Source organism: Malus domestica, chromosome 14 (genome assembly GCF_042453785.1).
Source record: "Malus domestica chromosome 14, GDT2T_hap1".
NCBI classification, from domain to species: Eukaryota; Viridiplantae; Streptophyta; class Magnoliopsida; order Rosales; family Rosaceae; genus Malus; species Malus domestica.
Window position 1 is genome coordinate 28,193,453 of NC_091674.1, and position 130,125 is coordinate 28,323,577.

The 130,125-nt window shown below is 36.5% G+C and overlaps 14 protein-coding genes, 4 long non-coding RNA genes and 5 other non-coding genes across 28 annotated transcripts; 12 read left to right on the top strand and 11 right to left on the bottom strand.

Annotated features, from left to right (window-relative positions):
- Positions 1-1,393: 1,393 nt before the first annotated feature.
- On the bottom strand, positions 1,394-2,415 carry LOC103455361 (uncharacterized). Its single transcript, XM_008394945.4, has 3 exons — positions 2,111-2,415; positions 1,966-2,024; positions 1,394-1,781 (listed from the first exon to the last, which is right to left on the bottom strand). The coding sequence occupies exons 1-3, from the start codon at positions 2,190-2,192 to the stop codon at positions 1,647-1,649; spliced, it is 276 nt and encodes a 91-aa protein (XP_008393167.1). The 5' UTR covers positions 2,193-2,415; the 3' UTR covers positions 1,394-1,646.
- A 5,133-nt stretch (positions 2,416-7,548) lies between these two features.
- Positions 7,549-10,797, top strand: LOC103431190 (cyclic dof factor 3-like). Its single transcript, XM_008369328.4, has 2 exons — positions 7,549-7,959; positions 9,270-10,797. The coding sequence occupies exons 1-2, from the start codon at positions 7,798-7,800 to the stop codon at positions 10,506-10,508; spliced, it is 1,401 nt and encodes a 466-aa protein (XP_008367550.2). The 5' UTR covers positions 7,549-7,797; the 3' UTR covers positions 10,509-10,797.
- A 12,054-nt stretch (positions 10,798-22,851) lies between these two features.
- LOC139191621 (uncharacterized) lies at positions 22,852-24,208 on the bottom strand. The gene is made up of 5 exons (XR_011575728.1): positions 23,975-24,208; positions 23,794-23,891; positions 23,613-23,710; positions 23,432-23,529; positions 22,852-23,256 (listed from the first exon to the last, which is right to left on the bottom strand). It is a non-coding gene; the product is annotated as an uncharacterized lncRNA (long non-coding RNA).
- Positions 24,209-28,600: 4,392 nt separating this feature from the next.
- On the bottom strand, positions 28,601-29,592 carry LOC114821204 (uncharacterized). Its single transcript, XR_003768645.2, has 2 exons — positions 29,175-29,592; positions 28,601-28,928 (listed from the first exon to the last, which is right to left on the bottom strand). It is a non-coding gene; the product is annotated as an uncharacterized lncRNA (long non-coding RNA).
- Positions 29,593-33,796: 4,204 nt separating this feature from the next.
- On the top strand, positions 33,797-34,786 carry LOC103409831 (probable calcium-binding protein CML46). Its single transcript, XM_008348620.3, has one exon. It carries the CDS (start codon positions 33,971-33,973, stop codon positions 34,610-34,612), a length of 642 nt encoding a protein of 213 aa, XP_008346842.2. The 5' UTR covers positions 33,797-33,970; the 3' UTR covers positions 34,613-34,786.
- A 2,858-nt stretch (positions 34,787-37,644) lies between these two features.
- Positions 37,645-39,377, top strand: LOC139191490 (uncharacterized). Its single transcript, XM_070812379.1, has 2 exons — positions 37,645-38,003; positions 38,562-39,377. Exons 1-2 carry the CDS (start codon positions 37,722-37,724, stop codon positions 39,195-39,197), a joined length of 918 nt encoding a protein of 305 aa, XP_070668480.1. The 5' UTR covers positions 37,645-37,721; the 3' UTR covers positions 39,198-39,377.
- Positions 39,378-44,136: 4,759 nt separating this feature from the next.
- On the top strand, positions 44,137-46,439 carry LOC103455535 (uncharacterized). Of its 3 annotated transcripts, none has more exons than XM_029093177.2 (5): positions 44,137-44,405; positions 44,840-45,028; positions 45,289-45,527; positions 45,786-45,934; positions 46,076-46,439. In XM_029093177.2, the coding sequence occupies exons 2-5, from the start codon at positions 44,841-44,843 to the stop codon at positions 46,322-46,324; spliced, it is 825 nt and encodes a 274-aa protein (XP_028949010.1). In that variant the 5' UTR covers positions 44,137-44,405; position 44,840; the 3' UTR covers positions 46,325-46,439. The 3 variants fall into 3 exon arrangements, with proteins under 3 accessions (XP_028949010.1, XP_028949012.1, XP_028949011.1); XM_029093179.2 differs by having other exon boundaries at positions 44,170-44,405; positions 45,267-45,527; XM_029093178.2 differs by having other exon boundaries at positions 44,188-44,405; positions 45,258-45,527.
- A 1,009-nt stretch (positions 46,440-47,448) lies between these two features.
- Positions 47,449-51,733, top strand: LOC103455363 (agamous-like MADS-box protein AGL65). 4 transcript variants are annotated; one of them, XM_029093181.2, is made up of 13 exons: positions 47,450-47,746; positions 48,004-48,202; positions 48,302-48,487; positions 48,639-48,698; positions 48,801-48,819; positions 48,952-49,016; positions 49,124-49,139; positions 49,229-49,290; positions 49,639-49,735; positions 50,026-50,073; positions 50,171-50,301; positions 50,407-50,830; positions 50,961-51,733. In XM_029093181.2, the coding sequence occupies exons 3-13, from the start codon at positions 48,303-48,305 to the stop codon at positions 50,979-50,981; spliced, it is 1,128 nt and encodes a 375-aa protein (XP_028949014.1). In that variant the 5' UTR covers positions 47,450-47,746; positions 48,004-48,202; position 48,302; the 3' UTR covers positions 50,982-51,733. The 4 variants fall into 4 exon arrangements, with proteins under 4 accessions (XP_028949015.1, XP_028949014.1, XP_008393170.2 ...); XM_008394948.4 differs by having other exon boundaries at positions 48,077-48,202; XM_029093182.2 differs by lacking the exon at positions 48,004-48,202 and having other exon boundaries at positions 47,449-47,746.
- LOC103415279 (chlorophyll a-b binding protein P4, chloroplastic) lies at positions 51,386-52,812 on the bottom strand. Its single transcript, XM_008353628.4, has 3 exons — positions 52,420-52,812; positions 51,843-52,258; positions 51,386-51,732 (listed from the first exon to the last, which is right to left on the bottom strand). Exons 1-3 carry the CDS (start codon positions 52,626-52,628, stop codon positions 51,596-51,598), a joined length of 762 nt encoding a protein of 253 aa, XP_008351850.2. The 5' UTR covers positions 52,629-52,812; the 3' UTR covers positions 51,386-51,595.
- Positions 52,569-55,080, bottom strand: LOC108172938 (uncharacterized). The gene is made up of 3 exons (XM_029092303.2): positions 54,932-55,080; positions 54,764-54,836; positions 52,569-53,774 (listed from the first exon to the last, which is right to left on the bottom strand). Exons 1-3 carry the CDS (start codon positions 55,078-55,080, stop codon positions 53,523-53,525), a joined length of 474 nt encoding a protein of 157 aa, XP_028948136.1. The 3' UTR covers positions 52,569-53,522.
- A 1,144-nt stretch (positions 55,081-56,224) lies between these two features.
- Positions 56,225-58,443, bottom strand: LOC103431192 (expansin-A1-like). Its single transcript, XM_008369329.4, has 3 exons — positions 58,188-58,443; positions 57,699-58,011; positions 56,225-56,890 (listed from the first exon to the last, which is right to left on the bottom strand). Exons 1-3 carry the CDS (start codon positions 58,321-58,323, stop codon positions 56,587-56,589), a joined length of 753 nt encoding a protein of 250 aa, XP_008367551.2. The 5' UTR covers positions 58,324-58,443; the 3' UTR covers positions 56,225-56,586.
- A 7,960-nt stretch (positions 58,444-66,403) lies between these two features.
- LOC114821262 (small nucleolar RNA Z267) lies at positions 66,404-66,476 on the top strand. The gene has a single exon (XR_003768708.1). It is a non-coding gene; the product is annotated as a small nucleolar RNA Z267 (small nucleolar RNA).
- A 178-nt stretch (positions 66,477-66,654) lies between these two features.
- Positions 66,655-66,741, top strand: LOC114821263 (small nucleolar RNA R44/J54/Z268 family). The gene has a single exon (XR_003768709.1). It is a non-coding gene; the product is annotated as a small nucleolar RNA R44/J54/Z268 family (small nucleolar RNA).
- A 272-nt stretch (positions 66,742-67,013) lies between these two features.
- On the top strand, positions 67,014-67,099 carry LOC114821264 (small nucleolar RNA R44/J54/Z268 family). Its single transcript, XR_003768710.1, has one exon. It is a non-coding gene; the product is annotated as a small nucleolar RNA R44/J54/Z268 family (small nucleolar RNA).
- A 12-nt stretch (positions 67,100-67,111) lies between these two features.
- Positions 67,112-67,194, top strand: LOC114821269 (small nucleolar RNA snoR122). The gene has a single exon (XR_003768715.1). It is a non-coding gene; the product is annotated as a small nucleolar RNA snoR122 (small nucleolar RNA).
- Positions 67,195-72,126: 4,932 nt separating this feature from the next.
- Positions 72,127-73,868, bottom strand: LOC103455366 (thioredoxin-like 1-2, chloroplastic). The gene is made up of 4 exons (XM_008394951.4): positions 73,294-73,868; positions 72,991-73,173; positions 72,678-72,842; positions 72,127-72,572 (listed from the first exon to the last, which is right to left on the bottom strand). The coding sequence occupies exons 1-4, from the start codon at positions 73,543-73,545 to the stop codon at positions 72,321-72,323; spliced, it is 852 nt and encodes a 283-aa protein (XP_008393173.1). The 5' UTR covers positions 73,546-73,868; the 3' UTR covers positions 72,127-72,320.
- A 3,854-nt stretch (positions 73,869-77,722) lies between these two features.
- On the bottom strand, positions 77,723-79,716 carry LOC103455365 (photosynthetic NDH subunit of subcomplex B 4, chloroplastic-like). Its single transcript, XM_008394950.4, has 6 exons — positions 79,515-79,716; positions 79,275-79,319; positions 79,018-79,180; positions 78,853-78,908; positions 78,672-78,743; positions 77,723-78,036 (listed from the first exon to the last, which is right to left on the bottom strand). Exons 1-6 carry the CDS (start codon positions 79,614-79,616, stop codon positions 77,908-77,910), a joined length of 567 nt encoding a protein of 188 aa, XP_008393172.1. The 5' UTR covers positions 79,617-79,716; the 3' UTR covers positions 77,723-77,907.
- An 89-nt stretch (positions 79,717-79,805) lies between these two features.
- TRNAI-AAU (transfer RNA isoleucine (anticodon AAU)) lies at positions 79,806-79,879 on the top strand. The gene has a single exon. It is a non-coding gene; the product is annotated as a tRNA-Ile (tRNA).
- On the top strand, positions 79,841-81,748 carry LOC103455364 (2-hydroxy-palmitic acid dioxygenase MPO1-like). The gene is made up of 4 exons (XM_008394949.4): positions 79,841-80,355; positions 81,098-81,160; positions 81,286-81,357; positions 81,442-81,748. The coding sequence occupies exons 1-4, from the start codon at positions 80,029-80,031 to the stop codon at positions 81,556-81,558; spliced, it is 579 nt and encodes a 192-aa protein (XP_008393171.1). The 5' UTR covers positions 79,841-80,028; the 3' UTR covers positions 81,559-81,748.
- A 15,509-nt stretch (positions 81,749-97,257) lies between these two features.
- Positions 97,258-99,666, top strand: LOC103455367 (NAC domain-containing protein 100-like). Its single transcript, XM_008394952.4, has 3 exons — positions 97,258-98,018; positions 98,147-98,424; positions 98,800-99,666. Exons 1-3 carry the CDS (start codon positions 97,829-97,831, stop codon positions 99,415-99,417), a joined length of 1,086 nt encoding a protein of 361 aa, XP_008393174.2. The 5' UTR covers positions 97,258-97,828; the 3' UTR covers positions 99,418-99,666.
- A 10,649-nt stretch (positions 99,667-110,315) lies between these two features.
- On the bottom strand, positions 110,316-112,555 carry LOC139191491 (uncharacterized). The gene is made up of 4 exons (XR_011575570.1): positions 112,331-112,555; positions 112,018-112,154; positions 111,340-111,398; positions 110,316-110,504 (listed from the first exon to the last, which is right to left on the bottom strand). It is a non-coding gene; the product is annotated as an uncharacterized lncRNA (long non-coding RNA).
- A 1,209-nt stretch (positions 112,556-113,764) lies between these two features.
- Positions 113,765-115,527, bottom strand: LOC139191272 (uncharacterized). The gene is made up of 2 exons (XM_070811849.1): positions 115,480-115,527; positions 113,765-114,283 (listed from the first exon to the last, which is right to left on the bottom strand). Exons 1-2 carry the CDS (start codon positions 115,525-115,527, stop codon positions 113,765-113,767), a joined length of 567 nt encoding a protein of 188 aa, XP_070667950.1.
- A 1,370-nt stretch (positions 115,528-116,897) lies between these two features.
- Positions 116,898-119,054, bottom strand: LOC139191492 (uncharacterized). Its single transcript, XR_011575571.1, has 4 exons — positions 118,915-119,054; positions 118,602-118,738; positions 117,924-117,982; positions 116,898-117,088 (listed from the first exon to the last, which is right to left on the bottom strand). It is a non-coding gene; the product is annotated as an uncharacterized lncRNA (long non-coding RNA).
- Positions 119,055-130,125: the final 11,071 nt, after the last annotated feature.

Below are 130,125 nucleotides of genomic sequence, written 5' to 3' on the forward strand. Positions count from 1 at the left end.
GGATTGTTGACCCATATTTAAGAATCTTTTTAGCTCGATTACAATTGAAACTATTCCATGTAAAGTGATGCTCTGCGGTCCATTTGGGTCAATTCCTTGGCAGTTAACACCATTCAATTCAGGACGATTTCTTCGCCCCATACTCCATCATTTGATCTCAAATTATACTTTGGTGGGAATTACCATATATCGATAACAAAGTGAAACACCGCTGGTTTAATACATATCAATTTTCCATCATTTTTTATAGCTAGACGAATTAGTTCATTAATCAGATTTGAAATTCTCCTTCTAACCAATTCAGTGATAAATATATATAAGAAAATTCATACCAACAAGAAATTTTGTATCACCCAAAACATATTTTGTTGCAAGAAAGTATACTAAACATGGAGTTTCATTAGAAAATATTAACAGAAATGAAATGATTATATTCTTTGATTTTATACCATGATATGATCTACTTTAAACTAGTTAATCTAAATTGTAGGGGGTTGGGACTCAAGTGTATAGGGGCAAGTACATCTGTTCTAGCCATATTACTACGTATACATCTACCAAATAAATGATATATAAGAAAACTAGGAAAGTGCAACCAAAGAATTAGGAGTTATACAGCAATGTTTCTTATAATTAAATAAAGGGAATGCTATCCACATACCCCATTTTACTTTTTACACTCTTCGTTAATTTTTGTCCTTTGATATTCTTCAATTTCTTCGATCCGAAGACCGAATATTAGAAGAGTATGGGAGAAGTAAAAAATGATGTGTGGATATCACACCCCTTAAATAAATGCAACAACTTCTTGGAGAATATTTGGTTAGAATTGAGGAAAAGGGTAAATGGGTCATTTACTTTGGTATTGTTGTGTTTACTCCATTTGGTCGTTCTTTTGTTTTGTGGATGGGCCTTTGATTTTTCGTTTGGGTAAAGCCTTTTCCTTAGGCAGCAACGATTTCTTAAATAAATATTCGTTGATATCAGCTGTTTGCAACTTTAAGGTAGATCTTCACCATTAAGTCAATTAAGCATTATTTAAGTGTTTTAATTTTCTTTTGTGACAATAAGTGATTGCTCCTACACTAGAGAAATGAAATGCTCTCTAACAACTACTTCTTAGTGATGATCAAGATTTAGGAAGATTTTTATATACAGTTAGAATTATGGTTTGCGAATTCAAAAATGTGTTTTTAACTCTTGGAGGTTTTGCCCCAAAAATTTCACTCTTTGCAGTCCTTATATTGACTATCAAATGGCCATGAAATTTCCAACTTACATATGATTTTTTTCACTCATATAACAAGAGGCCAATAATCTTCTATATTGTGAAATAATCTGCTTAATTATATGAACTAACGAAAGTCAAAGCTTAGGCACATAGTTAATGAGATTATCAACAACATCAAAAGCTCATACATTCATTCTGCTTGATCAAATTAATAGTCATCATAACCGTTGTACATATAAATTTGCGTTAATCCATGATTTCATTTCACGTAATGCATTTAGTTCCTACATTCCTACTCCGTCTAACCCCAAACAATAAACTTAAATGACTGATCTAGCAACAAAAATATCGTTTACAATACTTCCATACATAACAGTTCAATGTAAACCTTAAAACCAATAGTTCCAACAGAAAACTAGCAATCGGAGCATCTTTCAGACTGCGGCCTCGGTGTGTGGCGGTTGTTGGCGCCTGAACCCGGGTAGTCATGAAGCTCCACATCCATTCTTTCAGTGATAGCTTGCTCTTTATAACTCTTCTCTGTGGTTACCTGTTTTGAAAAATGAAAATTAATTAATGGAAGGCTAGTAACTCAACACATATATATTTTCCTAGAAGTGCTTCTCGCGAGTTGTGTTACATGACACCTGTACTATGACTACATGTATATTAAGATCCTTAGAGGATCCTCGCGAGTTGTGAAGAACTATAATATCGAAAATATGGAGTAATACCAGTTTGTTACTTCCTGCAATTTGATGAAGTTGAGGTCCATGATTTAAGCTTCCAATTCCTGCATGTTGTAAAAAGCAAATGAGAACAATAAGGAAAAGAATAAGAAGAAGAAGATGCAGAAGCAGAAAGTTGTTAAAAGTTTACTTGTAGCTGGGATGGCATTCAAGAAGACAAGGTGAGAAAACCCTAGCAAGATCACAAGCACATGAAGGAGACTGCTTGCCATTTTCTCTATGAAGTTGAATGTTAATTGTCTCAAAGCTATCACTACTCAATTTATACAACTCAAAAAAGCTGCTTTTCGAGATCACCTTTTTTTGTGTTGCTGGGATTTGGCAAAAGTCAATAAGGTGAAAGAGAAGAGAAGTGTGAACCATAGAGGTGGAATTTACCCAAAAATGCAGTGAGATTGCGGGGAAATTGTTGAGTGGGGGAAATGATATTTAAGTAAATATGGTAGTGGAGGTGACACAAAGGATGATTTTGTGGCAAAATTTGAGCTCAAGGCGTCATGCACTAAATTGTAGGTTAAGGTTTAGTGGGAGTCATCATCATTGGAGCACAAGGATATTCAATGAATTCGAAGAAGAAACTCACTAAAAAAGCAAATTGAATTGGAAGAAGAAACTCACTAAAAAAGCAAAGGCATATGGACTTAGACTTTTGGGATTCAATTTTAGTGGCATGTCAACTAAGGGGTAGGGAAAACAAACAACAACCACCAAATGTGATAGCATGTAGTTATGCATTACAATTATCACTTGTTTGAAAAAAAAAATTGTAGAAGATGATGACATGTTTACATGGAAGAAGTTAGTCAAATATGTAGAATTTTCGATTCCTAATTTTTCTGCGTTTACTGATGCATGGATATTAAAGTTAGTATGATAGATGATTTCACATGCGTTTATTAACATCGTGACATGTATGGACTCAAAAAAGTATATGACTCTTACATTAGGATTTGTAATTGAAAACTAAAAACACTATAAATTAGATTGATTAGGGCAGTAGCTGGTCTCATTTCCATTCCTTATCTTCCTTATTTTTTTACTTTTCCTATTCATGACCTCCTCTTGTTACGATTCTTTTTTTTTTTTCCAAAAAGAAGACACAATGATCTGGTTGGATGATAAGTGCATAACATAATTACAGTTGGCTGGTAACACAATCAATTTAACCATTCAACTTTGTTTTGACTTCAGTAGACATATTGGGATCAAGTTGTCATGCTTTTACTTTAAACTGTTTGACTTTATAAATCACCAATTAAGCTTCACATTGCTCTGGTGTGTGTTTGGTGTGTCACTGCACTTACATGGTTCAAGTAGTCATTGACAATGAAACAAACAAGCTGGCTGATGTATTAGTGACGTAGAATAAATGGCTGAGTAGATTGAAGAGGAGATGGGCCGATAGAAGTTTAAAGGACGTAGTGTGAGTTTGTATATTTGGAGTCCGAGCTCTGATTAGGGCTATGATATCTTTCTGGAAAGAGAACAACGCAACGGTTCAAACACTCCGCTTCGTTGTGACATATGATACATTTTGGCTATGTGAAGCTATTTAGACTTCCATAATTACATGTTAAATTCTGTAATAAAAATCGAACATTTTATTGTCGTCCAATTAATGTCGTTTTATTTTCATTTAATTTCCTAAGACCCCTTGAGTTACCGTAGGGTTCTGTGATCGGGTAATTTAAGATATTGGCCAACTCCTATTGTGATCATCTTTCAATCATTAATTAAACAAACCCTTTGGAACTCATCTCAAAACTGATGGATTCTAGAAGTTTGTCCTTCAAGGAATTATGCTTGTAATTCTTTTAGCTTTATGTTGCGTCAATTAGCCAATTCCAGAAATTAATTAACAAAATCAATTAACTAATTACAATGTGAAGCTAAAAGCCTAATTATCCGAAATGGGGCTGAAAAAGTAAAAAAGATAAAGCAAGAAAAAGCTAAAGGATCCTTTCAGAATAATCACTCTACTTTCTGCTGCTTTTGCATGCTTCAATATTTATCATGCTACTTTTTGCTCGAACTTTAGTCAACCCTTTCAGATGGGATGCTGTCCGTTGATGATCCTTGCTTGATCTCACCCAATTTAGTCAATCCTTTCATACCATAAGGATCAATTTGTCACACAATTCACATTGAGCTCATGTGCTTTACAACTTACATGAAACGTTCACGTAGATAGGCAAATTTTCTTTCGAAGTTTAGCGAGTTGAGAGAGATAGTCTGATATAATCGTTCAAGTATAGGTTACACGAACTCATGATATGTAAGATTTCCTTCAAACGATGACTGATGACTAGTGAGTCTTCTCCATTTTACGTAGATAGGCAAGTTTTTCTTCCGAAGATGGGATGATCGATGAGACTTTTGCATTTTGATTTTGGGTTTGGGACACCTTACACTATTTGGGAGGTCAAATGGACCTCACTCTGTGCCCGCTGGCAAAGTTTTCACTGGCCTTGAGACTTTACTCAAGGCCCATAAAATATGGGCCATATTACAATTACTTTCAACCTCATTGACACTGACAAAGCAACTTACTTTAATCATAATTAAGGGAAATTTCTTTCCAACTTTCATCCTAATCTCATCTTAATCAAGTTTATTTGTTTATCCTGTCCAAATCAAATGTCTGGCATAAGCCTCCTAATTGAAAAACAAGATAGTAAAATCCTTAACCGCCCACTGGTCCAATCCGACATTAAACAAATCAACTTTAACTACCTAATTAGACTTGTTTAATTTTGATAAAAAAAAAAAAGACTTGTTTATCAATGTTTTAACATTTAAGATTTGACAACATATATATAATACAATCACTATCTTCACAAGCGGTTTTTCAATGTGTCGAGAACACGGTTTAATACACAAAGTGTAATAATGCTATTCGTTAGAAACTTGAAAAAAAAAACAAAATTAATCAACTGTAGTATAATACTTGGTATATCGAACCGAGTTTCAAACACACTAAAAAAATCTACTGATAAGTACGTGATTAAACTAATCAAATCCATTTGACCTTTTACACCGAAAGACCAAACCTTATGCTAGGAACTTTTTGTCCCTGCGTGTAGATTGTACTAAAGTCATATTTTTTTTTACTTTTATATTTCTTAATATTCCTCCACTGGGGATTTGGTGTCATCCTTTGAGAGCTTTGCTTACATACAAAATGGTGGATGGACTACGCGTGTCATGCACTAGGACACGTGTTGCTTATCTACGGGAGCTTGTAGAGAAACTTTGAAGGCTTTTCGGGGAACATTGTTGCTCACCATCATAAATTATAAATTATAGTGTATGCTTACCGTACACCTAATCAATTGATACGTGTCATTTCATTTAGTTCTAATTAACTTTCATATTAAATGTTAGTTTTTCAATTTTGCAAAAAATTAAATAAGATTAAGTTAAATGACATGTGTCGATTGATTAGTTGTATAATAAACATACATCATAATTTATGATGGTGAGCAAAAATGCTTCCAAGCTTTTCAACTTTGAGCTTTTTGGGTGGACCCCATTGAATTGTTTCTACAGCTGATGTGGCAACAAACTTTGTCCTGATCTGAAATTAAACATTTACAATTCATTTGAAAGTATTATTAAAATAAATGCAAACGTTTATAAAATAATATTTTTGAATTCCAAAAGTATTTAAAGTGTTTTCTACAATAATCAGTTATGTTATTTTTCCAAAAAGCACATTAAGTGTATTTCAAGGATTTATTTACATTTTTATAAATGATCGGTTCTAAAAATATTTTAATAAAAAACGATTTCAGTTATTTATAATATGAGTATTGTAACACGTGATACATGGTAAATAGAGTTGTATCAATCTATTTCGTAAATGAGAGTCATGCAACCAAAATTCAAACATACGGCCAATGCTATGGAATTGAATTTTATTTTATTTCTCTTACATTACGTACATTGTGGACCTACATACGAGTCAGTATAAGTAATTGTCTCAAACTTCATTAATGGCTATTTTTAGTAGCGGAATCAAGAATTTTCAAATAATAGAGTTATGGTTTTTACAATAGAAAACTTCATTGAACCATTTCATCGAGCACTAATAGAAACTTGTCAATTCTTGACAACATTTTCTGAAGGCTTATTATGCCAACAACTACTATTGTCTGTAAAGGCTTGTCAATGGTAACTAACTATAAAAAATTATGGAGTAATTATGAAAACTGTCAAGCATTTCATCTAATATTTGGTGTGCACAATATAGTTGCACACAAGAAGAGAGAAATAGAAGATCGTGCTAGTTTGAAACTAATACAATAATTTAGATGATGTAGAGTTTTGAATGCAAAACACATGGTTAAAACTAACACTCTATTCACTAAGATATTAGGTCACATATGATCTTCAATTTTTTTTTATCCACATGTAATCTTCAATTGGTTTCAAATTGCTCAAACATGTAGTAGACATGAAGTACTAGGAATGAACGTTTGTATTTTACAATGCTTCTCCTCTTATTAAATGATGTGGCCACTAGTGTCTCATATACTTGTACACAAGTGAATTGGTTTGTGGGGTTACTAAAAATAAAAATGGTAATGGTAGGTAGGCTAAAATTTTCAATTAAGTGTACAAATTAAATGATATGTCAACAATACAAAATAAGCATGATTCAATACTTAAGTAATAATTTAATCATTAACAACCACACCTTGTAGTTCACAAAATTTAGTTTATATATCTGATCTCCTTAGCATTACTAAAAGAAAAATTTCATACCAAAACTAAAATATCCCAAATGCATACTCATAAATACAACCATGTCCAATAATCATGTAACATGTAGCTAGGTGCAACCAAACTTTTTTTTTTTTTTTTCAATTTTTTTGTTTCTAAAAAGAATTTGAAAATTTCTTGTGATTTGGCATTTGCTATTCACTTATTGAGGGCATGGGGCATTTTAGATATCGACCCGAGGTTGAAAATCGCGTTTCGTGTGATCTAATTTGAGGTGATAATGAATTTGTTATACTTCGATGTATGTATAGCACAAGAAGAATAAACTATTCGGATGATGTATTCAATTGAAAAATTGAGAGATTTTAATAGATATATAAACCCATAGAATTTTATGGAATATAATTGATTTGTAGAGATTTTATGTAAAATTTTGATTAAATTCCCTCGAAATCTATGAGAAGATGTGAGATTTATGGATACTTAAAATATACTACGAAATCTCCTAAATTCCCTCGAGTTCCTCAATTTTTTCAAATTCTTTAAAATCAATTTCTAATTGAATACACCCAGATAAACTTCTTTAAAATCATAATTGAATATTCTCGAATTTAAAAGGATTTTAATTTACCATCTTAAAATCCTGATTGAATACAATTTGAATTTCAGAGATCACTTAAAATTCTAATTAAATACCCCTATATTTATAAAAGAATTAAAATCTCTCAAATACAACTAAAAATCCATCAATAAATTCAACGTTAAAAATGTGAAAAATACTGGCACATACCAAAAAAATCCAGAAAACAAGAATTAGATACATGTAGCACAGAAATTCCATGCATCAGAGAGAGTGAGAATCCAAAAGAAAATTGACAAGGAAAATCTTGAGGCCACAAGAACATGTGGCTGAGAATCAAACCACATATGCTGACGTGGCACCACTTCCAACTATTTTTAAACGGATCAAAATCGTAGACGAGGTTTTACCACGCCCAATGCCACCACCACTCTCTCCCCCAGAAGAAAAGAAAAGGAAAACACCACCTCCAACGCTCGCGCCTCTTTTTCCACTGTTTGGCTGCCGAGAAAATGCTCGAAACTAAGGACCCCGCGATCAAGCTCTTCGGGAAGAAGATTTCCCTCCCCGCCGACATCGAGGACCTGGGTTTTGCTCGCCCTGTGGAGAAAGAAGTGGAAGTAGAATTGGAAGAGGAGTGCGAAGAGGAGGAAGAAGATGCAGAGACTGAGCAGGTAACAGTTTGTAACTGAGAGAGAAAGTTCTTGTTTAAATTGTTTGTTTGGATTCGACCCTTTTGTTAAATGGCAGGGAGCTTTGATGGGTCGAGCTCCTTTTTTTTATTCGTTTTCATTTTTCTTCTTTTTTTGTTTGATTTTTTTTTAATCCTGTTTAATTAACTTTTAAAGTCTAGAAGATGAAAGAATCAGGGAAAGGAAATGGAAATTCTGATCCTTTTTTGGCCATCTGAGAATTGGAATGGAAAATTTGTTGCCTTTTGATTGTTTGATTCAATTTTGTTATGAATGAAAGATTTTCAATCAATGAATTTCGATCCAGCTTTTGGAAAAAGTATAAAATTGATTCATGTTGTTACTTCGATGTTTAATTGTTTTGGTTAGTTAAGTTCAATTTACATATGCCACTAGCTAATTAGATTTTTTTTAAAAGTGATTGCAGATTAAAAACTGTGAAACTGTTTGTGCTTCTTGATTTTTTTCCTAATTAGGCAGCCAGGTTTTCAGCTGTGAGATTTAAAATTTCTTTTATGAATAAAAACAACAAAAAAACTTTATCTCACTAAGTGAGATAGGCCCGTTGAATTCTAAACCGCGCTCGATTTTGCGCTCTAAGTACTCCATGTCTTCTTCGAGTCGCTATCCAAGTTTTCCAAAGTTTTTCTGTCTTTTTTGCCCTGAGCCTGTCTCATAATCGCATCATTTAACCAAACTTCTGTAGATCTTCGGTTCATGTGTCTAAACCATCTTAATTGATTTTTTCTTTTTTTTCTTCAATTGCAGCTGCTCTTACTTTATATCGATTATCCTCGTTCTTAGTCTTATCCTTTCTCGTGTGCCACAAATTCAACGAAGCATTTTTATCTCCGCACATTTTTTTACACGTGTTGATGCTTAACCGTCCAACCTTCTGTGTATAAAGTATTGCTGGCCTTGTTGCCTTCGTATAATTTTTTTTTATCAATATGAAAGGAATATTGGAAGGTTTGTCTATTGATTTTCTGAACTGTTGTTTTCATTAATTTTCTGGACTTCTTGGATTTATGTAACAGAGTAATTTGGATTCTCCAATTTGTAGAAGTTTCAGTAGATTTGATTGTGTGAGTGAAACTATAGTACAACCAAACTTGCAACAAAAAGGATAAAAAGGCAAAAGATGATCACTTTTCTGTTGAAAAAAGAAGAAAGCTCCTTGTAAACACATAAATTTAGAGTACTCATTTCTTGTAGGTCAAATTGATCGATTCCATTTTGTTTCAAGTTTATTTTGCGATACTTGTTCCTAAAGCGTATTTTTAAAATTTCAGGATTCGCCGTCACAAAAATCGACTGAGAGCATAGAACAAGATGATGGTTCTCAACCAAAATCTGAAGACCCTACAAATCTGGAAACATTACCAGGTTCTGATGTGAACCCGAAGACACCCTCTATAGATGAAGAAAGTGCACAAACAAAAACTGCTCAGACGGAGAAAGAACAGAGTACTGAAAACTCGGAAGAGAAAACCCTGAAGAAGCCTGACAAGATACTTCCATGCCCCCGCTGCAATAGCATGGACACTAAATTTTGTTACTACAACAATTACAACGTGAATCAACCACGCCATTTCTGTAAAGCCTGTCAAAGATACTGGACAGCAGGCGGTACCATGAGGAATGTGCCTGTGGGAGCTGGACGTCGCAAAAACAAGAACTCTGCCTCACACTATCGCCACATGACCATTAGCGAGGCTCTTGAAGCAGCTCGGATTGATGCTCCAAATGGAGTTCACCACCCTGCATTAAAAAGCAATGGTAGAGTCCTCAGCTTCGGAGTGGATGCACCTATTTGTGATTCTATGGCTTCTTCTCTAAATCCTGCAGATAAAAAGGTTCCAAATGGTACTCGAAATGGTTTACATAAAAGCGAAGAACAGGTATTTCCATCTCCTTGCAAAGCTAGGGACAATGGCGATGATAGCTCCAGTGCATCTTCTGTAAATGTTTCAAAACCACATGTGCAGAATGTCAATGGCTTCTCTTCGCAAATTCCTTGTCTTCCCGGTGTTCCCTGGCCTTATCCATGGAATGCAGCAGTTCCCCCACCGCCTTTTTGTCCTCCAGGATTTCCTCTATCATTTTGTCCTGCACCTTATTGGAACTGTGGTGTGCCCGGCACTTGGAACGTTCCTTGGTTTGGTCCACAACCCGCTTCTCCAAACCAAAAGTCTCCCCGCTCTGGTTCAAATTCTCCAACATTGGGGAAGCACTCAAGGGACGAAGACGTTCTAAAACCAGAAATTTTGGAGAAAGAAGAGCCATCAAGACAGAAAAATGGATGTGTTTTGGTTCCAAAAACATTAAGGATTGATGATCCGAGGGAAGCTGCAAAGAGTTCAATATGGGCAACGCTCGGAATCAAGAACGATTCCATCAGTGGCGGAGGGTTGTTTAAGGCTTTCCAGTCAAAGAGTGACAAAAAGAAAACCGTTTCTGAATCCTCTCCCGCTTTGCGAGCAAATCCAGCTGCGTTGTCTAGATCCCTCAACTTTCATGAGAGCTCATGAAGTAGCTAGCTAGTCAAGTAGCCACGAGTTTTGGCAGAACCCCATCCAGCTAAAGGCCATTTTAGTTGAGCCGGTCGAATCCGGGATGCGGAATCAGAGGGGCTGTCTCTACTCTCTAGGGTTCCTCAGTATGATAGGGGAACTAATGTAGGATAAAGCTCTAGTGGCAACTATTTTTGCCTCCTTGTAATGCACAGGATAAAGCTCTGATGTACTTAGTTTTCCTGAGTTCGTGTTCATGTACATGTCTATATCTCTATATATGTGAAATTCAAAGATCTTTTTGTTCTCTTTTTTCTATCATTCTCCTTCATCTAAAGTTCTAAACTGCATAAACAAGTATCTTCTCTATAAAACCAAGAAAAAACATTCATGAGATCCAATCCGAGTATCTTTTCTTGTGGGCCAAGGACCTGCAATTGGGACGCTATTGTAGCAATAATTCAACTGATCAAGTAGTGTAGCGTTTAACTTTTATAGGTAATACTGGTTAATTAGTTCGAGATACCGTCACAATGACGTTTTCGTTAACAGTTAAGTTGTTTGCAACATTCATATCTTACCAGCCACTCTTGTGGGGCTAAAATGGAGATGGCGACTGTAAAGGTCGTACCCAGTGCACAAGGTTCCCGTTTTACGCAGGGTCTGGGAGAGGTGAATGTCGGCTAGCCTTACCCCAAAATGGAGATGGCGACAAACCAACAAAATTGTTCTTTATTCCTAACAAGGGCCAAATTGCCTTTCCCTTTCACCACCAAAGGATATGAACAACTTGCACAAAAGTTTGGTTGCAGACTATCCGATATTATCCTACTCTCCTTTTTCTCATTGTTTTCTTCTCATTTTTAGTAATTACGCTTACAAAACAAGTAAGTTCAAGCCTAAGAAAGAATAAACCAACACAACTGGTGTTTTTTTTCTTTTGGGTTCAACCAATTTTAGTAAAAATGTTTTTGGTACCAATCTTTAACACAAATGAAAATGAATCTTGGAAAAATACTTCAAAACCAGCCCACAATTGTTGAAGCCATAAATTGCCAACCTACATGAGAAGAAAATTTTGAAACTATGGTACGCTATGGTATTGTATCAAAGAAACTATGGATGCCCTATTAACGACTACTCGTTAAAACGAATCATTTCAGACAGATGCCCTATTAATTTGAGCCATAAAAAGTGCACTAATTAAAACCAAACTTATCCCCCTCTAACTAGCCCGTGACAGAAACTTGGAATGTTTCTCCTTTGATAAGAAACTATGGATATTAGGATTACTTGGTGAAATACATCTTTACCTAATTTTCTTTGCAAAGCACATGGTTTGACGCATCAACATCAGTGATGTATGTGTGTCTCAAATCAATCACCAATTTAAAACACAGATATTTTGGTGCAACAGGCAAATGCAGGCCACATTTTTTTGTAAATATGAGTTATTAAATGGGACCCTAATTCCACACATAATGCCATGAATCATTTGGCGCTCTCTCTCTCTCTCTCTCTCTCTCTCTCTCTCTCTCTCTCTCTCATCTGAAAATCAACTTACACAAAATAAGTTCACCGATATGCATCATCTTGATCCAATAATCTAGTAATATGCAGAGTAAAATTTAAACATAATATTGTGTTATTGAATCAAAATGTTATAACAACGATGAACTTATCCTCTCTCGCTTTCGCTTTTTCTGTTTGTTTCTTCCTTTTCTTGCTCTTTTCCTTCATCTTATACGAAAGCAATTGCCCCTCTATTCTCATCCACATACCTAATTTTAAAGCTTTGTGTGGGAGACCAAAGAAGATAAAAATGACATATTGTGCTCAAAATTCTAGTGGCAAATTTGGTGGTCTTGCTAAATGGTGTGTTTCCAATTATGAAGAATTGAGCCTTCTTTCTAGCTAACAACCCTAAAAGGTCTCTCTGTAGAGAAATGAAAAGGGAGGAGAAAGGGTTTGGTTAAGTCATGTCATGTCATTTTTCTGCTTCAACAGACTAACATGGAGCTCTCCCATTTTTCTCAAAAACCTACATTTTACAAGGGAAAGAACAAAAAGAAAGAAAAGGCAACAAAAAGGGCAAACGAACCTAAACACACCGAGCAGAAACGGAAGCATGACTGGCTGGGGCGTCCTACAACTTCCAACCCACCTAGATTCGAAAATATCTCCCCTAGTTTGAGTATTATAAAACGATTAGAAAGAGCGTTCCCTATCTTAAAGATTTATCAAATAAAGAAAAGTAAAAATAAAAGAATACAAGTGGAAGACGAAGACTAAACCTGCAAAGAGAAAAACAAAGAAACATTGATCCCCTAGTTACCAAAAACAAATAAATCTAGTCTAATCCCATCACTAATCCTCTCACCTAGAAGGTTCACACCCCTTGATTAATATAAGAACAAAGCTTGGCTACCTGAAAAAAAACAGGAGCTCCTACTCTCACTCAATAACAACTTGACAAGTGTGTGTTATTAGTTCAAGTTTTATTTTTTGCAATTTTGTAGACACTTGTTAAGTTATTATTGGATGAGAGAATGAGCTCCTACTTTTTTTTAAGGAAAATGAATTGAAAACTTTGAGTTTTAATGATAAAGAAAAAATAAATGGTAAAATGAATAGTAGTATGATTGGCTTTTTAGTGTAAAAATATGATTTTTCGTTAAAGTAAACAGTACCGGAAATTTTTCGTTAAAGTTCTATTTTTTTTAAGCAGCCAAGTTTTGTTCTTAATATAATATGAGGCTAGGTAGAGAACCACTTATTTTATTTGCTCATTATTTTTTGAACATGGTGGATCCTTAACAAACCAAACCCAATCTTCTGCATGTTTAATTATTACAGCACCAAATTATCTGTGATTTTACCATCTCCCATTTGGCTCAGTTTACATGGATTAAAAATTTGCAGTAGAAAAGAGTTTTTTTTTTTTTTTGGAAAGCTGCAGTAGAAAAGAGTTTGGTCAACAATTTTAACCTCTATATTTCCACTTTTTCCATGATAAAAATAAATGCTAATAACACTTTACACACTTAAGAATTGAGGTGATTTTTAAAATGCATTGTGAGATTTTAGTTTTCTTGCATTACTCTTTAAATTTTGAAATTGTATAAGTTAACAACTTTTAAATATTTGAACGTCTAAATATTTGTTTAATTGATGATTTTTTTGGTCAATATGGTGCAAATGTTGTTTACGACGTGTCTCGCAATTATGGGTTTTATACTCCCCATGTCATCAATTTAATGAAATATTCAAACAATTCATGAGACAAAAAGAATAAATTAATACAATTTCAAAATATTAGAGAGCAATGTGAGAAAAATAAAACAGCAATATGAGAAAATTAAAACGAATGAGGATCCGGTGTCCGTTCATCGTATATTGTGCGATCATTTTTCATCAGATACTATTTGTATTTAATTTTAAATAAAAATATTTAAAATAATTTCTGATTACATGATGTACGATAAATTAACACGATGTGAATATCTCCGACATCCTCACAAAAAGAATCCGAAAGAATCCTCATTCAATTAAAACCTCGTTGCCTATTTTAAAAACCACTCAAAATATAACAAGTGTGAAATGTATTTAGCCCTAAAACTAAAGCTGATATTGACTTAGAAAAGTAGGTTTTGGCATGTTGGGAGTAATAGTCAAAGCCCCCGCTCTCACTTATCCTCTATTTTAGTTCTCTTTTATAATACCATTCAAAGTCATCCAAGTTGTATAGAAATTGAGGGGGAAAATGTACCTATGTGTTAGGGACGGATAACTATTATTATTGAAAGAAATGTTGAATTCACTTAAATTAATTACTATTTTTTTGGTAAATAAATATATTGAAGAGAAAAAAATTAAAGAGCTGTAGCCAAAAAAAAAAAAAAAAAAAACAGAAAACAACTGTCAACAATGCTACACCAAAACAGCAACAACAAACACTAACTATTCATAAGTTAAGTTTCGGCAATCTAAGCCTAAGTTTCGGCAATCCTTCATTGCAGATGATTGCTATAGAGGTTTTGTCTTTATTAATCACTTCAAACATACAAGCTAGCCAAAATTTTAGGATAAGTTTTAGCAATCTAAGCCTAAGTTTCAGCAATGTAAGCCTAATTACTATTAAATATAGTGTGTAAACAATATTAGTTTTCGAGTTATCCACAAGTGTTGATTACATTTTTTCTATTAGTGAAATATTATATTATTTGCAAATGTAGTTCGAATTCTTAGAATATCACTGCTTAGCTTTCAATTCACATTTGATCATCAAATGAAATGTGAATGACTTATTCTCAACCAATGTATACTATGCGTCGAACTTTACTTATAGTAATTATATCTTTTACTCTTAGTTATTCATGGATGAGAATTCTCTCTGAATCTTCTTTGTGAGGATCTTCACATCCTAACTGTACATTGTAGTTCGTGCAGTCAGTTTTTGTCAGGTACTATTCGTGTTTAATTTTAAATAAAAATTTCAAAATGAATTCTAATTGCACAATGTATAATGAACAAATAAGATGTAAAAATTTCTAAAATTCCCACGATTTAAATCCGAATGAAATCCAAATTCTTTATCCGCAAGAGTTTGCATCTTCAATCTTGGAGTTGAAGCTTTTTAAGCCTAAAAAGTTAGAAAGAAGTCAAAAAGCAGAACATCAGTGTACAATGTATGCTTCAAATACACTTTATGAGATCAATTGGGAGTTAGGACACGTGTAGGGGCACTAAAGTGAAGGTCCAAATGAGAATACTAGAGAGAAGAAAAATCAAAGTGTATGCCTCCCTTTCTCCTAACTTATTCTAACATTTTAAATTTAAATGCTTAGTGCAAAAAGCATATGACATTTTACCGCATTAGCAAAATGCATTTATGTTTATACATTTAAATGCGGATTCAATTTTTATTAATTTTTCGTCCTGAACAACCAATAATTTAACTCATTAACATCATCATTTGTAAAAACAGTGTTTGTACCATACTTGACCAATCCCGAAACTACCGAGCACCGGCCAGCGCTATACTGTCAAGGACCCAGAAGAGTTCCCCTTCGACCAGGAGGCCAATCACTACTCGACACGTGTCAAGATTAGAAGCCAATCAGAGCGCAGCACGTGTCGACATCAAGAACCAATCATAACATGACACATGTCAATGTGACAAAGCTACAAGTTTTTCTATAAATAGGGGTCATTCCCCCACAATATGGCCTAATGCCATTTTGTGTTAAATCATTCACAAGAACTCACTAAATTGAGAGCTTGATCCTTTGTACTTGTGTAAGCCCTTCACTACTAATAAGAACTCCTCTACTCCGTGGACGTAGCCAATCTAGGTGAACCACGTACATCCTGTGTTTGCTTCTCTGTCTCTATTCATTTACGTACTTATCCTCACTAGTGACCGAAGCAACCAAGCGAAGGTCACAAAACCTGACACTTTCTGTTGTACCAAAGTCTTCGCTGATTTTGTGCATCAACATTTGGCGCCGTCTGTGGGAAACGACACTTATTCCTACTCTCTTCAGCTGTGTCAAGCTGGTTTCTATCATTCGTACACTTTCTTTTGATCAGGCATCCCTCTCCAACATGGGAAGCGAAGGAAGCCACAGCACACAGAATGACACCCCCCTTGCACATAGTGCGAAACAACGAAAGAAGGAAGGAAAACGAGTTCTTCTTCAAGCTAAAGTCGATGAGTTGGAAGCTCAGAACAACAAGATAGCAATGAGGAATGAGGTCCTCCAGGAGCAATATGAGAAGCTCTTCGAGACACTCCACGAAGCTAGGCAAGCTCAGACACGCGAGCTTGTTGCCCCCGTGGAAGTCAACCATCAACTGGGTGCCCTCCAACATGGAGGGTCACATGCATTCGACATAGATATCCCTGATAGGGAACAGATTACCCCTCGACTTGATAATCAACATGAGGCTTCTCTTAACCCAGTTGCTTCGACCCGAACCATGAGAAGTGGAGGGAGACACCTCTTTGCTGAAGGGGCAGAAGGATCGAAAGCCGTCTTTTGCGATTGTCGGGATTTCCTGAAGCAACGTCGAGAGAATTCCATCCATATAAGCTCAAAGATCAATGACCCAAGGATTTCTGAGAGACTCGGTCCCCTGCCACGGCCCGAGCCGGCCACCAATTTGGGGAAGGGGCAACAAGTCCTAGAGAGACATGAGGGTACAGGGGACTCAGAGGTGTTCCGACAGACATACCCTGGAAGCCAGTACAACGAGTCCAGGGAAAAATCACATGCCCTTGATCAAACCTTCCTAATTCCAAGAGGAGATGGAGATTTACGAAAGAAAGCTCCAGTGGCACATAACTCCTCTCAGGACCCCCTTGTCCTACAACTTATTGAGGAAGTAAACAAGTTGAAGGCTGAACGTCAGGCTGAAATACCTGACTGGAACCAACCCAGGCCTGGCCCTCTTACAAGGAGGATCCTCAACACCCCCCTTCAAGCAAAGACAAAGCAAAAGCTTGGCTTGCAACTTTATACTGGAAAAGAGGACCCGATTGAGCACCTTAACCTCTTTGAGTCCACCATGGCATACCGGATGCACACCGACGAAGAGCGATGTCTTCTCTTCCCCTCCACCCTCTCTGGCGGAGCTCTAAATTGGTATTGTCGTCTTACACCTGAGACGGTAGACTCATTTGAGGAATTGAGGAAACTATTTGTTTCCCAACACATTTTCCAAACCGATCGCTTGCACTCTGCAGATGACCTGTACACTATCCGCCAGAAGCCAGACGAGTCATTACGTATGTATGCTGGCCGCTTCAGCCATGAATACTCTCGGTGTGCCGAGGCAGACGACAAGACTGCCCTTAAAGCCTTCACGGCAGGCCTACGTGATTGTTTCTTTAAATACATGATCAATGCCAATACTTGGAAGACTTACTCTGAGGTGATGGCGCATGCTTATAACCATGCCTCCGCCGAGGCAAAGACATATCAGGAGAAACCCCCTACAACCATCCTTTATCAACAAGTGGGAGGTGGAAGCCAGACTCACCTAAATGAGAAGACCTCGACTTTCCAAACAGCAGTGGCACCTCCCCATGCCTTGCATAATGCTTCGCCGAATCAACAGACATATCAATTTCAAGGCAAGAGGAAGGATTTCCATCCTCACCACTCTCATTTCAGTAAAAAGAGTAAGGGACACTATCCCGATAACCAAGGGTATCGCCACAATAACGCTCGCCCCCAGGCAGTCAATGCAGTGGGTCAAACCCGCGTCAAGATACCCCCTACCCCAAGGTATGAGACATACACGCCCTTGAATGCCACATGCGCGGCCATTTACCCCAGCATAGCTCACCTGATACCAAAGCCAAAGCCGAGGCACCCAGATTACACGCCCCCGAATAACGCGGGCATGTTTTGTTGCTACCATGAGCATAACGGCCATGATAGCGAGAAATGTATCATCCTCCGTGATCGTATTGAAGCTTTGGCACGAGAAGGAAAAATTGATCAATTCCTCCTTCACCCTCAAAGGGATAACCGTAACCAACGCCAGGTGAATGTCATATATTCCATAAGCGGCGGCACACCCATATCTGAATCTTCCAATAGGGCCATGAAAAACAGTGAACGAATTCTGAGGCCTGGTCACCAAGTGTTTCACGTGGAAGACATCAGGGGAGGGAAGTATCAAAAGCCTAACTGGGATCCGATATGTTTCTACCCTGAGGAAGAAAGAGGCATCATCTACCCTCATAACGACCCATTGATCGTGGAGGCTCACATAGCCAATTTTGATGTTCGACGAATCCTCGTAGACACAGGGGCTTCGGTCAATATCATGTTTGCCGAAGCTTTCAGGGCACTCAGTGTAGCTGAACACTTGCTCGATCGCTCGATTTCTCCTCTGATAAGCTTCTCCGGTGATATCGTGCAACCCTTAGGGAGCATACATTTACCCTTTACTATTGGTACAGGCCCTTACACGGCTACCATTACCACTAACTTCCTAGTGGTTGACTGCCCAACGGCATACAATGTCATCTTTGGGCGCACAGGCATCAATGATCTCAAGGCTATGGTATCCACGCATATGCTGTTGATGAAATTTCCAACCCCCCATGGCAACGGCTACATCAGAGGAGATCAGCTTAGTGCACGATCATGTTACAACACTTCAGTTAAGCAACAACACTTGCCCGGACCCAAGGAAACCCTGTCTGTACATGACCAAGTCACAAAGACCAGCCTAGATGAAGCGAACTTGGATCTTCCTGATAGCAACAATCAACCCGATGATCCTCGAGATGACTCTTTCACCCAGCAAGCCCAACCTGCTGAAGAGTTGGAGAAGGTACCTATCTCAAGAGATTATCCAGATCGCATGGTGAAGATTGGCACCACATTGTCACCACCCCTTCGGTTAGCATTGATATCTTTTTTGAAAGAGAACACTGAAGTCTTCGCCTGGTCATACGAGGACATGCCAGGCATCTCTCCCGATGTCATCTGTCATCGTTTGAGTATTGACCCCAAGATCAAGCCGGTGAGACAGAAGCGAAGATCTTATGACGCTGAACGATACGAGGCAATGAAAGCAGAAGTTGAAAAACTCAAAGGCATAGGCTTTGTCCGCGAAGTCAATTACCCCACATGGGTAGCAAATGTGGTCCTTGTTAAGAAAAATCTGACCAAAGAAAGTCTTTTGCTTCAAAAGGTCTTGTGGAGAATGTGTGTTGACTACACCGACCTAAACAAAGGGTGTCCGAAAGATAGCTTCCCTCTTCCTCTTATTGACAGACTTATAGACTCTACTGCCGGGTGTGAACTCCTGAGCTTCATGGATGCTTACTCAGGATACAACCAAATCCTCATGAACCCTTCGGATCAAGAACACACAGCCTTCACTACCGACAGAGGACTATACTGCTACAAAGTCATGCCTTTCGGCCTAAAGAATGCAGGAGCGACTTATCAGAGACTAGTCAACTCAATGTTCGCCGAGCAGATTGGGAAGAGCATGGAAGTTTACGTTGATGATATGTTAGTCAAGAGCAAACATGCTGACCAACACATCACCAACCTATATGAAACTTTCACTATTTTGAAGAGGTATCGAATGAGGTTAAACCTCAACAAATGTGCCTTCGGCGTAGGCTCTGGCAAATTCTTAGGTTTCATGATTAGCCAACGAGGCATTGAAGCTAATCCCGAGAAGATCAAAGCAATCCTCGACATGAAGGAACCGGTAACTTCAAAGGACATCCAGAGCCTTACTGGCAAGGTGGCAGCCTTAACCAGGTTCATTTCTAAGGCCACAGACAAATGTGCTCCCTTTTTTAAAGCACTTAAGGGAAGTAGGAAGTACATTACATGGACTGATGAATGTGCCGAGGCATTCAAAAACCTCAAGGAGTACATGAGTAAAGCCCCTCTACTCTCCAAGCCCGAGGTAGGAGACATTCTCATTATCTACCTATCGGTATCAGCTTCAACCGTAAGTTCCGTTCTCATTCGAAAAGATGGGAATATTGAGCGACCTGTCTACTACGCTAGCAAAGCCTTACAAGATGCGGAGACACGGTACTCTAACATTGAGAAATTGGCTCTGGCATTGGTCATGTCTGCTCGAAAACTCCGCCCTTACTTCCAAGCGCACTCCATCATCGTGCTTACCAATTATCCTCTTCGACAGATACTCCAAAGTCCTGACACTTCAGGGCGAATGATCAAATGGGCAATAGCGTTGGGTGAGTTTGACATCTCCTACCAACCAAAGCCAGCTGAGAAGGGCCAAGCAGTAGCAGATTTCATCGCCGACTTCACATATCCTGTTGACATTGCTTCTACACCTGAAGCAGTAGCTTCATTACCATCGGAAGCTCAGAAAGTAGAATCAACGACCTCAGCATGGAGTCTGTATGTTGATGGCTCATCCAACCAACAGGGCTGTGGAGCGGGACTAGTCTTGACTACGCCCGACAAAGTAGCAATGGAGTATGCTCTTCGTTTCAAATTCAAGGCATCAAACAATGAGGCCGAGTATGAAGCCCTTCTAGCAGGATTACGTTTGGCCAAACACCTCGGGGTTAAACAAATTGATATTTTCAGTGACTCCCAATTAGTGGTCAACCAGGTTACCAACAACTTTGATGCTAAGGACAGCTCCATGGCAGCATATCTTGCGCAAACACAACTTTTGCTCAAGCACTTCCACTACCAGATCACCCAAGTTCCTCGAGCGGCAAACAGTCATGCAGACGCCCTGGCTCGCCTCGCCTCAGCTGTGGAAGACAAGATTGGAAGAAAAATTCATGTCGAACTATTGGCAACACCAAGCACCATGGCCGCAGAAGTATGCAACTTACAACAGGGGGATAGTTGGATCACCCCGATCTATAATTTCCTTGCTCATGGCACCCTCCCAAATGATAAAGTCCAGGCTAAGCAAATTCGATACAAGTCTACCCGCTACCTGATCATCAATGATCAACTCTATAAGCGAGGTTTTAGCCTGCCATACTTAAGGTGTCTTACGCCTGCCGAGGCGGAAATCGTCCTTCGGGAAATACATGAGGGAGTCTGTGGAGATCATGCTGGATTTCGGTCCCTAGCACACAAGACTTTTCGCCAAGGATATTACTGGCCAACACTCCACCAGGATGCCATCAAAGTATCCCGCTCATGTGATAAATGTCAACGATATGCGACTATTCCTCATTCCCCTCCAGAGCCTCTTACTCCTATGATCAGCCCTTGGCCCTTCGCCCAGTGGGGACTTGATTTGATCGGCCCAATGCCGGCAGGGAAGGGCAAAGTCTGTTACGCAGTCGTTGCAGTGGACTACTTCACAAAGTGGGCCGAAATAGAACCCTTGGCAACCATTACTGAGGCAAAGATAGAAGACTTCGTGTGGAAGAACATCCTTTGTAGATTCGGCATTCCCAATGCGATAGTCACTGACAATGGGCGACAGTTTGACAACAAGAAGTTCAGGTTGTTCTGCTCTAAGTTCAACATCAACTTATGCTTTGCCTCTCCAGCTCATCCCCAGTCTAATGGACAAGTTGAGGCCATCAACAAAATAATCAAGCGCACTTTGAAAACCAGCTTGGACAAAGCTAAAGGCTGTTGGCCAGAATTTGTACCCCAAGTTCTTTGGTCATATCGCACTTCATATCGGACTTCAACAGGAGAAACTCCATTCTCACTTGCCTTTGGCACAGAGGCGGTTGTCCCTGTTGAGCTCGAGCAAGCAACATTCCGAGTCCAGAACTACATTCAAAGTGAAAATGACAAACAACTCACCCTCAACTTGGATTTAGTCGAGGAACACAGAAACCAAGCTCACTTGAGGAATGTCGCCTACAAGCAGCGCATCTCCAACTATTATGACTCTAGGGTCAAGCCTCGTTCTTTCAAAATAGGAGACTGGGTCTTAAAGAAAAGATTACTCTGCGACAGAGTCCCGAGTGAAGGCACACTTAGTCCAAACTGGGATGGACCGTATGAAGTCATTGGCATCAGTCGCCCTGGCTCTTACACACTTAGAAGCTCCGATGGCAAGACCCTTGGCCATCCATGGAACGCTGATCACTTGAAGTACTACTACAAATAGACTCACGATGTACAAGTGTTGAGCTATAGCCGTTTGGCATCCTATGTAATGAAGGCCATTTGGCAATGAATTCAATAAAGAGGTAATTTAGCCAACTCAGCCCTCACTCTTTTACATTCATAGCAAGCGATGCCGGAACCCTTCTCAATCAGAAAGCAATCTGTCTTCCACAGTCACTATAAAACAAGCAAATGAAGACCGTGTCAAGCGCCAAAAAAAAAAAAAAAAAAAAAAAAAAAAAAAAACAACTTCATCCAAAAAGCTTCACCCGAAAAGCTTCACCTCCAAAGCTTCACCCACAAAGCTTCACCGAAAAAGCTTCACCCAAAAAGCTTCACCATCAAAGCTTCACCTAAAAAGCTTCACCCAAAAAGCTTCACCTAAAAAGCTTTACCCAAAAAGCTTCACCATCAAAGCTTCACCTAAAAAAGCTTCACCCAAAAAGCTTCACCCGAAAAGCTTCACCTAAGAAGCTTCACCCAAAAAGCTTCACCCGAAAAGCTTCACCTAAAAAGCTTCACCCACAAAGCTTCACCTAAAAAGCTTCACCCAACAAGCTTCACCCGAAAAGCTTCACCTCCAAAGCTTCACCCACAAAGCTTCAACACCAAAGCTTCACCTACAAAGCTTCAACACAAAACCTTGCTCCAAATAAACAAATTTTGTTCACAAAACCCAAGATGCCCTTGAACTTGTACAAAAACACTTGGGTAAACATAAACATTTTTTGTTTTACACCCACAAGGGCCCAAAATTTTCCTTCTTATTTATTCACTTATATATGTTCCCAAACATATTATAATAGATCCAACAACAAGCCAAAGTCCCAAATTTCATAATGGACAAAGGTACAAGCAATTCATCAATAATGAAGGTGCTACAAAAATTGGAATCTGCCCCAAAATAGAAATCCAACCCAAGAGACTTTTTCTCTCTCTCCCTCTTCCGCCTCCTTTCATCTATCAAATTTCTGCAACCTCTGCTCTTCTCCAATGGAGCTGAATTTTGGACACCCTATAGTTCTTGAGCATATGAACAACTTTCAAGAAGGAACCATTTCTGTTTGAGCGACGGAAATTAAAGTGTTGAAGCTCCAAACATGATAGTCGGCTTCTTGCAGATTTCGAAGCTGTTGTGATGTTTCGAAGATCTGGAAATATTTAACCGTTAGTTCATCCTGAATTTTTGATATGTTATGAAAGAGTCGATGAGGAACAACTTCAATGAAGAAAGCATACCGATCTGAACAAGAGAAAATGGAGTTTCGAAGCTCACAACAAATCTGACGGGTTGACAGACAAATAATAACCAGTCATTCATCATACCTGAATTTCTTGAGTTATACAGCTCCGAGGGATCTCAAATTTGGATATGTTGTAGTTCACAAGCTGAGGAACAACTTCAATGAAGAAAGCATACCGATCTGAACAAGAGAAAATGGAGTTTCGAAGCTCACAACAAATCTGACGGGTTGACAGAAAAATAATAACCAGTCATTCATCATACCTGAGTTGCTTGAGTTATACAGCTCCGAGGGATCTCAAATTTGGATATGTTGTAGTTCACAAGCTGAGGAACAACTTCAATGAAGAAAGCATACCGATCTGAACAAGAGAAAATGGAGTTTCGAAGCTCACAACAAATCTGACGGGTTGACAGAAAAATAATAACCAGTCATTCATCATACCTGAGTTTCTTGAGTTATACAGCTCCGAGGGATCTCAAATTTGGATATGTTGTAGTTCACAAGCTGAGGAACAACTTCAATGAAGAAAGCATGCTGATCTGAGCAAGAGAAAATAGAGTTTCAAAGCTCACAACAAATCTGACGGGTTGACAGACAAATGATAAACAGTCACTCATCATACCTGGATTTCTGGAGTTGTACTGCTCCGATGGCTCTCCAATTTGGATATGTTGTAGTTAAGGAATTAACGAACAACTTTCATGAAGACAACTTTGTGATTCGACCTACAGATGATGGTGTTATGTTGAAAAACAATTCCGGTTGTTAGGGGAAATGAAAAACAATTCCACCAAAGAAACATCATTATGATGTTTCATCATTATGGTGTTTTCATCATTATGATGCTTTCATCATTGTGATGCTTCCATCATTGTGATGCTTCCATTATGATGTTAATGCACCAACGGTTACACCTTCTGCAATTCCACTTATTCGGGCCTAGCAACCTTCATCAACAAAATCTATGAAGAAAAAGTCCGGGGCTACCACTTAGAAAACAAAAGAATGAAGTTTTGGTACTTACGGCATGGACTATTAGCAAGACACCTCATTCGTCAACTCCCTCGACTAGAGACTTGGGGGACTCCCACCATATGCTACTACGCCTTGGTACTCAAAAGTTCGTGACTACTCAGTGACTTGGATTTTTCAAGTCTCCAACCGAGAAGTTTTCCTCACTCGGGAAATTAAGGGAACACTACCTCAAACTACATGCTTCACTCACAAAGCTTCAACAATACAGGTTTCAACAAAAGCAAAAATTCAAAGAACTTTATGAAGAAGGCTTTGGTGTATTTAACACAATATGTTGAAATGAAGCAAAGCTTATTTATTAATATTTTCGATAAGCCACAAATATGTACATATACATGAGTCAAAATAAACAAACAAAAGGGAGCCTTCACAAAGGTTGCTTAGGGGAAGTCTCAGCAGTCGGTAGAGCCCCAGAAAGAGAAAGCACCGGAGGGTGGTTATCCGGAGCCTCAGTACTTGACAAAACCCCAGAAGGAGGAGGCATTGGAGGTTCATCATTTGAAGCTTCATTACCAGGTACAGCCCCAGAGGACGAAGGCAATAAATGCCTTTGGAACAAACCCACAAACCGCTGATGATCAAGTAAAACCTTACCATCAGATTCCTTCATCTGGTCAAGCTTCCTCTTCATGTTTGTAGCATAGTCATGGGCGAGCCGGTGCAACTGCTTATTCTCATGCTTGAGCCCTCTAATCTCCTGTTTGAGACTCATCACTTCAGCAGCCAATGATTCAACTTGGCGGGTTCTAGCAAATAGGCGTTGGGCCATATTAGACACAGAACCTGCACACTGAACACTAAGAGCCAGAGAGTCCTTAACAGCCAACTCATCAGACCGTTTGGAAAGTAGTCTATTATCTTTGGGAGTGAGAAGGTTCCTGGCCACCACTGCAGCGGTCATATCATTCTTCATCACAGAATCCCCAACGGTAAGAGGACCAGTAGGGGATATGAAGGATGGGCGCCATATGTTGTCTGGAGAAGGCGTGGCTGTCTCTTCTCCAAGGTTCAAGTCAAAACGACGGTCGGAGGGTCCAGACATTTTCAAATGTGTTGAAGAAGGAAGAGGTCAGACAAATCAAGATCTTAGAAGTGCAAGAAATGAGCTTCTACTGGTAGAGATTCAAGTGTGCTGTGGAACTTAATGCCAGCCTCTATAAAAATCTGCACTCGACGGAGCTTCAGAAATCGAAGAGGCGTTTGCTTTCTCAAAAGCTGGGCTGCTCAGAGACCACAAGGGCCGATCTCAGAAATCGAAGAGGCGAATGCTTTCTCAAAAGCTGGGCTGCTCAGAGACCACGAGGGCCGATCTCAGAAATCGAAGAAGCACCTGCTTTTGCAGCCTCGTCAGCACCTGTCACATGCACAATCAGCTTTGCGGAAATTACGGGCAATCTGTCGAAGATTTCTGGTGAAGTAGAAAGCACGTGAATCTTACTGATCAATCACCGCTCTCCATATGCACCATCAACTCCTCGGGTACCACATATAACTTTGTCAAAGATCTCTGACAAAGTTTAGGCACGAGAATTTCGAAGTGCCAGCTACCCTACTATTACCCATAAGGGTAAAGGAACAGCACCACTGCTTGACAACTGGAAAGTCCCTATGTGTGTCGACCTCCGTGTTTTGTGGCAAGACAGGTTGGCAAGAACGACCAACCTTTACTCACATTCGAGAAAAGACTCCCAACATAATTACTTTCTCAAAAACCGGAGTAGCACCGCTTTCCGAATCTCGAGAGTCAGATCCTCGACGGGATTGCTTGTTCGAAAACCGAAGAGGCACAACTCTCAGAACTTCGAGAGCCAGATTTCCTTAGATAAAGCTTGTCTGTAATCTCCACACGTAATATCAGCTTTCCAGATACCACATACCACTTTTTCAAAGTGCTCTGACAAAATTAAAACACGTGAAGCTGGCAGCTCCCACTACATTGCTGTGACCAAGAAGGGTAAAGGAATAGCATTACTACTTGTTATTGGGAAATCCCTATATACATTGACCTCCCTCCTCAACGGACAGGCAAACCTGCAAAAATGCTCAACCCTTTCTCACATTCGAAAAGGCACCCTCAACATAACCTCTCGAAATACTCAGCTTTATTTCCCCCTGATAATACCTCAGCAAATAAGCCACACCAAGAACAAGAGTATCTCATATCATCAGGGTCGAAAGCAAGAGTATCCCATATCATGCTTTCTCCCTGTCTTTGTCTTTGTCCTTGTCCACACCTGCAGGACAAGGAGAAAGAGAGCAGTCAGTCGGAACCTGAAATCAAACCTCCAATTTGGAACTGACTGCCTGGAGCCTTTGCCTGGTTGCTTACTTAGCATTGCTCTCGAGTACTCATCCTCAACTGCTGTCAAGGTCACGAATTCCACCGGCAAATACCTCATGACAGTTGATCAGATATTGGTTCTTTACACTGAAGCTGCCAAGCGTGGATGAGTCACTATGAAGGAATGTTCTGAAGGACCATTTAAATGCAAAGGTTGCACACCACTTCTGCCATGCAAAAGATTGAAGCAGAAGGTTCAACGGTGAGCTGAAACAGATCACTACAGCACGACACCTTTCCATACCACATTCATTATTCCGTCAACAGCAAAAGTATCCCATATCATCAAGGTCGAACGTACTCTAGATTTGATGGACTTGTTTTGACCCTCAAATTTTTGAGTCGGCCTTATACTCTGAAGGGCACCAGAAAACCCTCCAGCACAGTTCAAGAATAAGCCTGTGGAAAGTTACTTCTTCAAAAGCAAAAGTATCTCATATCATTTCTTATCCATTTGCTTCTCCTTATCCTGGCAGTTGAATGAGAGACAAGGAGAATGAGAACAATCAACCGGAAGCCGACGTCAAACCTCTGATCCTGGGTTGCTTACTTGGAAGTTTGACTGCTTACCTTGTCTGTCACCTCTTTCGGCAGATCTCCTAGCTCGGCGACTTGGGGGACTCCTACTATAGGGTTTGTATCACACTTGACTAAGCCCGAAACTACAACTAAGCTTCAAGTGAAATTGATACATTACCTTGTGCGTCAACATCAGCTAAGTACACCATTCCCGGATGGAGGAAAGGTACTTCCAGAGAAGGGCAGATGAAGATCAGACCACACTTCGGTACTTAGAAGTTTCGTGATTACTCAAGGGATTGGATCTTGCAAGTCCCCAACCGAGGAGCTTCCCTCACTCGGGAACTTAGGGGAGCACTGTTTGTACCATACTTGACCAATCCCGAAACTACCGAGCAACGGCCAACGCTATACTGTCAAGGACCCAGAAGAGTTCCCCTCCGACCAGGAGGCCAATCACTACTCGACACGTGTCAAGATTAGAAGCCAATCAGAGCGCAGCACGTGTCGACATCAAGAACCAATCATAACATGACACATGTCAATGTGACAAAGCTACAAGTTTTTCTATAAATAGGGGTCATTCCCCCACAATATGGCCTAATGCCATTTTGTGTTAAATCATTCACAAGAACTCACTAAATTGAGAGCTTGATCCTTTGTACTTGTGTAAGCCCTTCACTACTAATAAGAACTCCTCTACTCCGTGGACGTAGCCAATCTAGGTGAACCACGTACATCCTGTGTTTGCTTCTCTGTCTCTATTCATTTACGTACTTATCCTCACTAGTGACCGAAGCAACCAAGCGAAGGTCACAAAACCTGACACTTTCTGTTGTACCAAAGTCTTCGCTGATTTTGTGCATCAACAAACAGAAAGACCTAGTACAAAAAAGAAGAAAATGCTTTCAAAAGTATGACTATATGCCACCTCAAGCTCTTTGCACAGTGTTTTATAATATTGACGTGAAAATTAACGTTAACTGTAAAGTGATAGAGAGTTGATGAAAAGTCTAACTTTGAAAAGAGTCTCGTTAACGTTTTTCAAGCACTAAAGAAGAAAGTGCGGATGCGTTGTTTCACTTGGTTAGAGAAATGTACTCAATCTAAAATTTAAGTTTCACTTGGTTAGAGAAATGTACTCAATCTAAAATTTAAGTTGCATAATGAGAGAGATCGAAAAACTATTGTCTTTGACAGAATGAAAGAAATTTTTCTCCTCACATTATGAATCGCGATATTATCGATTGCAATTAAAGATTATTCCAAAGCAAAGGAGCATGTATTTTGCTTCACAAAATACGGACTGTCCATTTGTCTTATGCAACCCATATTTGTCAATGGGAAGAAGAATGAAGAAAATGCTGAGCCAAATTTCTCATATATCAAAAGGCAGGGGATGACATTCTGTGCAGTGCAGATTGATACAAATATTTCCTATCCGAGTGGGAGAACATGCAGCAATACTAGTTTCCAGTTTCCCCTTCAATGCTAGGATGAATTCTACAAGAAGTTACACAACGTCGTAAATTAGATAAATTAGGGAAAGAGAGAAGAGACACATGGTTCTGATTTCTTGAATGGTTTAAGCCACAGCACAGGGTAGCCATCGCCTTTAGAATCTCTGGATCAACTATCCACTTCCACTAAACACATTGGACTCGGCCCTCGCATTATCATCCTGCAGTAGAATCTCTTCCATTATCATACCGCAACTGTACGGTCTGCTGATTGTTAAGAATCCTAAGATAGCTCAAGTAGCGTAGGTATTTTGGCATCCCTTTGAAGGTCAGCAATATATAGTAGGAAACTACAGTGTGCTAACATCTACTGGTGAAGGGTTTCTATGGAATGGAGATACGACCCAAAATAAAGATACAAAAATCATGTAAAAGTTCAAGGTTCCAAAGGGGAATGAAGTCCATACCTGTAAGATCTGACAGTTTTCGAGCGTACTTTGTCCTCCCTGAAATGTGAAAAAATAAAAAATTAATCCTCCAAAATTAGTTTCAGGGATCAGAGGGCTGGGGGAAACAAAATAAAGAAACATTTGTTCAGCTATCAAGATTCATATTAAATTGGGATGACAAAGCAGCCCATTTCCTGAACTCCTTTGTTTCCCTTAATATTCCTTTCCAACCATAATCAGCACAAATGGACACGCAACGAAACATCTTCAATGTTGGTTTCCAGACTTTGTTACAAATTTGCCACGCCAAGACCAGTAGAATAATGAGTTCGCCAGAACTTTTCAATCTGCAAGAAACAGATTGCAGAACGAGCTTCTTCTTGAAACTTGCTAAGCCGCTCCTCTTTCAAAACAAATGCCTCAGCCGGTGTGTATTCATTACTGAATTATCTTCTAGTGCACTGTCAATCGACTAAATCCTAATCATTTGGAGCCAAGTTGGTAAAAAAAATTCTCCGGTAAATCAGGCCTGTATTACACCTCAAGACTCCTCATAGGTCTAAACAGTCCTTCAACTAAATACGTATCACCATAAAAAAAGGTTGTACCCAGTGCACAAGGCTCCCGCTTTACGTATCACCATAAATACGTATCACCATGATTAGCCATATTCTATCACAATCTCTCTGTCACAGTCTAGTTCAAATTCACATAATCCCACAACACCAGTCATGCCAAGCTGCCACACTCTATGTCTACGGTCGCAATCTAACATGGAATATTGGAATTTGGGACCTCATAGTCATTCTGCTCAATAAACCGCCATAACAAAACTCCAGATTACCTTACATGCATTTTCCACCAATGGTGAGAAAAGCTTTCTACCTAAGCTTGTACTAATATCTATCGCCTCCAGTATCGTACATGCATATATGCAAGTATGTAGCTAAACTAATTAAGCAAATTCCCTAGCTTCAGCTGCTGTACAATTACAGTAAGACAATTACTTGTTCGCGTATATAACCATGTTCCCAAACAACTATCGGTTTCATACAACCATGTTCGCGAATCGCGTATATAATAAGCAACGGCATACCACATAGCTAAAAAAGAGCTCAACTTTTACAGCATTACTAATGTATGAAATTCAATAACACAAGCATTTCCAAATTGCATCTTCTTTCACACAAAATGCTCAAAATTCCACCCAAATAAATAATAATGTTCCATGGGAAAGAGCCACCAAACAAAAAAAGAAAAGCAAAGAACTTTCAATTTGTAGAATAAAATGCATCCCCAAAACAGAACCTCAAATCCCAAATTCAAAGGGAACCCACCCCATAAATATCTTAAAATTTTGATCACCACCTGGCACGCGATATTTTATATTTTTTTTCTTCGAACAATCGATATTATTTACACTAAGGTAGATGGGGTGGACTTAACTTCATAATGGGTTTGCAATAATATAGTTCAAATTTGCCTTTAACGAGAATTGAACATAAAACATCTCACTTAAAAGTGAAGAGGAATACCTTTAGACAGTAGTACTAAATGGCACCCATGTTACATTAAACTATCATAATATATGTTTTAGGGTTAATCTCAGTTTACTATCCTCAAGAGTCGTGGTTTTCAACATTTAGTACATGAATTTTTTTTTTGTCCCAGAGTCATACTTAAAGTGTTAATTTTGAGACAGTTTCATACATCTGTTAAGTTTTCAGTTAGAACTTCTGTTAATTGATGACTTCGCGCCCACATGAACAATTGATGGACGCCACATGTCAATATGGGCCCATTTCAATATTAAAAAAATATTTAAAAAAAAAAGAAAAAAAAAACAAATAAACATCTGCACCCACCTTATCCCCCGCACCCTCTCTCTCCCTTCTCTCTTATGCAACCCGCACCCTTCCCTCCCTTTTCTCTTATGCACTTGCACCACCCTCTCTTCTCTCATCTGGCGAGGTACGACATAGCCAATTAACAACTTACCAATTAGTTTCAATTTCAATTCAATGCACAATTCAACCAATTGCAACGATTGAAAAAAAAAAATTAGAAATCGATGCGATTAAAACCCTAAAGTCCACTTCAATTTTCCTCAGTTAGATCAAAGCAAAGAAAGCACTTTGTGTGTGTGATCTCGGTATCTGGAGTCCTGGAGCTTAGCGGTGGACCGACGGTGTTACCCTTACGGACGACCTCAAGCGCGTACTCGACTTGGAAGAGATGATCATCTGGAGAGAACACAATAATGGCTTTATCTTACCTCGCCAAAGGAGAGAAAGAAGGGTGGTGCAGGTGCAAATGCAGAAGAGAGAAGGGAAGGAGAGGGTGGGCACCGATGTTTTTTTTTTTGTGTTTTTGTATTTTTTTAAAATTTTTAATATTGAAGTGGGCCCATATTGACATGTGGCGCTTAGTAAATGTCCATGTGGGTGCCACGTCATTAGTTAACAGAAGTTCTAACGGAAAACTTAATAGATGTATGAGACTGTTCCAAAATTAATACTTTGGGTATGACTTTGAGACGAAAAAAACTTCATGTACTAAATGTTGAAAACCACGAAACTTGAGGGTAGTAAACTGAGATTAACCCTATATTTTAATACAACAAAAATTATAAAATTAATAAAATATTTAATAATAATTTTTTTTTTAAATCGTCAATTTTGGCAACAAGGAAGAAGGTTGCCAATCCATATCATGCCACATTAAATTTGGTTTTTTGGTTGAAAATATTTTTGTTATTTTTATTAACTACTGATATAGACATTTTGACATTTCTTTTAAAGATACTTAACTAATAACTTTAGCTACTTACCTATTAATAAATTAGGAAAACTAATGAAAAAAACTTGAAAACTTTGAGTTTTAATGATAAGGACAAACTAAAATGTAAAGTGAATAGTATTAGATTTAACTTTTTAATGTAAAAATATGATTTTTCGTTAAAATGAACAATACCGCAAGCTTTTCGTTAAAACTCTATAATAAATTTCTAATTCCGCCCTTTTATCTTCTCTGCCTTTTCCCAGCACTGCTTCACGCTGTATAGAAAACTTCACGGGTTGTAATTATTAAAAGAAGGAACCGTGAGCTCTTTTTCGAAGCAGGCAGTGGCAGTCACGTCGGTGACGACGAGGTCCATATTGATAAGAGCCGAGGCGAGAGGTTTCGGCGGTGAGCTTCCCCGCTGCTCGAAACCGCCGGGGAGCCGGGGGTGGTGGCGCGGTTTGGTCCCTGAGTGGAGTGAAGGGCGGCTCCCGGCTCTTTTTGCCTCCATGGCTCTTTGTAATCTGGGAGGGTAGAAAGGACATTATCAATTCTTCTTATTTGTTAATTGACCCCATTGTCGTTTGTCTTGTAGTGGAATTTATTACCAATTGACCCCATTTCCTTCCTTCTTCCTCAAATGCCCATTCTCTCTGGCTTTGTCCCCTCAACAACCAAGTCACGACAGAGTTGTCCAAATAAAAAAATACCCCCCCCCCCCCAACAAACACGTGACAGGCACGTGAACCACATGACATATATATATATTTTTATAATTTTTTATTCTCTTTGTTTTCATAAATTGACTAAAAAAATAGGAAATTGTCATTAACACTTCAAAAATCTCATTCTACACTCTTCGCAAGTGTATTTTTCTTTCTAATTATAGAACGTTTGAAGTGTCAAATGAGATTTTTGGAGTGCTAATAACAATTCCAAAAAAGTAATTAAATTAATCTCTTACAAGGTTCTAAAAAACGTTAGGCACTAGTTGGACGGCGGGATCTAGGCGGGCGCCTAGGCGGTTTAGGTAAATTTATTGTATATCTTGTAAATAAGTGTATATTGATACTTACAAAAAATTATACTTGTATGAAATCCATGTATAATATAATAAAAGAATGATAAAATGCAAAAAGAGTATCCAACAAGTCTAAAATTTAAAAACACTTTAAACATATATGCCATATAACCATAGTGAGAAGTATTGTAGGATGACACATGTACAACAAGTTCACAAATTTAAACCACTTAGACTTAGATAATATTTTTTTATTTTATTTTTTTATTTCATTAAAAAAAACTGTTTAGCTCCACCTAGCACCGCCTAGCCCGCCTAGAGCCCATCCGATTTTTCCAACTGATTTGCAAGAAAACGCTTCGGCTCACCACCGCCCCGCCTAGGCCTTTTTTTAGAACATTGATCTCAATAACCTATATATTATGCAATTCTTTTTATATGGTACAACTGAGTGATCTAAAAAATTAACAGTTAGATTTTGTAAATAAAAATTTAATAAATATATATATATATATAACAATTAAATCTTATATAAAACACGTATCATTGAGTATCGGGACTTGTATCATATACTCAAAAAGTCTTCCCTAGAAGAAGACTTTGAGAGAATAATTTAACTACTTATTTGTTTTCACACTTGACATTTCCGTGCAATTGCGGCCGCTCCTGAATGCGGATAACATGCATGCGAATACCTGGAAATTTTCACGAGATGACGACCCTAATGGCTAATAAATTAACAAAGAAGAGACAAGTAGTAGAGTCAACAACTCACCTTAGTTTACGATGTGAACTATGGATGCTATTAATTTAGTTGAAACTTCCCTTCATTCACACAATTTCTTGGAAATTAATTAAGCAAAATCTTTAGCTCTATATAATATAAACCAAACTCAGTTCTGGTTTCCACACTCAACTCTCAAGTCTCTCAATACTTTCGAATCGTAGTTAAGCGACTAGCGGCTTAATTAAGCACTTTCTCCTTCGACTCTCTAGATTTTATCCACCGGTCATGGAGAAGGCGATGAGCGATGGGTTCGGATGCAGCCCCGATTCGCTTCTTGCACTTTTCTTAGTGATCCTAATCATTCTTAACTGGCTCCTTGTACTGCACTTCAACTCGAATTTACGCTACTTGTTTTTATGCTTCCTTTGCGATGTTATGCAGATTAAGCCCGTGATCCAAAGAAGTTGCGCTGACGAGAACGTATGTGATCACGAACCATCAGAAGGAGTTGAAACCAACTCTAAAACTACTAGTCATGACCAAGTCCCTTCAGTTCAGGCTGCGGAGATTAGTTACATTCACGAAAATGTTGCAGGTGGCGATAAGAATCTGTGTGCAGGAGAACTAGGACTAGTGATGGAGAAACTAGGAACATTAAGTGAGGGGAGACTCGGGTCGAAGGAGATTGCTGACTTGTTCGAGGAGGACCCGAGCTTGGAGGAAGTAAAAGAAGCTTTTCGCGTGTTTGATGAGAACGAGGACGGATTCATTGATGCAGGTGAGGTAATGAAGGTTCTCTCTGTATTGGGTTTCGTTGAAGTTTCGGAAGTGGAATGCAAACGGATGATCAAGGCATTTGATGTTGACGAAGATGGACGCATAGATTTCGATGAGTTTGTTAAACTCATGGAGAACAGCTTCTGCTGAGTTCACAACATAAAATGCTCTCAAATTCTAGGCTCTCTCTCTCTCTCTCTCTCTGCTTTCGATGTTTCAAAATCAACTAGACTGCTGTTTTCATGAAATTGTAAATATATGAAGACTGGTGAAATTGGAAACATAAATAAGATTGAGCAGCAAACCATTTGCACTAGTACAAAAGATTATATGTTCAAAAGTAATTAAAATCTCAAAACGTAAAATTTCAGTAACTACGAATAGTTAACAAAATAGACCTAAAGTAAGACTAAGACAATCAAAGCTCAATAATCTTTTTAATCTTCTGACGTGAGACAATACTCTGTATTCTCGTAGGATTACACTAACTTTGCAAAAAGTGATAATCTTTGTGCGTAAAATGGTAGTGTCCAGTCTAAGCATTGGAAAAAAAAGTGGATCCGCAGAATCCCTAATGAATTGACTTAATCGAAGTGCTCAAAGTTGTTGTGTCCAATTTAAGGCTCAAGGTTCTAGTGTTTTACAACTTCGATGATGTGAAAAGGCGCTCCTAGTGAGAGTAATTATCATGTTGGAGAATAATGTAACACTTTGACCATGTGAAAAGGTGTAGTGAGAGTAGTTATCGTATTGTAGCGCGATGCATAACTTCTACTGTGTAGAAAATGCGTTGTTAGCGTAGTTTCTGAAAATACAAAACGAATATAATACCTGAAATGTAATTACATGTATGGGTAATTTTGCTAAAATAATACTTTAAAAAATTTGGGAATTTGTAAAATTTTAATATTTATTTACTTTAATTAATTAATTATTTTATTAAAAATACTAGTATATGCCCACACACAAAGTATGTGAAATTTTTTACTTTGGTTGTTAAAATTGAAAGAGAGAGGAAGAGGATGAGAGAGAACGTGCGAGTGAGGAGAGAGTGAGAGAGGTTGTTTTTAATTTTTAATTTTTTAAATTAGAAATGATAAACTTACATGTAGGTGGAGTTTAAAAAAAACAACAAAATTTTGTTTTGTGAAATTACGTTACTGTCCTTAATTTTTTTTTTTTGTGATAGAAGACAAAGATGTATTTTCATTTTCTTTTTGGTTGACAAATAGGGTTTTGTTAATGTAGTTTTAGATGTTTAAAATATGTCTGAAATATGTGAATTTTATTTGTATCTTTAATCTTTAATATTAGAAAGCTAAAAGGAGAGTTTGGTGTCTCAAGGTTTCACAAAAAAAAGGACTATAAAGCCCCTCAAACAAAAAAAATCCACAACTAGTTGAAAATAATAGAGACAAAATAACAGGGATAATTTTCTCAGAATACAGAAAATATAAAATTTGTTTTATTAATAGAAAAAGAAACAGATAACTCCTCCTCCATTTTAGGAGAGAGATGTTAATATCTCACAAAAATATAAAAAAATAAAATAAAAATAACAACGAGCTTGGGGAGAAAAATTATCAAGATTAGCACGTTTAGTTTTCAAACTGCATAGCAGTTTCCGTTCAGTTTTCAAACTCACATAGCCTTTTATCATAACTTCTCCATTGCATTTGTTCAGTTACAAAATTATGATATCACTCCATCACCCTTCATATCCACAGCTAAAGAAGAATTTACGAAGGGGCAAAAGGTTGGATGCTTTGAATGTTTCATTGGTGGAGAAATGTATGGTAAGTTTTTTCTTTTCGCCTCTAATATTGATAGCCCTCTCTGAAATTTCCAGCGTTATTATATTTTCGTTGACGATGCAATTGAAAGGTACGGAATTTTTCAAATTTAAACGAAATCATGCAAATTCCCAATATTTATGAAGTTTAACTTTTAACTTCAATTTCTCTAAAAAAATTCTTTCATTTTGTTATTGTTTTTTAGCAGGTCGGGAGAGCTGGTTGCATAGGTTACTGGGATGCCTTCGTCGGCAGCATTAATTAGAGCCATGTATGAAATTTCTACCACACCATGTGATTGGAATTTTAAATTTTCACAGGTTTTGCTACTTTGTTTAATTAAATTTGGTCCCACTTTTCTAATTAAATTTCTTCCTCAGCTGGTACATCGAGTAGCCTAAAAAAGGGTAGCTTTTAATCCTACTCAATTTATATTGTTGGTTATCTAAATCACAGCATCCTTCTCTCCCACTACAACCCACGTCAACATCGTGCTGCTAGGGGAAGCAGTGGAGAACTCCAGGAACTCCATTTGATCTCCAAAGAGGTAAGAGAGGTAGAATTCATCAGATCTCTCATTTTCATTGAACTTGATAGTATGTTATCGGAGCTAGCTTTGTGCTACTGTTGGCTCTTTTTTCAGTGTTCGCTCGAGTTCGTTTCTGTGGCCCTCGAGGATCTATTCCTTTCTTTAAGAGCTATTGACTTTTGTAAACATAATACCTTTTGCTCCTCTAAGAGCACCTCCAGCGGGGGAGGTTGCTCGGGGGCTGTGGATCACACAGTAGCAAATTGCTGGGGGATGAGCTCCAGCGTATGGAAGCCCGAGCAACAGGCGAGGCCCGAGGAGCAGGCCCGTCGAGGATTGCCAGCCCGAGAGCCCGAGGGCTGCGTCAGGCGCGTGCGTTTCACGCGCGCGTGGGCGCGAGTCGTCCGACAAAAAAACAGGGATGGGGCCCGCGATTTCAGTTTTGAAAAGTAACCGTTGGGGAAGCCACGTGGCTTCCCCATGTCTGTTCGATTGAAACGGTCATATTTTATGGACCGTTGGATTTCCAACGGTAAAAAACATTTAAAAATCTCATTTAATTTCATCCGTTTGATCTAAGATCAACGGTTCACGTTATTAGGCTTTGTAAATTATATAAAAAGAAAGAAAAAACTGTTTAAAAATCTAAAATGTTACCGTTATGACATGTGGCACAATCTGGAGTGTTGGAATTTAAATTTTTTTAAATCCAACGGCAGAGATTAATTAGGTGAATAAAAATTTAAAAAAATGTAAAAAAATTCTTAAAAATCCGAAAAAAAATTATGAAAAATTATAAAAAATTTTGATTTCACTTCACCTCTAAATACCTTCTCATTATCTTCTACCCGACACCACAATTTCATATTTTCTCAACTACTTTCAACCACATTCCTATCTTTCTTTCAAAGTTTCAATCCAATTTTTTTCCAACAAAATGACTACTCAACCAGGTACGAATTGGACGCTTCTTGAAGATGTTGCGTTGTGTACTAGTTGGGTTCAAGTTACTCATGATTCGATTACGGGTAATGAGATGCAGTTGCGAGAAATGTGGAGTCTTATTCATACCAATTATCTTGAGAAAATGGGTGGGCAAAGAACTAAAGAATCGATGTCCAGTCGTTGGAAATTACTTAGTCAATTGTTTAGTACGTGGAGAGACGCCTTGGCACAAGCTAGTGGTAATCTTCGAAGTGGGGAAAATTTAACGGATCAGGTAACAATATATTATTTATTTGTTAGCTACTTTCATTATATTTATTTGTTTGTATTATTTATTTGTTATCTTCTTTCATTATAATTATTTGTTAGCTACTTTCATTATATTTATTTGTTTGTATTATTTGTTACCTACTTTCATTTTAATTATTTGTTAGCTACTTTCATTATAATTATTTGTTTGTATTATTTATTTGTTACCTACTTTCATTATAATTATTTGGTTGTATTATTTATTTGTTACCTACTTTCATTATAATTATTTGTTAGCTACTTTCATTATAATTATTTGTTTGTATTATTTATTTGTTACCTACTTTCATTATAATTATTTGGTTGTATTATTTATTTGTTACCTACTTTCATTATAATTATTTGTTAGCTACTTTCATTATATTTATTTGTTTGTATTATTTATTTGTTACCTACTTTCATTATAATTATTTGTTAGCTACTTTCATTTATAATTATTTGTTTGTATTATTTATTTGTTACATACTTTCATTATAATTATTTATTTGTTACCTATTCTCATTATAATTATTTGTTTGTGTAGGAACTTCAAGCACAAGCTTGGTATGGTGCCAAAACCAAAAGCAAAAACAAAACATTCACCCGGTTTGAATGTTGGAATATTGTCAAAGATTGTCCTAAATTTAGAGTTGTGCATGTCGGTCCAGAAGTTTTCATGAACAGCACCCCTCTACACTCTACACCTGAGCATGCCTCGCATGATCATGATGAAGATGATGAAGAAGTGCCTGAAACGCCCCCCGTTGAACAAGCGTCGGGGTCGACCCGTTTTCCAATTAGGCCTCAAGGTAAGAAGGCTTCAAAGAGAAAAGGTAATGCTTCCAAGAATGATTATGCAAAGTATATGGAAGATCTTGCCCGCCAAGGTGAATTGAATTTGGCCCGGGAAATGGCTAAATTTGAGGCTGATAAGGCTAGAGAGGATGCAAAAGCTGCAGCTTTTGAGAGAAAATTTGAAGCTGATGAGAGAGAAAGAGAACTACTTCGGCAAGAAAGGGAACATAGAAGAGAAAAAAGAATGGCTGAACGAGATCGTGACATTATGAAGGAGCCTTTAGAAGGGAAGTCTCCAGACTCTAAATATTTTTGGAAGTCAGAGAAAGCGGACGTGGTGCGAAGGAGGTGCAAGAGAAGCGAGAGCAAGAGGAGATGGTCCTAGCACCACAAGAGAAGATTATCCTAGCACGACAAGAGAAGATCATCCTAGCACCACAAATTGGTTAGGTGATGGTTATCATCCATTCACGAACCCATAATTTTCCAATCAATTCGGGTTGTAATTTCTTATTCGGGTTGTAATTTCTTATTCATTGAATAGAGTACTTTATGTTGTTTCCAATTTATTGAACTTAGTACTTTATTCAAAACACATTTAAACACACCAAATAAAATAACATCAACACACCAAAAAAAAACACCAAATAAAAACAAACACCAAATAAAATAAAATTACATTTCAACTCACTAAATGAACTAAAAAAACACACCACATAAAATAAAATAAACACACCAAATAAAATAAAATTACATTTCAACTCACTAAATGAACTTAAAAAACACACCACATAAAATAAAATAAACACACCAAATAAAAACAAACACTAATGAACTTAAGTATCGTCAGCACCCCTCAATTCCCACTGGTGCTCTATCAAGTCAAGTTGGCGGGCATTGTGCATATATGACCTTTGAAGTGCAGTATATCGTTGGATAATCCTTTCATTGTAACGTCCATCCCTTTCTAATGGCTCATGTTGCACGGGCTCATCGGTGGCGTCATGAGCACAATATATACGTGTTCTTGAATTGTTCATAGTGTCTGGCTCATATTCATCAACGGCTTCATAATCGTACTCATCTTCCACAATCATGTTGTGAAGAATGATGCACGTCGTCATGATGGATCGAAGCGACTCTACATCAAACAATCTGGCAGCACCCCTGATGATCGCCTAGCGAGCTTGGAGGATACAGAAACAACGCTCCACATCCTTCCTGCACCCTTCTTGACATCTTGCAAAGTGTTTTTCCTTTGCACTACGCGGACGTGGCACTGTTTTGACAAATGTTGACCACCTTGGGTAAATGCCATCAGCTAGGTAGTATGGCGCGTCGTACATACGTCCGTTGACCTCATACGTGACTTTTGGTGCCTTTCCTTGCAGGACATCGTTGAACACTGGGGATTGGGTAAGGACATTGAGGTCATTTTGAGCTCCCGGAACCCCGAAAAAGGCGTGCCAAATCCATGTATCAAAAGATGTCACCGCCTCCAAAATGATACTTTTTGATCATTTTCTGTCCCCATAAGCGCCTTGCCATGCACTTGGACAGTTTTTCCAAGTCCAGTGCATACAATCAATGCTTCCAATCATCCCTGGAAAACCTCGCATCTCGCCTTTCTTCAGAAGCCTTTGCAAGTCCATATGAGTAGGTATCCGGAGGTACTCTGCGGTGTAGATAGATTCGATTGCCGAACAAAACCTCATGAGGGACTCAAGAATGGTTGATTTTCCCATCCTCGTTATATCGTCCACTTGGTCTGCAGCTGCTCCATATGCAAGCATCCGCAAGGCAGCAGTAATTTTTTGCTGAGGCAGGAGACCCATAGCACCAAAAGCATCCGGCTTTTGCACAAAGTAAGAATCATGGTTGCAAACAGCGCCCATGATTTTGTTGAACAAATGTCGTTCCATTCTAAAACGACGTCGGAAGTATGTATCAGGGAGTGCACTGTTACGGACAAAATAATCGTCCAAGAGCTCCTGACCTCGTCGTTGCATGTTTCTATCAATGTTTACAGCACGGTTGGGCCTGCAGATATGAGCCACAGCTTGGACGACTCGACGGGATTGTGAGGCTCCTGCCATTCTTGATTCGTCATCTCTCCGTCTACGCTCGGCATCCTCTTCCATATCATTTTGGGCCCAATCCCCAACATTGAACATTCCTTGTGATTGGTTAAACAATTCTTCCTCTTCTTGCTCGATTTCCCACATCATCTTTGAAGAAGAGGAAGAAGACCTTGTAAGAAGGAAGCAGAAACTATGAATAATGATAGGGATTTTGGTGAAGAAGGAAGTAAAAACTATGAATAATGATAGGGATTTTGGCGAAGAAGGAAGCAGAAACTATGAATAATGATAGAGATCTTGAGAAAATTGGTGTGAGATTTATGAGGATGGATGGTGGATTATATGGAGGATTCAGAAGGGATTAGGTTGTAGATAATGCCACGTGGCATGCCATCATTCGTTAAAAATCTGGTGGAAATCTATCCTCAAAGATTGTAATCGGATTGTGACACGTGGCACGACGTGATTGGTTAAAAATCTTATCAGAAATCCATCACCAATAATTGTCTTTTCAGATAATGACACGTGCCTTGACACAACGATTAAAAATCTTATCGAAAATCCATCACCAATAATTTTTTTTACGGATAATGACACGTGGCGCAACGAGAACGATTAAAAATCTTATCCGAAATAACAAATATAATTATTTTGAATTATTTTATAAATGCAAAAATACAAAAATTTTATTGCTATTGGCTTTTCAGATAATGACCCGTGGCGCAACGAGAACGATTAAAAATCTTATCCGAAATTACAAATGAAATTATTATGTATTATTTTATAAATAAAAAAATACTAATATTTTATTGTCAATTGCCAGGGCTATTCAGTGCAGGGATGGAGATGCAAAAGGCAATTGCCAGGGGAATGCACTATTCATTAAGGGCAGTTACTGTTCACTAGGTGGATTAAATAGTGAATTGCCTGGGGGGAGGGCTCCTACACTGGAGTTGCTCTAATGTGATTGTTTTTCAGAAAGATATTGAAAAGATTAAGAGGTGCCCTGAGCAAGATTCCTATGACTGTCGAAGCCATTTTCATCTGCATAAGCTATCGTTGTCAAATATATTTTCATTGGGTTAGTAATCCATGTTTTCAATTTCTGATCTCTCTTAGTTTTGATAGCATATTTGCACTCAATTATTTTCATGGGCAAAGGCACTTGGTGCGATGGCAAGTGCCTTCGCCCATGAGCGGTAGGTCTCGGGTTCGAGACTTGGGAGCAGCCTCTCCATAAATGGGGGTAAGGCTAGCCGACATTCACCTCTCTCAGACCCTGCGTAAAGCGGGAGCCTTGTGCACTGGGTACGACCTTTTTATAATTTTATGGACTTCTTGCAGCAAATTAACTTTCTCTGGAATTTTTGTAACACCATGTCTAAATTGTCAGCCATGTTTCAAATGTGACTGTTGCCTCATTTCATTTTATGGTTTTAGTTCATAATCAACTAATTCACTAATTCAATTACAAATAATGCTAATATTTGATTTTAACCGAACACATTAAATTTTCAACATGATGGAACGATATGAGTTCATGATATGTTTTGCTGTCAAGTGTATCAAGATCAATTGAAGTTCTTCGATTGTTTTATACTTTTTATTTAGCTTTTAGTTGCAACTAAATTATAGGGATCTTCTCTGTTACCTTTTTTTTTTTTTTTTTACATATTCTAGACAAAATACTTTAAATTCCTGCTTGCATTATTAGAGATGATAATCGCCTTTATTTTATGTTTGTATACACTGAACCAATCCTCGCATATAAATACATCTAAAATGTGTAAGTCGCACGTAACGCGCCATGATTAAAAAAAAATGCCTTATGTATGTAAATGTATTATACTATGTGGTTTAAAAAAGTGTAATTTAAATCATTAAAATGTATATGGAAAACAGAAGTATTTTTGAAAAAAAAAACCGTAAGTATATGTATAATGTTATGACGAATTTACTAAATATGGTTGATAGTTAGAGTAGTTATCGCCACTATTCTAAAATAGGCTTAGACCTAGTTTGGGAGTGAGGTGTTTAAAAAAAAAAGCACATGTGAAAAAAAGCTGTGAGGGTTTTAGGTGTTTGGTAAACTGAAAAAAAATGGCTTATTTTGGAAGCTGCTGTGAGAATAAGCTGAAATCAAAGGAAAAAGCTGAAGCTGCTATTTGTAGCTTTGGAAAACTGGCTTTTTTTCAAAGCACACGGAGCTACAATGCTCCTTTAATGAAAAGACCCACTATCAAACTGCTTTTTTTTTCCAAAAGCATTTTTACAAAAAAGTTTACCAAACGCTCTGCTGATTTATTTCACAGCCGCTTATTCTCACAGCACAGCCGCTTATTCTCACAACAGTTTTTTTTCAAAGCACAGCAATACCAAACCAGCCCTTAGGCGGCTGCCTAGGTGGTGGATGGTGAATGATCAATGCTATTTAGGCCAAAACGTAAAGGAAAATCGAGTAGGCGATAGACGGTCGCTTAGGCGAACTAGGCAATGGATAGGTGGTTTAGGGGTTAGGGTTCCACTATTTTATTTTATTTTTAAAATTAAGTTAAAGGATTTTCTGGATAACCTACCCAAAAAACCCCACATTATTTCGATTGCCGTTTCGTGTTTCTATTCTCCCTGTCTCTTCGCACATAGGCGCTCTCTCTCTCTCTCTCACACACTTTCTCTCGCAATCGCTCACGTCGATTCTAACTTTACTTGCGTTGTCTCTTGCAACTGCCGTCGACTAAACTCTCACAAGCCATCGTCAAGGCTCATTATTTTGTTCTTTTTAGCTTTTAATCTCTTTTTTTTCATACTGCAATTAAATGACATTGAATTCTAGATGCACGATCCCATTTACATATGTTGATTCATTGAATCTTGATTAATCTGTGATGAAAGATGATGTCAATTTTATATTATGAATTATTGAAATTTTTAATTTGGTTTTGAGATTTTCTTATTTTTGCTACATTAGTCTCTGATGATGTCAGAGCCTTGATTGCTTAAACTTTAACTTTTTTTAAATTCTCAATACAAGTATAGTTTATTTTAGAAAGTAAGTAGACACATATTTATATGTTATATAATAAATTAAATTAAATCCACCTACTCTGCTTAGACCCTTGCCTAAGCTCCTCCTAAACGCTTGACTCCAACCCGCTGTCTGACTAATGCCTAATATTTTTTAGAACTTCAAATTGTATTCGAGCATAATGTACAAGTACAACAAAGTGAAAAAGAGTCCACACGGACACCTATCGAACCACAGTATAATGAGCCACCATCCTCAGTCAGACCAACAAGCAAATGGAACACTATCCACTTTGTTGCTGAGTGGAAAAAGCTTGAGAATTGGGCTGAAGTTCTTTGGCCCAGGTTTCTTCGTTCCCGCGATTAACCCCTCTCTGCGACTTTCAGAAGCAGCAATAGAAGAAGATACAAGAAGTCAACAACTCTCTCTCTCTCTCTCCCGGCCACCGGAGGCAGCTCCCTGGCCTCGTTCCCCTGTTTTCGTCCCGGTAAAGATAAGATCTTTGACCCTTGATTTCCATATTATTAATTGTATGTTAGTTTTTCCTTCCCAATTGAATTTTGATCCGCCTATTTTCCGTAGTCCGATTGTGTTCTGATCTGCTTTTGATTGTCAGATTGTGTGGCTAAAGAAGAAAACACAAGTTCATATTTTGATTTTCGTTTCTATGATAATTATTTTGGAAATATACTGCAAATGTGTGTATATACTCATATATATATATGTGTGTGTGTATATATTTATATTTTGGTCAGAGGAGAAATAAGGAAAACCCAGTTGCATGCTGTTACCCAATTTGCATCAGAATTCCTAGATGGAAGCTTTTTGATGAATTTTTTACAATTTAATCAGTTGGAAAATGTATAGATTCAATTTCTCTGTGATGATTTGTTCTTTTCTTTGGGTGTATTTGATGGATAGGATGGTTTCAATGACTACTCCTCAAGCAAGAAGCATTGGGCTTCCACTCATGAACCTTATCAAATTAAAAGGAATTCCCATTCTCCAACAGCTTCATTTAGAGGAGCAACTTCTGCGGACCTCGTCCCATAATTGGTGCATTGTAAATGATGGAACTAATGATCCCACTATTGTCATGGGTGTTTCGGGGTAAGATGAGCTTCTTACTCATTGTCACTATTGATTAAGTTGGTATGTTCTCTGTATTAGAACACTATCACCGATCAAGTAGGATGATATTGTTGTGGACCGTCCAATGTAAAAGTGTCATTGCTTGGTCAATCGCAGACTTATTTTCCGAATTACATGATTCTGGCTCTGTTCATTCTCTTAGGTTTGTGATTTTATTATTTATTTATGTATGTTTTTTGTATTGGAGATTGTAAAGGATCCGTGTATGTTCTGCATAGAAAACCTGCAGAGCTTCTTGAAATTGATTTGGTGTTACGAGACCAGATTCCTGTCATTAGAAGGTTTACTGGAGGTGGCACTGTTACTGTTGATCAAAATACGCTGTTTGTCACTTTCATATGCAACAAGGATGCCGTTCCTGGCTTGCAACCATATCCTCGACCTATAATGTCCTGGAGTAGCCTAGTTTACAGCAAAGTGTTTGAAGGACTTGCTGATTTTCAACTTCGTGAAAATGGTAACTTAACGAACCTTTCTAACGCTACTGTTTACTAGGGTGCTTTATGCTTATAAGATTATGTGTTTGTAATGTTTATTAGACTGATTAGTATCCTTTTCTTACCTCTTCTGTTAATCCTATTGTTTCCTGCTTTTTTTATTTGAAATTTCTGGATGTGATTTGAGGTTCTTTATTTGATCTTTTTGTGTGGTATCAAATGTTAGTTTTGTGTTTCGACTTTTCCCTAACAACATATTTGGTCCCATCCGGTTGTAGATTATGTATTTGGAAACCGCAAGTTTGGTGGGAACGCTCAATCTATTAGTAAAAACCGGTGGATCCACCACACTTCCTTTCTATGGGACTATGATGTTAGGAACATGGCATACCTGAAGCATCCAAAACGGGTTCCTGAATATCGATTGGTATGTTATTAAGTTGTCACATCTATTTTTCTGTGGTTCCTTTAAATTTTATGGTTCAACCTGTATTTCCCACGTAGCCAAAGAAAAGCCTGTGAATTCCACACCTTAAATGTGCCGATATGCTATCTATTTCCTTTGCAGACAAGAGATCATTTAGAATTCATATGCTGCATGAAAGACTACATCCCAAGATCAGTTTTTCTTGAGAAAACAGTCGAGGCACTCTTATCCCAATTCTCCGTGAGATCGGAACGGTCGGACGCCATTGAAGCTACCTCGAGTACAAAGTTTGTACCCTCAACTAGGCTGTTGACAAGGCAGGAATTAGAGGAAGCAGCAGCTTTTGACTCTCAGGCTGAAAGAAATCTCTCTCAACCATTGTCATTGTAAGGAAAGTGTGAAATTGAGTATTCAGTGAGGGTGCTATTCACATAGTACCACCCTTCAATTTTTTAATAAATGTAACCAATTTTTTTCAATCAAAACTAATGTTTTAAAAGGCGAAGACGAATTTGAGGTTTGCCTCACGGGACCTAAAATTATTAATATATATTACATATGATTATATACAAATACTATAATTCATACACTTATTTTTACTTCTCACACACCTCTCTCAAATTTTCAGTCGTCAGATTGAATGTAATGAAGAAGATCAATGACAAAAAATTAACAAGGGTGTGAGAGGTAAAAATAAGTGTGTGAATAGCATTTTTCAATCAACAATAGAGTTAAAATCAAACATTATAGAAGAATAATCAACAATTAAATCAACAATTTATTCATTGTAAGTGAGAAACTCTAATCGTTAAAAAAAACCCATCTAACGCCTCAAGTGCCTAAACGCACCTCGACCACGCCTAAGCGAAGCTTACTTTCTCTAGTTAGAAGTGTTTTTCTCACCGTCCCACCTTGAAGGCTGCCTACACATGCCTTAAGGCTCATTTTTTAAAACACTGATCAAACAAATGTTAAAGGTGTGTTATCCACACATCCCTTTTTACTTTTCACACACTCTCGTTAATTTCTGTCATTTGATCTTCTTCAATTCATCCGATCCGATGGCCGAAAATCAAAAAAATGTGGGAGAAGTAAAAGGGGTATGTGGATATCACACCCCATGTTAAATACCTTTTTGGACAAAAATATACGTCAGTCCAGTTTTTTGGAAATTTGCAATGCAGGTTATTAAATGCACGACCATTGGAGAAGGATTTTCATACGCTTGAAATGGTATTTTCGCTGAGAAATGCTAATAAGATCCTTTTAAATACAACTTTTTATAGATTTTCTGTCACCTCATACTTTAACGTTAATTCTCGTTCTAACATTATAAAACATCATGCAAAAAATATGAGGTGACAAGAAATTTATAGAGAGTCTCATTTTTAAAGAGTCTCTTTAACATTTCTCAATGCCGTTATTACAAACTAATCACATTTTGCCGCATGGTATCTCAACACAACCACATATTTCAATATAAAATGCGTAGCAGTACGTCATTGGCTTGGAACAAAGGTGCATGCAAATTTCTCGACTCGGCCCGCCTACCATGTCAACCGCAAAGACAGCCATGTAGGCTTTCTTGGTGGAGAAGCTCTTCACCTTCCCAACCCAAGATTTTTGTTCTTTTTCCCTCTTCGTCCTCGGTGCCACTGCAAACTCACAAAGCGCACCGTTCATTGCACCTCTCTCTCTCTCTCTCTCTCTCTCCCCACACTCTGTTTCTCTCTCTGCCGCAGTAAATTTCTGGTGGTGGCTCTGCGCATTCTAACGACCGAAATCACAGCTTGACCCGTCGTGTGCAAATTCGTAAGCTTTCAATCTTAATACCCCATTTCTTGCTTTCCCTCCATGTTACTCTGCTATTGCTTTGTCTGGCTTCCCCTGTATTTTTTTTTTTTGAATTGCCCTTTTACCATATTCATAAAAATGTTACCTTTTCCCATTGATTGACGATATTTCTCATTTAAGTCTACACTTTTTGTGGATTATATCAATTTTTTGTTGATGATTTCGTGAATTATCAACGTCTGTGATTGCAGAAATTTGTTTGTATTTGTCATTAGGTGGTCATTTTCTTTCTGGGATTTTAAGGTTTCATTCTCATTTGACGAGATTGTCTGCTGATATGATAAGCAGGCGCAAAAACAATTAATTTGATCAGATTTGGGGTGGAATTGTTCTTTTTGAATAAATGGTTATCAAGTTCTGGTGCCTGGGATGAAAGCTGCATTTGGAGAAGTGCATTGTTGTTGTGTAACTAAAGTGAGTCGATGCACATTTCAACAATAAACAAGAGTGTCGAGAAATTTTCGCAGTTGGCATTTCGTAAGACTTTTGAGGGGTTTGCTTGTTGGATTGCAGGATGGGAAGGGTTAAGTTAAAGATAAAGAAATTAGAGAGCAGTGGTAACCGGCAGGTTACGTTTTCAAAACGGAGAAATGGAATCTTGAAGAAAGCTAAGGAGTTATCAATCTTATGTGATGTAGATATTGTCCTTCTCATGTTTTCCCCCACTGGAAGGCCTACGATATTCCAAGGGGACCGCAGGTATTGCAAGCGGAAAGTTTACATTCGTTCTTTGATCACAATTTTGCAGACAAACTAGCATAAGAAGACTAGAATGAGACTAAAATAGGGAGTGAATGAACTTTCTATATCATATGTTAATATAGCTTCTTTGCTTTCATGACATTCTCAGTAATTTTGAAGAGATTGTTTCAAAGTTTGCGCGGTTAACTCCGCAGGAGAGGGCAAAGAGGTACTAGAATACTTGCAACGAGATTCGGATTTTCTCATTTTCTAGCTCGATTGAGTTTCGATGGCATTACAGCTAACTACTTGTCCATTTTGTCTTTAACAGGAAATTGGAGAGCCTGGAAGTAAGACTTTCGCAAATAGCATTTCAAACGGGAACATTTGTTTCTCTTGCTTTTGTTGTATTAAATGAAAACTAGCTTATGCCACTTAATTCATTCTATACTTGTGTTTTGGTGTTCTTTTTGTGGATATAGGTGCTGAAAAAAACTTTTAAGAAGTTGGATCATGACGTTAACGTACAAGATTTCATGAGTTCAAGGTATGTGATTGTTTTTATCACATTTGTCATTTCCTTTGAGTGAAATCTATGGGAATATCTGATGCGGCCCTTTACTTAACGTTCTTTTTCTCTTCTGTTTCTTGCAGCTCTCAGACAGTTGAGGTATATATTCTTTACCACCAATAGAATTATAAATGCTTTTCTAATTTAACTACGACAACTAATGTCTTGTGATAAATTGCTATTGGCAGGATCTGACTCATCAAGTAGCGGTATTGCAAACCCAACTTACAGAACTCCATAAGAGACTGAGGTGCACCTTTGGAGCTTTTAGTTGTTAAAGTATTGCCTTGTCTTTTTGGTCTTGATGGTCAATTTGGGTTGTGTTGTATGTTTCGAAAATGTTTGTGCTTCAGTTTCTATATACCAGAACGATAACTTTCGTACAGGCCCTAAGAAATTGTATAAAAACTCTTTCTGTTTGAATTGTCTTGTGTGTTCCTGATTATATTACATATATTTTGACCTGTTTTTCGTATTCAATGTTTCATTGAATCTACAAATGATCGCGATCCATTGCATATTAAACTATGCATTGATCAGTAAGGTATATGCATATAAAGAATCCATGTGATAATTTTAATCCTTGCCACTTTTTCAGCTTTTGGAGCGACCCAGATAAGGTTGACAATCTTGAACAGCTTAGGCAGATGGAAGACATGCTTAAGGAATCAATCAACCGAACCTGTCTACGCAAGGTATAATTTTGTATTTCATGTTACAGTATTGCATAATAAATTCTAAGGCTTGTGATGTGAAAGAAAAACAACGAGGGTTTACGGTTTTGTTTACCAAACAACTGAAAAGAAAAGATGAAGTATGAACAGTGATATATCATCGATAAATGGCTTTGGTTGGTTTTGGTGTCATGGTGAGTTGAAGTAGCCATGACTTACCTGATCCGCCTGAGTTGCTACTTGTTCTACCTGCTTTATGTGTGGCTGGCTATTGAATTGATACTAACCTATTGGATAACTAAAATTGTTAGGAAAATTTGGGAAAACATCAACTAACATCACTAGATTGCACAAACCAGGTAATAAATACTTTAGCTGATGAACAATGCTCTCTCTCTCTCTCTCTCTCTCTCTCTCATGTAATCTAATTTGAAGCTTGATTTTTGTGTATCAAAGTTTCAAAATGGAATGCTTTCGTCTTTATTAGTTGGTGGTGGTATGCAAGAAGCTCAACCTATAACTTGGCTTTTCAATAGCGACAATCAACATATGATATTCCCGAATGAGCCGAACTATCTTCCACATAGGTTAGTCTATTGCTGTTATGCATCCACCAGTACAGAGCCTAATGCCTGAGAACTTTCTTTCTGATAAATTACCGATGCTATGATGCTCTCTGTCTCTCTCCCTAGAGGTGTGGAGTGCTCTACAAATGCCACTGTTCCACATTATACTAGTTACTTTGGCACTGGGACGAGCACTAGCCCTAGCAACAGCAAACAATCTGAGGCCGGTGATCCAGTACGACTAGATACTATGGGACAAATTTCTAATATGGAAGGAGGCGGTGGCTTAAATGAGTTTGACATTAATGCTTGTTTAAGTACGGAACCTGGTAAGCATTACGCTTATCCATCATATTGTAGTTCTTACGTGCCAGACGATCAGAAATTGAACCATGAAATGGAAAAGAACGTACCAACAAATCCGGTGGACTATCAACTGAGTAGCAACTTTGAACTGCCAAGATCTTTGTATGAAACTGATCATCATGCTTGGCTTTCTTCATCTGGGCCTAGCGGCATTGCTGTGTACAAGGAGAATACCTACCAACCGGTGAGTCCTTCCATCGATATTTTTCAATCTGTTTCGGCAAGCTTATGAAATAATGGACAAACTATTGGTCTATGTATTTTATCGTTCCATTGGTGACTTGCGGCTCTATGTTTGTTTTCGTCTCTTGTAGCAACCAAACGTGAGATTGTAGCTGACAAAATATTGGAAGGATTTACGGGAGGCACATACCGAGCAAATGATATGAGTTGGAAATCTTAAGAGTAATCCAAGATATGTATTGATGCTAACAGGCTACTTGGGGGATTAGACTAAATCTGTATATATATTGTACAAGACATATAGAATTATAATTCATCTGTATACTAACATCGTTGGGTTCCTTAATTCAGAGCATCCACCACTTTTGTAAACTATTACTCATAGAAAATGAAAGCAAACATGATGGATTTCTCGAACTACTTTGTGATTTATATTATCTTCGCCCACAGCTTTTTTGTAACTGAGCGATTTCTAACCTAGTCTAATTTACGGAGAGGGGAATTCGAGTTTGGGTGTAGATGGCGAACTCTGCACTAGCCAACTTGACGATGCCCATACGCTCAATGATCAATATTATATTAGTAGATGTAATGAGAATGATAATACTAATTGCCACCATGGTTCCTGTACACCGGTAAAACATTTTGTCTACATTGATGCTCACCATTTCACACTCACTCAAAGAACATTAATTCATTGTTACAAAATAAATAAGAACAGAATTTCCATATTTTCTTCTTCCACTTTTCTTGCGTTGCAATGGATCTAGAAGCCTCTTAGGGTTTGGATAATGGTGTTATGCCATGGGTCTGAGAGGTGCTGCAACAGGTTGTCAAACGGTCCTTTTCCGGTCACATTGTGTTGAACCACAAACCCTAGGAATGCCAACATTGCCAGTCTCCCTACATAACACATTTCAAAACAACGTATTACACCTCATTTCAAACTTAAAAGCAGACGTGAGTTAGGTTAGTTGGTCGGAGCAATGTTGGACACGAGATCAAACGCTTACCATTGGCAAGTTCCTTCTCCTTGGCCTCGAGAGTCGGTGCGAAGTTGAGGGGGTTGAAGATGCCGCCTGGGTAACCCACATCACCTGGGGGCAAGCTGTATTGCTTGAAGATGGGGTCTTGGTTCACACTTCCTGGGTTCTTGATGTCTTGCCACCGTCTGATCTCGACGTAGTGGAACAGGATGAACTCGATCACAAAGAGGGTGGACGAAGAGGCGAAGTACTCGCCCTTTCCGGCATCATACCATTTGGGGACGTTAAGGATCCCCAAGTTGGTGAACACTTCAGGCAATAGCATCCCAGCAACACCCAACATTGCCCATCTGCTATTGACAAGCTCAGCTTGGACAAACCACCTCAAGTTCTCTGGGTCCTCAGCAAGTGCCAGAGGATCAAATCCATTGTCACCGGGAAGACTGCCCACAAAAACATATCTTAGTCAATCAATGCTTTTTCCTCAATCGAAATATTTATAAGCATTTTTATTGGTCATTCAGAAAAAAGTCATTGTGCACTCTTTTTCTTAAAAAAAAAAAAAAAAACATTCAAATTGTAATTCGAGAAATTTTAAACATACCTTCCGGTGAGGTAGTCTGGTGAAGCCAAGCCGGGTAACCACTCACCCTTCTTGGCCTCAACTTTAAACGAAGAAGCAGAAGGAGAAGCCATAGGCCTAAAAGCCACTTCCCTATTTAATTTACTCGAAGACCCTGAAAGGAACCTTGATTTCGAGTTGACACACGGCCGGAAAACGGCCGCCGAGGCTTGAGTTGTGACCGTAGCCATTGTTTTCCCACCTGAATTATGGTCGGATTTTCAGGTAGGGATGGGGGGTTAGTGGTGTAGAGGAATATAAGGTATGGAGCTAAATGAAAACGTAAATTGTGTAATGTGAGTCCATGGCTTTGTATATTTGATGCCAACTTGTCAATGCGGGTCTTGTGGAGGTTGTTCTTTGATGGAATTTGACCGTTGGTTTGCAAGATTTTTGTGATCCAACGATGGAGATTTGCTTATGGTTTGAGATGAGCCAATGGGAAGTCTTGGACCTTATCTTTTTATCTTTAGGGTTGTATCCACAAATCTCTACCTGTGATGCTGTTGGCTGAAATGAGAATGTGGGGTCCACTTTGTGGCCACGCATGAAGATTTTTTTAACAGGATATGGATATGATGATTAGGGTCTCCTTCCACGTGGAATCTAAGGGAGCCTATAGTTGCATGACAAATAGCTGGCTCAAACTACATCTTACCTGGTGGCTAATCTGATTTCGGGCAGGGGCACGTACGCCCTCTCAACTTTTTAGAGCAGTTCCACCGTGGGCAATAGCCTTGGTGGACTGGCTCTCAAACAGGGCCAGAAAGCCCGAGCAACTTGGTTCAGCGTGTACTGGCAATGGAGTCCGAGCGAGCCAGAGGGAGAGGCCCGACAGGAGTTGCCAGCCTGAGAGCCTGAAGGGCATGTGATGCAAGGCTGACGTCTAGGCGACGTCAGCCACGTGGTGGACGGGCCGAACTTCCCTTTCTCTCTCTCAACCTTCATGGTTCTTGAACGACATCGTTGTCTCACGGTGGATGGGTGCAGCGACGAAGCAGAACCCCAAATTTTATAGAACAAAACCCATTAGAGACAATACCAAAAACCCATCATGGAAATTGGATGATCAGAACCGGATCGAATCAGACGGGGCTGAGAAGTTGGGAAAGTTGCAGCTTGGGTTCCGAGTTCATGTCGATGATGATGACCAGGGGAATGAAGCCGTAGTGGGTGACGACCTTGGCCTTCTTCAGGGCCCACGTGCTCCACTCCTTGAAGGATTGAGCCACCGAGCGCTCCTCCGAGCCCTTGGAGGGCTTTGCCAGAGTCTTGCCCTTGCTCTTCAAAGATATTCTCGACGCCGTTGAAATTTGCTTCAGGGGTTTGAGCGAGTTTTGATTTGATTAGTTAATTGCTAGAGCAAACTGTTTTAAAGATAAAAACTTTAGTCAAAATTTGACTAGTTAAAATGTAGAAGCTGCATTAACTTTGCAATGGAATTTGCATCTTTAATTTGTACTTTTCTTAAAATAATTATTTTGTATTATTTTATAAATAAAAAAATTACTATTATTTTATTACCTATTGCCATGGCTATTCAATGTAGGGTGGAGATGTAAAAAAAGCAGTTACTGTTTATTAAGGGCAATTACTGTTCACTAGGTGGATTAAATAGTGAATAGCCGTGGGGGGCCTTAGCAACGGTAGAGTTGCTCTTAGGGTTGAAAATAAAAAAAGAGGATGGTTATTCACACATTTGGTTTATATCTCACATACGTCTTTATGCAATCGATTATATTTGTGCATATTTTCTTTTTCATTATAATATCAAATTATAACCAAAGCTCAAAAGTCATGGACAATGGCTTGATTTTAACTCTACGTGACGTTGAGTCAAAATGTGACAACAGATAAGAATGATGAAAGGTCAGGTAACTATTCATCCTCTTGCTTTTGGAGAGGAGAACTTCTTCCACAACGCTTAACCATGAGACAGACAAAAATGTAAACCATTTCCATTTGACAAAAGTTATGGTACATTTTGATGAAACAGTAAAAAGTTGAAAAAGTGACATGACGGCATATCGTTCAATATTCGACTATCTTAAACCTTAGGATTAGCTCAAGTGGCGAGGGAGTGAGCAGTTAGGCTCTTGCAGTAGCACCTTGTTGCCTCATGTGTCATGACTTATCGGAGATATTCATCAAATTCCGTGTTTAGTACGTATACTAGTTGCATTGGCAAATTAATGATCATTTTGAGTTGTTTGTCATTGTCATCTGATTTTTCAATCCAACAATAAACAATGTGTGTTGTGTGGCTTTAGTGACATGAAGTTAGTCAGTATGGTAGAAAGAACAAGACTAACATGCTTTCGCTCACCTTATCTATTTGCGCACTGGCGTATAGGGGCTTATATCTATGTGATTCGCTATGCTTGTTTGCGTTTTTCTTGCTGCAAAAGCAAACTTACTGCTGTAATTAAGTAGCTTTGAGGAATGAGAAAATAGTACTGATCAAGTTCACATTAAAGAGCCAAGTGAAGTATACAAGTTGCATGCCTTCTCCGCCTTTGCCTCTGAGTCGGCTTCGGGCTCATACTTGGTATATATGTGATCAATTTCGAAACACACAATATGTGGCACTGCATCTGCATGACCCTTCTCCTTAAACTCCTTGACACATTCCCAATGATCCATGCTTCATGGATTCTCCAACTCCTCGACAGATCATATCGTGGGTGATGCAGCATCGCTACCATATACAGAGGGAAAAGTTGTCTACAATTGGGGAGACAAAGACCTAGAGATAGTATCCCTATCTTATTTTCTCTCCTTCTGTGAGAGTTCTTCCTTCATTTTTGGTGAGGGTTTCAATCTTGACCACCATCTTAGGCATCGACTCTAGCTTTGGCTGGAGTCGGTTGCCACTTTTCCGTTTCTTTTGTTTTCTCCTCCTTTTCCCTTCTCTGCTGCTTTTTCCCCTCCTCATCATCTTGATTTCCCCTCTTCTTTTTCCCTTGATGTCATCCCTCTTCCTCCTTCATTTGCGTTTCGATCTTCAACCACATTTGCATTCGAGTTGGTGCTACGAGTTTCGATGTTTCAACCGACTCAGGTGTTCCCAACATCACCACCTTCTCCTTGTTGTCTGCCAGATCTAGCAGTGTTGCTCATGGTGTTTCATGGGCTTCCTTTTATTGATAACCAACTGATTTCCTTCAGTTTTTGGTTATCCTCACTTTATGGTTGTGCTCGGGGAGCAAATCGGTGTTGGATGATACGATCGGAGAGGCGATGTTTGGCGGTGGCATGGATTTCTGCAAGTTGAGATCCACTGTCCTGGCGGAGGCGGTAGCAACGGACTTCTCGACTTTTTGTTTGTTTCTTCTGTTTTTGGTTGGGTTTTTTGTTTTTCTATTTTCCCGCTCTGATCCTTTTTGGTTTGTGTATTTTGTCTGTGGGCCAATAGTTTGTAAATTTGTGTTGTGTGTTTAATAAAATTTATTGGTGATCCTTTTGGATCCCACTTGATCAAAAAAAAAAAAAAAAAAATAGTTGTCTACAATTAAAAGAGATAGTAGCGCACTTCAAAGTCCACGTTTAGGCAGAACTCGGGCTGTGGCCGAAGTCTGATGGATAACGAAGAGAGGGTTACAGATTTTTGGCCCAAGATGAGCAATCACGGCATGGTTTCATTACACGGCGAAAGATCATATTTCCAGTTGATTAAAATAGTTTAGAACATCGTTCTATTAAGAAAGTGTACGCGGGAATTTCACCTTGAGATCAAGCAGGAATGGTGATCAAAACCTTTACGCTCATAGATAGAATGAATTCAAACTTCAAGTAACTAGTTTCATCCTCATGAAGAGAGAGACTTTATTCTCCAAAACCTTACAAAATAAAACGCATTACAACGTAATTGAATCAAACCAAACCAAACCAGACGGACAACTAAGTAACCTAACAAAACCCGGCGGGTGGTTTTACACCCACCGCTGCCGAAATCTTTGTCTGCCTTTTTCCAAAAGAGAGCAGAGTAAAGACGCACAATGACCTCATAATTTAATTCCAAATGATAAAGAGCCCCCTTAATATAAGCCCTTCTCATTTTTTGACTCTCAACAGTACTAGGTTTCAATAACTGTAGCTACACCCTAAACAAACATGTAACTATAATTTGTTTAATTTAATGTTTGCTGTTTAGAATTGTTGGCCGCTGAATGTTTGGCCAAAGGACCAGCCGGCAGGAACAACGTTGTTGGAGACAATCGTGCGGCCGTCGCTGGCTGTGACCTTGAAGGAGAGGCTCTGGCCGTTGAGGAAAGAGTTGCTCTGCCAGTTTTGGCCCCAGTTCCTTGACATGGGTTGCCAGCCAGTTCTTGACCCTTTGATGGAAACTGCATGAACGTCACCAGCACCTCCAACGTTTGTGATCAGCACTAAATTGAAGTATGAATGACCGTTGATTGTGAATCTAATGCCTCCCTTCTTTAAGCAAGGCACCCTGCAAAAATTCATAAACAACAAATCATGAGTCTTCGTCGTCGATAAAGTTTTTGAGTGTGACAGTCACATTATCACATACGTTTAACTAATACGTTTATAATATAAGTTGACAACTTAATTAATAGATGATAATATGAACAAATTGTTACAATCATGTGTATATAGGACGGTCAGATAAAAGTTGAGGGGTACTTTTGGAAATATCAGAAACTGGAAAAGATGACGTTAGGTAAATTGGTTGGTTCTTGGAAGTGCTTTGGTCGGCAAAACAGAAAGGCTACAGCTGATGATATAAGGTAACCGATTTTAGAGCAGGCTTCTTGTGGACACATGTTTCAACAATTATAAATGCGCCGAATCTTATACATAATAATATCAATTGGAAAATTTTCACTAACACAGTAAAACTCCCTAAACTATTAAGGGCGTGAGATGCTAACAAAGATTAAACAATCATGACCATTCGACAACTTGGGTGAAGAATTGTGTTTTATGAAAGCTGTCAGCGCAACAGAATTGCCTTACTTTACATGGCTTCTGTTGTGCTCACGAGCTTCAGTAAACGCGATTCTTACACAAACATCTTCAGTAAACGCGATTCTTACACAAACATCGTTTATAAATTATGAAATGGCTAAAAATGCCCTTGAAAATTGTTGTGAGGTGTCTGTGCACACCCCTAAGAATTTAAGGGGTATATGTGCAATTTTCCCTTGTAAATTCATTTTTACTAAGTTGGCAAACAGCCCCTGCGAGAGTGGAGTTTCTCAAGAAACATAAAGCAGGCCAAGCCTGAATTTGCATACCTTCTGTAAGACACAGGCACGATTCCAGCTCGGTACTGAGCAATCTGTTGGAAGACGGGCTGGGCGAGATCAAAGTGGTGCTGCGGCGGGTTGCACCAGCCTCCGGCATTGTTGGGAAGGGCATCGTTTGGCGGGCAGAAATTGGTGGCGGTGACCATAATAGAGCCCGGAAGACACCATTTGGGGTCACTCACACACCTAATCTCAAAACAAGCCCCACAGCTCAACCCATTGTTGAACAGTGCTGTGCTCAGAGCTGCAGTGTTAGTTCCATAGCCTTGGCTATACAGATTTCCATAGCCACAAGCCCCACCTGCAATTTATAGATACATTAAAAAAAAATTAAGACGTGGCGGGTATTAATAAACGGACTGTTGAATATATATGCGCTAACAAAATGTATTGACATGTTATAGATTCATTTTTCACATTAACAATGCATGTATGTTTTTAACTTCCTTTAGAGATAATTTATATGTGTTTACTTACCCATTGTACCGGTCGCATCACCTCCGCCATAGAAAGTGGCATGTGCATCAACCCAACCACCGTCACCTCCTCCATACCCACAAGCAAAAGAGCTCAAAGAAAGAAGAACCACCAAGAGAAAACCAAGAATTGCCATGTTTTTTCTTGCACAACAAGCTTTGTACTTGTTTTTGAAGCAGAAACACAACTTTTGGTAGTGAGATAAATAGAGAGCAAAAGAGGCTTTGTGTTTGTGAGTTGTGAGGAGAAGTTGAGGGGGTGAGGTGGGGGATAAATAGATGCTTGGAGTTGGAGGGAGAGAGGGTTTTTTTTTTTTTTTTGCAAAGGGCAACGTCACACCAACTAAATGACACTAAATTTTGATGTGTGGGGACCTTGAACCGACAAGTGCGAGCGGTTTTATGCATGTTCCTGTGCAACCAAAGCACACTTTTCTCCAAACCACGTGGTTTGGAGCCATTCACATTTCTGTTGTGCTGGTGAGGTACAGACGAAGGACTAATACGGCTAAAGTGATTATCATAAACAGTGTACTTTGAAAAATCTACAAAGTTAAGATAAGTAACTAGTAGTTCGATTTCCCAAATTTCTAACCATCTTTCAGTCCATGTCCAAACGAAAATGCATGTGGAAATTAACTACCATTAAAGTATATTTTACTTATATTCCATATATATGCATGGCTGTTGAAAGTGAAAAGTACTTTTGAGTGCTTTTCAACACTCACTGTATTTTTATTAAAAACTTCGACGTAGAACACAAGTACATTTTAAAAGGACATTTCCAAGCAAGCCCATATCAAATTAAGGAGTCAAATTTTTTTCATCTATTCCATGAGCATTTAGCTAGGATACTAAAAATGGGATTGAACTTTTGGTAATATGCATGGAAATGGGTAAATTTTAATTTGGAAAAATTTGATAATTATCAGACCGACAAATGGAGAAATAAAACATGTTATGGCTGTCGAGTGTTTGACTCCATGACCAATATACATTTTCATGTTGTGAACGAACTTAATAAAATTAATGAGAAAGTTTGACCCAATTATTGTGCTTGGGATGTCTCAAATGCAGAAATCTCATTCAATGTTATCGGTTTGACAAATTGGTTATAGACGCTTGGAGAGCACATGGATGATGAGAAAATGATTCTTTATCTTTCTATTTTTCTTATTTATAACGTGGATGATGAAATGTTCGTAATGTTGATGAGCATGGCTCATCAGGTTGTTACATTACGATCGATCATAGAACAGAGGGAGCTGATGAGGGAGAGGGAGAGGGAGAGGAGAGTAGGACCATCTGATGAGAAAGCACACCAACAACTCAATCCCATTTATTATATTTCATTAATTTTGTTGCCAACCAATTCTGCAAAAGCTGCGAACACACCCGTCTCTCAAAGTTGCATGCATGTGCAGTTTCGTGATTAAATTGAAAATTGCAATCATAAGGATGCATGCACGTAGCATGCATATCCGCTGTACATGTATATAAAGAAATGGTTTATACATAATACATAAATAGAAGGTGTATATGTGTGTGTGTGTATGTATAGATTTGACGTAAAAGTTGTATATGTACAAGCTATAATTCTAATTTAAATTGGGTAATATTAAGGAAACTAAATTTTGTAAACTAAATGCTATGATTATCGATTATTGAATTATTATTTAAGTGTTATTTCCCATTGATGACAACATCATTTAATTAACAAATTTATTTTAAAATTTTAATTTACCTAACATTACCCTTCTAATTAAATTTTACTAAGAAGGTGGGAGAATTCAAATACAAGTGTAGTGGATTAATAAAAAAACTTTAATTATTTGCGCAATTGACCACATCCTTGAAAAGATGGATATGTATAATTGTGGTTAAGACATGAAGGAGTCATGCACGAACTCCGATAACATGCATGATTCAGTTGGTGTGATGAACGTATAGTATGTATTCCTGTCTTATCTTCTGATTCATTACAACGAACATCAACTTGTATACCGTGAAAATAGACCTGAAGAAAATCTATTCATGTAGTCAACAATACTCCATTGGTATTTTTTTTTATAAGCGATAAGAGTGGTATTTCATTCAACATCATAAATAAATACAGCCAGTACCAATTGGGTTTATAATTTTAGTGACCAAAAAATTGATATGAAGTGAATTTGCACAATTAAGTAAACCCCAATACGGCTACCACAAAACCTCAAAAAAAAAAAAAAAAAGCCAAAAAGCCACCAACACACTAGCACCGCGCACCAAATTTGAGCGTGTGAGGCATAGAAAACACCATATCGATCGAATAGAGTATCAACGCCATGAAAACAAGCTAACGAAAGTGGAACCAACTCACCAGCATACACAGCTTAGCAAGTGTTGGATCTTATCATAAAATGTCTCAATGTTATTAGCAGTGGTACCATTTATTTTTATAAATAGTAATAATTTATGTGAAATTTCCGATGTGGATTTGCATTCTTCGACAAAACAAGAGAAAGAGAGTTGAAAGTGAGATATTGTTGTGGAATTGGGCCACATGTTAGCTAGATTAGCCAGCTAGCTTAGCTCTCGGGGAAGGATTTGGATCCTCTCCTGAGTTGGGGTCTGAATCCTCCTAACCCAATAACACGAGTCGTTAGATTTTGATTCAATAGAGACTTTTCTAAAAATTATAATAATTATAGTCGTTTGATTAAAATCCAACTGCTCGTGTTATTTGGTTAGGAATATTCGAGCCCCCTGCTGAGGAGAGGATCCAAATCCCTCGGGGAAAGCAACGTGAAGGGTTATAACTTATAATAAGGGATCGAACACGTACGTACCGCACTAGTTTGGCTCCATTTTTAGATCATACAGTCGTCATTTTTTAACTGCACACGTAGCTTTATAATTAGGGTTTGTCGTTTTCTCTTCTGTATTTTCCTTATCCTTCACGGATTCTTTCTTCAGAACTAAAATCTACTGACCGTCTAGTCGAGTCCTAAATCTGGAAAACAACCAAGAAGCCACCAACACTACTTTACAAATCTATCATGCAAATTGACCCATGCATACGTGTGAATGAATCATGCAAAGCCACTTTTCAAGCGTCTTTCTCTACCTCCATTGATATTTTTGAGTAAATTACAACCGCACCGTCTGATTTTTGTTTGATTTTCCTTCAAGTTTGTGATCAAATTTAAGATTAATAATCTGGATTTTTAACTGGATATTCGTTTCACATCATAACCTGTAGTTTAATTTCACAGTCTGGCGGGAGTTGTTATGCATAAAACAGCAAAACATATATTTTAGTCACACACTCTGCTACTATTTTTCAAGGGATGTGCCGAAGTGCAGTCCCTGGATAAGTTAGAATTAATGAACAAAATCTGAAATCCTGCCGTACGTTCAGATTGTAGAGGAGAAAAACCGAGTACGAGAACAATAAGTCAATATAAATGGCACAGCAGAGATGGAAAAGGAAATATATAACAGAATAATATTGCCCAGAAATGTCAGAAAAATCGTAAATAAGTAACTGAATTTATATATATGTGGCGAAACGGAATTAACAAGATAACAAGATTATTGTTTGCAAGTTGCAAGATATTTTATAGCTTGTCAAATTTTCTAATAAATTATAGCCCTCTAGCAAATAAATCCTGCTTCTCTCTCAATATGCTGTGAATGCTATCGACTCACTGGAATTTTTTAGTAACCAGTAATAAGAAGGTTATTTAGACAAAAAAGAAAAGAAAAGATAGTTATTAATCCACATATATAAAAGCAATTTCAGCAAACTTGGACATGACGTTGGCTAGAATATTGTGCTTTCTTTTCAGCACTCAAGTTTGAATTACTTTTCTCATAGTTTAGAGTAAACCATTCTAAATGAATAAAAATAAAGAAAGAAGATTCAAATCCAAGGTTTGTTTGTTTGTTTTTTATTTTTGTTTTTTTTTTATTTTACAAATGATAAATTATTAGTTGTTAGAATGGAGAGATCTGCATTAGAGTGCATTTGTTTGATTGTTTTCAGCCATTGCAATAAAGTGTTATTTGCCAAATCCAATGTATTTGGTGCAAATAAATAAATCATACGAAATTAATATTTTATATAATATAGGAATTAACTTTAGGTACAAGAAGTAAGAAGTAAGGAAAAAGGGACGAGGATTATCTGCCCTTGCACTTCCGGTGCCCTCTCGTGCCCTCTTATTTTGTGTGATCACGGTTAAGTCACGTCAACATTTTATATTATTTTTTTTATATAGATAATAAGACAAAAATAAATAGTAATGTAAAATGTTGACGTGACTTAACAAACAGAATGGCATGGGAGGGCACTGGCAGTGGAAGGACATACAATCTTTGTCCAGAAAAAAGACGCTAACCAACCAAATCCAATGTATTTGATCATACAATATTTGCTCTTTTTAATAAAGAAGACAAAAACAAATGTGGACTGTCCTATAGCGCAGGCAAGATGTCAAGATTACATGAAGATTTTATTACAATAAGTTGTCGACGGTTATCTATGTTGACCTAACTAAGTAGCTAAGATAATATAACCCAAGGAGACATTACTTTTCAGAGGCATGCATGATTGAACATTGATTTGAACTTTGAAGTTTGGAGCACGATGCTTATTTTATGATTACGATTACAAGAGGACAGTGCCATGATCGACGTGGTAATTAAATCGAGTGTTTGTGTCCTTTGCTATTAAGTTCATGAACTTTACCATACGAAAACAAATTAATGTCCAAAAACTTGAAACCTTGTTGGCGATACAGTTCGAGAATCTCACGTTGTAAGTTGCGATCTGAAGAATGATACGATGTTTCAATGTTAATATCATACTCATCTCGTTATAATTTAGTGATGTTCTTGTGACTTGGGGGAAGGTTTCATATACGACTTACTTAGGTAACGAGTTTCATACCTAATTATGGTTGGTTAATCATGTGATTCAGTTTAATTTCTTTTTGTATTATTGGAAATTGGTCCCTAACATTATACTTTCAGATAATGCTTGCATGCATTGCTTCTTTTGGGGAAATGAGCTCATTTCTCACTAGCAAATAACGCATCTTCATCGTAAAAATTTTATAGTCGGAACCATTCAATCTTTTATCTTCATTTGGAGATTATCCTTACAAAAAATCATTCGAATTGGAAATCGTTTAGTCATTTAAATATATCAAATAAATCAACAGTTCATTATGGATATGCTACGTGGTACTTACACCATTGATTTATTTTGATACATTTGGATAACTTAACGATCTCCGATTCAAATGATTTTTTATGAAGTTGATCTTCAAATGAAGATTAAGAGATTGAATAGTTCGATTATGAAATTCTAACAATAAAAATACATCATTTGCAAGTAAGAGAATGAGCTCATACATAATACATAAAGAAGAGATTCAAGTATTATCCTATACTTTATGCCTACATCAGTAACTATTTGTGATAAACATCCAAAGTTTAAACAAACGGCCGGAATTCATGGAGAAAACGGGCAAGAGGCGTGAAAGAATGTTCTTCCTTGAGAGCATACATATGGAAAGTAAATTAAGTTTGTCAAAATCATGAACCCACGATTAAAGAGAATCAATCAACTTCAAAGTGGAGACATCTTTTTCATCTTTTCGGCTCCTTTTTTATCTTGCTAATGATAAAGTAGCTTTGGTGGGAAGAGATACCAATTAGCCAGATAGGTAAGCTCACGGTGCATGTTTTGGGACTTACATTACAATATCGCACGGAATATATTCTTAAATTTAGATAAGTACAACTCATTTCAGTTGTAAAAACATGCTTTCTTTATTAACAATACAATATAAAAAGTTTTAATAGGCATTAAGCGCTAGTCGGACAGCAGAAAAAGGTCTAGCGCCTACGAGTCTAGACAGGGCCTAGCCAATTTTTTAATTTTAATTAAATTTATTATATAATATATAAATAAATGTTTACTGTTACTTAAATAAATACATAATATATTGGGGTAAATAAACTGCAAAACAAAATGATAAATAAATTATAAAGTACTAAAACATATTTAAAACATGAAGAACAAGCATATAATGAGTATTCATCCAAGTCTCTTACAATTTTTTGATAAAATAAAATGCAAAATGGAAGTTATCTATTTTCTGTCTAAGTGAGATTGCGACCCAAACAGTCTAGGCGGTATAGGCGGGCGCGTAGGTAGGTCTATGCGCCCTTTATTGGTTTTTAAACGCCTAGGAATTAATGGTAGCCGTAATCAGCCACCTAGTGCATAAGGGGGCCTAGGTAGTGCTGGGCGGGAACTTTTAGAACTCCTTATACAAAAAATATATATACTAATCAAAGATGTCTTATCCCCACTTCCTTGGTAAGGAAGTTTTTCTCCTAAAAATCAAGATGAAGGTAGTACACTACTTTGGCTGTCCACTCTATTAACAGAAATGTAGAAAGAGCATGTATCGAAGAAATGCAGAGAGAGAGAGAGAGAGAAAGTGATTGATTACATTGATACTGAATTAATTTTTACAACTATGAGAATATAGTTTATAGCCATCATGACTAGCTTGCAGCCTAAGCTATTTAACTAACTAATTCGATAACAGCTATAACAACGCAGCCACATTCTTAACTGTCTAACTAACTATTGTTGAGCTGGAATGATATATTCAACACAATCTTCCTCATATTTTTTTCAAGGCATTTTGTTAAAAAAATTGCACTCATTATAGACTTGTAGTCATGCTCAAGGAGAATATCAAATAAACATAAATTTTTTCATGTGTGCAATAGTAGTGGGCCAATTGCATACACTAGCTGCTGTCTGGACACATCAGTGTCTGGACACTGTATAGACAGATTGCAACATTTCATGAATCATATAGATCATTGAGGCGCTATTTTTGAGAACCAGACTAAATCTTTATCTACTTATTTTTGCATTTCCCTTCACAATTTTGATATTCTTAGTTAACTTCTATGAATGCTCAAGCTTCCAATCTTGCTCGTTTGTTTTATGCACTTTGGTTTGCATTTCAGTTGTTGTTTCATATGTATTATATATCTAACCTTATCACAATGTCAAAATCAATGTTTACTACTCACTTACCCAAAAGTGTAACCAGTAAACTATTACGACTTATGATGCAACAGGATTTGCATCAGGATTATTGTTCATGAGATTTGAATTTAGAATCTTCTCCAACAAGATAAAACTAGATGCCGCTAGAGGAAATGGTCCCGTGAAGCTAAAACTGGACTTCAATCATTGATTTTTTACACTTTTTTTTCCCTTTTTAATTTACACTAACTTCAACTCCAAATTGACAAGGCCGCTAATTATGCAGATTAAATTAAGAAGAACCCACAGGGCACAGAGGTGATGTAGACCAAGTTCATTGATTCCAAATTCATAACGACAATACAAGATTCAAATTTAAGTTTTTTGAATACTCTTAAAGGGTGTTGTTATCTATACACTCTTTTTTACCTTCTAAACACACCATGTTAATTTTTTTCATTTGTTTTTCTTGATTCATTTAGTTTGACGGTCGAAAATTGAGAGGGATAAAACCTAAGATTTAAAGCCTAACATCTAGTAAGCACAGCCTCTCCTTTATTAGAAGAGGTTAGACTGTCACTTGTTCCATTCTGAACAGAAGGACTCTAAACTACAAAACCCTAAAACCCTTAAAAAATAAATAAATAAAAAAAAAATAAAAACCCCATCTCCTACCCAACCAAAGTATGGGCTGAGTCTTGACCTTGGATAACAACTTTGGAGGCCCCATTGGATTATTGGGCCCTATTGTATTATTTTGGGTTACCAGGTTTGAAAAGGTCCATTTGTACTAGGCTACGTTTGGGCTTTTTAGCCCACTTATAGTTGACACATCTCTATGTCACAAATCAACGGTCCTGATCAAAGTGCGTCCTTTCTGCCTGCAAAACCCTCTATATATTAACACACCCAGTCAGAACCCTAGCTTCCAACCCTCTCTAGCCTCTTCCTCTAAGCCCTCCCTCTGCGTCTCCGCCCTATCTCAACTGGGTTTTTGTTCTGTCAAACGGTAGATTTTAGTAGATTATGCAAGCACTCAGCATCTTTCCACACGATGGTAAAGGGCCATTTGCATCTCAACTGGGTTTTGAGTCTGAAATTCATAGTCAAATCCCAGGTTTTACTCTGGTCTTTGAACTGTTTCCTTTTGTATGCCCATGCCTATGATGGCGTTAAATATACTTTGAGAGTAAATTCCATGAAACAAATTTACATCTGAGGCATGAGGTTCTACAATTCTTTATCAATTTTACTGCTGTTTTTTTTTTTGGCTGAAATTACTAGTCTTTACCTAGTTACGATTGAAAGTTTTGAAATTTATGCTTAATTCTCACTTAATGATTCATAATTTCCAAGAAAGTTTAGTTTTTAAGGTAATTGGAAGAAAAAAATTGTGGTATTTGGAGTTGCAAGTGATGATAAAACAGACAGGGACATCTGCACTCCATTGGAGATTGATGACTAGTCTAAATGGGAATCTCTCTGATGCATTTTAATCTTTTTTTTTGGAACTTTGACGAAATGTTCTCGATTTATTTTAATGAAAAACTTTTTTTATACTAAAAATTCAATCATGGTACTGTTCATTTTATTCATTGTTAAAATTCAAAGTTTTCAAAGTTTTTTTATTTACTGCCATTGATTTGAGTAATAAGCATGATCGTGCCCTCGATCTCGATAAATTTTTATGTGTACCGGAAACACGAGCCGCGTAGTTTCTGAATCCTTGTGTAATTGCATTTGATGTGTTTTATGATGGAGTGTTGTGCAAGTGACGATAAAACAGACAGGGACATCAGAACTCCTTCTGGAGGATGGTGAATTGTCGATGGGAATCTCTCTGATGCGCTTAGTTAATGTTTTGCCAATGGTGCATTTCAAATGCACGTATAATCAGATATAGATAATGATGATATAAGCTAATATTGCCACTACCTCTGAGGCAAAATCTTTTACTGCTTTCTTTGCTTGAATTCTGTCGTTCGGAAGTGTTTCTTTGCATAACGGTATTCTGTATACGGGGAAGATGATTTGAATGTATGTTTACAAAGTTTGAATGTCATTATCTTTTAGTGTATGAATTTGTTTTCGAAAGCCTTATGATTGAACAAAAGAACGGAGATTTGAAGGGTTGCTTTTGTGGAAGCTCGACATTGTGTCGGGCTCCAAAAGCACCTTATGAAATAATCGTTCACGCTGGATAGTATATGAAGGCTTTCTCACAAATTCTACATCTTGTCTGCCTTCTTTGCTCGTCAGTAATCTCTTCGTGGCCATTTTGTTTCTTGTGATCTCTTAATCGAAAGTTTTTGTCATTCCTTTTCCCAAATCAGTCCTTGTTCGATCTTTTGTTGGGAAGTAAGTCGATAAAAGTTCTCAATTACGTGAATTTCTTAGTACACTCATCTTATATTGATTAAGAGTGATGCTATTCTCGTCCAGTTATCTTATTTTTTCAAATGGCGGGAAAAATAAGACAAGTGGGCAGGCATAACAACTCTCTTGTTTATAATGGTTTATAGCGAATGAGTGGAATTAGATGAAATGACACTTTAGAGAGTTTTTTTTATGGAAAACTAATGAAAAGGGCTTGAAAACTTTGAGTTTTAATGATTAGGACAAAATAAAGGGAAAAGTGAATAGTACCAGATTTGACTTTTTAGTGTAAAAATGTGGTTTTTCGTTAAAGTGAACAATACCGTGGGCTTTTCGTTAAAACTCCCTTTTTTTTATTAACATCTCACATGTTGTTGAATATACTTAACATAAAAATGTAATACTAAACAACTTGTAACTCTAATATAAAATGACTGTTCGAGCCCTCATAGCTAATATAAAATGACTATTCGAGCCCTCATAGCTACTCTTACTCTTCATTGTAGAACAAAACCCTAAAAACATAAACACATTGATGAAAAAATATCTTTTGATGAACGGAATAATAAATTGAGTTTTGCTTCTCATTTATCCGTTGGTTTTCACATTCAAGAAATTATTTAAATAATGGAATATAAAATTGAAGTTTCTTCGAAGCCTTGCTTGAAGTTTCTCCAAAGCTTTGCTCTAATTGGAATCTAAGAAATAGGAAGAAAACAAGAGAATGTTGTAAAATTTTAAGATGTAATTAAATGTAATATTCTTGTGGTTTGAAGATTAAGAAATTCAAAGTTTCTTGGTTGGTTGGAATTGACATGATCGTATAAGAACAGTTCTTACCATTTGTCCATTAGGCTTCTTAGAATCCAACTTGATTGTTCAAAAAAATTTGACGGATGTTTATAAATCAAACGGTAAGATGAAGATTTTATACAACAATTTAATTCATTTTTCTTGTCTTTTAAATGCTGATTATTCTATTGTTTGAAAGAGATGAAGAGTTTGATGTGTGGTTAATTAGTTGATGATTGTGGGGGTGTATGAGATGTGAGGTAAGAGTAGTATACGTGGTGTGTTAAGAAAAAATTTAATTTGAAAAGTAAATGTGGGGTGTATTAAGTACGTGAGGTGTAATTAACAAAATGTGGGATGTTAATAAAACAACCCCTATTATATTGTTGTTTTTATTGCGGAGTAGATCTTTAAAGATCGATGTGAAATTAGACTGTTTGAATCACCAAGTAATGTTACAACGCCCACAATGTAACAAAGGAAAATTTTATCCAAACCCGATAATTCTCTTTCCGAAGGCAACTCAAAAACGTTGGGAAAAAAAAAAAAAAAAGAAGAAAAGAAACCACCTTAAAAACTTTGTTCTACAAACCTACCATGTTACCCTCAAATGCAAAAGTTACAAACTAGACAAAAACAAGAACACAAACACATAAACCACCTACCGTGACAGCAATCGGACCTTCATGACCTAATTAAAAAAATCAGCAAATTGTAGCTCAAAATACAAGTGCGGCCTTGCAATTCTTTTTTTATTTTTTGATAAAAAGGGGACCACCTGGTAACAGCACCATAGCAGTCCACATTTTGAAGGGCTAGGAAGACTAACACAGATGTTTCAACCTTCTATAACCACCATCATGTGATTCACTAGTGCCAAGAATCGAAAGCAGGACGTGCATCTTGCAATTCTTGAATGTGGACAAGTTAAAAAGCTATATATGCCTTCAAGGATGACAAGGCTTGTAGTCATTTGAGACTGAGTGAAGAGCGAATTGATGAGACACCAAAATTTGAGAGAGAGAGAGAGAGTGGTCGATGTCACCATAACAACCCTTATATTTCTCCAACGAACCCAACCTAGCTCAGGCAACACGTTCTCCTGATGTCGTCAAAGACCACAACATCCCCTATCTTTGTACTGTTCTTATCCACCTTCACGCCAATTGTGGCTCTCACAGCCATTTCGACCAACCATTCACCAGTTGATAATATCTCTCTACACCCCTTTTTTTGGGGCATAATTGAACAAAGTCTAACGAATGTAGAAATAAATTTACTGGGTTCAAATAAAATTTTCCATTACTAGATTATCAAAATGTTCACAACTCACATCTTATCCAATTATTTATCCAAATCTTCGAGAAAAAAAAAATAATTGTATCTAACATGGAAGTGGAAAATAAAAACTGCACATTGCTCTGGATTTGCGTGGATTCTGCACGTTTTTTTATCAAATATATAGCCAACAAAGGGATGCTGGTTCATCCTCACTTGCCCATACTTTTTTTCCATTATTTTCCTCCCTGGGACCCACGCTGAGTAGGATTCTGGGCCCATCCACGTCAGTTCCACATTAGTTGACCAATCAAAACTAGTTGGCCTCCTTTTTGCTTATTTATTTTTTTGTTTAAAATCATTTTCCAGGATGTGTAGGGCACATATGTGTTCATTGCTTAGCCTTAACTTTGAATAAGTATGTAATGAACATTTTGTTGAACTACTTGTAATCAAATTAAATCAAATTTTTTTTCCACTTATTAGAGCATCTCCAATAAAAGGATGCAAATTTAAGATGCATAAATTACGTTTACATCTCACTTTACGTTTTTGAGATACATAAATATGAATTTGTTTTAAAACTCATTGAGTAATGAGTTTCATCTATTTTTGGCAATGTTGATATGAGAACCGACTTAATGTATTTGGTTTAGGAGAAATTCATGTCATAGATGCCCAAGTAGTGATATTTTAAGGCTGGTACTATCCACACATTCATTTTTACTTCTTACAAACTTTTTGTGAATTTTTGTTCTTTAATCTTCTTCAATTCATTTGATCACGAGAGATAAAAATGGGTGTTTTGATAGCACCACCCTATTTTATAGCCTATCACTGTTGAGTTTCATCACTTAATTGACTTAGAACACTGTGGTTATGGTGTTATGAGTGCATATAAGTTCTTCTCGGATCATATTAATAGAGAAGTTTTTTAGTGTGTTGAAAACACAACTCAATACACAAAATGTTATAATACAAGTAGTTGGAGACTTAAAAAAAAAATTCTAACATTTTGTATAATAACAATTAATATACCAGATTGTATTCACGTCACATTAAAAAATCTCTCCTATTAATATGACCGACCTTATTTTACACCCCACACTTGGCGCACCACACGCCACCAAATAAATGGGCCATTAAAAAAGTGGATGATGTTTTCATGTGAAACGTTTATTAAGGAGGCAGATTGTCTGCCCTGTTTGGATATCCTTCATATTTTTTTTTATTTGTGATATCACGGTTAAGTCACGTTAATATTTTATATTTTTATTACTTTTTATCTTATTATCTTTATAAAAAAAAATTAATATAAAATATTAATATAATTTAACCGTGACCGTATAAAATATAAAACAATGAAAAGGACATCTAGAGGGCAGACAATCTGCCTCTGTTTGTTAAACCCACATAACTTTTTGGGGAATTGGATGTTGAAAACAATACAAAGTTTGGCTCTCCAACTGCCACATTGATTCCAAAACGACGGACAAAATCCCAAAAAGTCCAAATATATCCCATGATTCCCTCCTTCTCTAACAAAAGCCAAATCATAATCCAAATCCAAGATGCAAAGCCAACAAAGTTTGGCCGGTTTCCAACACCATTGTTTTATACTTTCATTGTCAAAATTCAAGGGCGGCCACAAATTGATTAAAAAAAAAAATCCACATAAAGTTACACCTGTGTGGCCTAAATTTAAAGAGGGGAGAAGGGAAAATTGACAGAGGTAGACTAGCACGAAGAATTACAACCTTGTTTGAAAGTGTTTTTAAAATGATTAAAAGCGTTTTAGATGACTGGTGTTTTTTGCTTCTTACATAAAGCACTTCAAGTGCTTTTGAAATCTAAACGCGTTTTTCTCTAAAAAAACGTTTTTAGTTATCTTAAAGCACTTCTAAATGAACTTTACGTGTGTAATATTCCATGTGCCTTGTGATTTTATTTATACTAGTAACGGATAGATTGTGATTTTATTTATACTAGTAACGGATAGAGAACTTGCTCTCCAAAAATCTTCATTGTCCCATAGAATTCCGATTTACCCTCTTAACGTTCAATTTGGTTCTGATTTGCTCTCTTAACATATAATATGGTTATGAACTTATGAGTCTCCGTTAATCTTAAAATACATACCAATTTTTTCGGTTTATATAAGTTTTAATGAAATAAACTTGGAATTTTGCCGGAAAATTTGACACTAAGAACAAGTTTCAAAAAATTAAAGAGGGAATTGAAAAGTTTCCCCCAGCTGGAATGATTGACAAAATAAGTTTGGGGCCTGCAAGAAAAGATCGTTGCTAGGACCCTGTCAAGATTGCCATGCACTTTTTGAAATAATTCAAGAAGTGTGACAAAAAGCACTTCCAAGAAAAGCACGTTTTGGTTAATGCTAGGGTTTGAATAGATGAAAAATAGGAGAGGCAAATTTGAAGCCAACAAGCTTTAGATCTGATTAAAAATCATTAAACAGATCACAATATCCAATCTAAATAACAGATGTAACCAAACTAGGCAGGGCTCGATGTAAAAAAAGCCAGAGCCACCTGCTTATGGGAAACCCAAAAGCTAAAAGATATGTACAACCACACCATGTAGGAAACTGCCCTAGAGAAGCTGCTTTTAAACTTTCACCATGGAACTTTCTTCCTCTAGTTCTATGCTATGGCCAGCATTGCTCCAAACACCCGAAAAATCTACGCTTTTCGCGAGCAGATCCTCCAATCTTTCTTCCTTCGTGGAAGTCGATGATGTTGTTGATATTTCACCTATTGAAGCTAGCTTTAGTATCTCAGATTCATCCAACCCTTTCGCCGGCCCAAGATTACAACGATCGGACCCGTGTTTCGCCAGTGCATCTTTGAATTTCTTAATCTGTTAAATAAGAATTCTGACTCAGTTGCTTGATCCACAAACAATCCACTAATTCGTTGCAATTAAAACTCGATAAACAAGATCATGATTGCAGGAAATACTCACAGTTGCATTGGTGCAGCTAAAGCTACACACGCGACCATCTGCGCCTCTATAGAATCTAAAGAATGGCAGCACATGAATGTTGAGAGCATGACACATAGTCTTGTGCTCTTCATAGTTAACTTTGAGGAAAATCGCATTGGGGTTCGATTCAGCCAGCTGACAGATCTGATCAATCAATCAAGTTTCAGATTAAAGCTTAACAAATAAATCAATCAAGTTGCCATAATTCCGAGGCGGATTAGTGTGCCGTTGGTCCGTCTCTCTGAAATGTATAAATCGGTTGCCAGACATAAACTAAAAACCAAATATATACCTTGGGATGGAGAGCTCTGCAGCCTCCACAGCCAGGTGAGTAAAAGTCAACTACAACCAATCTGTCCCCAGCATTTTTCAAGGAATCAACAAGTTCTTGAGCAGAATGGATCTCCACCATGTTGGGGTGAAGGGTCTTTTCCCACCACCTCATAGCTCTGCTTATACAGACAGATGCTTGTGCCTGAAAAACCATAAATTCCCAATTAAAAAAAGATCACAAAAAATGCAATGGGAAAACACAACAACCTACAAAAGCCAAAAGCCAAAAGTCAAAAGGGAGAAAGGAGAGGGCTTTACATACATGCACAGAGAAATTGCTAGGTTTTCTGACCCTACAATTCTCCAAACCCTTGTGATCTGAGAGAGTCATGGGTTTTCCCAAGAAATCAACACTCAATGAAGGAAAAGCTCTTGAATTTGCATCCTTAAATTGTGAGGTACTGAAGGAGGGAGAAACCCTGAATTCCCCTTTGGGGGATTTGGAGCCAACTGCAATTTCATCCAACCCAGAAGAAATGCAGAAACCACTCTGTGATGCAAATGCCTTGGCCATGTCGAATCAAACGCCCTTTTTCCGAGATTTCACAACGAAAACAAGAAAACCCACCAAATCCCACTTGATCCTCTGCCTAAAAAACCACTTTTTCGAATCGAAACGGCCGAAAAATGGATCAAAATTAAATCAAAAGTTCAACAAAACTTGTTCTTTTAAACAAAAAGTTCAAAAGCTTGGAACAAAAAGCTGCGTCCTTTTTAACTAAAAATCTAATTGACAAGAGTTGTGCCGGTTCTTTGAAAACTTGGGCGTGAGAGAGAGAGAGAGAGAGAGAGGGGGGTGGGGTGCGAGGAGGAAGAAGTGGGGTATTTAGAAAAAAAAAACGAAAATGGTTAGGTGGGGTCCTTCTGATATGGATTTTTACTGTTATCCAAAAACTATTTTTTAGGTTAAAATCTGGGATTCTTATCCAAAAAATTTATTTCTATTTTTATTATTTTTTGGATAAATGACACTGAATTATAGCTGTGTCTTGATTATATATGGGATTATATATGTTGTATTTTTGGATATTGTTTTCGGACTTGAGTTGGCAAGTTTTTAAACAATTGCTATATTTCAGGAAAATGTTTGGCAGTCAAAACTTCCAGTTTTGTGTAAATATTAATTGGGATATTTAAAAAATTATGAAAGCGGATAAATTTGGCAGCTGATAGCCAGATTGCGTCTGCGTCATCAAAATTTAGATAAGAAGATTATCTTTTAATCTCTCTTTTTACTTGCTCGAGTAAAATTGTTTCTTAGTTTTTGACTTTTTCTTTATGGTAAATGCTATTTTGGGTGGTAAAATCTTTACCTTTGTGAAATTCGTACTATTTTCTGATAAAAAAAGTTCAGTTTTTGTATCAAGAGATGCGTATAGTCAAATTCTTATTTTTATAGATAAATTATCTTTCTTGAATGATTTTATTTAAGAGAATTTTAACGAAAAGTTTCCGATACTGTTTATTTTAACCAAAAATCATATTTTTACACTAAAAAGTTAATTATTTTACCCTTTATTTTGTCATTATCATTAAAACTCAAAATTTTCAAATCATTTTCATTAGTTTTCATTTTATTTAATTATTGCAGGAACGTGATTTGCTTAGCCGTTATCACACGCTATCGTAACAAGACAAATATTTTAACACGTGAAATGTTTTGTATCAAATTTCAATAATCATCGTGTGTGATGTATCATACAATATAGTGTACGTTGCTATTATGGTTAGTAAAAATCATTTTCTTTGCGAAATTCTTACTATTTTCTAATAAAAAAAGTCAAGAGATGCATATCATCAAATTCTTCTTTTTATAGATTTTATAGATAAATTATCATTCTTTCATATTTTTATGTAATTCCTCATAATTTAATTTTCCACCTATTACATAAACGCGGTTTGCTTAGCAGTTATCACACTTTATAACCATTGTAGCTAGTAGTCAACAAATATTTTAACATGCGAAATGTTTTGTAATCGGTGTCCCTTAACCACCAGTTGTTAGTTTAATAGTATCTTAAAAAATATTCCAAGTTCAAACTTTCACCTTGTTGGTCGGCCAAAAAAAAAAAAAACTCTTGAAATTCAAGCTAGGAAAATTCGTGCGAAGCTAATTTTAAAATTCATTAGAGGTAATTTTAGATTTTTAGAATTACAAGGGTTTTGTTTAATTACCATCAAACCTTAATAATTTAAAATTTTATTCATATGTGTAGGGTGGATTAACTTCATACCTAATCATTTGATCATATGAAAACAAGGGATCCTGACAAGGCATAAGACATGACCAGGGCTAATGCTTTCTGTCTTCTATAATTTCTTATTAATCTTACTTAATAAACAAATGACAATTAGATACTTTGTGGTCAGTCTTCTGCTTAGTGCTTAATCAATAATGGCAAATCTTGGTCATAAACTATGACTTAAACAATAAATTAATACAACCACCACGGAATAACTTAATAGTTGGGAACGAATTTCAGACGCGTATTTGATATGGTATGATTTGGGTTCAATTACCATGAATCCACGATAGTGATCAGGTAAAGGCTGAAATACAACTGTGAGTTTTTTTACTAAAAAATGATGGAATGTCGTAACGAAATCACTAGCTAATCTTCTTTAAAAAAAACAATAAATTAATACAAAATATCTACTGCAAATACACGATCGATAGACACACTAAGGTTGAGATGCAGATGATAGTTTCCCATTAATAATTATGTGTGCTGAGTCATGGTACAAGAGGCCTAATCCGATCCCTAAATCAAGGGAAAAAGAAAGAAAATAAAGTTGTATTTAAATTAAATTTTGATATTTCCAAGAAGTTTGAAGCTCTGCACTTTACTCAACCGAAGTCTCTTTAGAACGCAAGTCAGTTATTATTTGTTATTTGTTTTTTTTGTTCAAATAATTAAGTTAGTTGTTGGATTAAGAGATAATTGATTTTATATTAGTTAACACGGTTAAATTAAGTACATGATCACATCATGTAACGTGGAGGTGATTCATAATTGACTTAGGTTCATCTTCTACCTCTTAAGAATAAATATTTTAATATTTTAATATTAAAAAAAAAGCGACAGTGCGAAGACTTTATCGTTACTTAATTTCTTCACTTTCAATCTTTTTATTGACGTGATTAATGTTTTACGACGCAGACTCATCTCTTAGACTTTAGTTTTCTATTTTTTGATTGGTTAATCGCTTATTTAAGTGTCCAATTTTGGACTTAAACTCTGAAGTTGAAACTCTATTTCATATCCTAAGCCATTAATCATGTCAATAAATAAGATCAAAACTAAAGAAATTGCATAAATGTAATATCTTCTTACATGGCCATGCACATAGAATTTCTGTACCTACACGCATATATATATATTAGAGATATTATATTCACACATCCCAAATTACTTCTCCAACATTTTTTTAATTTTTTTAATATTTTCTACACACCACTAATACTTGATAAATAAATATTAAAAAATTAAAAGGATGTGAGAGAAGTAATTTGGGATGTATGAATATAATATCCTTATATATTATATATATTCATTTTACTTCCTCCGAGTTTTACAAACTAACTGAGGATCCCCCAAAATAATTCCATTTTCAATGGCAAATGGCTGCCGGCAGCAATAACTGCAGGTGCAGGCAAATACAAAAATGGAGTAGGACCAAAAACCCACATAGATTATGGGAGTGTCATGCAAGGGAGTTGGCTCGGATATTTTTCCTCTGGATAAAATTGCGTGACAATGAGAGCACTGAGATATATATTAGTTCTGGATGATGAGATGATGATGATGATGATGATGATAAAGTTCCACTACATCGGCATGCGCATGCGTTGATCTGTTTATTTCAGTTCATGAACCTCTTTGCCCACAGATTTTGAGCATTTTTTGTGTGCTGAAAGTTAGGGTGGCCCATAAGTTTTGAATTTGGAACACTGGTTCGCAAGAAAACCAAGGTAAAAGGTTCTTCTAGAATCCATCGAGTTTTGGAACTGTTTTTTCTCGTGCCACACGAGTCTACACCAAGCAAAGAAACAAGAGGCATATCAATGTGCAGTATTGTTCTCCATAACCCTAATAATCCAATTACCATCAATCCACTTTACTGTTTTATTAATTTATATTTCTTGAGCAGTCCAAGGCCAAGTGGCAAATTGGTTCCTTGTTCTTTTAGCTATGGTATGCCTATTTTCATTTTTGTCTGGATTGACAGAGTTTAGTTCTCTCGGATGAGAAGAACTTGCATGTAATTGAGACGTGAAGGTGCCGGTATCTCATGATCAATTATTAAATGTTATATAGACAAGGTAAAATACATGGCAACGTATGATATGAGAATATTGACATTTTCCCATCTAGACTGCATGTAAGTTCCCCCTAACAAAACCACCGGGACTGTGAGTGTTAATTAGCTAAAGGATTGCTCTGTGCGAGACTACAACCATTGTTCGTGTGTCGTTGAAATTCGTATCCTACATCGAAGGTTTAAGATATATATAGGTTAGAGCTTAAAAGATTTTAAGCCTTTTACCTTATTCTCAATTAGTATTAGATTGGATGCTCAATCTAACAAAAATCATCGGATTCCAATGCAAAGGAATGACATTTGACAAAGGTCATGGCACTCAGACTGACTGCTGTGTTCATGGCAGTGAAACTGTAACAACTTCATCATACTCTCCAAAAGTTGGTGTTTCTTTTCACGAGAACTTAACTATCTTCAACATGGTTTTAGTTGAATAATATTATGTTTTATCTCTTAGATAAAACATTCAAAGGTTGTATATATACAATAACGTCTGGATGTTTGAAGGGGTGTAAGTGAAACTGTGGAAGAATATTAAACAATGCATGATGATTCACTTGACAAGCTCCTCCTTCTTTCCAGCCTCTTCCAACTCTCTTAGACTTCCAACCTTCTGTTCTATCTCCTCAATCAGCTCCTCCCTCCACAATTCTGCTCTTGCTGATTCTTCTATGTCTTCTTGCTGCAATAATATCACCAGTTATACCACAATTTTTAGTTGTAGGGCAAGCAAAATATATAATTGAATCTTCAATTAATTATGATGCTCATATCACTTTATATAGGAGGCTAGCACACATGGACAGGCAGGGTTGCCAAAACAAGCCAAAAATCAGTTTACAAAGTGGTCACTAAACAATAGTAAACAAACAAAAAATATTATTTGGTTGAAAGTCTCGACAAGGTTTTAACCAAACCACTCTTTACACTTGTTCCTTTGTACATTGCATTCATTCAATGAGTGTCATTATTCACTCAAAAGACAAAACCCTTGTCAACCACTAATACCGGGTGCAATAACAGTTGGGTTTAGGGGAGCTTCTTCTTCAAACGGTCATTCAAGTGTTTTTTGTTTTCTTAATAAGAAATGGAGTTTTGAGGCGTTAATTTGTAAGAGCCCTTAAAATATAGCAAGCCCTTCTTATTCTCCTTTTCAATGGGAAGAAGCCTTTTTTTTTTCCTGATAAAACTATGAGAAGCAATTGGTCTTTTGCTTAATCTATGATCTAACTCAACATTATTCAAAAGTGTGAAAATATTTTTTGGAGATAGATACATAAATGGGAAATTAAAGTAATTTACATGATAATTAAGTACCTTCTCATAAATCCAGAACCCAGTGCCATCACCTCCATCTCCTCTATACGTCTCTGAATCGTAGTACGGATCCTGCAAACATTCACCCACCCTTCAAAATAATCTCTAAGCTAATGAAATAATATAACGTAATTAAATTTCCAAAGAAAAAAGAGTGAAGTGAGAGTAGCTAATTAACTACCTTCATGGAACCAAAGAACAAGCATCCCCAACAAGTGAACATGATGTAAAAGGTATCTACAAAAACAAAAAATTGTCACAATTTTCATGCATTCCCAACTGAAATCCACCACAAACTACACAAAAACAAATAAAAAAAAAGGTAATTAGGAAATATAATACTTACAGACATTCTTTATGTTTTCATCACTGAGATGCACAATGGATTTGTGGGTTATGAGGTCTCTCTGGCCTTCTATGTGCTCTACTAGAACTGCCATCAAAGGCCAATCAGGGAAAGCATTTGTTCTGCAGAAAGAGGTTCTTTTGCTCTTTTTCCCTAATTCAACCTATAAAACCAAAATTAATGCAGAAAATGGTTTTTGACATATTCATAAAAATTCAAATTTTTGGGACTAAGAAATTATCAATATGGTTAATTACCTGCTTGCAGCCGCTGAATGGTTCAGAGCTTGAAGACTGCCTAAGCTGCAAAAAAAAAGTACTCAAAAGCATTTCCACGTACCATATTGTTTACAAGAGACAATACACTAAACTACTCTAAGCTACACGTTCGAAGGACATTCAAACTGTTTTGGCCAACTGATCTAATCCACGTCCGCCCATGTACCGTTTCAAACATAACAAGAAAATTTGAGATAAGGAAACAGGTTGGATGTTTACCAATCTGGTAGATGAGCTGCTGATGTCCAACTTTGTTGTTTGGAGAGAAGAGCTATGAATGTGTGGAGTGGTAATGGTGAATCCCATGATAGCTTTTGCCATTGTCTCCAATGAGTTGAGCAGCTCTGCCAAATTCAATTGTAGGAGTTTAGGTTGCAATTTTTGTTTTTCATTGGTTTGGAGGGAATGTGGATAAGAGAACCATTTGCAACCACCCTTCATTTAAAGTTCAAAGGCATATGAACATTTGAGAAATGGATAAATATAATATTTTAACATAAACCGCCAACAGGCCTATTAGCTCAGCTGGTTAGAGCGTCGTGCTAATAACGCGAAGGTCGCAGGTTCGAGACCTGCATGGGCCATGTACTTTTTTCCTGTTTTACTTTATTATTTTGTTTATTTATCCTTTTTTTTTTAACTTCATTACATTTTCATTCTCCTTCCCGATCTGTTTTCTAGGAAAATCCGTCTATTTTCCCGGAAACCCAATTCGATTTTCCCGGAAAAATTCATGGGGAGGACTGGATTGTTCGATCTGGAAAGTCACTTCGCCTTCTATGGCGCTTACCACAGCAACCCAGTTAACATTTTGATCCACACTCTGTTTGTGTGGCCGATTTTCTTCACCTCTCTGGTTCTCTTCTACTTCACACCTTCTCTCTACAATTTCCCGAACGGTTTCTGTTTGAATTTAGGGTTTGCTTTCACTGTGATCTATGCTGGGTTTTATGTGTGCTTGGATAAGAAAGCTGGGTCTGTTGCTGCTCTGCTCTGTGTTCTCTGCTGGGTTCAATCCACCCTGCTTGCTAGCCGTCTTGGGTTTTCTGTGTCATGGAAGGTAAAGTAAACATTCTCCTTTTTGTGATTTTTTGGGTGATGATTTTATGGTTCTAAGGATTTGGTTTTTGGGTTTGATATGATGGTTTTCTAACTTTTTAATCTGATTAAATTTGCTGTCTTTTTACTGAAATTAGGTTAGGGTTAAGCACTTATGGGTTAGGAGTTTTGATAGTTTTGTTGACCAGTTCAACTTGGCTAGCTCTTGGCTTTGCTCTGGGTTTTTTTGCATTGATATCATAGGACCCAATTGTCCCACCCACTAACGATCTCTAAAAATTAAGATACGATACGCCATGGATATGACAAATAAAAATATACAATTTAAAACATAATTCATCATTCAAGTTCAACTTCATTTGAGTTGTTTGCGAAGAAAAGATGGAAATCTAATCTTCTTCATGTACAGTAGAAGCGTGAGGTTGTATTCATGGTTTTAATTAGAGAGAAGCTCTTTGTACTCATCAACTTTCGATTGTAGCCGTCTCTTATTAACTTTGGGGACATTCATGTTTGTTTAGGTTTGCTTGGACCTTAAGCTTACCTGATTTCCCGTTTTGTCTCCTTTGCCGTGTTTTTCTGTTTCCAACGTTTTGCAGTGTATTTGAATGAAATCCCAAGTCGACCAAAATACGAAAATTATTAATCTCTCCTTCTTAAGCATGTAGATAAATTAACAATGTAATCTAACAGTTACATATCGAAAACTCGAGTCCTAATTCTTTGAGGAATCACTTATCCAGGTTGTGTTGGCTGCTCAGTTGTTCTGTTGGACTGGACAGTTCATAGGCCATGGGGTGTTCGAGGTAACTGAGATTTTGTAATTTGCACTGTTCCCATGTTCCTAATGCAGTACACATCTCACGATAATCATTTTCTTGACCGAAGGCAGCAAAATATATATATACCTCACGATAACATTTCTTTTCAGAAACGAGCACCAGCTCTTTTGGACAACCTTGTTCAAGCATTTCTAATGGCTCCTTTCTTTGTGCTGCTTGAGGTAACAAATCTAAATCCTTTCCGAACCGGAAATGGTTTCTCTTGTTGGTGATGAGTGAGTCAATTTTGTTCTTGCATCATGCAGTGTCTTCAATCGGTATTCGGCTACGAACCATATCCAGGGTTTCATGCAAGTGTGGAAGAAAAGGTAGAAGCTCAGATCAAGGAGTGGAGGGACAAGAAACAAAAGAAAATCACTTAGCTTAGATGGGCTATATCAGACTGTAATCACTAAAAACTAGTACTGTTTAACCCTTTGTAAAGAATGAGATTAATGTGTTGATCTGTAATCTCTATCCGTATTTGTCAAGTATTGTACACTTTACCATACTCTGGTTTTTCAACTCCCCCATCCTTCAAGTTGGAATATAAGTGTTTGTGCTAGAGATGTATTTACTAAGTCTAAGTTTCTAGATTTAATGTAAGTCGTTGGATTATAGTTCAAATGTGTAGTTAAGATGTAATCTTAGAGAGGTTCCTCGCTGGATCCTCACAATGATGATCTTGGAATTCTCCAATCACATTCATTTATCATATATCGTGTGGTTAAAAATTATTGTAATTTAAAAAAAAAACTCAAATACGGATCTTCGAGACCCACAAAGAGGATTTGGCGAGAATCCTCTTCCCTTTCTAACAACCAAAAACATTCTTGATCACATTTATCAGAAAAGTTTAAATGTGCTTCATAGAAACTCGTGTTGGAGAACCTCATGCTAGATGTGCTTATCCAATTACTTGATGCTTTAAAGTCGTTTCTGTTTGACAAGGCAGCTAGCGGAATTGTAATATAATCATTTATGTTGTTGCTTATAGATCTTTTTAAGATTTTTGTTTAAGCAATTAGTTGAATGATGATCAGTTATTCATTACGCTTGAGTAATAAGATTATTGGAACAAAGTATTATTTATTAATATTGAGTTTGGCATGGATGAGTGGGAGAAATTGATTTTGGTTTTGTTAAGCTAGTTAGTTCATGTTTCTTATGAAGTTATAATTCATTTTGATGCATATGAATCAAACTGTGGTTTGATTCATTAACCGGTTGAATTATTACTTTATTACCCATTTGTTGTTAACTAAAGCTTAACATTATTGTTGTTAAGTTTGGCTACATAAGTAGGAATAATGATATTGAGTTTGCTTTGACAGTTGAACACAATATCGATGCAAATTGGATATCTGTAATATTGGAATCCGTTATGCATTATAATTGTAGTAGTGATTCTTTGATTCTATAATTTGAAATGCATTGGTAAATTTTTTTGTGATGATAAACTATTTTGGTTTAAAACTTAGTGATCACTTCTAAAATGATTTTAAAAACCTGTGCAACACTTTTACCTTATGCTCAAGTGGGAGAATGTTAAAATATAAGCATAAGTGTAGGAGTATTTTGGCTAGATATTTTAGTGCAAATTGGTTTAGAAAAGTCTTATTGAAAGAGGTTTGGATGTCCTAGTTTATATACGATTGAAATTGGGAATTGATCCTAAATTACTCACTTATTACAACTGGGAGACGATGTTAGTTTCCTATAAGGATTCTAATAGGAGAATCATATGGATTGTTTCTATATATAAATAGTGGTCACTGCTCCTATAAAAAACTGCCTCATTATTGGGCTTAGACCTATTGAAAGTCAAGCATATTATTTTTGCAAGAGAGAAGTTTACCATTGAAGTTGGCTATATCTTCATCTTCTTCATTGTTTTTAAAGGTCAGATTATTCTTACATGTCTTTCTTTAGCTTTGGCGACAGAGTTTTTGAATTTAGGTGCCAAAGGTGGTTAACGGTCATATATAAACGGACAACGAGTATTTCTTGGAGGAAGGAGACTTCGCTGCTGAATATTTCAGCAGGAGGTCTTGCTTACACCCAATCTCGAGTGGACATGGGTGTAAGCAGACCTCGTGTTGAAATGTGAGCAGCCAAGTTGTGTTCTTCTTGGAGATGCCATCGTGTGAGAACAAAGTTACAAATCCAGCCAAACGTTGCATCAAATAGCAAGTTTTGCAGAAAACATGAAACGATAACAAAAGTTTGGTTGAGGCCTTTCTGTTCTTGGGCCTTCAACTTTTGATGGGCCTTGTTCTCTATATCCGTTTTGGATTAAATTATTTCAGGATGAAATCTACAGAAAATAACACACAACACCTCGTGGCAGGTGAAGAGATTACATACAAGCTACTAACAATACATTGTGGCAATATTTCTCTCCATTGGTAAATGTGAGGCCTCATATTCAAGTCCATGGTGAGTTCAATACGTAACTATGACAAATTCATTTTGTGACTTATCTTCCCCCTTGGAAGAGGATTTGCTCCGAATCTTAGTGTCCAAAGCCTCCTCATCAAGCAATATGGGTCATTGATTGGTGTGCAAGTCAAATCAAGGTCGTCGATTGTGTGTGGTGGGCCAGAAAAATGAATTAATAGAAACCGTTGGATTTAATTTATACGGCCCAGATTGTTTGATGAGGAGGCTCTGGACACTAAGGTATCGTTTGGTAAGCAGACAGGACGGAACGAAATGGGACGGGACCGGACAAGATGGAATGAAGAGGAAGCAAAGATGCCCTCGGATGGAAACAAAGAGGAATAAGAAGGAGACGGAGATGTTATAATTTTGTATTCCACGGATGTGGAACGAATCGTTCCAGGAGTTTAGGCAGAATGAAAATTTACCCAAAACTCATCTCGTGGAACAACGCATTCACCAAACATGAGACGAAACGTCTCGTCCCACTCTATTCCGTCTCGTCCCACATACCAAACAATACCTAAGGTTCGGAGTGGATCCTTTTCCTTCCCCCTTGAGTAGAATATTGTTGTCTATGAAAAAGAGGGGATCATTCAAAGAATCTCCCCATAAAGAGATCACAGTTTCCTAAGCAACACCTGACACCACCTCGTTTCAGAGATATACTAATAGCAAATATCCTCAGTTATAGAGATTTTTCAGTGTCTCTATCATAAAAGGTGGTACATCACATGTTTTTATAGAAATTATAGGTTATGTGTGTTAAAAGATTAATAACTTAAAAATTAAAAAATTTCACTACTTGCATAAAAACACATAATGTACCATCTATATTTCCGTTACAACTAAAAATTTCTCCTTATTACACCCAACTATCATCCCAAAGAGCTTATAGCTTACTAATACACAACACCTGTTAGTATCATCAGTTATGTGTATGCGATTACTGTGCAAGTCTCTCATGTGGTTTACCTTTTCCTTTTTCAGACGAATACTTTGGATTTACTTTTTCCTTGTTTGAATGGATGCTTTTGGGTTGGACTTTAAAAGTTTAATTTTGCATGCAATAAAGTTCAACCTGTTATGTGGTTTGCCTTCATAGATGAAAAATGAGTGGTTTTGCGATTTCTGAACTATCTTTCCTGTCCTGAATTTATTTATTCACATGGGACTCTGCTTGGAAAGATAAATGCATTCATCCAAGAAGCACTTTTGAAAACAGACTATTAGGGACTTTGAAAGCTATCCAGAAGGCCATGGAAAAAACAAAATCGATAGCTTCTCTGGAAAAACATGTTGACTGATACAAACCAAGAAGCACTTTTGAAGAAAAAAGTGTACCCAATAAAGCCACAACTCAAATCAAATGGACATTTCTACTTTGGCTTTCTTAAAATTTATGAGCTTCAGTTGTTACATTGCACAAGGAAAATGCTTTACTACCCACATGCCCAAAAGAGCTTTTTAGCCCTGTTGGTGTGCGTAGAAGAAGCTCACAAGTACTTTTCTATTTACTCATTCCTTGTTATGGCAGTGTTAGGCTGTTTTACACATGGGCCTTATGCTTGAAAACCAAACCAACTAATTGAAATTATCTTGCTTAGAGCTGAGTGTAATTTCTTAGTGGCTAAGTGGGCAAAAGAAGAGAAAACGATCTAAACTAAATTCCAGGGGAGAGATTCAAACTTTGATATATACAGATGAGAAGCGCATTACACCATCTAATTTGGCTACGTCCAGATCTACAGAATAGTACTTTAGTATCTACATATTAGCTAACTTGACTAAATTGGCCTCCGTTTATGGCAATCTGTACAAGACAATTCGAGTTCATTGAAGTTGATATTCGTCTATAATTGATTTGGCTTTGATGAATTATTGATCACTTTATGTCTTCATCAATCATAATTAGAGCCTAAAAGCAATAGCTTTTACTTCAAGCATGAAATGCATTTGAAGCCAATCCACATTTAGACACACTGGGAATTAAAAAAAAAAATCATTTAGTTTAGTCTAATTCGACGTGGCTCAACCGGCCTAATCTTTGGGATTAAAAAGCCAGGTTTAGTTGGTCGATAAAGTCTATATCATGATAATTTAAAACTCATTTGTTAACGCATTGAAAATGAAAATTAAAGAGATAATGAAAAAATAAATAAAAACCAACTAGTTGTCTCTCTGCTTTATTGGAAAACATCCCAAGTTTAAATTTTCTGTTCTCTAATTAAACTAAAATTATATATGCTCCATTGTGAGGGTACATTTGAAGGGATGTATATTTTCTTAGTCTCTAAAATGCAAACCTGTCTCATGGAATAATATAGACTTGAAACCCTAGGCAATCAAACTTTTCATGACATCAAGGTTAGCTAATTTATTATTATGTGATTGTTGGCTTCATATGCTTTGTTTCACTACTTTATTTGTCACAAATCGCAATTTCTGTGGTCACCCTTGTCCAACCATACCTCCATATACACTTGAAATATATATTTATATGCTACTCCATCCATTGCAATTATTAGAGATTGTTGTCAATCTCTTGAATGTAATTGCGGCAATTATTATGGTACTTAGATTTTTAAATATTGATGGATAATGGAGCATCTTCACGATTAGTATACGAGTTATAATATTTGTGGATATATATTAATGGGTAATGCTAGACAAACTATCTATTTAAACTATATTTTGTAAACTATATGACGTGCATGGTTATTGATGATTAAATTATCACTTAAATGTTGATTAACATGCTTATTTTCTATTGGTGTCATACATCACATGGTTTGCATATTTCGTCCAAAAAATTGATCTACCTAACATTAATCTATATTGATATTATACTTTATAACTATAAACTCGTCGCCCATCTATGTACTATAATACATGAATTGGTTGTACCAATTTGAGATAATTTTATTCACACAATAATTACTTAAAACCCTAACCAGATTAATGGAAATATACATGGTCTCCATCATCATGTATTGGCTCGATTATTTGAACCAAATGGTCAAAATATTAAGTTTGAATTATTATCAATGAATCGTTTAAGTTGACGGAATCCTGTTAAACGTAGTTGGTATTTGCTAATTGATCTTCTTCTTTTTTTTCTTTTTCTTTTTTCTTTTTAAATTAGTTGTACATATAAAAGTTTTTTCAATTAGCATTTGTTAAATGCACAAGTTTTTTAGATCCTTATTTCTTTTTCTATGTGTCTCTTTCCCTCTTTTTCTCAACTACTTTCCGGGCCCCTAGCTTACTTAAATATGTTTAACATAATTAAATAAGGGCTGCCAGTACTACAACATAATTAAATAAGGGCTGCAACTTAATTATACCGTTTAATTTGTGGCTTTCAAACAAAATATCTTAGTTTGTGGAATGTTTATTCTTCTTCTTTATTTGGTTCAACTTTTGCCTACAGACACGTCTGCATTAGCTTACTTCATATCAGATCCTTGTGGGTCTCGCTTTCTGGTCATCAAAATCTGATGAATATAATGTGAAAACAACACATTTGTTTTACTTAATGATCGTCTCTTGATTACTTTATTAGCTTTGCTTCTATTTGACTTTCAGTAAATTAAACTTTCAAAACCCCTTAATTTAAGGTTGGCTTAAACTAATTGGCTGTTTAAATTTCTGCTTAATTAATTTTCTTCAAGTAGATGTGTTCATTACAACTAATGAGTGGAGAGTCAAGGAAAATTGTCAATCATCATAATCTCCTCCTAATAAGAGGAGTTAGGATTAGGCCAAATGGATTACGCCAAATCATCTTAGAAATCTACATAACACTGAGTCATGATTTCCAAAATATTACAACTTTTTGTTTCTTTGCAACTTTTTTTTTATATCTCACATAGGGAATGACAGTGGGATTATATATATGAAGGCGAAATGTCGTACTGTACTTAAAAAAAATGAAACGATAGATGATATATTCATAACCAAAATCATTACAAGGTTAATCATGGCCAGGAACATCTTTCTATGAGGGCGTCCATGATTAAACCTGCTGGGGGGAGCGGGGGAATGTCCCAAGTACAGTCATGATTAAGCGTAAGACCAAAATGAGCAAGTCTATGAGCAATTCCATTAGCTTGTCGGCAAGCATGGGTAAAGGAAGCTTCAATGATTGTAGGGAGCAAAGTCTTGCAAGGGCGGAGTCAGGATTTTTTCTTTGGGTGGGCTAACTGAAATTAGTCGATAAAATCAAATGTTTATTTTTTTGCTAATATAAAATTATATAGTAATCAATATAAAAGAACAACAATAGAATATAAATTATTCTCAAAATCATAACCTAGCCAATATATTCAAGGACAATATAAATACTTAACCTATTAATTAAATCAAGAATAAGTAAATAAAGAGATTAAGAATGTACCAAAGGTGACTTCATTGGAAAATCGCAACGGAAAGTAAGAAATTGCGGACATAGGGATTTACTTGTGGATTTAAAAAATTATTTTTCTTTTCTTGAGTAAGAAGCACAGAGGCTAAATCGCATAGGGTGAATGGTCTTTTTCTTTTACAAATAGGATAAAGGATGGGAGATAAAACTAATTTATAATTTTTAGCATAAAACTTATGGGGTGTGATATCTACACACCTTTTTTTACCTCTCACACACCCCTCATTAATTTATGTCATTTGATCTTCTTTAATTCATTTGATCTGATGGCCGGAAATTAAGAGGGTGTGTGAGAAGTAAAAAGGGGTGTGTAAATAACACACCCCAAACTTATTATTTATTACCTATCCTCTACTAAATATACATTAAATAATAACCTGTATTGAAATTGAATGGCCTATAAGCATGAGATTACAAAAGAATAGTGTTATTCACACTCATTTTTACCTCCAACACACACTTATTAATTTTTTGCCATTGACCATTTTCAATTCATTTTATCCAATAGTCGAAAATTGAGAGAAGGGTGTGAGAAGTAAAAATGAGTGCATGAATAGCACTACCCTTACAGAAAACCTCCTTGAGCTATAGCCCACCTTAGCCTTGTGGGTGGCTCCGCCATTGAATTGCCTTGATATAAAATGACGTGGAGTATGTATGGTCGTTGAGCTTATGGTCGAACATGCACACTCATATACTATAAAAAATACATGAGGTCGATCGCACTCAAGATAACTTGACACTAAAAAATTAGGATGAACTACCAATTTAGTCCATGAATTATCACCTAAGTGACAATTAGGTCCCTAACTTCTTTTTTTCTTCAGAAAAAATGAGTCTTTGAATTATAAAAATTTGTCAATTACATCCCTAATATTATATTTGAAGCTACTATATTTAGTTTTCAATCAATTTAATTCATGTTACTTGCATGTGTATTGGAGGGTATATTAGTAATTTTACATAAAGAAATAGTGTATGGAGTTACTTTAGAGGGTAAATTAGACATTAGATTCGCAACCTATATGAAATGTTAAGGGCTTATAGGCGAGAAAAAAAATGGTGCAACCTATATGAAATGTTAAGGGCTTATAGGCAAGAAAAAAAATGGTATTACACTCTATAGTGTGTCAAGTGACTTAAGTTAATGAAAAATTGGATAAAATAACTTTGAATATAGTAGTAGGGATGAAATTAGCACTTTTTAATGAATTTATGGACTTATTTTGCCAAAAAAATAATTCAGAAACCTAATTTTGCACTGAAGTGATAGCTATGAGACTAAATCAGTACTTCACCCAAAAAATTATAAGCTCATGCAACAATTTTTTAACTTTCCGAAATTAAAAAAAAAAAACAAAAAAACAAAAATCTCCACATCCTCACAACAAGTACGTCGTTTAGGTGCATTATATGTAAAACAAAATTTCTATCCACCAACCCATAACTCCTTTCATTTCTGCTGTATTGTAAGCCAACAAAGATTGCTTACTAAATCTGAATCCATTATTGCTTTTAAAATTAGAAGAATCCAGTGATAACAAAATGGGATGTTTTGAATCACAATAAAATACGTATACTAATTACGATTGCAAAGGAGCCACGTACATTACATTTACGAATACACACACACACACACACACACACACACACACACACACACACACACACACACATATATATATATGAACATCTAAATTATGGAAAACAACTTCAAGTGAATAAAGCTGGAGTATTCATGAACTAGAACATATTGCTTTTGTTAATTGTTTTCAGCAGGCGTTGGCCTAATCTCCCATTTGTTTTACTTTTCCTTTCTCTTCATATTATTAATAAAACCTAGTAGAGGGGGGACGGGCGGGAGGTTTCTGGATGCAACGGTCTTTTCTCTTTCAATAGAGGATGGGTGCCTCTCGCATGGCAGTTGACAAAGAGCTGATATCGCATAATCCTTATCTACAAAGTTTATTTTAAGGAGAAATTAGGTTCACATCCTTCTTTTTACTACTTCATTGATTAAAATCCTATTCATTTTCAATTTTTGATCAAGGTCCTTGGGTATTAATTGTAGACATCGAAATTGCGGTGAAATAAATGTTCACCAACGCATTAAAATTTTGACGTGTCAAGGCATACATGGCATATGCCACGTGTCATACAAATTGTACACATGGTGTGTGACTCAACAAAATAAAAAGAAATACCCTTGGAGGATTACACAAGTTTTTCTTCTCATTTTGGGCAATGACAAGGCAAGCACATTTCAATCCATTGAAGATCAAAACAAGGTTTTCTTCTCATTTTGGGCAATGACAAAGCATGCACATATCAAGTTTAAAATGATATTAAGTGGAAAATTAGGCCATAAAATTACCACTTCAAGTTTAAAATTGTATTAAGTGGGAAATTAGGCAATGGTGCTTGGAAAAGAAAAAAATATTTTGTGGTGGTGATTCATTCTCAAAGCCTATAAATAGGCTTCTACATCAAGGTATCATCAACCAATTCACAAATACATTTCTCTACTCCCAAAATGGAAGAGAATACTCCCCACACATCCAAAATCCTTGAAGCTTTGAAACTCTAAAGCTTTCAAGCATCCAACCTCCCAAATTCAAGCAAATCCCGAAGGATCAAGAAGGCCCTCTTCGTTCTTCGTCAAATCCTCCTTCAAGATCAAGCCCCAACGGCCCTTGAAGAAATTCCTCCTTCAAGATCAAGCCCTAACGGCCCTTGAAGAACTTCCACCAATTCAAGATCAAGCCTCGACGGCCCTTGAAGAAAGTGTTCAACAAATCCACACAACTGTTCATCCTAAGATCAAGCCCCGACGGCCCTTTTGGATCAACAACATCACCAAATCCACATAACTGTTCATCCTAAGATCAAGCCCCAACGACCCTTTGGATCAACAACATCAACAAATCCACACAACTGTTCATCCTAAGATCAAGCCCCAACAGCCCTTTGGATCAACAACATCAATAAATCCACACAACTGTTCATCCCAAGATCAAGCCCCGACGGCCCTTGGATCAACAATCATCCATCTTCAAGATCAAGCCCAAAAGCCCTTGAAGATCCGTTCATCATTATTCTTCAAGATCAAGCCCCGACGGCCCTCGAAGAAAGTGTTCTTCGTTCTTCGTTCATCGTTCTTCCAAGATCAAGCCCCGACGGCCCTTGGATCAACAATCCACCAATTCAAGATCAAGCCCCAAAGGCCCTTGAAGAACTTCCACCAATTCAAGATCAAGCCCCGACGGCCCTTGAAGAAAGCACCATCGTTCATCATCCGTTCATCCAAGATCAAGCCCCGACGGCCCTTGGATCAACAACATCAACAAATCCACACATCCAACCGTTCTTCAAGATCAAGCCCAAAAGCCCTTGAAGATCCGTTCATCACCGTTATTCAAGATCAAACCTTAACGGCCCTTGAAGAAACACTCATCCTCAAGATCAAGCCCACGACCCCTTGAAGAAACTTCCAACAGTTCATCCAAGATCAAGCCTCGACGGCCCTTGGATCAACGAAACATCCACAAATCAACACCTTACGGAGATCGAATCAGAGGATCAAATTTGAGAGAGATTGTAACCCAAAATCATCAAACACAAATATTATTTTGTGCACGTTGTTCTTGTCTCTTTCGTTTCAGGAATTTTCCGTGTTCACATTAATAACATCATTAATTATTTGAATAATAAAATATTTTTATTTTTAAAAATATTCCTTTAGTGTTAAAAATGTTACAATTAGTATATTTATATTTATGGCTAAATTTTTTATCATATATTTTTATTTTTAGTTTGTACCAATGTTTAATTTGTACCATTTTTTTTTCATTTTTAATTTGTACCCATATATTAGCTTCTTTTTGTGCCCGTATTTTTTTATGTTTTGTTTATGTTTGTACCCATGTGTATACCGTTACGTGATATTGTATATTTAATCAAAGATAGAAAAATTACATATGGTATATTTATGTTTTATGCCTAAACTTTGTATCATATATTTATATTTTTAGTTTGTACCCACTTTTAATCTACAACATTTTTTTAAATTTGTATTATTTTCTTTTTAGTTTTATTTTGTACCCATGTATTAATTTCTTTTAGCGCCTATATATTTTTTAAATTGATTTGTACTCCTCATTTTTTAATCTTTTATCTGTACCCTAATATTTATAATGTACCCATCCTTCTTTATTAATGTACCACTTTGTTATATGTGAAATGTAACAATATTTTTAACACTATGGATACATTATTTTGCCATTTATTATTTATTATTTTTACATAGTTTTTATCCATTTATTCAATAAAAATGTTTGAATTTTTTTATTGTAACCGTTTCTAATAGTATTATAATGAGAGATTTTAAATTTATAGGATTATAAATCTCATAAAATATCAAACAATTAATGTCAAAACTATAAAAATATAAATATTAATTGTAATATAATGAAGTGTACAAAATCAATAGACTTTGATCAAACTTTGAATACCATTAAGGTTTTAGTCAAAGAATGTTAAGGATTAGGGATTGCATCCAAAGTATCCGTTATTTTCAATATAAAAAAAGCATATATATACAAGTGTCGATCACTGCAATCACATCCCAAGTTAGGCAGATCGAACCATGAATGTCGATCATCCACAGCTTCAAAATAAAACGGCTCATAATATTAATGGAGACCTTCATCTGACATTTGCCTAACTCATTATTTCTTATGGTCATCCTGCCTTCTTGACCAACCAGTCCTTGCCATATGTATGTTTCTATCACTACCGCATGCTGCAACAAAGGAAACAGGACCCACGTAAACAGTCAAACCCTAGCTGATTGATTGAGACGAACCAGTTTCATTATTGCTGTTCTTTCCTGGTCGTAATTAGGGCAATAATTTCGAAAGAGAGGGTTAGACATTTGGGAATATACCTAATTCGTGGTTGGCTTGTGATCGGGTACGGCAGTGTCTGTCTATTTCATTCTTGTCACATACGTGGCATGACGTGGACACGGTTGATTGGTCCATTTTTTGAGGTGACCTACATGATTGAAATTCCTCAGACAAGCTAAGGGCATACATGTCCAGTCGTGGTTGGAAGTTTGCAATTGTTTCCTTAAAAGGAGGTCAGTCTTGCTATAATTGTGCAAAAGGGGGAAGTCAGGGCGTGCATGCGCATTCCATACGCACATGGAGATTTTTATTTTTATTTTTTTGTGAAGAGAAAATATTAATACTAAAACCTATGGGAAAAATAATAATTCCGAGACTTACTTAAAAAATAATGATCCAATAATGGGAAATGTTCTTGAACCTCAACGTAGTGATATTTCCGTCATTTCTCACTTATTTTGTTCGTTAGAAAAAACCGCAAGCTAACTATTTTGAAGTGTTAATAACATATAATTTTCAAATTATATAATCTAAAGTCCGTTGGATCCATCTCATTAGCCAACTTTAGAAGTAAAACAAAAATATTTATGTTGTAGGCCTAAATTTAATTGGATGAGAGAGAAGGGTGCGGAGAGAGAAAAGACAGGTTGTGTCATATTTCTCATACTTTGTGCCTTTATTTATAATAAATATAACGAGCTTACTTGCCCACAAGTAAGAAAGCCTAGATCTTCTAGATTACAGAGGAATCATCTACTAGGATTTACCAAATTACACATGTGTTATAATTCTAAATAAACAACAATTTATGCCTTTTGAGTTGATTAATTTTTTTTCTTTCAAACAAACGATAATCTCTACACTAAGGGAGTTGGGGCGTGGCTAAGCCTCACAATAACCTAGCAATAATGTGGTTCAAATTCGCCTTTGACGAGAATCGAACCTAAGACCTCTCACTTACAAATGAAGATGAATATTACTAGATCGTAGTACTAAGTGGCTTAAGTTGATTAACTTTTAAATTGACAAAGAATGCTAGTTAACTTAAAGTCCCCAACATGAATGATCAAAGAATTACAGAAATCCAGGTGCGCACCAGAGTCAAGCTCCATTAACTTAAGGAAAGGGATAGGTGCGATGGCAAAGAGAGAGAGAAAGAGAAAAGAGAGTGTAAGAAATTTTTTTGCGTCTTATTTCTTCTTACTTTATGCCTTTATTTACAGCAAACATAATGGGCGTACTTGTCTTACAAGTAAGACAAGTAAAACTCATAGACTCAATCTACTAGGATTTACACAATTATACATGTCTTATATTTTAACTGCAACAAGTTAAGCCTTTTAAGTTGATTAAGTTTTAAATTGACAAAGAATGGGAGTTAATTTAGAGTCGCCCAATAACATGAGTGATCAAAGAACTACAGAAATACACGTGCGCACCAGAGTCAAACTCCATTAATAACCGATTCGTTTTGGGTAGACAACATGACAAAATATTTATCAAGAGATTTTAGCTGATTTGATTTCACCCTTAGAATGACCACAATATTTGACCCAGTCATAACTTAAAATATGGTGATTAATAGTTAAGAAACAAATAAGTCAATGCGAAATACTGAATTGCCTCTAAATTATGTCAAAATGGAGAATTTGTTCGAAATTGTAGACTTTTTGCAAGTATTTAGTGATTACTATGAAATATGTGATCGTATTAAATTAATATACATTGCATATCACTTGTACAAATTAAGCATTATTCAAGATTTTTATGAAATAAAGTCAAATCAGAATTCAAAAAGCAGCATTTGAAACTTTCATTTGATTTAACCATAAAGGAAAAAACAACAAACGTTATAGGTTCATAGAGTTGAAATTGCACTAATCTTCTTAAAAGAGAGGACAAATTAGCTTAGATATATTAATAAATTCATTCATAACTTTCTTTCACCTAACCACTAACCACTAATGGCTTTAATCACTTCAGCTTTTACATGTATCACCCTTAATTGCAACAAGTTGAAACTTTGATTAATTATTGTGGTCAATATATAAGGGTGCTTAGAGAGAACATAATTTTAGCTCATTACGAAGTTTGTGAATTAACGTTGATCATATTTTACACAAGGATGGTGCTATTGACACACTCACTTTTACCTCTCATATACTTTTGTTAATTTTTTCTATTAATCTTCTTCAATTCATTCTATTCAACAACTGAAAACTGAAAGAAGTGTGTGAGAAGTAAAAATAAGTGTGTGGATAACACCACCTTTTACACAATCTCGTAAATTAGGGCGAAAAGAATTTAGAATGTCGTCCAACTCTAAGAACACTACTACCGCGAGACAAAGAGTTAGTTGGTAAACAAATTAGGATTTAGAGCACAAATAATTAAGGGTGGGCACGGGTTGGTTCAGTGCGGTTTTGAGTGAAACCGAAATTTTTTGCAGTTCCGTTCGGTGTGGTTTTGAAGCCAAAACCGAAATGAAGCTAAACCGTTTGGTTCGGTTCGGTGCGGTTTCAAACGGTTTCGGTTTGATTTTTAAGAAAAAAATGTACAATTTGCAATTTAACATATTAATAAGCATTTCCCAGTAGCAATAGGAAAAAGACATTTGTTATATAAACAATTAGCATGTTGCATGCAGTTGTGATGTTAAAACATGTTTGTGAAACAAAATGGTGTCCTGTACAAGGTATAACATAATACAAGTTGAATAACTTTGAATTCATTAAACGTGAGCGAAACTTTCATACTAGAATATGTGATATCATGCTTCAAATGAGTGAACTTCATTAGATCCATGTTCGACTCTTGATAACAAGATCAGTCCACCCTTGTACATATATGTGTGTGTGTGTGTGATGGTATAAAATGACAAAGGTCCTTCAAGTTAATGAACGAAAGAAAATGATGAATGATAATATTCTAGTGTGGTTGAGTCCATACTAAGTGCATGGATTCTAACAAACAACCAATTTAAACATGAAATTTAATATGGACATTTAATTAAATGTTTATTAATATTTGCGGTGCGGTTCGGTTTCGGTGCGGTTTTCAAAAGTCAAAACCGAAACCAAACCGTTTTCTATGTTGCGGTTCAGTTTCAAAACCGAAACTGTTCCAAAACCGCAAAATAAAACCGTTCGGTGCGATTCGATTTGGTTCGTGTTTCGGTTTTCGATTCTAAGTGCCCACCCCTACAAATAATGCAATTTCTCTCAAGAAACTGACAGATAAAAATCATTCGCGGACTACGTGGCGCAAATTTTAATTTTGATATTTTTGATTCGACCTAGTTGTTGTCACTTTTCAGTGAGAGTTGCATGAAAGTCCATGCAGTGTCTGCTTCAATCTCATTTTCATCTGTTTTTTGGGAATATGCTTTAGAAATAAGAGGGTTATAAAGGTCATTTTCGAGTGAATAAAGCGCGCTTTAACTAATTTTGAGAGCTGGACACAGCAAAACTTCTGTAGTCTTCCACAGCTGGTATCACTATATTTACATAAAATATATATTTATCTTCGTGAATGCCCTAATTTTATTTTCAACAAAAACAGATTATATTCCAATCTTCTTCTAAATACTTCAAACTATTTTTATTTATTTCTTGTCACTCTCTTTGTCACGCGTGCTGATGATTCAGGAATGCAAATACCAACAAATATCCAGTAACATCAGAGTCCTATCCACTCTCGCACAATGAATATAATTGGCTGAACTTAAAATATATAATCCAATTTGAAGAGGGCTTATGTCATAGTGGAAATCAAGCATCTTTGTGACCCTCCTCTCCCGAATTTGAAGTTCTTCCACTTGAAAAGTGAGAGGTATTAGGTTCGAATCTTGTGGATGACAAATTCGATACCAAATTAGGCTGCTCATTATGTGACTTAGCCGAACTCTTCCTCCTATATAAAAATATCGATGTAGTAAAAAAAAAAAGTGTCATCAACTTTTTGATTTATCAATTAAACTTTAATAATAGAATCAAAATAATGTATTCACAAAATTGAAACATACTAAATTGGTGAACGGAATAAGGTATGCACAAGAATTTTAAACTGTTAGATCTCTGAACTTTTGACAAAATAAAAAAAGAAAATCTTGACCCTTTATTATACAGTTATACACCGGAGCATGTATGGTAGTATTTTCATAACATATGGTCTTGGAAAAACTTTATTTTATTTTATATAGAAATAGTAGGATATTCATTTATATGAAAATGAATAAGTACAAAAAAGAGGATAGGGCACATATTAATGAGCTTGATAAATACTTTGTTTGAAATTTTAAACCGGTCGAAGAGGCGATAGGGTGTATATTATTTAGTGGTAATTAAATCAATGCTACATGCATAGTATTTGGATGGGTTGTTTGTCTAGATGGTCAAATTTTTATGATGGGGTAGAATTATTACAGAAAAAGTTGAAGAGAAGCTAAAACGACCAACCTAAGTTGCCTTCCATTCCACGTTTCTTCCTCACGCCAGTATTTAGGGGCTTCTGTTTCCCGTAGTGCTTTTCTTTGTCTTAACATCTGAATCCATCTTTCAGCTTATACAATTTGTTCTATGGCTTCTTTTCTTTCGTTCCTCTTTTTCCAATTACCTGTCCCTTTTCCTTAAGCTTTATTTCTCTTTCGTTCCTTGGAAAAGCACTTTTTGCATGTCTTATCTGGTTCTGCTTTCTTTATAAGGTGTTTTAAGATTTGGGGAGTTGAAGCTGTTGGTTAGGAGAACCCATTGAAGTTTGAGAGTTTGTGAGGAGTCTACTGAGGGTGGATTGCGAAAATACTCTGCTTTCCGATCGGAACCAAGCTTTCGGATCAAGGGTTTTAGACAAGAATCATTGGGGGTATCATACAAGGAGGAAATGGAAAACGTTCCAGCTGGGATTGTTGAGGAGGATGATCAGATCGATTTGCCACCCGGGTTTCGCTTCCATCCAACCGATGAAGAGCTTATTTCCCACTACTTGCACAAGAAGGTTATTGATACCAGCTTCTCTTGTAAAGCCATGGGGGAGGTGGACTTGAACAAGTCAGAGCCTTGGCAATTGCCTCGTAAGCTTCCTAAAACAAAATTTCCCTATTGTTTTCTTTCTGTAACACAATCTGTCTTGATCAAATTGTTTTGGGTTTTGTTTGTTTCGATTTGATTTACTTTTTTGTTTTCGGTTGTTCGGAAAAAGGGAAAGCGAAAATGGGAGAAAAGGAGTGGTACTTTTTCTGTGTGAGAGACAGAAAGTACCCAACTGGTCTGAGGACTAACAGGGCGACCGAAGCCGGATACTGGAAGGCCACAGGGAAAGATAAGGAGATCTACAGTACAAAATCTCTGGTTGGGATGAAGAAAACCTTGGTTTTCTACAAAGGAAGAGCCCCGAAAGGAGAAAAAAGTAACTGGGTTATGCATGAATATAGATTGGATGGTAAATTCTCTGTTCACAACCTCCCCAAAACTGCAAAGGTATGGCTCTTCCCCTGTTTTCTTGTTTTTGGATATGGAATTTCTTGCAACGGGGATGTTACTGTGACGGTATCTCAGGCTGAACATACACTGCTATACAAGAAATTAAAGCACATGGCTGTTCTTGATTGGATTGAGATACCTCCACAGTAGCATCTCCGTTGCAGTAAGTTTCTTGTGTTTTTACTATGTTTATTTGTTCATGTATTTTCTTGGGAGCAGCCTCTCCATAAAATGGGGGTAAGGCTAGCCGACATTCACCTCTCCCAGACCCTGCGTAAAGCGGGAGCCTTGTGCACTGGGTACGACCTTTTTATTTGTTCATGTATTTTGATGCTAGTTTTATTTGTGCCTTTTTTGTGTTGCACTCTGCAGAATGAATGGGTGATTTGCAGAGTTTTTGAAAAGAATTCTGGTGGCAAGAAAACCCATATTTCTGGATTTGTGACTTTGGCTTCTCTCGGAAATGAAATTGGTTCTTCTGGCCTACCACCATTGATGGATTCTTCGCCCTACAGCGCTCCCAAGGCCAAACCTGCTTCTGAGTCCCATTACGTGCCCTGCTTCTCCAACCCTGATCCCACTGATGTTCAAAGAAACCAAGGGAATATTGCTGATTACATGAACAACAATCCTCTCTTTGGTGTTTCTTCAAACTCTTCCAACTTTTTCCCAAGAATCCCATTTCCCAATTCATTCTACTCTGCTCATAATGCTCCCCCTTCGACAAGTTTCAAATTCCCCGGTTCGGATATACTGCAAGATCAGTCCATCCTGAGGGCCTTGTTAGAAAACAATGCTGCAAACATGAGGCAGCAGAGCTACAAAACAGAGAGGGAACTAGTGAGTGTGTCCCAAGAAACCGGCCTCACAAGCGATATGAACGCTGAAATCTCTTCAGTCATGTCCAATCTTGAAATGGCAACAAGGCCATATGGTGATCAAGATCCTCCAGCTGCAGCAGCAGGCCTGGATAATTTTTGGAATTATTAATAATTTCAAAGCAGCAAAATAAGATTAATATATAGTTTTGTTATATAAAAAAAAAAGGAAAAAAACAGCTTCAGCTAATATTCCTGGTGTGAGTAGATAATTTATAGATATTCTGAACCTAAATTGAAAATTGAATGAAAGTGAAGCAAATGTTAATGTAATGTAAGAAATTATATGATGTATTGGTGTTTTTCTATTTATTTCTTACAATATTGGCGACATATGAGAACGAGAATCAGTTGGTGGTAATGATGTTGTTTGCATATTTTACTCATCAAAAGTTTGTACTCTTTCTTAAAGTTTTCTGGATTTTAACGAATGCTTGCATCACTCAAACGAGCAAGTGATTTTATAAATCTAATTTAAACTACGAAAGAAAGATTTGAACTCGAATACAGATAACTTTGCTAGTTCGAGTTATCCCTAATGAGTTTTAGTATTCTATGTTACTTTATCAGTTTATTGGTGGGAACTCAGGTCAGTATGCTGTTGACATTCCCACTTTCTTTCAACCTATCTCCTTCCCTCTATCACGCACACGTGCATGTCACACTCAAACGTGCATGTCACACTCAAACACAACCTTGGTATTGGTAAAATGAAAATGTAGTTAGTCATTTTATAAATTGTAACCTTTTTTCGCTAATTAACTTTGACTTGCATGCTATGAAATTTGTATTCATATATTTTGTGATGCTGACAATGCCAAAAAAAAATCCTAATCCTCTAATTTTCGGGATTAACAAAGGGTAGTATAGAAATATTTACCTCTTGTCTATTGACTACGTCTTTCGTCCTGACTCACTATGTGTAGAAGAACCCGAAATTTCTTAACTTTCCACCTAACAATTGACTGGAGCAGGATGTTTATACATAAATTATTGTTGAACTGCTAATTTGAAACACACATTTTTTAAACAAAAAAAATCCTCTAATCAGTAATTTAGGTTGATAATGTGACATCAAAGGATGAAGGGTTAAGAACTGTATGAATAACTACCCAATTTTTAGAGGTGATTCCAAATTGGTTTCAACTTTTTAAAACAAATAACTACATAGGCCACCTACGGTAATTGATAATGTCCTTAAGGTTAAGTGATGACTTGAAAAAACATTGAAGTTGATTTTCACTAACTCATCATTTTTGGAGTTTTTAATCCTGAAATAGACCCCTCTTAGCGAAGAAAAACATCAAATGTGTCTAGTTAAAAGGAATCGGTTTAGAAATTTAGAGCTCTATAGATTACGTGAGAATGAAAATCGCTTTAATACTTGAACATGCCATCACTTAATGTTGGTGATCTGTAGGATGTCTAATTTTCAAAACGTTAAGTAGTTATTTGAAATATTTTAAAAAGTTGGGCCACTTTAAAAATACCCCATAAGATTAAGTATTTTCCCTACTTAAGTAAACCTAATTTAGGTTGGGACCAATTTAAAGGTACCCCTTAAGATTAGGTAGTTATGTCAAAATGTTTGATAGAGAAACTAGTCCTCTTAATGAGTCGGTTTTTGCTAAATAGTTGATAGCCTCAAAACGCAATAACTGAGAGTATAATTCATCGCAAGTAAGTATCTTCAAAGCGTATATGTAAACCAAACTTAACATTTCCTCAACAAGCAAAAAAAAATAATTACTCGCTCAACCAAATGATTGTTGATAAACAACTATGGTTTAGTAGAATTATTATTTCCATTACTATTTGACTAATGAAATTTCTTACTTCCTTGCTCAAGAGATTGAACCAAACCGCAGGAAATATGGAAATATTGAGTTGACATATATTGCAAGAGAACAAACTTGCTCACTGCCCCTAATTAATGGTGAGTGTTGCGGGTTACCACTAAGTCATCAACTATAAGCTCATTTGGAAGTGTTTTTAAAATAATTGAACTTGTTTTTAGTGAAAATATATTTGAAATCAATTCTTAGTTAACAATGCAAGTGAGTCTTGGAATAATACTTAAAGTGTTTCTCGCAAGAAGCATATGAGCGGTACTTCTTGTAGGAAGTTCTTCAAGAGCTTTTGAAAACCACACATATTTCTTTAAAAACGCACTCATTTATTTTAAAAGCGCCTCCAGACGAACCCTATACATGTATCGTTGGATGAATCAGATTCAATTTACCACGCCTTGAAATATAAATTCATCGAATGTTGGTAATGTAATGGTAGCTCAATCCCACATTAGAGGTGATGAACAATTTAGTCACTGTGGAGAATCATGGAAGTCTAGTGGAAAATGGGAAGAGGATTCTCTCCAGATCTACTTTATGGGGATCTCTAGCCGTTCATTGTACATCATACGGTTAATTTTTGTCAGGTACTATTTGTGTTTAATTTTAATTTAAAAAGTTAAATAAACTTTTACCTCACGATGTATGATGAATGATTAAGATGTGAGAATCCATAAAATCTCTACCATTTAAATTTGGATGGGATCCAAATCCTGGAAAATGGAGTGGACATTGGAAAAACTATTACCTGTAGCCCGTTGGAAAATAAAACAGCTGTCTAAATTCATCAAGTTCACATCTAAGGAGAAGACTTCTAAAAAATCCAGAAAAGTCTTGTCACAAATATATTCTCTGGCAACAAAATCTTATTATACAAATTTGAAGGAAAACGAGGTCTAATATATATTTATTGTCTTTCATTTTCATAGTCTGTCAACTACAGAGATTCGTTGGTATTGGATCAATTTGTAAATCCAACTGTGTCTTCTGGCCCTTTTCCATAAGAATTATGATGCATGCAGTCCGTTATCAAGCTGTTGAATTGATCTAAGAATATTTACCTTATCATTTATTAAGTAATATTTTTATAACATGTGGGGTTTTATTTTTTGACACATGCATGATCAATCTCCAACCACGAATGTATTTGAGTCCTTCACGACATGTTTAATTCGCATCAGTAATATTAGATTTTATATATGAAAGCTATTGCCATTTGTGTTTTCTGCAGAATAATTTTTCTTGACAACAAATTCATAAACCTCCAATTTCAAAGACGTGTATTTTTGCTCACGTATCATTCTATTTATTACTGTTTGATGAGCTTAAATTTTAAAATTTAAATTCATCTAATGATAATAAATAGGACGGTGCATACAAATATTTATGTTCCAAAAGAGTCAAACGTGACCCCAAAATTCACCCAATAGAATCAAGGGTCCCATATACTCAACAATATGTTCTCAGGCTACCCTTTCATCATCAAAATGTTATATTAACTTATACTTCCGAGTTAAGTGTCATAACATATATAATTTATATATTACTCATTATCCAAATGTAGGAATATTGGATTGGATTATTTTCATTCATATGGCTAACCATTTTATATATACATATCATAAGTATTTGAGCTGTAAGAAATATAATTCATTAAAGAATAAGAAAAATTAAATTACTATTATTAAAGAAAAAGAAATATAATTCTTTAAAGACATACATCTAGCCTCAAAAATTGAGGTGTAATAAGCGTAGATAATAGTTAATAATCTATGGGAGATAATAGAGAAATGCTAAGGAGTCTATCTCAAGGTGGGACTCTCTATAGATTCTATGTTACCTTATTATTTAACGTTAATTCCTGAGCTAACATTATAAAACATTGTGCAAAAAATATGGGGTGACAAAGAGTCCCACTTTTGTGAGATTCTCCTTTTCATTTCTCTTTTAAATATAGAGTCAAATGTAGCTTTTTCCAGCCAACCCCTAATTATTATAATTATCTTTTAAATTTTTGTACAATTGAGTTGCAAGAAGCATATAGAGAGAATAGTCTTATACCCAATTCGAATGATATTAAATGAAAAAAATGGAACCTTAGCATCTCTTCTTATCCGCAGTGTGTATCAAGGGAAAGATTTCTATATTTTCATGTTTTCTTTTGTCAAATATTTATGATAGTTAATTCATTTTTTTAGATCAAATATGTGTGTGTATCCTTAAAGGGAAGGGATCCCATTTTCATAAAAAAACGAGGATTAGTTGTGGGATTTTCTCTACATCGAATTTTAATGATACGAATCGTCTATTTTGTCAGTCTTGATTCAAAGATTATCCTTGCAAAAATTAATTCAATACGAAATCATTTGCCTATTTAATTATCACGATGAAATTTCAATGTTTTCTAGAAAATAAAGTGTTCGTTAATTTCTTTGAACTCAACTAGATATCTCAAATATTTTCGATTTGAATAATATTTTGTAAAGATGACCTCTGAGATGCAACTTGAAGACGGTTCAAATCGTTAAATTCGATGTGTAGTGGAATCTACAACTAATCGCATTTTTATTAAAAAATAAATAAAAACTCCTTTTTTTAAAGGCTTCTTATGTATACATATATATATTTAAGTCATTATTATTAAAAGACATAGTAAGTTTTAAACTATTATAATAATTTAAAAGGAGAAAGTTAAAACTTGAACTTTATGAGTCGAGATATTTTTGATAATTGAACCTTGTGACAGTGAACCCATATTTCTAGGGCATTGTGTCATGCCACCTGGATACTATTTTCCAATTTTGTGCATCGTGTATGAGATGGTGGTTTTCTCTTCATAAAAGCTTGAGGAACAATAGGGGTATTTGTGTCAATATAGGAGTATGATTCTTTTTTCTATTTTTTTTCCTCTCTTTCCTTCCACTTTTATTTAAACGGTTATTGTTAAATCATATTAATTTTTTATATTAATTTTTTATAACAAGAGAAAAATAAAATAAGATCGTAATATCCACACACCTTTTTTTACTTCTCTCACATCATTTTAATTTTCGACTGTCGGATCGGATAAATTAAAAAAGATCAAATCACAGAAATTAACAAAATATATGAGAGAAGTAAAAAGAAGTATGTGAATAACGCATTTCTAAAATAAAAGAATGTGAGAAAAAAAAATGGAAAGAAAAGAAGAAAGAATCCTACTCCGTCGAAGTAAAACCTAAATAAAGCTACGTGACGGAGTTAGCACCCGAGTGAGCGTTGAATGTTGCGAGGTCAGATTCAGACTTAGAGGCCTTTTTAACGGTCGACACGTGCCCCGCGCTAATCCGACACATGCTTCCAGTTTTGCTGCCGTCACCAGGTAGCCCACCAATACAACTGTTTCCTGCAATAGAAGCGCGTCACGTGGCACAGGTGCTGTGCGCCCGCCTAACTGTGCTATCGTGAATTCGCGACAAGCCCCATCATTCCTTGACTATTTTCTCACACGGATTTTTTTCTTTGTTCGAAAGTTTGTTTAAAAGAAAGATAGAAAAAGAAAAGCAAAGTATTCTATCACACACCCAAAACGAAATTGTATAATGTTGTAATTTTAGTTTGAATGGAAACGATAGCTTTATTGATAACAAACTTGTTAAGAGTCATGACGAAGGACATCTCTAATGACATCAGGGGTTCCTTGAACCAAACAGTTGACTCACGACTATGTAAACTTGACTTAAATTAATTAATTAGTATTGATCAAATTATTAATAAGAATTGTTATTAACACTTTAAAATTTTCATTTTGCACTTCTCACAAATGTATTTTTATTTCTTAATATAAAAAATTTGGAGTGAAAAATGAGAATTTCACAATGCCAATAACAATTCTACTATTAATTATGTAGTGCATTGATGTAAAAGAAATGCTAACGACACTTTCTCAAAATGAGATTTTCTATAAACTTTCTGTCACCTCACAGATTAACATCAATTCTCTTGTCAACGTTATAAAATATTGTACCAAAAACATGAGGCTTAACATCAATTCTCTTAGCATTTTTCTTGATATAATCACAATTGAACTGTCACTTAGTATTACGGTCTGGTGATATTCATATCCACTTGTAAGTGAGAGGTCTTAGGTTTGATTCTCGTCAAAGACAAATTTGAATCACATTATGCTAGCCCATTGTGAGGCTTAGTTCACTCCCCTACTCCTTATTGTAAATAATATCGCTTGTTCAAAAAAAAAAAAAAACCAGTTGAATTAGTCCACACAAAGTTACATTGTCAACATTCTCGTGTAACCAATTGCTTTGTTAGTTGGACAAAGATTGGGCACCCCATAGACTATGCCCTAATGAGTTCTCAAAATAGTAACTCGACCAGTTTGTGATGTGGTTAATGGGGAAATGAATTTGGAGACGATTTTAGGTTGGTTCGGATAAGGTATCATGTGAGTCAATCTTATCCTTATCAACCTCTTATGTAAAGTCCAGGGTTTTGCTCCAAAGCTAGATAAAGAAATAGAGATAAGATCGAGAATTTCGTACTATTTATGATTTGGTTTCCTTTTTAAGAATGGGTTTAGAGTATTATTCTTTTCTATTTTGTTTGAAATTCACTTCCTTAATATTTGCAGTTTTAGTTAAAATTGCGATTGACAATTGTTCTTACGCTCACAATAGAAGGCCTAAGTTGAAATGCAAAATTAGGGTAATGTTAGAGGGAGATTAAATTTTATAAACTGTATGATGTGGTTGTTGATGATTGAATTATTTATTAAATGTAATTAACGTGTTTATTTCCTATTAGTGATACATCATATTATTTACAATAATTTTTCTAGCATTTACTTACAAAATTATAGCCCACATTTTGGTAATTTAATTGCATGAGCCAACCCAAAACCCTAATAGAGACGTGGAACATATTTGTTGGGTTTGGCATGTTTGATAGTGTTGCTTTATATTGGTTAAAAAGTCAACATAATTTTGGAGGCGTTTGGTTCAATGTTATTTTATTTTATTGCGTAATTCCACAAAATCAATAACAATCTTCGTAGACAAAAACATCAACCAAAAAACAAAAAATAATTACAACATAACGCAACCCCATTATTTGATTTATTTTGTTTCATAATTCTTATTTTCGTGATCATTTAAATAAGTATAGATGAGATCATTTAAATATATGTATTTATTCACATTTAGTAATACGGTATAATGATATTTCTGTTCACTTGTAAGTGAGAGGTCTTAAATTCGTTTCTCGCCAAAAGCAAATTTTAACCACATTATTGCTAGCTCATTGTGATGCTTAGTTCACTTCCCCACCCTTAGTATAGATAATATCATTTGTTCAAAAAAAAAATATATTTATATATATCTCACAATCACCACCTGATCTTTTATATAGTGATTATTTTAAATACAAATACATATTCTAGGCAAATTCGAATCGAATTTCAGGACGATATTTTAGTATTGACAGAAGGCCATTTAAAGGAACTAACCCGTTTCATTTTCTGTTTCATTTTCCTCTAGAGGATTAAGATAAATCAACCGTTTAGGGAATGTTACGTGCATGTCACGATTAAAGAATGCAGCAAACGACCTCAAAATATTGTGTTAATGAATTCTTCAACTGGGAATGCATGGGCAGGTAGCCACATACATATTGCATATATACTTCAACAGCATGGGTCGGGCATTAATTAGTAGTTAAGCCTAATCACTGACCACTAATCCCCTTAAGAACAAAGGTTGAGTTTCTTTTCAAATTTTTTCACAATACAAAGTTAGAAAATTTAGTTTAGGTCAATGAGCATATAGAGGTCAATTGAAACAATTCTCTTATTCAACAAAGATTGATAAAATTGTTCTCCTCTACTTGTTAAAAAAATATTTCTTTCGTTGACCTCTTTTTAAAGGGACACAATATTGATTGATCAAATCTTTATTGGATATGTGAGATGCTATTTACGTTTACGAGGGATATATGAGATACTAACTCGAGTTTTTAAGTTGGCATTGTTATCTAAACTTAGATTTAGCCAAATTAGTTAACGTATCGTATTATTTTAGCGCACCAAGTTAAAATTTTTCTTTTCATAATTTATTAATTTAGTGTAAAATATTGTTGGTGTTTTAAAACAAAACAGAGGTTGATATTTTCGTCTATTCACTAAAGCTAGAGAAAAGACCAAACTATACGACATATAACTAGCAAGGCCCATCCAGTTATTGGTCCATGCATGTCCATTGCATATCTTGGACTGGCAATACAAATTCAAATAAAATAATTTAAAATAATTCATTGAAAAATAACAAAGATAAACATGATTTTATTTGATTTTTTTCAGGAACATAATGGCAATGAGTAAGGACAAGGGTTTCATAAAAAAGAAAAAGAAAAAGACAAGGGTTTCATGAAAAAGAAAGGACAAGGGCAGCTTTTTTATCATAAATTTTAGAGTAACTTAAGGAGAGTAAATTTGTAGATAAATGATTGATTTATTACTAACATGTTGATAAACGTGCTCATTCCTATTGATGACACATCATTTAGTTTACAAATTTAATATTCCTAGCATTATCTTAAATTTTAATCAACGAACTTGAAAACTTACACAATCAGTCAGATATGCCTGTAGCGTACTGACTACTTGGTGGTAGTTGGTGAACAGATTAATACAGGGAACAAAATGAATCGTCTGTATAAACGGTGGTCCATAATCCATATAGTCCATGAACCTAAAGGTATGTTTAATGTACGTAGGATCGTAAAATCTGTTATCCCTTCTGCAGGTAAACGTGATGCAATCCACGAAAAGGAGCTTTCAAATTAAGCATCAAATTTTATGCCCTCTCTTAAGAATACTCAAACTCTTGGGCTAAAACCTAAAATTTAGGTTTTAAATCTCCCCCAACTTATTCCAACCTTACATTAAAATCAGTTTTGGGTTAGAACTGATTTTTGGGGAAATTTTAAGCCGAAGAACTTGCCAAGGTAAATGGCTTGGCCCACTGCGCGTGAATGCGCCAGGAAAAAAAGGGGAGCAAACAAAAAGCAAAACAAATGGGACACTGTTGTGCAGAAATGAGGCCTAACTTGATGGGGTTGTCGGGCATTTATGTGTAATCCCAACGGCTCCATTTTGATCGGATGACATGGAGAATAAAACTTAATCCAAAAGGGTTGGAGAAAAAAAATTTGTTTATGGGTTAAAACTTAAATTTTGAAGTTAAAATTTGAGATTTTAACTCAAGAGTTAGAGATGGTCAAAATGCCCAAACCATATATTATAGTATAGACTAATACAAACTTGCAGGCTCAAGTCGCTCACCATTTGTTTGACTATCGATGGCCTCGTTCCACAACGGCATGCATGTATTTTTAATTTCTTGTGTATTCATTAATCTCTAAAGTGGAGTATAAATAGAAGTTATAATTGATATTACATATGCACTTTGTCGATGTTAGACCAAAGACTACTATTTACACTTAACTAATATTTACACATATAACTCACAACACTCTACCTCAAATTGGAGCAAAGATGTCGTGCACGCCCAACTTGTCAAGCGAGATGAGAAACACACTAATAGACACAACCCTAGTAAGCATGTCAGTGAGTTGATCTTTAGATACCACAAATGGGAAAGCAATAATTCCAACATCAAGTTTTTCATTGGTAAAAGGTAGGTCGATCAATCTCACATGTTTTGTATGATCATGTTGCACTAGATCACTGGATTATGAGCAATCTCAATAACACCCTTTTAATTTATCACAATTGAGTTTCATAAAACCCTTGGGTTCAAACCCAAGATCCCTCAACAATTTCTTCAACCACAACAACTCACATACACACCATGAGACATACCACGAATCTCAACTTTTGCACTTGAACTAGCAACCACTTTATGTTTCTTGCTTCTCAAATTAACCAAATTACCATCCACAAAAGTAAAGTTTCCAAATGTAGACTGCTAGCCAGTGATAGAATGTGTCCAGTTTGCATCTATATACCCTTTCTACATTCAAATGACCATTCGTGTAGAAAACCAAACATCTGCTAGGAGCCAAATCCCAAATGCAATTGTTTTCTAGAGCTTTCATCTCAACGTTCATGGCATTAACCTCATTTTGGATTAGAGAAAACATCTTGCAATTTTGTTGGAACAGATACACTACATAACTGACATATGTAGGATGCATATAGTTTGAAAAAACGATGAGTGGACACATAATTATTGATAGAAACTTTGCTTTGGCATGCATATCATGCTCATATTATTCTTTAGGTTTTCCACTATATGTTAGCTCGTGGAGGCAACTGAGATGAAGACAAACCATCATAATTTAACTCATGTGTGTCACCATCTTTTACCAAACCATTAAAAGAATCATCAGTAGATGAACCATCAACAAGTAACTCATCAGACAATCCAGCAACAAGTGATCGGTCATTAACAGACAAAGGCTCTAAACCCGTGGTATCACACATAGGCAACTGGTCATTGGGTGCATCCAACAACAGATAGAGCTTCAGAAATGACAGTCGACTGGTATCGGTCGTCATCTATGGCCGACCAGTTGCGTGTTATCACATGGCAAAACAGATTTCATCCCTAATTCGGATTGTAACATATCATCCACACATCTTTGACTCAGGCCTAAAGGCCCTGGTGGTAGATGAGTATGGCCACATGGCAGTATTACATATATACTTGCCATGTCAGCAAAATCAGTTAGATTTGGTTGTAAGATTTGATAAGATTTAGTTAAATGTGTTGAGAGGTTTCTTCATCATTAAGAAAGTGATTATATCCCTCTATATATATCGTGTTCCTTAGTAATACTCTTCACTTAATGAAAAATCAAACCGTGATTATATCCCTTTATATATATTTTGCTCTTTAGTATTTCATTTCTTTCTTTGAGCTTTTCTCTTTGTTTTTCATTCTATTTCTTCATCTTCTCATATTCTTGATTCAATGTGAAGCTTGATTCTTTTAGTTAATAAGATTTAACATTTAAAAAAAAAAAACAAAGAAAACGTGTGAGACTCTCTTTCTGGTTTTCCAACCTTGCAAACTCCTTTACCACTGACCCTAGCCTTTGGTTTGGGTGCTTGTGGTTATCCTTGTCCAAGTTCCTTGTTCTCCTCTGACACACCCCGTCCCGAAGGAGGGCGTGCTGGCCGTCACGTGAGAGTGACGTAACCATTTACACAGTTCGGAAGCTTTAAAGAATACAATTACTAAGATAACACACCCGAGGGTGAGTCATACTTTTGTGAATTCTGTTAGAACACCGTTGGATTCCTCGTGGCCACCAAAGCTCTGCCATCTAGGACCTGGAGGGGCGCAAAACAAAATTGAGTGGGTCAGTAAAACAAAGTTTTTCGAAAACATTTCATTTAAAACATTTCTAACCCCTCACCGTAAAACCTGTATACTTTCCCAGAAAAAAAAAATATATATATAAAACCATATGAAATCTCAAAACTTAAATCCCAAATCTTTAACATTTTTCAAGAAAAATATGCCATGCCATAAATCAAAATATAAATCAGGTGAAATAAGGAATCAATCGGAGACCCTGCAGTTGGTCCTATACGATTAATTCAATAGCTCAATATCCCACTAAGCCGGAGTCACCACAGTGACCTATACGGCCCTACTCTGCACATCACTCGGAACTACGTAAGGTAGTCTATACGATGAAAGGTGTAAAAATACGCTCTAGTGCTTCTCTCATCAATCATCAGCGCGCATAACTAAGGTCACCCACTAGTCGGAATCACGCCTAGTGATCTGTACGACTAGCATGTCGGAACCCTCACATGGTCTGTACGACATCCACCTACTTGGATCCAAGGCGAGCGTGCGGTGTGGTGAATAATATAAGCACTAACACCTAGGGTGCAAGTTATGAGCTCAAAACATCTCAACAACAAACAATTCAATGAATAAATGAACTCACCTGACTTACCTGTGCCTCCACAGCACCATGCAACATGTATGCATCATATATCAATTCATTCTTTTCATAAACTTCTATGCTTGGCATTTCAATTCATACTTTTCATAAACTTCTATGCATGGCATTTAAAAACATTTTCTCATATAAATGCATTTCTGGGAAAACAATAGTATATAGGTAATACGAAAACAAAACTGCCCACTCACCTGGAGTTCGCCCAACAACTTCCTAGCACCGTACATCAAGGCGTCATGAAGATTAGCGCCTAGAACAATAATTAAATCCAACCTCAGAAATCATGCCGATAGAATACATAACTTATATAAGACACGTCTCTACGTAGTTCGATCCGGATGATCTGCAACTCAGATTTCAAATCCGTAACTTCCAGAGGTCCACAATATACCTCTAGGACAACATCCTAAAATTTCATTACCATCCAACGGTCGGATCTCCGTCAATTTCCAAAACTAAGTGACGGTTAACATTCTATTTTATGAACTTACAACTTCAATTCCGGAAGATCCGTAAATTGGATTCCCAATCCGTAAGTTCCTATAATCCTCAAATATTACGTATTACAACGTATCAAAGTTTGATGACGATCCAACGGTCGGATCGTCAATTCACATTTTCACCTAACCATGAATCGTAACCAACTTAGGTTCAATTATTCAATTTACGTCCATCAATTATCAAAACTGAACCTAGAACCTTAATCACATGCTAATAATGACATTGGCGGGCCATTGGCCACGCACCGCCGCGCGGGCCGCCGCGGGTGGCGGTTGGCCGCCCCCGGCTCGCCGGAAAATTCAACTATTTCCAAAAATTACCAAAATTTGCAGATTTGAAGATCTCAATGAGTAGAACAACTTTCATACCTGTGGACAAGGCCAATTGGGCCTGGAAGTGCTTCAATTTCACCAAAACCGTGAAGAACCCTAGAATTTGGTGTTTCCAATTCGACCTTCAAACTTGTTCCAACGCCTCTACTACCTCTTGGGCTTTGTTCTAGGTCCTAAAGGAATGCTAATGATGTTAGTAATTGAAAGAAAACATTTCAAAATTTCAAGAATTTAAACAAAAGGGTCGCGGCACCCGTGTGGGTGTTCTTCGCGAAATCACAACGAAATTCAATGATTCTTGGGGTGAAACATAAAGAGGGAAGGCCTAGATGTTGATTGGGAGTGGTACCTTGATCCAATTCGTTGGAAAATTGGACGAAACGGCGAAAACCCGCCGATTTGGAAGCTTGGGTCGCGCGGGTCAAAGGTGACCCATTCCTCCTGTTCCCCCGTGCACCACTCTCCCTCCTTTCCCTCCTTTCCTTCCCCTGGTTGATCAGTTTCTTCCTCTCTCTTCTTCTGATTCGCTCGCATCTTCTTCTTCTCCGATTGGGCATTTCTGCCCAGTCTCTTCTTCTTTTCTGTTTTCTGTTTCTTCTTCTCATACACATACACACACCAAAAACCTTTCCCTCATCCCAGCCAACCATTTCATTCATCATTAAATCTGGGCCGTCCATTTTCATAAAAGAATTTCTATATTTTACTAAAATTATAATTCCTTAAAATCCCAACTTCAAACTTTAATAACTTCTTCGATATAACTCCAAATCACGAACCGTCTGCGCCCATGCGTCCGTAACGACGAGTACTACCAGGATATGCCAAGGAAACAAATCTTAGATGGCACGACATGGTGATTAACCTCGAATAATGCACGTACCTTCAAAGGGCATTTTTGTAAAATCCTTTATCAAAACTTTAAAAATTCTTAAAATTAGGGACGGGCTGTCACAATCTACCCACCTTAAAGAAATTTCGTCCTCGAAATTTACACAATCTTTACAATCCATCAATATCCATGAAACAGCCCGAAACACATCTCTCTCATTCGATTCTCTGATTTTCAAGTAGTTTCTTCCACTGAAAGATTCCTCCATAAATTTTCACCAAACTCATAGTCTTATTTCTCAGTACATCATCTTTCTAATACAAGATAGGCACTGGCTCATCATCATACGTCAAATCCAGATTGACTTCCAAAGGTTGAGGAGGTATCACTCGTGAAGGATATGAGGTTTAATGTCGAAGTATCGAAACATAAAACATATCGTGCCCTTTCGTTGACTCTGGAGGCAACTCAGCCTGAACGTAACTTCACTGACTCGTTCGATGATCACATATGGTCTGATGTATCTAGGACTTGCTTGCTTTTCTTTTTAAAACGAATCATACTTTTCCAAGGTGATAATTACTTGAATATTCCAAATAGTCTCATCTACTAACTCAGGGCCTCGAATACTAACCGTCCCCAATTCTAATAATTTCGAAACACAAGACATAGCTTTCCACGGCCTTATGGCGTTACTCTAGGGAACAAACTGAAGGGACCAACATACCCAAGAAGTTTATCAGATCCCAAATCTCTTTTTCCATCAAACAAATAAATAACTGTTGCGCTTGTCTGGAAAGGTTGATGTTCTCATACTGAAGTAACATACGCTGACGTCACCAGTCGATCAATTATTATTCAAATTCCAACCTAACTATTTGGTATACGAGGAAGCTTGTCCATGAAATCCATAGTAATATTCTCTCATTTCCGCCGTGGAATGGGAAATGACTACATTATTCCAAAAGACTTATTTCTTTCTGCTTTAACCTGATGACTGATGATACGCTTACTAACATACTTCGCCATTTCTCTTTTCATACTCGGTAAATAGTAAAATGTTCGAATGATAAGATACGTTTTAATACCTTCATGACGCCTTGCATAAGCTGCACCGTACGCTTCGTCCATAACTGGTTTCTTTAATTCCATAACATTAGGTATAAACACCTTGTTCTCTTGCATAAGCTTGCCATCTGATTCTCTAACTCTAAGGTCTTTCTTTTTCCCGTTATTCCTTGCATTAAATAAATTCTTGAATTTCTTCGTCAAACGCTTGAGTCTCGAGTACGATCTACCAAATGGGTCCAACTTGGAAATTAGCAAGGCTTCTTCTCGATTTTCGATACCCAACTTTACTCCAGTAGATTTCAAATCCACAAGAAGATGAACATAGCAAGCGTACCAAGCATTAATTCTCACTGGGGTCTTCCTACTAAATGCATCAGCCACAATATTAGCTCGACCACCCTAGTCGCACAATCATAATCACTAAGCAACTCAATCCACCTTTGTTGCCTAAGATTAATATCTCTCCGCGTAAACATATATTGGAGACTCTTAGGATTCATTAAAATCTTGCATTTCTCACCAATAATATAATGTCTCCATAACTTCAAAGTAAGAATGATAGCCGCCAATTCCAATTCACAAGTAGGGTAATTCGTCTCATGAGATCTCAATGGCCATAAAGCATAAACAATCATCCTACCATGTTGCATCAACACGCATCCAAGAACATTCAACGTAGCATCACTATAAACCTTATAATTACCGCTATAATCTGGAAGCGTTAAAACAGGCGTGAAGTGAGATAATACTTCAGCTGCTGAAACCTTGCTCACAATTTCATCCACTCAAACCTAACCTTTTTTTCTCATCAATCTCGCCAAAAGCCAAGCATTGATTAAAATCTTGGACGAACTATCGATAATATCCTGCTAATCCGAGAAAACTCTGAACCTCAGTCACGGTTCGCAATTGTTCCAAATTCTCAATCGTTGCTACTCTTTTAAGAATCCACTTGAATACCTTAAGTAGATATAATTAATTTATCCAACATTAGCATTTGTTAAACTTAGCATACATCAACATTCCCTCAATCTTTGCAACACCAATTTAAAATATCTAGCATGCTCCGTTCTATTCTTATGAATCTCGTCAATGGCAAACAATAACAACCCGGTCTAGATATCACTGGAATACTTCCTTCAGCAAACTCATAAAAATAGTAGGTGCATTCGTCACTCCGAATGGCATCCCAACTTGAAATGACCATAACGAGTCCTGGATTCAGTCTTATGAACATCCTCACTGCTAATCTTCAACTAATATTATTCAGACCTCTAGTCAATCTCATAAAGTACCCAGGCGCCTTAGAGCTGATCAAATAATCATCAATACACAACAATGGATAACGGCTCTCAATCGTTATCCGATTCAATTACCTAATATCAATGCCTAGCCTTAATGTCCACTTTCTTCCTCACAAATAAACCGGAGCTTTTCCAATATGATGAATTAAGTTGAATGGAACTTTTAACTCAACTTGAACCAATCTCTAACATAAGATTTGCACCTAGAGACAATTCAATAGTGAAACCCACATCTCTGCCTGGCGGCAATCTAGGTAAGTCATCTGGGAATACACCAGGAAAATGTCTAACCATCTTTACATCTTCCATACTATTAGGATCAACATCATTTAGCACCATATGAACTAAATATCTTAGCAGCCTTTTGATAACAATCTTCTTTGCTCTCTCAACAGGAATAATGGCATGACTCACTCCACTTTGCTTACCCCCAAGAGTAATCTCTAGTCATCTAGGTCGACAAAAATTAACTGATTCTCCATAGCAATCTAGCTTGGCACATTTATACTGCACCCACTTGTGCCAAAAAATCACCTCAAAATCCATAATATCCAACGGAATAAAATTCACTGACATGACATTTTTCACCATCACTGGACACCCTGAATAAACCAAATCAACATAAAGTGCCTTACTTGTTTACTTACTTAACGAATCCAACAAATAAGTTATAAATATTACGGTCTGCAGCCCGCAATACAAATAACTCACTGTTGTCTCGATAAGTAAGTAACAATTCCTGAAGGGTGTAATATTATCATCTTGTTCTTCCTTAGAAATACATAAATACGCCTCAATCGTGCTCCAACATTACTTTCTTTGGCAACATCGACCATAATAAGAAATATATCAGCCGGAGTTAGCTAGAATGACATGTACGGCTGAGTCTACAACTCGACCATCCATGCTAGCACATAAGTCGGAGTCACATATAGTGACCTGTACGACTTACTCGTCAATTTTTCCAAGTGATATGTTAAGGAAGACTGTTGGGTAACAACTGATTCCAGGGACAATTCATACCTCTATGTCCCATCCGTCCACATGAACACATTCACTGATTCCCACACTCTCCAAAGTGTCTAATATTATACCTATGGCACAAAGGTACATTTCCCTTACTCGAGTCACCTTGTCTTTAAGATCTGGGATCACCCGTAAATTTATCACTTCGCCTCGAACCAGTGGCACTAAAACCTCAGCTGGGAAAATTAGCTCTAATTTCACTTCCTTTGAAGCTCTGAGTCCTTCGACGTCCTTGATATGACGAATCTTTAACTTTATCGTCTTATTCTTATTCTCATTCCTTTCTTATTCCTCTTTACTCTCGCCGATCATATTCTCAAAGTCCTCAAAGCCCAACAACATCTCGTAAACTCCTGGTAAAAAGTACAATGGATTGTGGTCGTCAAAGAACGCCAATTCTTCTTATTATCCAGCCAAAAACGACAGAACACCTTGACCGGATTAGCAACAACATCTGAATGGAAACAAGGCAAGTCTGTATTCAAATTTAACTTATATCCAGTTTCAAAAGTTCCTTTAGATAATAGACTGAATCATAGTGACAATAATTTCCCCAAAACTACTATATCAGGGAAATTAGGCTTATTCGAACTACGTGGCTCGCTACGAGGCGGTATAGTTCTGACAGAAGACACTAGGAAATTCTCAAGATGTCCAGAATTGCAACCTAGGCTCTGATACCAACTGACACACCCCGTCCCGAAGGAGGGCGTGCTGGCCGTCACGTGAGAGTGACGTAACCATTTACACAGTTCGGAAGCTTTAAAGAATACAATTACTAAGATAACACACCCGAGGGTGAGTCATACTTTTGTGAATTCTGTTAGAACACCGTTGGATTCCTCGTGGCCACCAAAGCTCTGCCATCTAGGACCTGGAGGGGCGCAAAACAAAATTGAGTGGGTCAGTAAAACAAAGTTTTTCGAAAACATTTCATTTAAAACATTTCTAACCCCTCACCGTAAAACCTGTATACTTTCCCAGAAAAAAAAAATATATATATAAAACCATATGAAATCTCAAAACTTAAATCCCAAATCTTTAACATTTTTCAAGAAAAATATGCCATGCCATAAATCAAAATATAAATCAGGTGAAATAAGGAATCAATCGGAGACCCTGCAGTTGGTCCTATACGATTAATTCAATAGCTCAATATCCCACTAAGCCGGAGTCACCACAGTGACCTATACGGCCCTACTCTGCACATCACTCGGAACTACGTAAGGTAGTCTATACGATGAAAGGTGTAAAAATACGCTCTAGTGCTTCTCTCATCAATCATCAGCGCGCATAACTAAGGTCACCCACTAGTCGGAATCACGCCTAGTGATCTGTACGACTAGCATGTCGGAACCCTCACATGGTCTGTACGACATCCACCTACTTGGATCCAAGGCGAGCGTGCGGTGTGGTGAATAATATAAGCACTAACACCTAGGGTGCAAGTTATGAGCTCAAAACATCTCAACAACAAACAATTCAATGAATAAATGAACTCACCTGACTTACCTGTGCCTCCACAGCACCATGCAACATGTATGCATCATATATCAATTCATTCTTTTCATAAACTTCTATGCTTGGCATTTCAATTCATACTTTTCATAAACTTCTATGCATGGCATTTAAAAACATTTTCTCATATAAATGCATTTCTGGGAAAACAATAGTATATAGGTAATACGAAAACAAAACTGCCCACTCACCTGGAGTTCGCCCAACAACTTCCTAGCACCGTACATCAAGGCGTCATGAAGATTAGCGCCTAGAACAATAATTAAATCCAACCTCAGAAATCATGCCGATAGAATACATAACTTATATAAGACACGTCTCTACGTAGTTCGATCCGGATGATCTGCAACTCAGATTTCAAATCCGTAACTTCCAGAGGTCCACAATATACCTCTAGGACAACATCCTAAAATTTCATTACCATCCAACGGTCGGATCTCCGTCAATTTCCAAAACTAAGTGACGGTTAACATTCTATTTTATGAACTTACAACTTCAATTCCGGAAGATCCGTAAATTGGATTCCCAATCCGTAAGTTCCTATAATCCTCAAATATTACGTATTACAACGTATCAAAGTTTGATGACGATCCAACGGTCGGATCGTCAATTCACATTTTCACCTAACCATGAATCGTAACCAACTTAGGTTCAATTATTCAATTTACGTCCATCAATTATCAAAACTGAACCTAGAACCTTAATCACATGCTAATAATGACATTGGCGGGCCATTGGCCACGCACCGCCGCGCGGGCCGCCGCGGGTGGCGGTTGGCCGCCCCCGGCTCGCCGGAAAATTCAACTATTTCCAAAAATTACCAAAATTTGCAGATTTGAAGATCTCAATGAGTAGAACAACTTTCATACCTGTGGACAAGGCCAATTGGGCCTGGAAGTGCTTCAATTTCACCAAAACCGTGAAGAACCCTAGAATTTGGTGTTTCCAATTCGACCTTCAAACTTGTTCCAACGCCTCTACTACCTCTTGGGCTTTGTTCTAGGTCCTAAAGGAATGCTAATGATGTTAGTAATTGAAAGAAAACATTTCAAAATTTCAAGAATTTAAACAAAAGGGTCGCGGCACCCGTGTGGGTGTTCTTCGCGAAATCACAACGAAATTCAATGATTCTTGGGGTGAAACATAAAGAGGGAAGGCCTAGATGTTGATTGGGAGTGGTACCTTGATCCAATTCGTTGGAAAATTGGACGAAACGGCGAAAACCCGCCGATTTGGAAGCTTGGGTCGCGCGGGTCAAAGGTGACCCATTCCTCCTGTTCCCCCGTGCACCACTCTCCCTCCTTTCCCCCCTTTCCTTCCCCTGGTTGATCAGTTTCTTCCTCTCTCTTCTTCTGATTCGCTCGCATCTTCTTCTTCTCCGATTGGGCATTTCTGCTCAGTCTCTTCTTCTTTTCTGTTTTCTGTTTCTTCTTCTCATACACATACACACACCAAAAACCTTTCCCTCATCCCAGCCATCCATTTCATTCATCATTAAATCTGGGCCGTCCATTTTCATAAAAGAATTTCTATATTTTACTAAAATTATAATTCCTTAAAATCCCAACTTCAAACTTTAATAACTTCTTCGATATAACTCCAAATCACGAACCGTCTGCGCCCATGCGTCCGTAACGACGAGTACTACCAGGATATGCCAAGGAAACAAATCTTAGATGGCACGACATGGTGATTAACCTCGAATAATGCACGTACCTTCAAAGGGCATTTTTGTAAAATCCTTTATCAAAACTTTAAAAATTCTTAAAATTAGGGACGGGCTGTCACATCCTCTTTCCCTCTTTCTCATGATCCTCTTCTCTCTTTTTCAATTTTCCCCTGAGATTTTTCTTGGTTTCCTTGAGCTTTGTCTCAAATTTTCCTGTGAGTTTGTCTCACTTTTGGGCTTCATGTCCCTCCTCTCCACCCCTCATTTTCCTTTGGATGTTCTTTTCCAAATCCAAAACACCATCTCCCCTCACTTTTCCCCTCTGCCTCCCTTCCCCATAAACCATCCCCACCTCAGCCTTTGCTCTGATCTGCAAACTTCGCGCCGAATATGATTGCTAGATTTATTTCCCTCCCTCATTATCCCCCCTCAAATGGCTTGCTGGATTTCCATCGAGGCCAATTGTACAGCGACTTCGGCCAAAGTGAGGGTTATCATAAACTAAACCAAAAACCAATCAAGCAATAAACAAAACACAACGATTTCAGAGTTCTTCCAATATAGGAGTACCTCTCTAACAACAGAAGCTTTATTGATTACCAATAAATACAAGAGAACTCATAAACACAAAGTGTTCTCAAGTATACAAACTTATGTCTCTCACAACTTTCACACACACAAAACTATATCCTACATCCATCTATTTATACTAACAGATGTCCTAGGTTTACACAAAGTTCCTAGAATATAGGAAACTAAATCCTATACTAAAACAAAATCCTAAACCAACAAGGAAACACAAATCCAAATATCTTGCGTCCAAGATATCCTATTCCTTTTTAGTTTAGGCATGTTGATTTAATGCCAAATCCAAAAATATCCACCTTGGCATGAAATCCATAACGAGGCATCCAACAACTTCCGTTGCTCCACCATATCGCAAAATCAAACTTGCTTCAATTGCACCAAATCTAAGCAGTGCTCGAACTTAGCTGCATTAACCATGTTTGTCAAAATATCAGCTGGATTATCTTTTGTAGCAACCCTTTTTAGATGAATCTCACCTTCAGCTACCACTTATTTCACAAAATGATATCGTACATTAATGTGCTTAGTCCTAGCATGATGTACCTGATATCTGGCCAAATTAATGGCACTTTGGCTGTCACAATATACATACAACTTGTGTTGTTCAACACCTAAATCTCCTAACCCCTAGAGTCCACATTGCTTATTTGATAGCTTCAGCGATTGCCATGTATTCTGCTTCTGTGGGTGATAGTGCCACCATTGGTTGTAATATTGATATCCAGCATATATGACCCTTTGCCATTGTAAACACATACCTAGTCGTCGATCTTTTCTTGTCTAAGTCTCAACAAAGTTTGAGTCCACATATCCAACTAAGAACTTATCAATTCATTCATCACATCTTTCAAAACTAATACATTTGTCCCTCGTTTCATGTAAATACCTTAGTATCCACTTAGCAACATTCCAATGCTTTCTTCTAGGATTATGCATGAACCTACTAACAATTCCAGCTGTGTGTGCTAAATCAGGACAAGTACACACCATAGCATACATTAATCCTCCAACCAAATTAGCATATGGAATACCATCCATCTTCATCTTTTCTTCATCAATTATGGGACATTGTTGATTGCTCAACTTGAAGTGAGCACCTAATGGAATTCCTACAGGCTTAATGTCTTTTGTTACTCTAAACTTTTGTAAAAACTTATCAAGATATTGCTTCTGAGACAAACACACCAAACCTTTTTGTCTATCCCTTGTGATCTCCATTCCTAATATTTTCTTGGCTTCATCGAGATCCTTCATTTCACACTCCCTTGTCATTTGCTCCTTTAACTTTTCTATCGCTGAAATATTGCTTGAGGCTATGAACATGTCATCCACATAGATTATCAAGTACACGAATGAACCATCTTTCAACTTCTTGTGATAAACACAATGATCATAGTGACTTATTGTATAGTCTTGACCCTTCATAAACTTGTCAAATCTTAAATACCACTGCCTGTGCGACTGCTTCAAACCATAAAGAGATTTTCTAAGCTTACAAACCAATATTTCTTTGCCCTTCACTTGATACCCCTCAGACTGTCTCATATAAATCTCTTCATCTAAATTACCATGAAGGAATTTAGTCTTCACGTCTAGTTGTACCAATTCAAGGTTGAATTGTGCAACTAAGGCAAGCAATATTTGAATGGAGGAGTGCTTAACCACAGAAGAAAAAAATCTCATTGTAATCTATTCTATCATTTTGAGCATATCCTTTAGCCACTAGCCTAGCTTTAAATCTTACCAAGATCTTGTCATCCTTTTTCTTTGCATAAACCCATTTGCAGCCAATTGTTTTCATTCCACTAGACAGCTCTATCAATTCCTAAGTCTTATTCTTGTGAAGGGAGAACATTTCATCATCCATTGCATCATACCATTTACTCTATTCTTCACTATTTACTGCTTCTTCAAAATTAGTGGGAATTTCAGCCTTAATTACTGGCAATGCATATACCATGCAGGCTATGCAATCTTTATATCTCGCAGGTAGGGATATGTCTCTTTTTCCCTTCTTTTTGGCTATGCAATCATCTTGTATCTTTAGTTCTTCTGATGGTGTTTCTTCTTTGTGATCACTATTTTCATGTTCAAGTTGATCACCTTGTCTTTCTTCTTCCACAACTTCCTTACTTGGCTGTGAATTCACAACTACTTGTTCCCCAAGCTCCACCATCTGAATATCTTCCTTCAATTTCATGTGACTTTCATCAAATGTCACATCTTTACTTACTATAATCTTGTTCAACTCAGGACACCAAAGTCTAAAGCCTTTCACACCACTATTGAATCCCACAAAGACAGCTTTCTTGGCTTGTGGATCAAGTTTTTTTTCCTTCACATGAAAGTAGGCATTGCATCCAAACACTCATAGCTTATCATAGTCCTGAGCTGGTTTTCCAAACCATACTTCAATGGGTGTTCTACTCTTCAATGTTGTTGATGGTAGTTGATTAAGCACATGATATGCATTGCTCAAAGCTTTTTCCCAACATCTCTTTGGTAGCTTAGCTTGAGATAGCATGCAATGAACTTTCTCGAGTAAGGTCCTATTTAGTCTTTCTACAATCCCATTCTGCTGTGGAGTATATCTAACACTGAAATGCCGAGTAATCCCTTCTTTTTACACACTTTGAAGAAATGATCAGAGGTATATTCCCCTCCATTGTCACTTCTCAGTATCTTAATTTTCTTTCCAGTCTTGTTCTCCACCATGTTCTTTCATTCCAAGAAGATGTCAAGAACCTCGTCATTTCGACTCATCATATATATCCATGATCTGCAAGAGTAGTCATTAATAAAATACACAAACCATCTTTTTCCACCTAAAGGAGCATTTTTTGTAGGCCCCCAAACATTAGAGTGAACATAGCCCAAAATCCCTTTTGTTTGATTAACAGCTGAGCCAAATTTCACCTTTGTTTGTTTACCAATAACGCAGTGCTCACAGAACTTTATCTTTCCAATTTCTGCTCCTTTTAAACACCCTTGCTTGATCAATCCTTGCAATGTTTTTTCTCCTACATGTCCGAACCTCATGTGTCATAATGCAAACAAGTCACTTTTATCACTTTGCACTTCATCAGCTACTGTAACCACTCCATTTTCCAAAGTCTTTCCTTGTAGCATATAAAGCAAGCCATTCCGAGGCCCTTTCATTATGACAAGTGCTCATTTAGAAACTTTGGGCACGTTGTTATCGGAGTAAAACCTGTAGCCTTATGACAAAGTGCTTAGTGAGATCAAATTTTCTTTAGATTTAGGACGTACCTTATACCATGCAATTCTCGAATCACACCATCATGATGCTTGATCCTGATGCTTTCAATTCCTTGAGTTGTACATGGGTTATCATCTCCCATATACACAATTCCATTCATAATTTTGAAGCTTGAAAACTAATGCCTTTGAAAAGTCATGTGATGAGTACAACCTGTGTCGAGAACCCACTATTTCATATAATCCACATTGCTCGATGCAGTTAGGGCATAAACAAATTCCTCATCCTCGACTTCAACCATATTTGCTTCTGAGTCATCCTTCTTCTTTCAAGTCTTTTATTTGATTTTAGGGCATTACTTCTTCTAGTGTCATTTTTCATGACAAAAAGCACACTCATCTTTGTCCAAGAACTTCCTATTCTTTGAGACTCATATAGTACGAAACCTACTATTTTTCATGTACGAACCTTTCTTTTCTTTCGATCTCCCTCTCACTGTCAAAGCTTCAGAGTTATTCCTTTCTTGCCTGTCGAGGTGTCTCACCTCATGATTCATAAGAGCAATTGAGATTTCATCATACTTAATTGTCTCCCTGCCATAAATCCAAGTAGTCACGAAAGGCTCATAAGATTCAGGTAATGAGTTCCTCTGGATCAAGACCTTGTCTTCATCTATGATTATCTTTTCAAGATTTGCCAATTCAGCTAGAAGCTTGTTAAACTCTTCTAGATGGCCAATCATCTTCGTGCCCTCTTTGTACTGGAACTTATACAACTTTCTCTTGAGATGCAGTCGATTCTCTGCACTTTTCTTCATATATTTATCTCAAATGCAGCCCACAATTCTTTTGCAGAAGTTATGTTCATCACAGCATATTCTGTTGCTTTCCCAAGCATAGTTGAATTGTAGAACATGCATGAGCATTCAATCTTTTCCATTCTTCTTTTTTCATCGAAAACAACTTGTCTCCTAACACAACAACCAAACCTTGTTGTATCAAGACATCTCGAACCTCACACTACCACATAGCAAAGTTGTTCGTTCCATCAAATTTCTCAATTTCAAAGCTAGCACTCTGAACCGTCGTCTTGGATCCACTAGTGCCAGACTTTTCTTCAACATAATCATTACTGGTGGAATCACCAGTCTTCATCATTGCTTGATAGTCACAACCCACGTAAGAACCTAAGCTTTTGATACCACTTGTTATAAAGTAAACAAAAAACCAATCAAGCAATAAACAAAACACAACGACTTCAGAGTTCTTCCAATATATGAGTACCTCTCTAACAACGGAAGCTTTATTGATTACCAACAAATACAAGAGAACTCACAAACGCAAAGTGTTCTCAAGTATACAAACTTATGCCTATCACAACTTTCACACACAAAACTCTATCCCACATCCATCTATTTATACTAATAGATGTCCTAGGTTTACACAAAGTCCCTAGAATATAGGAAACCAAATCGATCCTATACTAAAACCAAATCTCAAACCAACTAGGAAACACAAATCCAAATATCTTTCGTCCAAGATATCCTAATCCTTTTTAGTTTAGGCATGTTGATTTAATGCCAAATCCAACAAGGGTAATTTTACCTACCTCCTTAGCCTCACCTTCTACTCATGTGTTACTGTGTTTGTATATATTTGCAGGGATTAGTGAATGAAATTTGGATATGGTGACTATCTTTTGGTTCTGCATCTTTGGTGAAGAAATCTGGATGTGGTGTGCTTCTTGTTGCGGGTTTAGTACTTTTGTGTTGTGATGTCTTGTTTGTTTTCACCACTTGTTTGTTTTCTCTAGTGTTGCTGCTTCAGTAGATGTTGGCAAGACTTTCTTGACGGTGATGACGGCGGACATTGCTTTCTGCGGTCGGAAATTAGAGATTTGAGTTTTCGTTATAGTTTATTTAATTGGACTGATCCTTTGTGTATCTGATCCCCCAATGTATTTGGATTATTTTACCTTCCTTTGTGTTGACTTGTAACATTTTATCGGATTAATTAATTTATATTTTCAGACAAAAAAATGATTTACCATCTATAACTTTTTGACTGAACCGCAACCACTGTATCTATGATATTAAATAATAAAATGATGTTGTAGGTGTAGCTAGCTAGCTGCATTTTCACTTTCTTCCGAGCTGCTCTGATTGAGGGTACTGGTACTCCGTACCAATGCTTAATTTGCAGGGGACTTTAAGTTCGTATTAAATATATATCGATTCCCAGAATTAATCAGTCGCTACGCAATGTTTATGAGGCTAACAAATGCATTGAAGAATGGAAATAATGACTTGCGTGCACAATTGTAGGCATGTATGTTTCCGTAAGTCTTTCTGACTTTTAAAAATGGTGAATAATCATGATTTAACACCAATTGTTCTCTTTAAAAAAAAAAAAAAATCTGGCCAACCCTATCAACTATTTCCAATTATCTGGGTGTGTATGGTTGAACTTAAAGGCCATCATTAATCCAGTGAAAGTTTATGGTGTATGGTAAAGAAAATCTAAGATCATATCGACAGGCCTATTGTTGTATATAGATGGCAACTAACAACTGGCTACTGGCCTACGTACGCAGACACCCACGACATTTGTTTAGGGTTTGGGCAGCCACGTACCATACAAGTGTTTTTTTTATGTGATGCATGCATGTATGGTTTTGTGTATATATATTTAGGGTTTAGGCAACTGGTAGCAATCGTAATCTGAATGGTTGAATTTTTGTTAGAGACTTGGGTATGATAAAGTTGGCTAATGCAATAGTTGCTTCACTTTCTGCGTCCAAGTTATTATTTTTAGGGAGACTTTGAATGCAGTCCATAGCTATGAATATTCTTTGAATGAAACCTTGTTGATTTTCAATTTTTTTTCGAAGTCCCTGAAATTAATGTGATAATTTATTTCTGTGTATGTTACTATATTTTTTAAATTAAAAATTAAAAAATTTAGTTGTTTATATAAATGAGATTTTAAATAAAAAACCATAATTTGTGGGATTAAAAATATTAAAATATAAATATATTATTGTGTGTGTGTGTGTGTGTGTATAAACATGGATACATTTTAAAATCAAAGAAAAAAGAATGTAACCATATAAGTTTAAAAATGGATTAGAAAAAAATTGAATAGATTTTATATAATAAAAAAATGGTACATTTTACATATAACAAACTGGTATATTTAAGAATGAGTACATTTTAAGATTAAAATTTTGAAAAAATTACATGAATGGGTACATATAATTAGCATGGGTACATTTGGCAAAATAAAAAATGGGTACAAATAAATTTTAAAAAAAATATGGGTACAAATACAAATAAAACTTTAAAAAAATATATGCACAAAAAAAAAATATATAGGTACAAATTAAAAAAGGGTTGCAGATTAAAAATGGGTACAAACTAAAACTAAAAATATATGATAAAAAATTTAGTCATAAATATAAATATACTAATTGTAACATTTTTAACATTAAATGAATATATTTAGAAATAAAAAATATTTTATAATTGAAATAATTAATGATGTTATTAATACCCTAAGACCTTGATCAAAAATTGAAAAGTAATAGGATTATAATCAATGGAGTAACAAAAGGAAGGATGAGAACCTAATTTCTCCTTATTTTTATGTATAGATGAATTTAGTGTCTTATCATTTGTATAAATAAATAAATAACTCACTTTGTGTATTTTAATTGCACGAAAATCTGTTTTGTACGATTTTTGTAGAATTTTGCAAACAAATAAAAAGTGTGTATAACACAACACTAGATCAATAAAATAAATATAAATATAAAAGCTGTATGTGGTTCAATATTTTAATGAATAGTGTGTTGAGTTTCTACCCATGCGTCATGTGTTCGAAACTCGTCTTTTTCTAAATTATTGTAATAATGTCGCACCCCCTCCCTTTAATAGTAATAATATAATTTTTTTTAAGTATAATTAAATATAAAAGCTATTCTTATCAAGTTTGTGCATTGAATTAGGAGAAAGTCTTGAGTGAGACTATCATATGGGGCACATCACGTACAATGCTAAAGTTGTGGGATTACAGAACATGTTTCCATGCGACTGCATTCATGAAGAAAACTTCTTTGCAACGGAACTAAATAAGTTCATCTGTATGTATCTCTCTTCACGTTAAGTCACATAATGAGATGGAGAAAAATGGGTGTGTTACCTAGATAACATGGAAGTTTGTATCGCACTCATCGTACGAATTGAAAGGTGTTATGAATTTCAGTATACGAAAAAGGATCTCATGTTTTTATCATTACGTACCATAAGATGGAGAGACTCTGCAATGCATGCAAAATCCCCTCGTACGGTAATCAAATAATTTTGATCTTAGGATTATTCAGGTACATAACTATGCTACTGGCCTGTTAAAAAATTGAAAGCACTCCACAGCAGCTACAATGTGATAGTCTGCTCTGATCTTCCCCCTATTTCACTGTTGAAACAGAAGAGTTTCTTTGGTACTGAATTCATGGATATCTGAGTAGTCTCATGAATCACGATATAGATAGTCCTGTGTCTGCGTGCTAGCTTAATTAGCCAGTACTTTAGGGTGCGTTTGGTACGTGGGACGGGACGGGATGGAACGGGACGAGGCGTTCCGTCCCGCGTTTGGTGCGCCAAAAATGGGTGGAACGGGCTGTTCCACGGGACAGATTTTGGGTGTTTTTGGGTCCCGCCTCCCCCCTAGAACGGGTTTGTTCCACGTCTGTGGAACACAATGTTTTACCATTTTAAGACAAATATACCCCATGTCTTTTTCAAAAATTACACCTTCGTTCCGTCCCATCCCGTCCCATCCCATTCTGTCCCGTCTGCGTACCAAACGCACCCTTAGTGTATGGTCCAGTACTAGAATTTCGTCATCCCTTATCCACTTATTTCCCATCATTTGCAAACCCTAATGATTAGTATTCCTCTGTTACGAGTTATCACCCAAAGTGGTTGAGGAATTCATCATTACAGTCACAGATTAAGGTAGCACTTTTGCTACCGTTGTACTATTACTAGTATCTCCTCCCTCAAACCAAAGTGGAAATGTGGTGACCACGTACGTTTGATGAGTCGTAACAACACAATTGTACTATAAATAAAGACGAAGCGTACAAAAACATGCAAACTTTTTTTTGTTGTCACTAGTTAAATTTGAGGGTGGGGAGAATCAAACTTGAGTGAGGTGGGAGTCTAGGCCCCCATCCTCAAAAAAAAAACATGCAAACTTGGCCAAGCCTGATACAAGGTACTGTTCAGAATGCATGCTTCTTTAAAGTTGACAACTTCTCTTCATAATTACGTTAGCTAGCTTTTTAATTAATGGGTAATGTTACATAAACTAAAATTTTAAATCAAATTTACAAATTAAATGATGTGTCACCAATAGGTAATAAACATGTTAATCAACACTTAAGTAATTATCCAATCATCAACAATCACATCATTTAGTTTACAAATTTAGTCTCCATAAGATTACCCTTTAATACGATGTTGGGACACAAAAAACTATCATGTGGTGGTCATCAATTTATGGTTGTTTTGTTTACCATTATGTTTTTAGTTATCAGTTTTTGTGTAGTGATTGCTTTCAGTTGTTAAAATAAAAAATCAAAACCTGAAAGTTACTTTGTAAGTTTCTAAAATTTTACTTGAATAGTTTTAAACTTGTTAGAAGTCCTCATCCATCTATATAGCTAGTTAATTAGCTTATATCTAGCTGTATAACGGTACCAAACAGTTCTTCTTCACCTGAGTACCGTCGTTTACAGATCGGTTCGGGTAAGATAGTGTAACTAATCAAATTTAATAGAAAACAAAATAATTATGTTTGGTTCGACCCTAAGAACGAAACCAAATCTACTCGAGTTGCATTTGCACCTCATTGGACGTAAACATTACATTCCTGAATTCATGGTATCGTAGCATATTAACTTATACGTTGAGTTCAACGGCCGTACATATTCTATGTAACCTAATTTGTATTAAACAAGTATTATGTTAAAAATCCATAAAATGTAAAAAGCGCATGAGAATATGAAAAATTGTTCTGCATCGAAAGTTTACTGAACCTTTTTATTAATTAGTTGAGAAATGCTCAGTAGACTCTCAAAAGAGGAATTCTCCGTAAACTCTTGTCACCTCATTGTTTAACGTCTATTTTCGTGTCAATATTATAAAACATTATACCAAAAAAATGAAATCACAGAAAATTTATAAAGAAATTCATTCTTAAGAGAATCCATTAATTTAGCATTTCTCTAATTAGTTTGATGGGAGTCAGCAAATAATTTATGAAGGGAAATAAGGATCTGTGCTGTTGGACATTTCTCCATTAAATCATGATCTTGGCTTGCGCCCCCATTTACTATTGCGGTCCATTGCCATAAATCCACTGATGAAGAACTGAATTCCGTACAAATATATACCTAACAAATGCCTAACAAAAGGGGTGCATTCCTGAATTCCGTACAAACATATACCTAACAAATGCCTAACAAATGGGGTGCATTCTTTTTTTCTTTTTCCTTTTTTTTTTGGCAAACGGTGTATTTTTGTTCACCACCATAACTATGATGTATGCTCATCATGTACCTAACCATTTGTTATGTGTTCTTTCACCTAACTCTAGTTAACTTCCACATTAAATGTTACTTTTTCAGTTTTGAAAAAAAAAAAACCAAGGTTAAGTAAAGATGATTGGATTATTAATTAAGTGTCGATTAATGTGCTTGTTTCTCATTTGGTTTACAATTTGATTTAAAAAAATTTGATCTCCCTAACATTACCCATAAAAAAAATGTTTAGTAAAAATAAAATAAAATGCTTATTTTTAAGGGAACTTTAACGAAAAACTCCCGATACTGTTCACTTTAACGAAAAACCACA

What these genes read in the sequence shown, in the direction of transcription:
- LOC103455361 (XM_008394945.4), bottom strand. Translation starts at nt 2,192, where the DNA reads ATGGCAAGCAGTCTCCTTCATGTGCTTGTGATCTTGCTAGGGTTTTCT. An exon ending in GAATGCCATCCCAGCTACAA is followed by an intron (nt 2,025 to 2,110) that starts GTAAACTTTTAA and finishes TACAACATGCAG; the next exon opens with GAATTGGAAGCTTAAATCAT. An exon ending in TTGCAGGAAGTAACAAACTG is followed by an intron (nt 1,782 to 1,965) that starts GTATTACTCCAT and finishes TTTTCAAAACAG; the next exon opens with GTAACCACAGAGAAGAGTTA.
- LOC103431190 (XM_008369328.4), top strand. Translation starts at nt 7,798, where the DNA reads ATGCTCGAAACTAAGGACCCCGCGATCAAGCTCTTCGGGAAGAAGATT. An exon ending in AAGATGCAGAGACTGAGCAG is followed by an intron (nt 7,960 to 9,269) that starts GTAACAGTTTGT and finishes TTAAAATTTCAG; the next exon opens with GATTCGCCGTCACAAAAATC.
- LOC103409831 (XM_008348620.3), top strand. Translation starts at nt 33,971, where the DNA reads ATGGAGAAGGCGATGAGCGATGGGTTCGGATGCAGCCCCGATTCGCTT.
- LOC139191490 (XM_070812379.1), top strand. Translation starts at nt 37,722, where the DNA reads ATGACTACTCAACCAGGTACGAATTGGACGCTTCTTGAAGATGTTGCG. An exon ending in GGGAAAATTTAACGGATCAG is followed by an intron (nt 38,004 to 38,561) that starts GTAACAATATAT and finishes TTGTTTGTGTAG; the next exon opens with GAACTTCAAGCACAAGCTTG.
- LOC103455535 (XM_029093177.2), top strand. Translation starts at nt 44,841, where the DNA reads ATGGTTTCAATGACTACTCCTCAAGCAAGAAGCATTGGGCTTCCACTC. An exon ending in ATTGTCATGGGTGTTTCGGG is followed by an intron (nt 45,029 to 45,288) that starts GTAAGATGAGCT and finishes TGTTCTGCATAG; the next exon opens with AAAACCTGCAGAGCTTCTTG. An exon ending in GGGTTCCTGAATATCGATTG is followed by an intron (nt 45,935 to 46,075) that starts GTATGTTATTAA and finishes TTTCCTTTGCAG; the next exon opens with ACAAGAGATCATTTAGAATT.
- LOC103455363 (XM_029093182.2), top strand. Translation starts at nt 48,303, where the DNA reads ATGGGAAGGGTTAAGTTAAAGATAAAGAAATTAGAGAGCAGTGGTAAC. An exon ending in CCGAACTATCTTCCACATAG is followed by an intron (nt 50,302 to 50,406) that starts GTTAGTCTATTG and finishes CTCTCTCCCTAG; the next exon opens with AGGTGTGGAGTGCTCTACAA. An exon ending in AGGAGAATACCTACCAACCG is followed by an intron (nt 50,831 to 50,960) that starts GTGAGTCCTTCC and finishes CGTCTCTTGTAG; the next exon opens with CAACCAAACGTGAGATTGTA.
- LOC103415279 (XM_008353628.4), bottom strand. Translation starts at nt 52,628, where the DNA reads ATGGCTACGGTCACAACTCAAGCCTCGGCGGCCGTTTTCCGGCCGTGT. An exon ending in CCAGACTACCTCACCGGAAG is followed by an intron (nt 52,259 to 52,419) that starts GTATGTTTAAAA and finishes TTTTGTGGGCAG; the next exon opens with TCTTCCCGGTGACAATGGAT. An exon ending in GGAGAAGGAACTTGCCAATG is followed by an intron (nt 51,733 to 51,842) that starts GTAAGCGTTTGA and finishes TGTGTTATGTAG; the next exon opens with GGAGACTGGCAATGTTGGCA.
- LOC108172938 (XM_029092303.2), bottom strand. Translation starts at nt 55,080, where the DNA reads ATGGATCATTGGGAATGTGTCAAGGAGTTTAAGGAGAAGGGTCATGCA. An exon ending in GCGGAGAAGGCATGCAACTT is followed by an intron (nt 54,837 to 54,931) that starts GTATACTTCACT and finishes TTGCTTTTGCAG; the next exon opens with CAAGAAAAACGCAAACAAGC. An exon ending in CCAGTGCGCAAATAGATAAG is followed by an intron (nt 53,775 to 54,763) that starts GTGAGCGAAAGC and finishes TAATCAAATCAA; the next exon opens with AACTCGCTCAAACCCCTGAA.
- LOC103431192 (XM_008369329.4), bottom strand. Translation starts at nt 58,323, where the DNA reads ATGGCAATTCTTGGTTTTCTCTTGGTGGTTCTTCTTTCTTTGAGCTCT. An exon ending in TGATGCGACCGGTACAATGG is followed by an intron (nt 58,012 to 58,187) that starts GTAAGTAAACAC and finishes TATAAATTGCAG; the next exon opens with GTGGGGCTTGTGGCTATGGA. An exon ending in GTGCCTGTGTCTTACAGAAG is followed by an intron (nt 56,891 to 57,698) that starts GTATGCAAATTC and finishes GAATTTTTGCAG; the next exon opens with GGTGCCTTGCTTAAAGAAGG.
- LOC103455366 (XM_008394951.4), bottom strand. Translation starts at nt 73,545, where the DNA reads ATGGCCAAGGCATTTGCATCACAGAGTGGTTTCTGCATTTCTTCTGGG. An exon ending in CTAGCAATTTCTCTGTGCAT is followed by an intron (nt 73,174 to 73,293) that starts GTATGTAAAGCC and finishes ATGGTTTTTCAG; the next exon opens with GCACAAGCATCTGTCTGTAT. An exon ending in TTAGCTGCACCAATGCAACT is followed by an intron (nt 72,573 to 72,677) that starts GTGAGTATTTCC and finishes CTTATTTAACAG; the next exon opens with ATTAAGAAATTCAAAGATGC.
- LOC103455365 (XM_008394950.4), bottom strand. Translation starts at nt 79,616, where the DNA reads ATGGCAAAAGCTATCATGGGATTCACCATTACCACTCCACACATTCAT. An exon ending in TGAAAACATAAAGAATGTCT is followed by an intron (nt 78,909 to 79,017) that starts GTAAGTATTATA and finishes TTGTTTTTGTAG; the next exon opens with ATACCTTTTACATCATGTTC. An exon ending in TGTTCTTTGGTTCCATGAAG is followed by an intron (nt 78,744 to 78,852) that starts GTAGTTAATTAG and finishes GAATGTTTGCAG; the next exon opens with GATCCGTACTACGATTCAGA.
- LOC103455364 (XM_008394949.4), top strand. Translation starts at nt 80,029, where the DNA reads ATGGGGAGGACTGGATTGTTCGATCTGGAAAGTCACTTCGCCTTCTAT. An exon ending in GGTTTTCTGTGTCATGGAAG is followed by an intron (nt 80,356 to 81,097) that starts GTAAAGTAAACA and finishes TCACTTATCCAG; the next exon opens with GTTGTGTTGGCTGCTCAGTT. An exon ending in TAGGCCATGGGGTGTTCGAG is followed by an intron (nt 81,161 to 81,285) that starts GTAACTGAGATT and finishes ATTTCTTTTCAG; the next exon opens with AAACGAGCACCAGCTCTTTT.
- LOC103455367 (XM_008394952.4), top strand. Translation starts at nt 97,829, where the DNA reads ATGGAAAACGTTCCAGCTGGGATTGTTGAGGAGGATGATCAGATCGAT. An exon ending in AGAGCCTTGGCAATTGCCTC is followed by an intron (nt 98,019 to 98,146) that starts GTAAGCTTCCTA and finishes GTTCGGAAAAAG; the next exon opens with GGAAAGCGAAAATGGGAGAA. An exon ending in ACCTCCCCAAAACTGCAAAG is followed by an intron (nt 98,425 to 98,799) that starts GTATGGCTCTTC and finishes TGCACTCTGCAG; the next exon opens with AATGAATGGGTGATTTGCAG.
- LOC139191272 (XM_070811849.1), bottom strand. Translation starts at nt 115,527, where the DNA reads ATGGTGCTAAATGATGTTGATCCTAATAGTATGGAAGATGTAAAGATG. An exon ending in GTATGGAAGATGTAAAGATG is followed by an intron (nt 114,284 to 115,479) that starts GTTAGACATTTT and finishes TTGTGCGACTAG; the next exon opens with GGTGGTCGAGCTAATATTGT.